The following is a 144179-nucleotide window of genomic DNA, read 5'->3' as shown; positions in this document are numbered from 1 at the left end:
TGCTCTGACACAAGCCTGTATACACGCCAAGAACCTGAAAGTTAATGTTTACACAGATTCACGTTACGCATTTGGAGTTGTACACGACTTTGGAGTGCTCTGGCAGGAGAGAGGTTTCATGACTTCTCATGGAACCAAGATTCAGCATGGTCTCCTTATTCAAGCTCTGTTAGATGCCATACACTTACCGACATCTATCGCTATCATGAAATGCAAAGCACATACGAAAGTTACTGACATTATTTCTCAAGGTAATGATCTAGCAGATCGTACAGCCAAGCTTACAGCACAGACTCCAGACATTCCAGTTAACATGACACACACTCCAGATCCGACTACATGTATGACCGTTAAGGACCCTACTCAAGATGTCATAGATATCCAATTACATGCTACTCCCGATGAAATCAAGAAATGGTCTGAACAAGGAGGGGTCCAGACAGATCAAGGATGGTTAACAAAGGGTAGGACCGCATGGTTTCTCCCCGACTCTATGGTTCAAGTCATCATTAATACCGCACATAGTCCAGCACATTTAGGAGAAAAAGCAATGTTAGACAGTATCCAGAACATTTGGTTCAACAAGCATTTACGAGCTGCAGCCAAGCAGAAAGTCCGTACCTGTATGATATGCTGTCAGTTTAATCCAGGTAAAAGTGTCCCGGTGGAACAAGGGGGATTCCAGCCTCCTGACCACCCTTTTGAGGTCCTCCAGATGGATTATATTCAGATGGAGCGATGTCGAGGTTTCAAGTATGTCCTTGTAGTTGTATGCGCTTTGTCCAGATGGACAGAAGCATATCCAGTCCCAGATTACACAGCCGCGACCACTGCCAAGCAGTTGGTTCGTGAATTCTTCCCTCGATATGGACTCCCTAGAGTCGTATATTCTGATAACGGTCAGCCATTCTCATCTGAACTGATGAAGCACGTTTCCCTGTTGTTGGGGTACCAGTGGAAGTTTCATTGTGTACGCCATCCTGAAGCAGCCGGTCTAGTCGAGAGACATAATCAGACTCTGAAAATCCGAATTGCCAAAATATGTAAAGATAAGGGTGTGGACTGGCTAGTAGCTCTGCCAGTTGCTTTGTTTTATATGCGCATGGTCGCACATTCCAGATCAGGTCTGTCCCCGTATGAGGTCGTATTCGGCCGCCCCCCTAACATGTGGGGTACTCCTAGACCCCGAAGTATTACTGATGTTTCATGTAATATGCTGACAGATTACCTAGCTTCCTTGATGTCTGCCCTCAACTCATGTCGTTCACAGGTTGCCGCCGCATTTCCAGACAATACCGAGGTGGCACCGCATGAAATCGTTCCAGGTTCGATGGTGCTCGTACGCAACTTTGACAGATCAAGTCCGCTGGAGCCACGTTGGAAGGAGCCCCGTCAGGTCCTCCTCACCACCCGCACAGCTGTGAAATTGGAAGGACGCCGCGGCTGGGTGCACCTTTCGCACGTCAAGAAATTCTACGGATTGAAACCGGTCTCTAAGAACATTTCCCAGGATATCAAGACTTGTCAAAACATTGTTCCTAAGGACTGTCCCGCAAATGACATTGACACAACCCCTCCCCTGTTAGAGAAAACTCCGCAACAGGAGTATAAACAGAAACTAAGGTCTAGTAAAATAAGTCAGTCAGTTTGATTGTCTAAGTCCTCCCCTAGGTGAAACGGTTAGACTGTTTCTGACATGTATAAAATAGACCCCCATAGTGAGAGAGTTAGTCAAAACTCAATCCGATGTATCGTTTTTCTAAGTTTCATATTATTCATCAGCATAATGATTTCCTGCACTAGTTACGCATTTTTCCTGTGTTTTCCAGTTCCTCATGTAAATAAGCATGCTAATGTTACAGCAGAGCACAAGTTTAGTGATCTGCCCCCTCATGAACTGTCCTACCGCCTCGCTATGCGCAATAACTCATTTATCCGCATGTTACATTATTCACACCAGACCAGCAATGCCACTAATTGTTGGGTGTGTGGTCGACTCCCCCCTTTCCAGACCCTGAAGGGAGTTCTGCCACTTTTTCCTTATCCATTTTCACATAATGGTTCGTGTGGAGCATGGTCCACGTTAACGTCGTCCTCAACAGATATGTCTTTTCTTAACAGTACATGTTTCCCAGACAAGCAAGGTCTCCCCCACAGAACAGGTTTAGATCTAGAAAATGAAGTGTACAATTTAGGTAATTATTCGTCGAATTTTATGGTCCTGAATGTTCAGTCTGATACTACTCCAGACTCACCTGCTATTTCAGTATTACCAGTCAAAGGCGAATTATGTGTCCGAAATAATGGTTCTGTACACGTAGGACATAGTGATTGTATTACTATTATCAAGTATAGTGACAGTGGGAAATCTATTTTTAAAGCTTCACGTCATTCTTATTTTGTTTGTGGTCAAACTGCATATGCTCGTCTGCCCCTCGATTGGGAGGGAACCTGTTACATTGCCTTCCTACTGCCACCTGTTTTCCTAGCCCCACCTGACTACCATAGGAATTCCTACCTAGTACATACTAGACACAAGAGAAACCTCCCGATTGTCGATTATACTGAAACTGCTGCAGAGCAATTCATTGATATCGATAAAGGTGTGTTCCCTTATTTAGGTACAGTTGTAAACAGTAAGCTAATCCGTAGGTTAACAAGAACCCTTGAAGCAGTAGTAGATGAGACTGCCTCCGCTCTAGGTAACTTAACCGAAGAGCAATCCTTTATGAGAATTGTCGTGCTCCAGAATCGTCTCGTCCTTGACGTCATACTGGCCGATAGGGGCGGGGCCTGTAGAGTCATCGGATCCAGTTGCTGCATTTTCATTCCAAATAACGCGCCGTCTGTTTATTCAGCTATAACCAGACTTCATAAAATTGCCCATCTGTTACACCAAGATCCAGGCACCTGGACATGGTCCGGTTGGTTCTGGAATATAATTTCCGCATGGGGATGGAAAGTCCTGTCCTTTCTAGGTATCGCAGTAGCGATCATATTCAGCTGCTGCCTCTGTATACAATGTGGCCCTGCGATTTGCGGCATGTGTGCTACCTCTTGTATTCCTAGTCCCAAGCCCCGTTCTAAATCTCGTTCCAAGACAATTCGAGATGAACAAATGGTACTGTATGAAATGATAGATGGTATCATGAATATTGATGTTTCCTGATGGAAACGTAGTGACAAGGAGGGAATGTGGAAAAGTAAATTTTGTCATGTTCTGTGTCCCTACGTGTCATCCATCATATGTTATGTGTGCATGATTAAATATGCATATGTACTCCCCATGTCCGATTAATGACGCAATTATAGTTGTGTCCACCTCTGGTATGTCATTTCCCAGTCCCCGTGAATACTACGAATATCAGGCTTATGTAAAGTAATGTTGCCACGTTTCTCAGTGTGCACGTTATTTCATTATAAAGTCCCCGTTTCCAGGCCTCAACAGGGCCCGGACATCAGATTTAGCTCCTGTCTCCTGAGCCTCGCTGAGGAGCGATCCAGCCCCCACCTGTATCCTCGACCTTTCACTTACTTCCTGCCTCGCAGTGCCCGGTGCAGCTTGGCTCTGCCTCTGAGTCTGCCAAGACTATGTTGTGATTCCAGCTATCAGTTTAGTCCTCCTTCTCTGCATTCCTAAGCTACTGAACTGCATCAATAGTTTCCGTCATTGTCTAGCCTATGCGGCTCCATGTTAAGAGAAATACTGTATTTAATGGTCATTTAATATTCTTCATCACGCACTACATGTAGAATAAATGCATGCTCTAGTCTTAGAGTCAGTTAGCTTTTCCCCTCATGACTTCTAGTTTATATCAACATGTTCCCTAAACATCAGATACTAGATAGGGTTTAGGTACATGTCGCTCCGACCCTCCAGACTTCAGTCTCTGCTCCTAGCACAGAGTTCATAGCCCCCAGCTTCTCCTCGTAACACGTCATTACCAGTTTGCGCGCACCACCAGGTTAGAGGTCCCGGCTCCTTAGGTAGCCTCCTCCATGGTTCCCGCCCATTCATGACATATTCTGTTACGTTTGCATCACATGTCTGAGTTACACCTTCGTTATCCCTTATCTTTCGCGACTGCTACGCGTCACACCTTCTGCTCCACCCACTGCTACGCCTACTGCAATGTAATGCTATGTGTTTGCGCTATGTATATATGCTCATGTATTGTTATTAAAAGTTAGCGCGCTCATCCCAGATCCAGCCCCAGCAGCTGCTGGGCCCTGTCATCCTATTCCTATGCAGGTTGTCCTGTTCCTGTCCTTATGCTGTATTAAACCTGCAAAACTCCTACTACCTCGAATTTTGACTCTTATTTATTGAGCTATCTGTTATTCATTCATTCATTCAAAAATAGATCCGGTATTATTTATTTATATACCACAAAGTGCAAGGCCTGTAAAAATTCCCAAAAGGTCAAAGAATATTACATTCCAGGAAGGAAAAAGAAAGGCAAAATAACCAAGCTGGTGAATTGTAACTCTGACTATACTGTCTATTGTCTGACATGTCCCTGTGGGAAGAGATATATAGGAAGCACAGTGAAACCTACTAAACTTAGGGTCCTAGAACATATGAGGGCTATTTCCTCAAAGGATCCAAACTACCCAGTAGCTCGCCATTTCGAGCAGGTACATGACAGCAATAGCAATTTACTGACGTATTTCATTTTGGACCAACTAGTCAGAACAGAAAGAGGGGGTAACTGGATAAAGAAATTGAGAACACTAGAATCAAGATTCATTATCCAATTACAGACTAAGACCCCGGGAGGGATGAATAATGAAGAAGAGATGTGGACTCATATTTGAGCAATCCGTTTCTGCCCCCCGAAGTTCTTTCTGAACAACCTGGTATAACAGATTTGTATATAGTCCCCTTGATATAGACAGAGAAGTCTAAACTGGAGTCACCAGAAAAGTTGTTCTTATCATTTACTATCATGTTTCATTTGTTGTTGAATCACAGTGATAATCTGAAATAAGGATTTTTACAATAATTGTAAGCATATCATTGTGCCCATTCAGGGCTAGATTGTTAATACTTTATTTAACTGTGGTTCTGATTTTTGGTGACCCACAGTATAGTGAACACCTTATGATTTTCACCAAGAGTTGGTTGTGAAAATCATATATCAGGTACTAACGGCATGGGTGTCATCTTTATATGTAGACATTAGTAAAACGCATAGTAATGAATTGATGCTTGAGTATAATGAGAATACATATAGATTCTCCTTGGGCAGTTTTGAATGTATATATCAGAATGAGCCGATTGCCGTGTTAAGATGGCCGCCGTGAAAGTAATGAATGAATTACTTGATGTACCGTTTTCTATGTTAATGCTGATTTGTGCTAAGAACACGTGACCTTAGTTATTAACGGTCTCTGGTTCAAATACAATCAAAAAACAGTGTCAAGCTACACTGACGAAGGCGGCAATGCCGAAACGCGTTTGTGGATTGATTTGCTGAAGGTTTTTGTTTAATAAAAACGTGACGAACCTACGCCGTATTGACTTGGAGTGCTCTCATTTGGAAAAACCCAGAATTGGGGGTTTTATCGTTGGTGAATATATATATATATATATATATATATATATATATATATATATATATATATATATATATAATACACACATATGTTCGTGTGTGTATAGGTCTGTGTCTGTATATCAGGTGCGACTGACAGGTAACAACGGCGAGGATTTGTGGTGCGACAGGGAGAGAGGAGAAAGTCAACAAACGATGAGATATGGAAAGTAAAATTAAAGCATAAATAAAACCCCTTACCTTGCTCTTGCATCATCACTGACATGCGCAGGGTAAGTGCTTTTATTTCTTTTTTTATTTTACTTTCTCTATCCTGTCATCTATTGACACCCCCCTGTAGCCCTGCCCCCACCCACTGTTACCTGTGCCGGATGCGCCTTGTGTACATGCATGTCAGGGGCGTAACACAGGCCCCTGCAGCCCCCGCGGTGCGGGGGGCCCTCACCCTCCAGGGGGCCACGTCAGCAACGCACTTCTGCTGGGGAGCTCTAGATTGAGTCCGAAGGGGGCCCCTTCATGTGCCCTGCAGGGGGGCCCCCCTCAAGGTTCGTTACGCCACTGATGTATGTATATGTGTATATATATATATATATATATATATATATACACACACACACAGACACTGACACACAATCATATATGTGTGCATTTATCGTAATGTACTGTACCGCATTGTATCGTATGAATTGGACCACTAGAAAGGAGTGTGCAATAGCACTGCAGTTTATGTGATTTGTTATCTCTATTGCCCAAAATCTTTTTTGTCACAAAGTAGGCACCTTGTATGATGCATTCATATTTATGTGGGAAATCATATAAGCACCTAATAGAACTGTGAATGTGAATTTAAAACACTGGAACAGCGTAATGACATTCAGTATCAAATCAAGGAATTTATATTTCAGATGAATTATAAATCTATAACTATGATTTTATTTTTGAGATTAGGTAATTTACAAATTAGTTTGTCCACAAAGAAAAAAAATTGTAGTATTTTGCTGTTGTTTGTTAATGAACCACCATATGATCTCTATGAAGGAACTACTAAAATGGCACTCCGGTGTGTGTGACAAGGCAGCATGTGTTGGCCGAAACACGTTACGTTGGAGTTCTACTAATAATAAATTGCCTTATAACCTTTTGTGCATGGGAGCCGTTTTATCGACTGAAGTGACGCATTTCAGCAGTTGAATGCCACCAAAACTGAAATATGTGTCACTGTGGTGACTGTAAAACCTATGTCCCTCTCTATGTCTGGCCTGACAATCTAGGACCACCGCCAAAAATAACTTATGAGGTAAGACCCTTCTGAATTACTATGAACACCAAGCTATTGATGAGTGCACAAGTGGATAAGGTAGAAAAATCAAGCGTTCTCAAAATAAAAACACTGAAATATTTCTTTCCATACCTAGGATTTCCCTACAAGGTTCTATCTGCCATCTTTCTTGTCCTATCAAACCTGGATTATGCTAATGGTCTAGATCACGGCTCACCTTGAGAAGATTACAGAGAATTTAGAACACTGCTGCGAGACTACACCTCTTGTACATTTGTCATAGTAACATAACATTGACATTTTTGTTTAACAATGCGTCGGTACGGTCGATTTTTGGACCCTGGAAAACCATCAAAATGATCCTTGTTTCTACTTAGTATAGTTGTTATTGTTTTGTAAAGTAGACGTACTAACATTGGTGGTACCAGTTGCCAAGAGGAGATTTTTGCAAATTGCTATTTGGTGGTTGCAATTGCCAATGTACTAAGGTGATATCTGGCCCTTATTTTCAAATTTGTATTGCACTTTATTTTCTATATCCTCAATAAGATGCCTCTGAGATCCACACACTTTCATTCCTGCAACAATAATATTCATCTTCAATAATGCTGGACTGAAAGAATCGCAAAGATTTTTATTGAACTTTTAATAATTTGATATGTAATTTTGAATTGTTATTGCAGTACATTTATATTGAATCAATCACGGTATAAGTCCTTGCTGTAAATTATGTGTGTTTATAAGAAACAGAGTTTGTATGCAATATGTTGTCATATACATGCAATTGCTTTAATTAATTAATGCATGGCAATAAATAAGCCACTGTGGTAAAATCTATACCTATATAATTAACTATATATATTATGTATTGTATGTGTGTATATAGATATATATATATATGTATACATATGTGTGTGTGTGTATATATATATATGTATGTGTATATATAAATATATATATATATATATATATACATCTTAGATTCTCCTTGCTCCAACCTTCCCAGCAGAAGTCACAGCACGGCAAGCAGGTAGGATTATACAAAAAGTATTTTTATTCACACACCATGTGCAAATTAACATGCATTAAATCGGACGGCCTACGCATTTCGGCAACAACTTGCCTTCCACTGGACCATAGAGTCCTTGGTGTCTAGACCACTTTTAAAGAGCTCAGTGCAATTTTACCTTTTCCCTTTCCATTGTCAATCTAGACTGTCAACCTTGCTTACAGGTTCTGGGTCATTGATAGTCGCCATTTTGTAGGTGTATATGGTTCAGATTGTATGTGTGTACATATGTATAATGCTTCCACAGTAAAGTACTAGTTGTGAGCTATATACCATATGTATATTTTACACCCATATATTTATAAACTATTTACATTCCTGCAAAAGCGGGTGATGATATTTTACGCGCTGATGGCAGCAATGTCACTGTAAAGTACTCATTTCATTTACTATATACATGATTTACAGATATCCGGCTGTACCCAGGATCTTCTAACTCATATTTTCATTAAGCTTGTCTACGTTAAGATTGTTTACTCTATATAGAACATTTATAAACTAGTGTTACCGTAGAGTTTGCAATATCACTTGTAAAGTACATTTATATACATTGCAGTGCCCTGGATAAGTGTGGTGGTCTATCATACATCTTCTCATCCTGACATCAGTGTTAATCTAGTTCACCCACTGGTTCATCCTCAGAAAAGTATTCGTTCTATCTATATTCTACTTATGGCGATTTCTCTTTTTCCAAATATTGCAATATTTACATTATTTGTTTACATCTATTTACATTGTCCGATCTCAATTGGATTCTCAGATACTTAATCATTGGTTGGTCAGTTCAAAAATAATTTACAGATGTACGAACAGTTCGGCATCCACATTGTGGCCAAACGGATGCTCTGTGCCCATAGCCAGGATCATTCTCGACTCAAGTTTATGTAGTTGTAATGTACGATCCCCACCTCTCTCGGATAGTTTACTAAGTTTGATTCCTGAGTACTTCAACAAATTGGGATTGCCCTGATGGTATTTGGTAAAATGTGTGGCCATAGGGTAGCTCGGGTCTTCATTTTTGATCGCTCGTAAATGTTGGAGGATCCTTAGTTTTAACTTGTTGATTGTGCTCCCTATGTACACTTTCCCGCAAGGGCATAAGAGCCTGTAGACCACATATTTAGATTCACATGTTATGTGGTCCCTTATTTTCTCAGTCCGTCCATTTTGTAGTGTATATTCTGCGATGTGGATGCCATGCTCACAGGCCTTACACCTGGCGCATTTACAGAAACCTGGTGTTGTCAGCCATGAGGATTTTTTCGGCTGTTTCAATTCTAGATGGCTCTGTGTGAGGATGTCACGTAAGGATGAAGTTTTCCTATATGTGATACTAGGATGGGAAGTCAAATTCTCTTTAAGAGTTTCATCAAGGAGTAAGATCTGTCAATTTCTCCGTAATGCTTTTTTGAGTTCATCACTCTGGTTATTGTAGTCGATAATCAGATGAGTTACATTGTTCTCCTTTCCTTGCTCGTCTCTGATTCCTTCCCCCTTGCTATTTCCCGGTACAAGGAGATCCGCTGTCTTTTTCAAATTCATTCTATTCCTCGCCGTTGCAATAACTTCATCAGGGTAGCCCCTCTCCTGAAATCGTTTACTCATACCCTCGATTTCTTTTTCCAGGTCATCAAGTTCTGAGCAATTCCTTTTGGCCCTTAACATCTGTCCATATGGAATGCTCCACTTTAACTTTACTGGATGCCCGCTGTTCGCATGAAGTATGCTGTTGCATGATGTGGGTTTTCTGTGAATTTTAGTGCAAAGGGTTTCTTTTTTTACAAAAACTTCCACATCAAGAAAAATTAGATTTGTTGAACTGATCGATGAAGTGAAATGGAGATTGAATTCATTATTTTCTAAGGAATCAATAAATGTTTTAAGTTCTTCTTTACTTCCGTCCCAGACGATAAACAGACCGTCAATGAAACAACACCAAAGTTTTATTTGTGATTTACTCTTTTTTTCTTCTTCCATCACTACAGTCTCCCACATGGCCATCAGGAGGTTCGCATATGTGGGCGCAAATGATGTCCCCATTGCGGTCCCTTGCTTCTGTAGGTACAGGTTCCCCAGAAATAAAAATGCATTATGTGTCAGGCAATAGGTGAGCATCTCCACCAACATCGCAGAGTGTTCCAAATAACTGACAGATCGTGTCTCTAAAGCTTTCTTAATAGCTTTGATTCCATCTTCATGGCGTATCGAGGTATAGAGTGAAGTCACATCTATCGTTGCCATTAAATAATTTGCTTTCCACCTGACTCCTGAGATTTTATTAAGGAAGTCCATTGTATCTCTTGGGAAGGAAGGTAATGCGGTTACATAGTTCATTAAAAATACATCAATAAATCTCGAGGTTGTCTCTAGTATTGATCCTATGGAACTCACAATTGGTCTCCCTGGTGGTTTTACGAGGGCTTTTTGTACCTTTGGTAAAAAGTAAATTGTGGCTGTGATTGAGTGGTCCGTTTTCAAGTACGTATATTCTTCAAAGTCAATCAGGCCTTTATTCTTCCATACCAACAGTAAAGATTGATATGATGAAAAAGGGTTCAGGCAGATCAGGTCGTTTTACCCCTTTTCTAGGTTTGCCCGGCGTTAGCCGCTTCTCACCCAACTCATGATTACCAAATAAAGAGGCAGGCGCTGGAGACTGGAAGGCAGGAAACAGGAGTTTATTTCCGACGGAACAGAACACGTCAAATCAGACAACAGGGTATCTTCTCGAGGTGCTCTCTCGACATCTCTGAGGCCTGGCCTCTTATACACTGGTTTATTACTTTATTACATGCAACACATTCTTGGAAATGCTTTGAAGTACGGAAAAGGCGTCTTTGGAATCCCTGGTTCAGGCCCGTTCCCACACATATCTACAGTAGGAGTCCCCACCCCAATCTCAGCATGATGGCTATCGCGCAGCTGGACATTCCGCTGGGAACAGGAATGCGGGCGATCGATCGGATCTAGGGGTGTGAGGGCATTGATTGATCCCCGCTCCTTTGATGTGAGGCGAGGTCCTACTGTAGGGGCAATAAACCGCATCTGTTGGGCTAAGTGATGGCCTGGGGTCGGGCCGGACAATCGGGCAAGGAGGAAGAGGCGATCAAAGGGCCCGTTTTATGGATGAGATGAAAGAGTGTGGGGGTTTCGGCATGGGATGTGGCTCGGAGGCAGGGTCGCGCTGGAGGTGTGTTATGGCCCAGGCAGGAGAGATCGGGGGCTGTCCGAGCACGGGGGATGCTTAAGAGGCGAGAGGGTGAAGGGGGGGGAGACGCGCTGGATGGCCTGGGATCAGGCCGGGCAATCGGGAGCAGGAGAGACCGGGGCTGTCGGGGCGCGGGGGAATACTCGCGAGGCTGGGGAGTGGGGGAGAGAGAGAGAGAGAGACGCAGGTTATTGGCAGTGGGCAGAGAACACACAAAATGGCTACTATCTATGTTCGTGATGGGCCTAAAAGGGGGCCACTGCGCCGTGACTTTCGCTTTAACTTCAACAGTGGTGAGGGTGAACACAAATGAATGCCGCTTATGTACATATACATTGTCATTTTCCACAGTTATTCCTCCCTCCATTCCTCCAATGGGTTCCTCTTTAGTGCTTCATAGTGGTCTAGGTTGTCTAATTGTCTGTTAGCCTCAGCAATATAGTCAGTTACATTTTGCACGACAATGTTCCCGCCTTTATCAGATGGTTTTATTATTATGGTGGGATCATTTTATAATTCTAATATTGCTTGATATTCCTTGTGTAACAGATTGTTTTTAATACCCGCATCCATCTTGTGGTTGAAAGTTTTTCCTGAGATTTTTGTTATTTCTTCCACCATTACTTCATTCAAGAGATCGACTTTGTTTCCAGGCGGGAGTTGTGGACAAAATCTCGATTGTTTTTTCAATCCGCTTTCTCCACCCATGTTTGTGGATATTCCAATTTGATTACAAAAATCAATGTCCGATTGATATGAGCTTATAGTTCCTTCCTGGCTCAATGATGGGACCTCACTGATTGATGCCAATGTTATTATTTCAGGTAGGTCCTTTTGTATTGTAGGGGATGCTCCCTCTTCTCGCATTGTACTCACAGGTTTCTTGGTCTTTTTCTCAGAGAAGTACTTTCTTAATTTTACTTTTCGACAGAATTTGTATAGGTCAATTCTTATGTTGGGTACTTCAATGTTCTTGTTAGGGCAATAGGAAAGTCCTTTATTTAATAGTCTCAATTGTATATCTGATAATTCTTTACTTGACAAGTTGATCACCAGATTATCAGATGTTGTCGATTTTTTTAATGCTACTTTTGTTTTCCCTTGCCTCTCTTTGGCTTTGTTCCTTCTTCCGCCCCTTCTGATTGTGCTTTTATTGGGGGTTTTATCGAAGATTTTGCTTGCACTCTTCCCCACATATTTCCCTTCCTCTTCCTCTCTGTCGCGTGACCATTTGGGCCAGCTGCATCTCCCTGCGAAAATCCAGTGGCATGCTAGTTGTCTCTTCATCATTAGAGCTAATTTCTGAGCTATCCACAACCTCTGTGTCCTCTGCTCCTGCAGTTTTGTCCATTACCACATGACTTCTTAGGCTATCATACTTGCGAGCGAATGTATAAATCCGCTCATTTATGTATCCAGCCTGTCTCTGGTAAATTTGTTGGCTTTGCGTTTTTCCACCTCTGCTTCGTGTTTTGCCACCTTTTTCTCCATGTTTTCAATGGATTCCTTATTTTCCTCAGTTGCAGGTATTCCAGAAAGTTCTAATTCTAGTGCTTCAATCACACTTGTTATCTTCTCCAATTTCCTTTCGGCATGTATGATAACGGTTCTCATTAAATTGAAGGAAAACTCATTTGTGTCTGTTTGCCATAATTTAATTAAGTCTGGGTCCAGATCATTTAGAGTGGGCATTATGAGTATCCTGAGGCCCCGTGGGACCCTCTTGTACTCTGCCCCCCACGTGAGCCTTAGTCAGCCCCAGGGACACATCCATGGGGCTGTGTGTCATTCTAAAAGGGGGTGTAACGTGGACCCTCCCTGAGCCTAAATAGGCCCAGGGGACCCCATCCCCCTGGGGCAAATTACATATTTGTAGGAGAGTGAGTGTGGTCCCCCTCCCCAAACCTCCTCTGGCCCTGGGATCCCATTCCTCAGGACGTATTTTAAAAAAATAGGAGGGGCCTCACAGCCACCCTCCTAAGTCTATTTTGGCCCTAGGGTCCCCATCCCCCTAGGACAAAAAAGGTGAGGAGGCCGCACAATTCCCCTCCAGAGCCTTCTCAGGCCCCAGGGACTCCATCCTTCAGTGCCATCTTTTTTTCAAAAGGGATTTTTTTCCCTCTCTTACAGACGACAGATTTATTTTGTGTGATGTGACTAACGATAGCTCCGCCAGCTCTTCGCAACACCCCCACATAAGAAAGAAGCTTTAAATCCCTTTTGTGTGTGTGTGTGTGTGTGTGTGTGTGGTTGTGTATATGTATGTATATATAGATATATGTATGCATATGTATATATATACATGTGTGTTACATATATATGTGTTATATATGTGTGTGTGTTTGTCTATGTTTGCCTAAAACGTTTAAAATGTTTATCAATATATAAAAAATATGCACACACACATATACAAAGTCAGATGTAAAACATTCTTCAGCAAATAACGCAGCCTTGCAGTAAAAGAAAGTTGGACAAACGTGTGTGTGGTAATGGGCAGTATCTGGTTTTTAGTTCTCGTCTGAAACAGAGCATGGGTTGTCACTTCTGAAACATTTTGTTAGCTTACCATTGGCTGGTTTCTTTGTCACTCTCATTTCCTTGCTTCTCTTTGGTCAGCGAGTGCTGGCTTCACTTTCTTTTTGTGTGTTTGTACCTTCCCTAGAGCATGGACGAAGTACTGTTTCCTTGACCAGTGTGTGTCCTATCGGAGCTACGTTTTCTTTTAGTGCTCCCCAGTGCCATGAGCATACCTCCAGCTCCTCCTTTATTCTATCCCCTCGTTCGTTGTTGTATCCTTGCTGCCAGACCCTCCTCCCACCCTCTGCTGTACGTGTGGCCTCCTGCCCGCCCAAGATTTCCTTCCTTCCTAAATCCCTCCCTCCTTCAGTGTCATCTCCCGCCCCCATTCCCAAGTGTTCCCACCCACTCCCCCACTAAACCAAGAAAAAGCCACTATGACGTGACAAGTGTTTGCACTGTAGCATTTTTTTGTACACTTTCAACCATGCTTTCCTCATTGACTAAAGTGCAGAAACAATGATATTCACAATTTGCACTAGAGGCAAAAAGACCAAAAGGTGGGCTTCCCAAATGAAATAGATCTCCCTCGGCAGATGCAGCTGAACTATGCCTGGCAGATATCAACAAGTTGACATCTCTGACCGCGCATTGCTGCTCTAGATGAGCCTCTGCTTCAGTAGGACCGCTGTCAAGGGCACCAAACGCTCCTGGAGCCCCAGCCTACACCATACCGCGTTACCAGTGCTTCATGTGAAACTACTGTTACCTGTGAATCCATTATACTTTTCAACCCATCAGTGCCTTGAAGCATTACTGGTATTGCTTTGCTCCTGCTATCTATTCCTGCCCGGGACTCTGACCAGTGTACTTACCATGGGCAGAAGCGTGTTTGTTGATCCATGTGCAGATGCTGGCGCACTGCTGTTCTGTGTCAGGACTCAACCCCAGCCGATCCTGATGTGGAGCAGTCTACTCCCAATTCAGACCGCTTCCATCATAAGTTGCTCCTGCATTGGCATTCTGAAACAAAACAGATATCTTCTTTGATAGAGTGCAGTCCTAGCCCTTAAGTTCCTTTTAAATTCCTTCTGACTAAACTAGTCCTTTTCAAATTCCTCCTGACAATTCAGAAACATCTATGGCTCACTGCTTCTTCTGTTTCCCTACAGTCCTAATAATGACCCATTAACCCGCCAGGGTTGAAACGGCATTGATGTACACAGTAAATGGAGCCTGAATGGATTTACTCAGTCACTGACCTATGACCCTTGTATATGCAGTGCTGTTGATTGATGACTCGTGTTGCTCCATTGTTGTATTGATTGTATACACCCTGGGTCTTATTTTTCCTTCTTGTATCGCTATGTGGGCACTTATGCACACTGAGCACCTTTCTTTTTACAGAAAACTAGATCCGGAAGTCAAGCCTTCTCCTACATTGCTCTTAAAGCGTGGAACGACCTGCGACTACACTCTTCCTCATTTCTTGAATTCTACAAGAATCTGAAGACCTGTTTTTTTTAAGTAGTCCCACTAGGCACTAGGTTTTGGCTAGGCTCACACCTGCTCAGCACCAGGATAGCCTCCCTGGTGATTGTGCACTCTACAAATATGCACGACATAACATACAAACTGCAAAGTTTGTGATGTTTTCTCTTCCATTAAATGATGCATAATCCATTTAGAACATTTATTGTGTTTTCATTATTCTTGTTTACCACCTGGAACCTTGGATCTGCATGTGTTAATTACCCCTGGTTCCAGGTGTTATTTTGGAAAGAAGGGTTGCCCCTTTACCTTCTACTTTGCTTCAGTCAGAAGTTGCATCCTGAAGCCATGTGGTGCGTCCTACTGGCCATCAAATAAAATGAATCATAAATAAGCATGTTGCCTCCATCACGCAGATTATTCTCAAAGTGGGCGAAATGTGTCTATGACTTTTGAACATCTTTACCTCTGTTTGGCATTGACCAACAGTTAAGTTCATGCTCATGTGACAGTATTCTGAGCTTATTACTGGCATCATCAGTGCTAAAAATTCCACAGTCAAAATTTTATGGTCACAGCTTTGATTATGGATCTAAATGCCTTAGTAAATGGGGTGCATTGAATATCACAAGAAACTCCCCCATGTGTGAAAAATGTAGATTTTTCACAGCCTGGTGGGCAGAAAATCTGGATTTTATTAAAGACACACAGGCTATAATTATGCAAATCTCCTTTGTCGCGCAGCTCACAGCAGCAACAATTAAAGAGATCTAGAACTTCATAAAGATTCCAACAGTGTATATAGTCCCTCCACACATAGTCTTCTCCCTTATTGGTGCAGCGAACAAGATAACTTTAACCTTTTTTTTTCAAAGTTTAATGTAGTCATTCTTTAGTTCTTTGAAAGTTCCAATCTGGAAGACAAGAAAAAACAACCACTTAGTCGTTTACCCAGGGTTGGTACTTAGTGGAGGGATAATCTTAGCCTCTGTGTCTTTAACAAAATCCAGATTTTCTGACCAGGCTGTGAAAAATCGAAATGTTATGGCATGACACGGAGGCTACCATTATGCAAGTTTAATGTGTATGTAACACATTATCAATAGCATTTGTTACAGCTTTAAAATAACAGCTTTTGAAGATACTTTTATTAGACCAGTCCGCAGCTCTAAGAATGTCTAGTAGACCTCCACCCAAAAAAAGGCTTTTGAGGCTGAGGCCCCTCTAAAAGAGTGTGCGCCAAATAAGGATATATCTGTTCCTGCTTCGTTCATAACATCTTTCACCCATCTTGCTAAGGTGAGTGAGGAGACTGCTCTATGGGGAGCCCTATGGGATATTAATAATGTTCAACATTTCTCCTTAATGCTGGCTCCTATCCAGGTGCTTTGGTCTGACCATAGGCTGGTGAAATTTTATTTCGCGGAAGTTAGGAAGCCTTCCGGTGCCCCCCGGCAGACTTCCGTGGGATTCAGGGCACTTCACCGGATTACTCCGGAACTGTTGGCACAGGCTTGTGCGGACCACCCCTGCGTGTTAACGGGGAACTTAGAGGAGGATGTGGAGCGATTGCAGGTCTGGCTCTCAGAGAGACTTAATGATCTTGCTCCTCTGAGACCGCTCCGCAAACCTGGAAAAGGTGCATCTGCCCCTTGGTTTACGGAAGCATTAGCGGCTTCACGGCGGCAATGCAAGGTAGCGGAAAGAGCATGGCGCGTGAAATACGACGCGACGGCGAAACTCGCCTACAGGTCTATGGCGAAAGCTTATCATCGGAACATCCTCGCGGAGAAGAAGGCCTATTTCGCGAGAAAAATTGAAGCAGCCTCCAATTCCTGTAAGGAGCTTTTCGCCATTGTGCGGGAGTTTACAACGTCTCGCGCAGCACCAACCCAGACCCCCCCTCCTGCGCCTTGGGTCAGGGCGATTGCGGACTTTTTCACCTCTAAGATCCAGCGGATCCAGGACTCCTTCCATGTGCTGGAGCCTGAGATGCCAGGTCGGGCGGAGAATGCCGCTGTTACCCGACCTAACGCGGGTGTGGCCCTGGCAGCTTTCCCTCCTCTCTCGCTGACCGCTTCACTTGACCTGATGGCTGGGCTTAAATCAGGTTCCCCCCGGGATGCCTGCCCCGCAAAATTTTTGGCTAAAATGGCAGCTGTCATTAATCCACTCGTGAACCCCCTGTTGAACTGTTCTCTTGCACAGGGTGTGGTTCCCCAGTCCTGGAAGCAGGCAATGATCATTCCCCTGCTAAAAAAGCCTGGCCTGGATGCGGAGGTGTTGGCGAATTATAGACCTATCTCGCTTCTGCCGGCTTTTGCGAAGGTCATTGAAAAGCATGTCCATAAGGTGCTTGCCGATTACCTGGAGTCCCACGACCTACTGCACCCCACCCAGTCGGGTTTCCGCGCCAATCTTAGCACCGAAACAGCTCTCCTGGAAGTCTCGGAGGCGATAAAGGAGGTGCTGGATTCGGGCGGGAGAGCGATGCTGGTGATGTTAGATCTGTCGGCGGCCTTTGACACCGTCCCTCATGAGGGTCTTCTTGCAAGACTCTCAGAGATTGGTCTCCAAGGGACGGTGCTCCAGTGGTTTCGATCATTCCTGGCAGGCCGTCGACAAACGGTCTGGGCCTCTGCTTGCTCCGCCGAGATGTCGCCATTGGGTGTCGGAGTTCCTCAGGGCTCTGTCCTGAGCCCAACTTTATTTAACATCTTCATGACCCCTCTGGCGGCACTGGCGGAGTCTTTCGGGGCCCAGATCGTTTCTTACGCCGATGACACCCAGCTCCTCTTCACCTGTGAGAGGGGTGCGGACTTCGATGGAGGTAGGATCCAGGGTTGCCTTGAGGCTGTGGTTCCATCATAACAGCCTCAAGTGCAACTCGGATAAATCCGAGGTCCTCTTTTTCGGGTGCAGTGCGGATCCGGACTGGAAAGTGTGGTGGCCTGAGAACATGTTTCCACCAGCAAGTTCGTCCCAGGTAGCTAAAAACCTTGGGATTAAGATCGACAATGGCCTCACACTACGCTCACAGGTAATCGGTCTCACTGGCACCTGCTTTGGCCTACTCCGGATGCTGCGCAAGTTCCTTCCCCTGCTATCGGAGGAACATAGGAAGATCACGGTGCAGGCGATTATAGGCTCGAGAATTGACTATTCCAACGTCCTTTATCTCGGCCTGCCAGAATACCTGCTCCAACAGTTACAGGTTGTCCAGAATTCGGCAGCACGTGCCATCTTTGGACTATCTCGCCGTGCTAGAGCCTCGGGCCTCCTGGAGGCTCTGCACTGGCTCCCTGTCCGGAAGCGGATAATTTTTAAGACTCTCACCCTGGCACATAAAGCCTTGCACGCCTCCGGAGCAAAATACCTTCAGAAAAGGTTGACCTTTTACCTTCCTGCCAGGTCGCTTAGGTCTGAAGCCCTGTCCCTTGCGGCGGTTCCTCGTGTGAAGAGATCTCGCATCGGTGGCCGCTCTTTTAAACTACTAGCGCCTCAGTTGTGGAACAAACTGCCTGTGTCCCTGCGCAGCATTCCTAATTTGTTGGCCTTTAGGAAAGGGCTCAAAACCTGGCTTTTTACTTCTTAGTTCTGGCCCCTATTAGGTTTTCTTTTTCTCTGGTTTCTCTTTTATTTACTTTCCCTGTTGTGTTATGTGATTAGTGTGCAATTCAAAGCGTCGGGACACTCCTTCGAGTAGCCGCACGCTATATAAAACCCCTGTATAATATAAAACCCCTGTATAACAACATTGCAGTTTTTCTTTCGTACTCCAACAGGCACTTCACTAAACACAATCTTTCATTCTGTGGAAAGAAGGGGTAGAAAACTGAGGTTGACATGGTCTTAGTTCGTCTTTTTAAGTAACAGCAGACCCCTCTGGTTGTTATGCTCTACTGGTGATATCTAAGGCTTTCACATCTGACCTTCATCTGAAGGATACTAGGCACAGTAATAAAATTTGTTTATAAGATAACTGTATTAAGGAAAGTCCAGAGGTCTCACCCTAGCCTGTAATCACTCCATGGACATCCCTCACATCCCAAAGGGCCGTGTATTTGGCAGATGGTGAGTTTAAAACATGAATACTTCTCATTAACTTCTTAGTTAGTAAATTTTGACCTACAGAGGTTCCGTCTACAAGGCAATGACCTGCTGCAATGGTCGATCTGTAGACATTCACTGTCCGATAGGTCAGACCCGATGAAAAAATCTCAGATAGATAGTAAATTACTTGTACTAAATCAGCTGAAATGGGATTGTAGTTCCCTTGAAGACACCAACAAGCCCATTTCTTCCAAGCCAATCTATATGCTTTTCTTGTGCCAGGTGCATATGACTCTGATATGAGACTGAAAGCATTTGTCGAAATTCCTGGCAACTGCCACTGTCTCCTGAAATCCTCCAGTCCATCAGTGGCAGAAGGCCCTGCTGTACAGGGGGGTGATATTCTCCCTGAAGCCCTGTAAACATTTCCTTGAATGTAGGTATAAGGATTGGTAGATCTATACTCATTTCCATCAGGATTGCAAACCATGCCTGAGATCTCTAGAGGGGTGTTATGACTACTGTTACATCCCTGTTCCTGCTAACTTGTAATAGAAGTCTTGGTAACATGACAAAAGTAGGGAAGGCATAAGGTGCTAGTCCTCGCCAATTCTGAAGAAAGGCATCCACCCGCAAGGCCTGAGGGTCCAGCCTCCAACTGAAAAAGGGTGGTAGTTGAATGTTTAGTCTGTCTGCAAAGAGATCTACCCCAAACGATCTACCCCAAACTGAATGGTCAGAAAGATTTTCCTGTCTAGCCTCCAGTTGCTGTTCAGGCCCAGGATTCACGTATCTGACTGCAGATACATTGTCCATGTGAAGCATGACTGACCACTTCATTAAGGGCTAGATGTACGACCATTCCAAATTGTGACTCACAATTTGCGCTCAATTGCGAGTCGTAAATTACGAGTCGCAATTTGGAATGTACAACAGTGTCAGATACACTGATTGCGATTCTCAATGGGGTCGCAAAATGCGAGGCTCATGAATATTAATGAGCCACTCGCAATTTGCGACCCCATTGGGAATGTCTGGCCCTCCCATGGATGGTGGCCTGCTGGGCTCAGCAGACCTCCATGACTGGAACTGCCAGTCAATAAAGCAGTTCTTTTTTTAAATGAATCTCATTTTCCTTAAGGGAAAATGGGCTAAATAAAAAAAAAAAAAAATTTTGTTTACTTTTTTCATTTTTTAAGGGCAGGTAGTGGTCCCTGGGACCACTGGCTTTCCTTAAAAAATATTTTTAAAGGCAGTCACAAAGGGGAAGGGGTCCCCCGGGGACTCCAACCCATTTGCGACTCCAATACCACCCTCTTGAAGAGGGCGGTAAACTGCAAGTGTTTTGCGACCGCAAGGGAACGCCCTTTCCTAATAGCGAGTCACAAAACACTATTTTGCGAGTCGCAATTTTTTGCGAGTCGCAAAATAGCGTTTGTACATGGCCATGTAGGTTTTTGCATGTGAAATCATGTCGCAAACCCGTTTTCACATGCAAAAACTGGTCGTACATCTGGCCCTCAGTCCGTGGTAAGGCTGCGAATTGCAAAGGAGCCTACCAGTAGTTCTAGGCAGTTGATATGTAACTCCTTCTCCCGTTCTGTCCATCGTCCCTCTGTCGATGAGTCGCCACATGTGGCACCCCATGCCTCTAAGCTTGCATCCGATTATAATATTATTTATGGTTGCTCCCCAAAAATGGCTCTGCCCTTCCATGCCTCTGCATTCCTCAGCCACAAGAGTAGTTCTTTCCTCGAGTCCAAGTCCAGGGAAACTGTCTGGAAATAATATTGATTCGATCTCAATGCTTTGGCCTTGAGTCTCTGAAGTGCCCGGCAGTGCAGGGGGCCAGGATATATGGCTTGGATCATTGAGGACAACAGGCCTAGAACACTTGCTAATGTTCTCAATGGGAATCCATCTTTCTTCAGTATTTTTCTTAATTCCTTCCGAACTTTCCTTAGTTTTTCCTCAGGTAATTTTAACTCTGCCTGAACTGTATTTTACGGAAAAAAACAGGAACTGAGGTTATGAACGATTTTTTTATCTTCTTAACAAATCCGAGGTGTTCTAAGAGCTTTATTGTGAGATCTGTGTGTTGTGACGCCACTTCTCTGTATTGGTCCATTATTAGTATGTCGTCTAAGTACAAGATCATACTTATCCTTCTTGCTCTTAACCATCCGTCTACTGGGCGTAGAACCTTGGTGAAACACCAGGGGGCATAGCAAAAGGCAGAAGGAGAGGCTGCAGAACTACCAGAGTTTGCCCTACCTTGTGAACTGGAGAAATTTCCTATGTGGAGGCCAGATAGGGATAGTGAGGTAAGCGTCTTTCAGGTCTAGACAAGTTAACCATTCTCCTTTCCTCAGTATGTCCCTGAGTAGGTGAATTCCCTCCATTTTTGAAGTGGTGGTAAACCACCCATTTGTTCAATTCTTTAAGGTTTATAACAGGTCTCATGCCTTTGTCTTTCTTCTTCAGCTTAACCTGGTTGACAGAATGGTTGCCAGGAGCTACTAAGGGCTTTTCTTTAGAGTTAGGCCTGTTGTCAGTAATGTTGGTAATCTGTGTGACTCTGTATGACCCCTTTTGTACTTCTTCTCTTTCCTTTTTTTTTTAATCAAGTTTATTAAATTATTAATTGGGTTGACCGGCCGGTGTGTTGATCCGGCTCACGTCGAGCTTTGCTCCTTCTTCGCTGTCATAGTAACCCAGCCGTGCTCTACCAGAGCTCCCGTTCAGGCCATATGTTTGCCATGGTAGCATGAGGACGTGGAGTCCGATGATGGCTCTTACCATGGGACTGGATTTAAAAAACTACCGATCCTGTGAAATGAGTGCTTCCCTTTGCCTTAGAGAGCCGAGAAAAGCACTAAAACGAGTTGGGTGGAGGCGGAGAGCCTCCACTCCAACTCCCACTCAGGCAAATAGTTTACACAGTTCTTGAGTGGGAATTTAGATATGATTACAGAAGCAGAGCGGAGGTAGGAAGTGTCCGCTCCGATTGGAAAATAAAGCTGAAGGGTACACTAGTTAAATTAAATGGAGGCAGAAAGCCTCTTATTGATCACAAAGAGAGCCCTCCTCGCAATATTAAAAAAAAGAGGACAGAAATAACCAGAATACACTGTATGCAGTGTAACATGGAGCAAGAAGTAGCAGGGAGGAACGGGGAACTAATCGTAACAGTAAACAAATAGCTGAAACAAGAATACAACATGCATAGAAAAAAATGAGAGATGTACTTATCTTGTGAGCAGCAGCAACAAAGTAGGGAGAAGACTATGTGTGGGGGGACTCTATATACACTGTTGGGATGTTTTTGAATTTCTAGATCTCATCAATTGTCACTGCTGTGAGCTGCGCAATAAAGGAGATTTGCATAATGTTACCCTCTGTGTCATGCCATAAAATTAGGAGAATTTTTCCTATCACTTTGCAAATGACTTAGGGGGAAATTGACTACAATATCAGGATTAGTAAGGTTTTAGCCTATCAATGAGACCGCATGATGTTCACAGAGACTTTGATTTTGCAAATCTTTAAGAGGTGGAGCTGTTCACAGTGGTAGAGAAACTGGGTGGGATCTTATATGAGCTCAGTAGTGTTCTACTTATCTTATTTTACTCTCCCCAAGTTTGTTTACTCCAGTCCCATAAAAAAAAATATTGTCCTCCTTCAGTTCTCTTGGTTCATTGATGCCCTCAGGGCTCTTTCTCTCCATTAGTTCTTAAAAGAGATCCAATGCCCAACTCCGACCTACTTTCATCTCTTAGGAACATACAAGGTGGAAATGACCAGGGCCTTGTCTTAATCAATCAATCAATCAACATATTTGTAGAGCGCGCTACTCACCCGCTAGGGTCTCAAGGTGCTGGGAGAGGGGGGAGCCGCTGCTGCTCGAACAGCCAGGTGATTGTATACCTGAAGTGGGTAACTGAAGGTGAGGGCGAGCTCCTTCACTGTGTGGGGGACAATATTGATATATGCTACAATTTGATTTTAAATTAATGTAACAAAGCTGAATCTTACTTTTATAATCTGTCATTTTAAATCGCTGCATTTTTAATTCTTCTTGAACACGATTCCTTTTTGTTGCATCTCCGGTCCGCCGCGGCTTTCGTGCCGTTTGTGCAGAGAGACCCAACTCCTCCCCCAAGTCCTGTACTCGCTTCTGGTTGGGTGGGTTTTCGGTCTAGTGCTCTTACTGGCACTATTTAGTCTGCATGCTATGCCGGACACGCAGCGGACTCGCGTAGCGGGCACGCTGCTGGCACGCCAAAGACAAGCCCGTCTGCGCCTGTCCGTGCTGAGTCCGCGATGAGCGCCAGAAATGCTGCCCGGTGTACTACATATACAAGTCATGACCTAAAAAGACTGAATCAGTCTTTAACAAATACTGATGGAAGCTGCACACACATTCTTCTTGAATGTTTAGATATAATCAGACCACTGAAATGTAATAATTGTGGTTTTAGACTAAACCGCAGCCTACCTATACACAATATGCATTGGAATAATGGGCCACGTAGGACCAATAACCCTAAGTACAAACAAATACCTTGAGGTGCACTTTTGAATGTTAGATCAGTTCACAAACACAAATTAGACATTACCGAGCTAATTGATGCTCAGCGCCTGGATATGCTCTTTATTACTGAAACATGGGCTGATCAGGCATCAGGGCCAGACTTCTGCGTGGTGGTGCCTCCAGGCTACTCAGTCTTCAGACATGACAGGAAGCATAAAAAGGGTGGTGGTTTTGCTGTTATATATCAAGACACCTACTCAGTTGAAATTGAGACTATTCCCTCGACAGATTGTGAGCTATTGTCTTTTAGTTTTAAAATTGCCAATTGTACTTCTTTTAAAGGAATGCTAGTTTATCGTCCTCCAGGGGAAAAGAAAAACATGTTCCTTGCCTTTTTTAATACACTGCTGGAAACCTGCACACTGGAAAATAACTTCACTATACTTGCTGATTTTAATTATCATCTTGAGGCAGATACAGAAGTAAATACCACTGCAATAATTGATACTATGACACTTGCCGGGCTAAATCATAGAGTCAAAGGCCCTACTCACCAGGCCGGCCATACTTTGGATGGGATTTTTTCCATCGATAATGCCCTTGGGATTAAGCAAATTCAGCCACAGTGCTGGACTGATCATAGCGCTATCATATTTGAGCTTGAGATCCCAGTCAAGGGCCAATCAAGCCAATCTAACCAATCAATAGGATCATATCGGAACTGGAAGCAGGTTGATAGTAACCAGCTTAACGACGAGCTTACCCAAACACTTACAGAGGGTCCTCAAGAACCTGAACAAGCCTCCGTTCATTTTAATGAATGGCTCACAGGAACGGTCAATCTGTTAGCTCCCCTCAAAAAGTCCATAAGTAATAGGACTAATTCATCCGCCCCCTGGTTTACCAACACTCTTAGACAAAAAAACAGGAGTCAAGAGGACAGGAGCATTGTTGGAGAAGTAATTATAGTGAACAAGAACAGGGGAAAAACAAACTTCTACTAGCAGGCTATAAAAACTGATCCAATCGGAAAAAGCTATCTACTTCTCTAAGGAAATTAAAGAGGCAGAAAACTAAAACTGCTCCTAAGAACTCTTTCGAGTGGTGACCAAACTGTCTACGCCCCCCATTAGAGAAAGGAGCAACCATTTGCAGGCATTTTGCGACAATCTAGCCCAGCACTTTCAAAATAAAGGAGAGGAAATTTTCAACACCTTCGATAAAGGGGCGCATTCAAATTTGAAGAAACGTAACACTTCAAAGGTATCATTTCCTAATGCCCCATTTTTGCAAAATTTAGAGAAGTAACAGGCACTGAGATAATGATTCTTATCTCTAAAATAAGATCAGGCTCCCCTTACGATCCACTCCCACCCTTGATATTTAAAAAAGCCCCGGAGGTACTTGGGTCAAGGCTAGCTCCCATTTTTAACTCTATGTTTATAGCAGGCGTTTTTCCTTCTATGTGGAAGAGAGCCTCAATACTATGTCTTCTAAAAAAAGCTAATCTTGATGTTCTGGCTCCAGGGAATTACAGACCCATCTTGTGTCTCCCAGTGCCAGCTAAACTGGCCGAAAAAGTTACGAATAACCAACTGACCACATACCTACTAGAGCATGACCTGCATGATGAGGCGCAATTTGGGTTCAGATCAGAGCACAGCACTGAAACGGCGTTGATTAAGGCCACCAACGAAATTAGAATAGCCATGGACACAGGGGGTGCTGCTGCCCTGATGCTGCTTGATTTGTCGGCGGCCTTCGATACGGTAGATCATAAAACCTTGCTAAAAACTTTGAATTCGCTGGGCATCTCCGGAAAGGCTTTGACACTGTTATTTTCCTTTTCTGAGGATAGGATACATTCGGTGCCCTTGGGGAAACTGACCTCTTCATCTTTCACACTTGCCTGTGGAGTTCCACAGGGTTCTTCCTTAAGTCCCACTCTTTTTAATGTTTATGTCTTGGAACTGGCATCCCTTATTAGATCTTTTGGGATGGCACTAACATCATACGCAGGTGATACCCAAATTGTGGTAACCATCACCATAAATACATCACCACCACTAAACAGGTTTAGGGATTGTATGACAGCAGTTAGCTCCTGGATGAGTTAGCACTGTCTTAAATTAAACGCCGGGAAAACCGAGGTGATTCCTACCTCTGATTTCCACAGAAAGCAGGACTATGGTAGTTACATCTCTTATCCTCTCCAGATTGGATTACTGTAACGCGCTATATCTCAGCATACCTATTAAACAACTGCAAAGGCTCCAAATGATCCAAAATGCGGCCATCGGACTCCTTTTGGGGATTCCCACATTCCAGTCCAGTGATACTTTCCCAGAGAGTTTTCAAGTTTTACTGGGGCGGTAGAAGATTTATGTGGGAGCTACCACACTTTGGAACTCCCTCCCGTTTAGCATTAGAAATCTTCCCTCTCTGACTCTGTTCAGGAAAGCCGTTAAAACCTGGCTGTTCGCTGATTAATCCCTTATGCCTGCTTCCCGGTTTGCTAGCGCCAAGACACCATTTGGTAATCGTGCGCTGTATAAATATATAACATAACATTGGGAAATACTGCAGGATAGCATTAGCCAATTAAAATATGCAATGTAACGAGCAGGGGTGAGTGGTAGGTGGAGATGGAAGGTAGAGGGTTTTTAAGGTGTGAAAAGAAGGGAAATCATTATTCTGAAAAATTATTCTTATTGCTATTACTAATGTATTGATCCATACACTGCAATTCAAATAATGAAAGGAGATAGTCAGACATCGACGTTACTGGAAGCACTGGTTGGCACTCACTGAGCACATGGGCCAAAGCCTCAGCAAGTGGGCATTAGGAGAGCAAAGCACAGTAAACAAGGTTACTATTTATTTCTTCACATCAACCCCAGAGGAACTTGACCTCAAGAAATGGCCTCGATAACCTCGGATTAACACACATATTCTGTGTTATTCCACATTGCATGAGGGAGTCATATGGCATTACTTGTAATCATGAGGCAATTGTGCATCCCGGGATAAGGAAAATGGAATTCCATGGCATAGTGCTCTTTTGTTTAACTTTCAGCCATTCTACTGTATGACATGGCTAAAAGACAAAGGCAAGTCAAAGTTGATAGCTCTAGTAGGCGAGCCCTTCTGGCTTGCTAATGCTTGTTTAACAGGCTGCCATACTTTTAATGCGCACCTTTACAGCAGTACCCAGCAGGCTGGGTCACTTTAATGGGACGGAGAGCTGCAGATGATGTTGTACTTGTAATGAAACATGGATTCAGATAGGCTGCCATGCTCTGAATCTGATAGAATTTGCAAGTACTCCTAGGCAGCACTAATTTAACTTTGGAGCAATACTGCTGCTTTGACTTCAGTGATACAATTCCAGCTCAGGGATTTCGTTGTAACAGGACAGTTTAAAAGGACTAAGAGACATTGTGGGGCATTACCAACACTTTCCAGGAGTACTGCTATATATTGAGCAGGGAAATACTGTCACTATTTTAAAATGGACGCTAGAACATAATGGGACAGTATCAGAATTGCGTTTAAAGTGACAGTCAGAACTTCTCAGCCAAGATGAGGTAACCTTAACAGAGCAGTCCCAAGACTTGCTTTAATTTGGCAGTACTAGACCCATAACAATGGTTGCTCTACTTTAAAAAGTGCAATATGGAGGGATGTTATCAACAAAAAGTGTCATTTTTAGATCTTGCCTGAGACATTGCATGTGCTTTCTCTTGCGAGGCATTTTATTAGTTGAACAGGGGCTTGAAGCTTCCCATTTGTTGGCTTCATTGTGAGTCTTATTTGCTGCCTTCTGTTTGGTCAGCATGGGCTGGCTTCACTAATGTATTGATTGTATGTATGTGTGTTTTGGTTGACTTTATGTTTGTGTGTTTATGCTGACCTTGGAGCATGGAACAAGTACTGCTTCCTTTTTTTGGGAATGTTCTTCTGCTGCTTCTGCTTTCAGTCTGGCTCAATTATTACTTCTACTTGTAGCATCTCACAAGATTGTATGTGTTTTTAGGTTGTCTTGTTCCTGATTTTGTTGTGCACTGTTGCTTTCAACCAGTAATTTCCTGTGTTTGTTACCTTTTACTTTTCATCCTCTCTTCCTTCTACTCTTTGGTGCAGCATAACAACAACAGCAGGCTGCAGGTTGTTAGAATTGCTTTTCACAATGGTTTCTAAATACATTATTCGCTTTGTGCTATCACTGGTTTCCTGTGTTCTTGTTTGTTCCCTTTTACTTTCTAGCCTTTCTCCTTATACTCTTTGGTGCAGCATATCAACACCAGCCGCCCACAGTAACTCACAGATTGCTAAGGGCTGCTTTTCACAATGATTTCAAAATACTTTAAGAGCGTTCACGTTATAGTTATTAAGTAATCAGACGTTTCGTTTCTAACAACGTGATTTTTTGGTACGTGTTTCATGATTTGTAGGAGGTCTTGGGCACGAATAAAATGTTCATAAAAACAGGGTGTGGTTTATGTTTGCACAGTTACAAGCTGGTTAGAACATACTAGCACGAAAATAACGTTATATTGTAAAGCTTGGTTTTGCTTGTTTGGCACTTTCTATTATGCTTTCAACCGTAGCTTATTGTGTACATTGTAACAAAGGTTACAATGCCATACCATGCCATACAGTACTATATAATGAAAAGCCATACCATACCATACATTGTACTATACCATACCATAGAAAACAACAAAGGAGTGTATCAGCAATAAGAGAAGAGCAAGCATGTATCTGCATTCACTGTAAAAATTATCTGTGAATGTAAACCACTGTAGGTTGTTCGGAAGGCCCACACTCACCAACCTGGTTGGTGACAAGCTTCATCATCGGGCCCCACCAGGAGTGTCCGAATGCCACCCTAGTGTGCTGCAACACCAGTTTACGGTACAAAAGGGGGTGGTGATGGACGAAGCATCTGAACCAATCAAACACTCACACCCAGTCAAAAGATCTGGGTTTAATCCATGGTACAAAAGGGGGTGATGATGGACGGAGCATCTGAACCAATCAAACACTCACACCCAGTAAAAAGATCTGGGTTTAATCCATACAAAAGGGGGTGGTGATGGACGGAGCATCTGAACCAATCAAACACTCACACCCAGTCAAAAGATCTGGGTTTAATCCATTACAAAACGCCAGTATACTGCGGAGCTGGTTAGGTGATTGGTGAAGGATGATATAGGTGAATTTAAAAATGTCCAAATTGTGTCAAACAATAGTTTATTGGTTTTGCCAATTAGACATGAATAAAAACAAAAAGTGTAGGATAAAGGACCAATTTAAAAGTCAATTTTTATCCCCGAGGTGTGGTCAACACGTTTCTGCCTCTAAATGAACAATTTGTCAGGCTTTCATCAGGACCAGTGTAGTGTAGTGGAGAACCCCTGTGGTATGGATGCGCTAAGGCCCACCCTAACCTGCGGTTGCTAGTGTTAAAATTTGTAAAAAACACTAGGATAATTCCTTCACATTAGGAGAGGAACTGAGTTTATTAAAAGGTGCTAACACTCGGTGCACCATGGGTCTCGGGAGTGGTGTGAAAGCGATTTGGCACACCGCCCTATCCGCCAGGCACCCGTTTGGAAACTACGAGTACCCTCAATTTCCGGACCCCGAAGTACCATACCATGTCATACCTCTTCATACCATACAGTGATAGGGCATACCATACTAAACCATATACAGTGACAAGCCATACCTATACTATGCAATGACAGATCATACATAACATACCATGTTTTACAATGACAGGCCGTACCATACCATTCTAAACAATGACAGGCCATGCCATGCCATACCATGCAATGCCATGCCATACTATATCATACCATACTATGCAGTGACAGGCCATGCCATATCACCATACTGTGCAATAATAGATCATACCATACCATACAGAGGATGTGGCTTAACAGCTAGAACAGCCAACTTTGAAGCTGGAGAACAAGGTTCGAGTCTGGCGGGAGGCTCAAACATCCTGTAATTTGGGGCAACTCACTTAATCTCCCCATGCCTAACAAAAATAAATGACTATGTCCATCTGTAATGCAACCGGTGCTCATGTAAACTGCTCTGATACTGCCGGGTCGAGTTTGCGCTATATAAAACTGAAGAAAAGAAATATGATGACAGGCCATACCATAACTTCTAGGTCAAACCATATCATACTATACAATGACAGGTCATACCATTCCATGCCATACCATACTGTACAAAGGCAGGCTAAACCATTATATATCATACTATACATTGACACACCATACCATTCCATACCATACCATACCATGCTATACAAAGGCAGGCCATACAATACCAGACTGTACAATTACAGGCTGTGCCATTCCATACTATACAAAGCCATACCATGCCGTAACATGCCATACAATCACAGGACTGCAATGGCAGGCCATGCCATACCATACTATACAGTGACAGACATACCACACTATGCAATGACAGGCCAACACATACAATACCATAACATATCATACAATGGCAGGTCGAACCATACCATACTATTCAAAGACAGGCCACACCATGCCATACCATACCATACTATAAAAAATCAGGTCATACCGTTCCATACCATATTATACAATGACAGGTCACACAATACCATACTACACAATGAAAGGGCATCTGATACCTTAAAACACCATACTATACAATGACAGGCCATAGTATACCATGCTGTACTATACAATGACAGGGAACATCAGACCATACTAAACAATGACAGGCCTTACTATACCATACAATAGCATACTGTAAATGACAGGCCATACCATACCATACCATATAAAGTGAACCATGTTTATGTTTTTGGGGAGTTTCAAATATTTTTCTGAAATAACGAGTCATTGTTTTAAAAAGGGAATTTAAGTTTTATATAAAAGCAAGTATGGTAGGATCAGTGCCTAATTTGTAAAAACAATAATTGTCAGGGCCCTCGTGAGGAGACCACTACAGCTTGACCAGCCCTTGCCCCTGCAATCGCTGCCAACAACCGTACCAGCACAACTACTAAGCAACACACTCCTACAAGTGAGCCAATGTCAACTATTCAAGGCCCCCAAAACTAAAGGAATGGCTTGGGAGGCAGGTATTAGTCATTTTTAATGCATAGTCCATTAATAAACAACTTTTGTTGTGCTCATCTCTAAATTAGATAAACAGTGCCACAATGTGGCAGGCTGTCATAAGTGCCGGGGTTGACATTTGAGTGCCAGTGCCAAGCACCGATAACCACCAGCTCAAATTAAGCACTGGGTTGGCTTATTGGTTCCTCTTATTTGTTGGCTCCTGTTTGGTCAGCCTGTGTCAAATTAATTTCCTCTTTGTATGTTTCTCCATCTCATTGGGCATAACTCAAGTACTCCTTCTTTTCTTTGTGAGTGCCCTTCTGCTGCTCCACTCTCTGGCTTGGGCTACTTTTTTCTTCTACTCGGAAGCCCTCCTCCCCTTAACCCATTCCGCTATGCATTATTGCTTGCCTTTTTCCCCTCTAGTGGTGTTTCACCATCAGCATTGTTCGCTACATCCTACCCCCCCTCCTGTGTTGTAGAATGAAGCATTCCCGCACCCCTGGCATTCCTTCCATGTCCCTCTTGCCCGGTTCCCCCTACCCCCTCCTGCATTGTTGCATGGTTGTCGTTGCTTGCACCTTCTCCTGCGTTGTTGCTTGACTTATTCACCCTCTCCATCCCTCCGTCGTTGCTTGTCTTGTCTATGACCCCCTCCCCCACTGTTGTTTCCCCTGTCCCTCTCGCCAGAGAAAAACAAGCATTGGCCAAGCCTTTATGTCACACCTATACAAAGCAGACCAGCCGTTGCTCAATATGGCTAAAAAAAAATCAACAAAGCCAATGGATCTAGTATAGGCGAGGCCTATTGGCTTTGCCAATGCTTGTTGTGCACCATTACAAGAAAATGGGGTAACCATTGTTTTGGCAATATACTCATAACCATTGGTAATATACTCATCCCCAGCTGCTACCAAGCAAGGGATGCGTATATATGTCGTCATATTGCACATTCTACGTTCTTTGATGAAGGGTTTGACTCAGCCGTGCCCACAATTAGCACACCTTAGGTGGAAACTTTGAATTGATGAACCAAGTCTTTCGATGAGCTCACAGCCGTTGTTCATTTCACAAAGGCAACACCCATGTGAGGGGTTTCATGTCATGTGACTCCAGGTTGTCCCAACTACTTGTCCTGATAAAGACCTGTGTGAAATGCTCTGATTAACCACCTGATACATTCCTTGGCCTGTACTGTACCATTATCCTTGAATAGGATCAAGATTGAGCAGAACTTTACCCTTACTTGAAGGCTACAGACTCTGATATTGAACCCAGCCCAGACAGGCGTTGTGCAGTTGCGTGTTTGCACTGCAATTCACATTCCTTCTGGATTTGTGAATATTTGTCACTTGTCACATTGCATGAGCACTTTTTTCTCAATGTCTATCGCTTAATGGAGCAACTGCTTTTATGATTTAAGTAACTTACATGCTACACAGGTACCCCAATATATATAATATATTCCAGTTTTGACTCTGGTGTGGTATTTATTTTTTTCGTTTTTCCACAGAAATTGTCTTGCGACAATTTATGTCTCGCTTGTTGTTTGAATATTTTTTCATGGTTTAAATTGTTGTCCTGACAGGACCATTTTGTTGTCTTTACTAATGATTGTTGAATGGGCATGTACAGTCGATACCTGTCGTAGGCTCTTGAGGAGGTTTGATAGTTAATTGCGTGGCGAACACAAGAAGTATGTTTTTATCCCAGAAAAGTCGCAAAACAGGCAGTAGCAGAGCAGCAGGCTTAAATCAGAAATCGAGCAAAGGCTGAACAGGCAGAAGCGGGGCAGCTAGACCTAGAAACAAAGCAAGCTCAACCAAGGAAGCAGCAGTGCAAGCTTCTGATACAAATTGAACACCGATACAGCGCAGGCATCAGCAATGCCGGCGTCTGCACAAGAAGTGCAGGCAGCAACAGGGCTTCATTCAGTGACAGAGAGACACCAAACACAGGGGCTCATTTCTTTGCAGCTGCCTCCCACTTCTAGTGTTAGTCAATCTTATGAAATGAGAACTACAAAGACCAGAATGAACAGACAATGTTATATTTTAAGCATGTACCAGACACGCGCCCTTTTGGCTTCTCTCTAACTGTTTCAAGCCACGGTGTGGACAACTATTAACCATGCCGTGCCACTACGCTATGCAATATATCAACATCTTTCTCCATTTCAGACATGGCTGTAAATCGTGCACCATTAGTTTGCATTCATCAGTTTGCAGTTGTATCTCTTTATTAAAAATGTAGGAATACAAATATCAGAAAGCAAAGAAAGAATACAATCGGTGCTTAATTTGAGCCAGTGGTTCCGGCTCTTAATCATCAACACTGGCATTTTTCATGAGCACCAGTTAAGGGCACATTCGTTTATGGTAAGCACGGGGAGATTAAGTAATTTGATCAGAATCACAGAAAGTTGAGCGGACACCAAGACTCGAACTTGCTTCCCTTGCTCCGAAGTCAGCAGCTCTGGTCATTATTCCACATCCTTCCCCCACTTTCAGCCCCGAATGCAGATATAAAGATAGCACTCGTAATGCCCTTTGTGAATTCACAAAGTTGTAGACGTTTGATCTAAGTTTAGACCAAACGTCTAAGTTTACCTTTGTGAATTGGGTTCATGCATTTTACAATAAATCTGGAATCTGACATAATGTTTCTGTTGCAAAGATGATGCACACAAGTAATTCTTGAGAAGTCTTCTTTATTGCGTCTCAACACCATCACAGGTTCCAGTCAGCTGGAGGCAGCTGTGGAATGTTCACACATTCTTGCCAGGGTTAAACCAAGGGAAAGAAAGGCAGGGGGGGGGACAAACCAAGTGAGATTACAACACATCTCCTTACCAAGGGAAAGGAAAAGGAATGAGGAGGGAGAGGGGGTACGGGCCGTAGCACTGCCTGGGAAAGAGCAATATAACACATAACGAGGTCCCAGGGCCACTTCTAAGAAAGATAAATCTTGCAGTGACAAAGAAGACATATTAAGCATACAGTAGCAATACAGTACTAGGTCTCATGTGACACAGTAGTCTTTGGTCCATCGGGGTGCAGTTGTGGGCCTTGATGACCTTCTAGGGACCACATCAGTCATCCTACGCATTAGTGTCTCTGCCTGGGGAACATGTTTCTCTCTGTTAGGGACAACCCTGTCCATGCTCCACGTTTGTCCGTTGGCCGGCTGGACCACATTCCTAACTACTTAGGTTACCCGCATGGGTTCAGAGAACCTAGTGGTATCCCTCCTTCTCGGCTTGGGAAGGTCTACACGGACCCAATCCCCTTCCTTTATTATGCTAGCTTTCACGTGTTTCTCAGCATGATACATTGCTTTGTACTTGTCCTGGTGATCTCTAATACGCTTCCCAATTACGTCATGGTTAATGTGACAACTGGTCTGCCTTTTTATTGGGGGTGAAAGCCTGGTTTTGGGAATTCTCCCTTTTAGTGAGCTGAAAGGAGACACCCCTGTGACTAGGTTAGGGGTAGTGCAATAGGCCCAGAGGGTTTCCTGTAGGGTCTCTTCCGCTGAGGTGCCTAATATCTCAGAACGCTGTGTGCACTCCTTTATCATGCGAATCATGCGCTCCACCAACCCGTTGGCACAGGGACTGTAAAGGGCGGTTTTATGGTGGATGATGCCCATGTCAGAAAGGAATTCTCTCATATTTTCTGAGGTGAACTGTACCCCATTATCAGTTACTAAGATATCTGGGATGCCTTCCTCAAAGAAGGTGTCTTTTAGGAAGCCTATGAGAACCCTTGTATCAATTTGGTGGACACACCTATAAACGACCCACTTAGTGTGGTAGTCCATAAGGACCAGGATAAACCTTTCCTTCAAGCTCTTGAGTTTAAGGGGGCCAATTATGTCAAGAGCTAGTTTGGACCAAGGAAAATCCGGTATCAAAACTGGGGATAGGGGTGGTTTCCTTGTCTGTTGAGTCTTGTCAGATTTGCTACATTCAAGACAGTACCTCACTGTGTGTTCCGCCATGGTATCCATCCCTGGCGACCAGTAGTCTAGTCTTATCTTGTTTTTTGTTAGGCTACGCCCTAAGTGACCAACGTGTGCTAAGTCTACAATTTTGTGTCTGAGTGATATAGGTGGGACGATTTTTTCTCCTCTATACACCATATCATCTTGAATGTTAAGTTCCAACTTCACCTCCGAGAACCCACTCAACGCAGGTGCTACCTTACTCTTCTCATTGGGCCATCCTTTGGTTATGCAGTTTTTTAGTGCTTGCAAATCTTCATCATTGCTTAAGCCCTACTCCCATTCCTCTTTGCTTAGGCATGTCAACTTCAAAATTCTCTCCTCATCTTCAGCTACCACATCACAAACATTCGTATCATTAGGTGAGCGGGAGAGGAAGTCTGCCACCACGTTTTGGGAACCTGGCATGTATTTCACAGAGGAATTGTACCCCTCCAATCCCAAAATCCATCTTGATATGCGTGGTGTGGTTTTTTCAGATCCTTTGGTAGTAAAGGCATACATGAGGAGTTTGTGGTCGGTCCTCACAGTGAAGGGAATGCCCAGAGGAAGAATCGGAAATGTTTGATGGCCCATGTGCATGCCAACGCCTCCTTCTTAAGTATGGGCATAAAATTCGTTCCGCTCGCGGATTTTGCGGATTTTCCACAATTTTGCGATCTGCGAATCGCGCAAAATCGCGGCAAAATCCGCGAATCCGCGAGCGGGACGAATTTTGCTCAGGAAGCACTTACAGGGTTAAAGCAGGTGCCCAAGTTAAAGCGAATTTCTTTGTAACCATTTACTTGGGCGGTTCGCGAATTTGCAAAATTCGCCCATGCTTACCTTCTCCACCACAGAGTCGTTTACCTCTGCTCCTTTAAGGGCGCGAGAAGCGAATGCCACCACTTGTTCTTTTTTATTATCCATCTGGGTGAGGCTAGCCCCCAACCCCTTGTTGCTGGCGTCAGTATACAGGATAGGGTGTTTGGTGGGGTCAAATCTACCCAACGATGGGGCTGAGGCAATGCTATCCTTCACCGTGGCGAATGCCACTTGACAATTTTCATTCCATGTAAAAGGAGTTCTGGCCTTAAGCAATGACCTCAGAGGCTCTACAATGCTAGCATAATTTTTCAGGAACATGGCATAATACTCTGATAATCCTAAAAATGATTTAAGATCATCTACATTCGTTAGTGGTTTGGTTCCTTGAATGGCTTCAACCAAGTCTACTTTGGGATTTATACCATCCTCCAAAATAGTGTGGCCCAGGTATTCAACCGACCCTACCCCTATACGACACTTCTCCTTCTTTAGCGTCAACCCTGCTGCTTCCAATTTAGTCAACGCGCTCCTCAAGATGGAATTGTGTTCCTCCAAGTCTTTCCCATAGATGAGGATGTCCTCCTGGAAACACATGCTGTTCGGGAGGCCCTCCAGTACATGTTGCATGATCCTCCGGAAGGCAGCGGCTGCCGATGCCAACCCAAAGGGCATGCGAATGTACTGAAAGGCCCCTAAAGGGGTAATGAAGGAGGTTAAGTGGCATGAATCCGGATGCAATTCCACCTGGTGGTAGGCAGTCGAAAGGTCTAAGGCGCTAAAACAGCTGGCACCCTTGATTAGTGTGAGGATTTCATGAATGCGTGGCAATGGGTGCCTGTCTACCCATATATTGCTGTTTTGATCTCTAATGTCCACACACAATTTAATGTCCTTGCTAGAGGATTTGGTCGTAAGAACGATTGGGGCCAACCATTGTGAGCTGTCTATGGGTTCAATGACCCCTTGAGCCAAAAGTTTGTCCAACTCAGCTTGTAGGGGTGCCTGCATCAAATGAGGTATGGGTCTCACCGTGTGAGCCACAAGCTTAGCCTTGCTTTTAAGTTTCATAGAGTGCTGGTAGTTCTTTAGCAAACCCAGCTCCTCTGTAAACACTTTGGCGAAATCATCGCAAACATCATTGCCCCCCACTGATTGGTCCACTAGGAGTACTTGGTCAGGGCTATTGGGGTCTAGCTTGATGCCTAGTTCCCTTTGGTGCTTCCACCCCAACAGACTCGACCCTTTCTGTGTGACATACATTTTGCCCCCTGTGCTCCTTCCTTTGAACCCAATATTCATGGTTGTCATACCTACCAAGTGTATGGGGTCCCCATTGTACCCCCCTGGGTGTATGTCAGCGGGTTGTATTTTCTGTTGCCACATGGGGAAAATGTTTTGAAAGTGTCTGCTTCTACTAAAGTATAGGGTGAGCATGAGTCGGCAAAAACCGTAACCTCCTTTTGGTCCAATGTAATGGTACAAGACGGAAAACCGCCAGTCGTGTCCTCTTCTTGTACTTTAAACACCAATTTAACTTCTTGGGGAGGCTCATGCTCAATGGAGTGAACTGTTTTTGATTGATGGTCTCTACAGATTCTGGCCAAGTGACCACTCCTCCCACATCTGTGGAATGTAACTGACCTGGCTTGGCATCCTACGTAATTGGCAAGGTGATTGGGGCTACCACACCTGAAACATTTTAGTTTGGCACCTTGGTGAACAACACTGGGTCCCTTATTCTTACTTTCCTTATGGATCTCCTGCTTGTTTATGGAATTTACATCTGTGTTTTTCTCCCCCTCTCCTTTCATGGCTACCATGCAATCTGCGGTGTGTTCAATCCCTACCGCGATGTCGATAGCTTGTTTTAGGTCTGGATTAGCAACTAGGAGCTTTTCCTGTATCTTTGCGTTGTTTGTACACCTTACTAGCTAGTCTCTAATGAGAGAGTCTTGTAGTGTCTCAAATTCACACGTGTTGGCCAGACCTTTAAGGGCTGCAATGTACGTTTTGACTTTTTCACTCTTCCCCTGTACTCTTGAAAAGCATTTGTGCCTTTCCAACACAACGTTAATAGTTTTACCAAAATGTTTTTCCAATCTGTTTACTGCTGCTAGATACACATGATCATCATCATCACTGTCCTGTTCTGCCTCTGCTGATATGTTATCATACATTGTACGCCCTTCAATACCTAAGGTCTGAAGTAAAGTATGTAGTTTTCTTAATGCTGAGAACTTTTCACCACCAATTGCAATGAGGTAGGACTCTAAAAGTCCAAACCATTGCTTCCAAGGTAACTGTGGCTCTCCCACTTCATTAAGAAAAGGTGGCGGATGTGACATGTTGGTACTTGCCATCATATACCTTGGGGTACAACAGCAGATAGTGTATCCCTCCCCTTCCCAAGGTGAAAGAAAAAAAAAGAAATATAAAAAATGCAGTTACAAGATTAGGAAACACAAAAGAAATATTCAGCTGTGCCTGTCAGCGTATTATGGTTGACAAGCGTGGAGTAGGTGTGTTCCCGGCTGTGCCTATCAGCGTGTGATGAGTGATAGGCGTGAAGATTTCCTGTTCTGTTTTGGGTGGGATGGAACAATTGGATTCCTGGTAACACAGTTACTTGGAACTTGGCAATACAAAGATCGAAGTGTAAGAAACTCTCAACATTTGCTGTGCCTATCAGCGTTAAAAAAGGTAGGCGACCTTTCACCACCTCATGAAAACAAGGCGGTAATGCACGCACAGCTGTGCTTGTCAGCGGATGATTCGACATGCTGAAGAATACATGGCAAGGTGAGGCAAGGGTTAATAAAGGGAACGCCTCAGAGGGAGGCGCCGCCTGACAGAACCGCCTCTGGAGGAGATGACTGTTCAATGGAGGATCGGAGCTGCCTTGAGGCTAGGCGTTGCTCTCGCTGGCGCAGGACGATACCCCTAAGGTTGGTGCCTTTACAGACTTGCTTGGGAGCTTTACCAGTGCGGGGAAAGCAGGCTGCAAGGAACATCCGTGGGGCAAGGATTAAGTTCCGACGAGCACCTGCGAAGGAGAGAGGCCACTCGTTGAAAACGCCTCCGGAGGTGACGCTTGCACGGGGTGGATCTGAGCCACGCTGAGGGGAACCGCCACTCGCACCGGGCATCGGGCGATACCCCCAGGGCTGTTAACCTCCCTAGCGCGGAGGAGAACTCACTCCCACAGCACCTTCTGAGCTCGGCTACACATCCAGGGCGTTTGTTGTGAACACTCGCTGAACCACTCTGGCGCGAAAAGACTAGCTCCCTCCGCACCTCCTCAGCGCGACGACACGCAAGGAGCGTTGGCTGTCTTCACTCGCTGACCCAATAACGAACTTTGGCTGAGAGAATCACCGGCTGCACTTCTCCAACAACCGCTTTACCCTCAGCCACTATGCAGCTTTGGTCAGAACCCTAGAAGACCCCTTACAGATGAGGAGGGCGACAGCTTCAGAAAGCTTGTCTCCTCTCCACCCCCGTAAATCTTCTCATAAAAAGTCCTCGCTGGTCTGCCACATACGTTTTGCACCTCACAGAGATTCCTTGTTAATGAAGAGGAAGTTACCCTAGACACCCACGGTTCCAGATGGGTTATACTCCTCACCTTCACTTGTTTGTAACACTCAGTTTGAAGTCATCAAAGTAAGGTTACAGCATGCCTCGAATTTCCGTTGAACTTCTTTCATCAGGTAAGTCATTAAAGTTCATCAAAATCATTGGCTGTATCTGGAGTATGTATTGGGGGTGATGGTGAACCGTCCCCACACGGTTTTCCGTCGCCAGTGTTGCAAAGATGAGGCGCACAAGTAATTCTTGAGAAGTCTTCTTTATTGCGTCTCAACACCATCACAGGTTCTAGTCAGTTGGAGGCAGCTGTGGAATGTTCACACATTCTTGCCAGGGTTAAACCAAGGGGAAGAAAGGCAGGGGGGGCAAACCAAGTGAGATTACAACAGTTTCCTAGTGAACCAATCAGGCTTTGTAGCCTTCACCATTGGCTTGACATCTTAACCGATACAGCAGCCGCGGTCCGTGCAGGTAACAGTGATGGGGCGGTGGGGCCGCGAGGGGGGATATCGAGGGACGATTTATTTAATTTTCTTTCGCATTGTCCTTCAAAATCCCCCCTTACACGGCCCCACCACCCCACTGCTGTTACCTGCACGGACCGCGGCTAAGACACAGGCATATTGAAGTATGCATAAACTGGCAACCATCATTCACACAGTTCTAAAATTACAAATATGTGTAGAATTACATTTAGCAATACAATATACAACCCCTCTCAACAGGCAGTAACAAGAGTCATCAGAGTGAAAATCTTCTACAGCAAGGGTTTGTCAGAGTTTGTGACTAACAACAAAACTTGTGCTATGTAAAGCGCTCTGATACCTGATTCGGTTCGGGTCTAGTTCGCGCTATATAAAACTCCACAAAAAAGAAAAAACATTTGCCTACTGTGGCAATCCGGGAGATTTCATGTGACCATATACATGTCTACAGCCTATACCACAGTGGGAAAACAGTCCACTGTCAGAGGCCTATTGACTTTAGCACATGCTGGTCGCAATAAATACGCCAGACCTCTTGTGGAAAAGTAAATTTTGCCATGTTCTGTGTCTCTACGTGTCATCCATCATATGTTATGCGTGCATGACCAATATGCATATGTTATTCCCCATGTCCGATTAATGACGCAATTATAGTTGTGTCCACCTCTGGTATGCCAGTTTCCAGTCCTCGTGAATACTACGAATACCAGGCCTATGTAAAGCTACGTTGCCACGTTTCTCAGTGTGCACGTTATTCTATTATAAAGTCCCCGTTTCCAGGCCTCAACAGGGCCCGGACATCAGATTCAGCTCCTGTCTCCTGAGCCTCGCTGAGGAGCGATCCAGCCCCCACCTGTATCCTCGACCTTTCACTTACTTCCTGCCTCGCAGTGCCCGGTGCAGCTTGGCTCAGCCTCTGAGTCTGCCAAGACTATGTTATGATTCCAGCTATCGGTTTAGTCCTCCTTCTCTGCATTCCTAAGCTACTGAACTGCATCAATAGTTTCCGTCATTGTCTAGCCTATGCGGCTCCATGTTAAGAGAAATACTGTATTTAATGGTCATTTAATATTCTTCATCACGCACTACATGTAGAATAAATGCATGCTCCAGTCTTAGAGTCAGTTAGCCTTTCCCCTCATGACTTCTAGTTTATATCAACATGTTCCCTAAACATCAGATACTAGATAGGGTTTAGGTACATGTCGCTCCGACCCTCCAGACTTCAGTCTCTGCTCCTAGCACAGAGTTCATAGCCCCCAGCTTCTCCTAGTGATACGTCATTGCCAGTTTGCGCGCACCATTAGGTTAGAGGTCCCGGCTCCTTAGGTAGCCCCCTCCTATGTTTCCGCCCATTCATGACATATTCTGTCACGTTTGCATCACATGTCTGAGTTACACCTTCTTTTTACTCTTATCTTTCGCGACTGCTACGCGTCACGCCTTCTGCTCCACCCACTGCTACGCCTACCGCAATGTAATGCTATGTGTTCGCGCTATGTATATATGCTCGTGTATTGTTATTAAAAGTTAGCGCGCTCATCCCAGATCCAGCCCCAGCAGCTGCTGGGCCCTGTCATCCTATTCCTATGCAGGTTGTCCTGTTCCTGTCCTTATGCTGTATTAAACCTGCAAAACTCCTACTACCTCGAATCTTGACTCTTATTTATTGAGCTATCTGTTATGATATATGTCTAGTCAAAAATAGGGTATTATTTATTTATTTACCACATAATGGCGCCCGAACAGGGACTTGCCCTTTCCCCACGCGTCGGTGAAGCCACGCCGACCCCTGACCCTCTGCAGTCGTGACGGAACTCTTCTGCGCAGTGGCAGATATTTCTGCTCAAGTATCCCTCAGGCCCACGGAGGAGACGGAGGAGGCGGTCCAGCATCCAGACGAGACGGTGGAGGAACGCGGCGAGTCCCGACCAGAGCCCAAGCCAAGAGTCCAAGGTCCGAGGTATCCGGAGGTCCACCCGTAACTGAAGTCCGAAGTCCGAAGTTCGTCGTCATCGTCGTAGCAGTCCAGTCCAGTCCGAGGCCTTCCGTTCTTGCTGCCCGGTGAGTACCGTTACTGGGGTGGTATCTAGACAGGGTCAATTTAATTGACTCTGGTCTGTGGGTTGGTGGTACACAGTCCCACAAACGAAGTGTCCACTTCGGTGGATGCGGGTCCTGACGTGTCTCTTTAAGAGACCGGTAAGTTTCGTACTGTTTCAGCAGTGCATCTAGTTTCTGTTCTAGTCAGTTCTGTTCTCGAGAAATTTCAAGTATTTTCAGGTGGTATTCTGTTCGAACTGTTATTCATAATGTTCTTCATGTATTTTAATGTTGTGGTATGAGTGCGACGTGATTTCGTGTTTTCATTGTGTATTGTATTATGTCCAGATTATAGTCCAGTCATGCCGCTCTTCTCAAAATTACGTCAGTTAAAAACTAGAAAGGGTCTGCTGGAAGCAGCAGTTCCCGTCCCGCCCAGGGACAGTCCAGGTCACTTTATGTATCAGAAACATGGCATAAGTGCCATATTGTATCTAGATTTATGGGTAGAGTATACCAAACAGTTAGAAGAAAAGTATAGATGGCCCGTATCGGGTACATGGAATGCCGAGTGCATCATGCGAGTAGAAGAAGCATTATGGAAAAAGAAAGCCAGACAATCACAGAAAGACGCCATCGAGTTATGGCGTAAAGAAGCTCATAAGAGAACCGAAAAAGAAATCAGAAAGTCAGAATTAAATAGAGAATCCCAAGAACGAGCCCAAGAAAGAGAATTAATCGAGATAGGTGAACGAGTCAAAGCTGAACAATCAGACAGACAGAGGAATGCCCTCATCAAGGGTATGTATCCTCTTCTTGCTGAGGGCTTGCCAAAAGCGACCCCAGAGGCATCCAGTAATTTCCCGCCACCATTAGTTCCGACCAAGCTACGTCACAAACCGACCGCAGCTGATATTTTAATTTCGTCCTATCTGGACGACACAGTCCCCGAATATGCAAATCCTGTTCGCACTCCGCCCGTCCCTGTAAACCAGGTAATTCCTGCTCCTCCAGACACCGGGGTGCCCTTAACAGCCCCCCTGGGTCAGCCCGCCATACAAGTCCAGCCCACGTTACAATTACCGACCCTGCCAGGACGAAAAGCATCAGTTGATGATTCTAGTTTAGGGGCCGCAGGAGGAGGTCTTCCTCAAACTCCGCCGCCATACAAGCGTTTATCAGCACTCGAATTACATGCTCAAGCATCACAGCGTACTCCTAAAAGTAATAAGCCTGTTGCAGAGATTAGGCAAACCCTTGGCGAATGTGTCTATGACCCAGTTCCAGGCGAGTTTAATATGGTTTTATATTCCGTACGCGTAAGGAGAGTGACCGAGTATCTAGTCACCTTGCCGAATATGAAAGAAGATCTAGACAGGATATATCGTTTCATCCGTACAGGGGATGACCCACAAAGTATTAGTGATGCCATGTCTCAAAGGAAAGCCGAGATTCAGCGCATGATATTAAAGTTCTTAATTAACTGTCTAATAAGAGAACAGGATTACCCGTCTAAAGACCCGGAAGAAATGAAAACTCTAACAAAGTGGAGTGATAATATAGCCGAAGGAAAGCACAATACCATTGGTGCCATGGAAAGTATGTACAAGAAAATCCGTAGAGAGATAATAAAGATACACGAACAGCGTAAAGCAGCACAAGTAAGCGAGAAAGAAAGTACCTCTGATCCTGAAGAGGGAGACGACGAGAATACCGCCAGAATAGCGTATGTAGGAAAACCTAGATTTCCAGATCGCCATTTACGCCTAGAACATAAGCCAGTTTTCCATCATTCAGCACCAGAACAAGGTTCCCTAGAACAAGTATTTCAAGCTACCGATCACATTCTGAAATCACGAATCGGTTATAGTGAGTTAAGTACTATGCATGAACAAGAACTAGTCCGATCAGCAGTCCGATGGATTACTGATTCTACCACTTTTCCAGACGAAATAGTGGCACAAATGTTCCTGAAAATGCCCCCAGCCGAGCAGCGACTGGTGGGTATGTATATGATTCAGCACCTCATTACTCTGTACGAGGGTCAACATTCTGATCCAGGCCCGTTACATGATATCTTGAACGAGTTACTCCAGTACAGATGGAGAGGTCTAGGTACCGATTTAATTAGTGTCATTTTAGAACAACGCCATAAATATAGAATGTTCTTGAACCCGCATTTTGTTCATGTCTCACCCCCAGAAAGTAAATCATTCTACATAGACAGACAGAATCCGTTACGAGAAGTCCACCCAGTCAGAGGAACGGGTGGCGAAATGCAACGAGTGTTTGTATACACTCCGATCACAAAGATGGAACTCCTCGAAATGAAGAAATTAATTCCCTGTCATGATAAAGATCCAGCAGGGTTCCATAGAGAATTAAAAGACATGCTCCGTATGGGAGAATACACTTACCCAGATATCATTAAAATGTTAAAGGTTCTGCTACCCGCAGGGGTGTATGAAAAGCTAAAGGAAAAAGAATGGGAGGTGGGAGAGAAAAAGATAGATTGGGCAGTCCTAGAAGCAGAAGATAAGATACGAGTACCAGGTACTGGTCTTGGAGATAAATGTAAAGAATTACCAGAATTATTAATTCAAGTTTTACCCAGATTATTGACAACTAGAAAAGAAGACTGGGATGCAATCTCAGCCTGTAAACAGAAACAAGATGAAGATATTAGTGATTTTTATTCTAGGTTTGAAAAGTGCTTTAGTATCAACAGTGGCCTCAAGACAAGTAGTGAGTCATATCCTCACCTTTTCGTTACCAAATTAGTCGAGAATTCAAGTCCACAAGTTAAAAACCGAGTTTTGAAAGTCGAAAGCACCTGGCAAGCAAATACTCCGTCCCAGATGCTCCAGATGCTCCAGTACCACCAGAATAGAATCAGGGAAGAGCAAGAACACAAGAGAAAACGTATGAAAGACACGAAAATGAAAGTGCTAGTTGCACAATCTGTTCCTCAAGACAGTCAGAAGAGGGGTCAGAATCAAGCCAGTCATCCTGCAGCTCCCGTTAAAGGGAACTGCAATTATTGTAAACAGCCAGGTCATTTTATAAATGAGTGTGCAGTTCTGAAACATAACATAGCTACTGGTAAGACTAAAGAAAGACCACGTCCGCCTAGACAGGAACAAGTTTCACAGATTCCTCAGCCACAGAATGCACCACAGACAGTTACAGCACCGCAGCCTATTGCTGCAACACAGCATGTTACATCGCAGATGTACCAGTATGCACAGTCTGAGTATCCAGAGTACCAGCCATATTCATGAAACAGCCTAGAGAGGGAGGTAGGCTTGCCTCTCATCGAGATACCTGTAGATCAAGAGGGTCCCTATGTTCACAGTCAAGTATTAGGGAAAGACAGAAAGTTTTTGATTGATACAGGGGCAAGTAGGACCACAATTAGTCATGCCGAAGTTCCAGGGGCTCCGCTCTCAGGCTCAAGAAATGTTTCCCTTGGATTTTCAGGAAAGCCTATCGTTAATGAGATTTCAAAGCCAGTCACTCTAGAAGTAGGTCCATTGTCCCGCACTACTGATCTGTTACTTACTAAGTCATGTCCAGAAAATCTGTTAGGCATTAAAACACTGAAAGAGTTAGGTGCCGTTATATGTTGTTCCCCAGAGGGAATACGATTGTTCCTACGTGACTTTAAGGGTCACTATGTATTACGAGATTTTGATTCCAGACTGTCTAAAGTCCCGCAGCATCTATGGGCGCAAGGTCCAACTGATGTAGGTTACATGCAAATCACACCCCATCGTGTGACCCTCAAACCAGGTGTAGTGTTACCACGAATCAGGCAGTATAGATTGCCACCTGAGGCTGTAGCAGCCTTATCCAAAATTATTGACGAGCTCATGGCTCAAGGAGTAGTTGTAGAAACTGACTCCAATGTATGTAACTCTCCGATCATTCCAGTCATGAAACGTACTGATCCAAATGCACCCCCAGTATATCGATTAGTGATCGACCTACGAGAGCTTAATAAATGTATTATTCCGCAGTACCCAGTTGTCCCAGATATCTCTTCCCTATTGACAGCCATTGATTCCGAAGCCATGTTCTTTACTGTAATCGATCTCAAGAACGCATTTTTTAGTGTTCCCATCCATCCAGACAGCCAGTTTCTTTTCGGATTTTGTTTAAATGGAAGGAGCTATATGTTTACACGCGCTCCTCAAGGTTTCACAGAAAGCCCTAGTATTTACAGTCAAGCACTTAAGAGACAACTAGACAACATTCACATGCCAACTGACACTGCCCTGCTCCAGTATGTCGATGATCTACTGATCACAGCCCGTTCTGAACGTGACTGCGAGCGAGCGTCACTGACGGTTCTGTATTTCCTAGCCGAGATGGGGCACAAGGTGTCCCCTTCGAAGCTTCAATTCTGTGTCCAGCAAGTGGTCTACTTAGGACACTTACTGTCCAAGAGGGGTAGGCAGTTGACACCAGACCGTATCCAGTTAATAGCGAGTCTTCCCCAGCCCAGGACCCAGAAGGAGGTACGTGCCTTTATCGGCCTTACTTCTTATTGCAGACAATGGATTCCCCAGTATGCATTTCTAGCCAAGCCACTGATACAGTTAACGACACAGGAGGCAGCCGTATCGACTGTTCTCCCTTGGACATCTGAACATACACTTAGTTTCAACGAGTTAAAGAAAGCTTTATGCCAAGCTCCAGTTCTAGCTACACCGAACTACAGTAAGCCTTTTACACTTTTCGTCACTGAACGTGAAGGTACAGCATTATCTGTTCTCACACAAGATCAAGCAGGACAATACAAGCCCTGTGCTTATTTTTCGAGCACATTAGATCCTGTAGCCCAGGCTCTGCCTGCGTGCCTCAAGTCAGTTGCAGCCACAGCACTAGCTATCAGACAAAGTGATTCCATAGTTTTAGGACATACCTTGACAGTACAAGTCCCACACTCCGTGGAAGTTCTTTTAAACCGAACACAAACACAGCACTTGACAATTGCACGTTTAACAGGTTATGAATTGACACTGTTCCAACCACACATAGATATTAGGCGCTGCAACGTCCTGAATCCTGCTACACTGTTACCATCAGTTAGTTCAAATCCAGCCACACATGATTGCGTGGAAGTAGTCAACATTACGACAAAGCCAAGACAAGACCTGACAGACATTCCGTTACCAGATCCTGACCTGACACTTTATGTGGATGGTTCATGTATGAGAACTAGTACAGGAGAACTAGTCGCCGCGTATGCAGTGACTACTGACACCGAAGTTATTGAAACACACCGTATTGATACCCTGTCCGCTCAAGCAGCAGAGCTAGTTGCTCTGACACAAGCCTGTATACACGCCAAGAACCTGAAAGTTAATGTTTACACAGATTCACGCTACGCATTTGGAGTCGTACACGACTTTGGAGTGCTCTGGCAGGAGAGAGGTTTCATGACTTCTCATGGAACCAAGATTCAGCATGGTTTCCTTATTCAAGCTCTGTTAGATGCCATACATTTACCGACATCCATTGCTATCATGAAATGCAAAGCACATACGAAAGTTACTGACATTATTTCTCAAGGTAATGATCTAGCAGATCGCACAGCCAAGCTTACAGCACAGACTCCAGACATTCCAGTTAACATGACACACACTCCAGATCCGACTACATGTATGACAGTTAAGGACCCTACTCAAGATGTCATAGATATCCAGTTACATGCTACTCCCGATGAAACCAAGAAGTGGTCTGAACAAGGAGGGGTCCAGACAGATCAAGGATGGTTAACAAAGGGTAGGAACGCATGGTTTCTCCCCGACTCTATGGTTCAAGTCATCATTAATACCGCCCATAGTCCAGCACATTTAGGAGAAAAAGCTATGTTAGACAGTATCCAGAACATTTGGTTCAACAAGCATTTACGAGCTGCAGCCAAGCAGAAAGTCCGTACCTGTATGATATGTTGTCAGTTTAATCCAGGTAAAAGTGTCCCGGTGGAACAAGGGGGATTCCAGCCTCCTGACCACCCTTTTGAAGTCCTCCAGATGGATTATATTCAGATGGAGCGATGTCGAGGTTTCAAGTATGTTCTTGTAGTTGTATGCGCTTTGTCCAGATGGACAGAAGCATATCCAGTCCCAGATTACACAGCCGCGACCACTGCCAAGCAGTTGGTTCGTGAATTCTTCCCTCGATATGGACTCCCTAGAGTCGTATATTCTGATAACGGTCAGCCATTCTCATCTGAGTTGATGAAGCACGTTTCCCTGTTGTTAGGGTACCAGTGGAAGTTTCATTGTGTACGCCATCCTGAAGCAGCCGGTCTAGTCGAGAGACATAATCAGACTCTGAAAATCCGAATTGCTAAAATATGTAAAGATAAGGGTGTGGACTGGCTAGTAGCTCTGCCAGTTGCTTTGTTTTATATGCGCATGGTCGCACATTCCAGATCAGGTCTGTCCCCGTATGAGGTCATATTCGGCCGCCCCCCTAACATGTGGGGTACTCCTAGACCCCGAAGTATTACCGATGTTTCATGTAATATGCTGACAGATTACCTAGCTTCCTTGATGTCTGCCCTCAACTCATGTCGTTCACAGGTTGCCGCCGCATTTCCAGACAATACCGAGGTGGCACCGCATGAAATCGTTCCAGGTTCGATGGTGCTCGTCCGGAACTTTGACAGATCAAGTCCGCTGGAGCCACGTTGGAAGGAGCCCCGTCAGGTCCTCCTCACCACCCGTACAGCCGTGAAATTGGAAGGACGCCGCGGCTGGGTGCACCTTTCGCACGTCAAGAAATTCTACGGATTAAAGCCGGTCTTTAAAAACATTTCCCAGGATATCAAGACTTGTCAAAACATTGTTCCTAAGGACTGTCCCGCAAATGACATTGATACAACCCCTCCCCTGTTAGAGAAAACTCCGCAGCATGAGTATAAGCAAAAACTCCGGTCTAGTAAAATAAGTCAGTCAGTTTGATTGTATAAGTCCTCCCCTAGGTGAAACGGTTAGACTGTTTCTGACATGTATAAAATAGACCCCCATAGTGAGAGAGTCAGTCAAAACTCAAACCGATGTATCGTTTTTCTGAGTTTCATATTATTCATCAGCATAATGATTTCCTGCACTAGTTACGCATTTTTCCTGTGTTTTCCAGTTCCTCATGTAAATAAGCATTCTAATGTTACAGTAGAGCACACGTTTAGTGATCTGCCTCCTCACGAATATTCATACCGCCTCGCTATGCGCAATAACTCATTTATCCGCATGTTACATTATTCACACCAGACCAGCAATGCCACTAATTGTTGGGTGTGTGGTCGACTCCCCCCTTTCCAGACGTCGAAGGGAGTTCTGCCACTCTTTCCTTATCCTTTTTCACATAATGGTTCGTGTGGAGCATGGTCCACGTTAACGTCATCCTCAACAGATATGTCTTTTCTTAACAGTACATGTTTCCCAGACAAGCAAGGTTTCCCCCACAGAACAGGTTTAGATCTAGAAAATGAAGTGTACAATTTAGGTAACTATTCTTCGAATTTTATGGTCCTGAATGTTCAGTCTGATACTACTCCAGACTCACCTGCTATTTCAGTATTACCAGTCAAAGGCGAATTATGTGTTCGTAATTATGGTTCTGTACACGTAGGACATAGTGATTGTATTACTATTATCCAGTATAGTGACAGTGGGAAATCTATTTTTACAGCTTCACGTCATTCTTATTTTGTTTGTGGTCAAACTGCATATGTTCGTCTGCCCCTCGATTGGGAGGGAACCTGTTACATTGCCTTCCTACTGCCACCTGTTTTCCTAGCCCCACCTGACTACCATAGGAATTCCTTCCTAGTACATACTAGACACAAGAGAAACCTCCCGATTGTCGATTATACTGAAACTGCTGCAGAGCAATTCATTGATATTGATAAAGGTGTTTTCCCTTATTTAGGTACAGTTGTAAATAGTAAGCTAATCCGTAGGTTAACAAGAACCCTTGAAGCTGTAGTAGATGAGACTGCCTCCGCTCTAGGTAACTTAACCGAAGAGCAATCCTTTATGAGAATTGTCGTGCTCCAGAATCGTCTCGTCCTTGACGTCATACTGGCCGATAGGGGCGGGGCCTGTAGAGTCCTCGGATCTAGTTGCTGCATTTTCATTCCAAATAACGCGCCGTCTGTTTATTCAGCTATAACCAGACTCCATAAAATTGCCCATCTGTTACACCAAGATCCAGGCACCTGGACATGGTCCGGTTGGTTCTGGAATATAATTTCCGCCTGGGGATGGAAAGTCCTGTCCTTTCTAGGTATAGCAGCAGCGATCATATTCAGCTGCTGCCTCTGTATACAATGTGGCCCTGCGATTTGCGGCATGTGTGCTACCTCTTGTATTCCTAGTCCCAAGCCCCGTTCTAAATCCCGTTCCAGGATAATTCGAGACGAGCAAATGGTACTGTATGAAATGATAGATGGTATCATGAATATTGATGTTTCCTGATGGAAACGTAGTGACAAGGAGGGAATGTGGAAAAGTAAATTTTGCCATGTTCTGTGTCTCTACGTGTCATCCATCATATGTTATGCGTGCATGACCAATATGCATATGTTATTCCCCATGTCCGATTAATGACGCAATTATAGTTGTGTCCACCTCTGGTATGCCAGTTTCCAGTCCTCGTGAATACTACGAATACCAGGCCTATGTAAAGCTACGTTGCCACGTTTCTCAGTGTGCACGTTATTCTATTATAAAGTCCCCGTTTCCAGGCCTCAACAGGGCCCGGACATCAGATTCAGCTCCTGTCTCCTGAGCCTCGCTGAGGAGCGATCCAGCCCCCACCTGTATCCTCGACCTTTCACTTACTTCCTGCCTCGCAGTGCCCGGTGCAGCTTGGCTCAGCCTCTGAGTCTGCCAAGACTATGTTATGATTCCAGCTATCGGTTTAGTCCTCCTTCTCTGCATTCCTAAGCTACTGAACTGCATCAATAGTTTCCGTCATTGTCTAGCCTATGCGGCTCCATGTTAAGAGAAATACTGTATTTAATGGTCATTTAATATTCTTCATCACGCACTACATGTAGAATAAATGCATGCTCCAGTCTTAGAGTCAGTTAGCCTTTCCCCTCATGACTTCTAGTTTATATCAACATGTTCCCTAAACATCAGATACTAGATAGGGTTTAGGTACATGTCGCTCCGACCCTCCAGACTTCAGTCTCTGCTCCTAGCACAGAGTTCATAGCCCCCAGCTTCTCCTAGTGATACGTCATTGCCAGTTTGCGCGCACCATTAGGTTAGAGGTCCCGGCTCCTTAGGTAGCCCCCTCCTATGTTTCCGCCCATTCATGACATATTCTGTCACGTTTGCATCACATGTCTGAGTTACACCTTCTTTTTACTCTTATCTTTCGCGACTGCTACGCGTCACGCCTTCTGCTCCACCCACTGCTACGCCTACCGCAATGTAATGCTATGTGTTCGCGCTATGTATATATGCTCGTGTATTGTTATTAAAAGTTAGCGCGCTCATCCCAGATCCAGCCCCAGCAGCTGCTGGGCCCTGTCATCCTATTCCTATGCAGGTTGTCCTGTTCCTGTCCTTATGCTGTATTAAACCTGCAAAACTCCTACTACCTCGAATCTTGACTCTTATTTATTGAGCTATCTGTTATGATATATGTCTAGTCAAAAATAGGGTATTATTTATTTATTTACCACACTTTGTTATAACTTTTCAAAATAAAGAGTCCTATGGCATTTGGCATAATTTTTCCGTGCACATCAATCAGGTCTGTAGGGGTTTTTCATTGGCTTGTCACCATAAGCAACTCAGACCAAGCAAATACTATATAACCTAAGAGGGATCGAACAAGGATTCTCACAGATCCACGGTTTGCCAGAGTGAGTAACCAGCACCAAAACTCTTGCCTACAATAGTAATCCGTGAGATCCCTTGTAGCAAAGTACCCATTTGTAAGCTATAATAAAGTATAATACCAATTCACCCCTAAAAGTCCATTGATTTTAATGCCTGCTTTTCAAATATATACATGAGCCCTACAGCCTTTTACATAACATTTCATTATGAACAGATCAGGCCAACAGCCATGATCATTGGCTTGCCACTATAATCAACTCGGTCTAGTTGCATTGTGTATAAGCTTTGCCACATGTCCACAAAGTACAATACAAGCAGGAAGTGGAAGCACACAACTTCAGCTCAATCAAATCCTCTCGTTAGAGAAACTAACATGTGGCTAAATCCTAAACCACTCTGGCTATAGTAATCTAAAAGCTCTTTTTTGCTGATCACATAGGTCAAGGCAGACCTAAAAATGCGTGTGGATTACTGTATCCCTGGGCATCCCATACTGCTCTCACACATATATCTGCACTCTGAAGTCGAAACTTAATGATGGAAAAGGAGGGGGGTCTGTGCTACTTCCAGAGGGAAACAAACACTGTAAACGATCTTATCTAAGAGTCTTTAACTGTGGCATGAGCACGTGCCCCTGAAAATTCAGAGTCCATCATGTTGTAAGCTTCATGCTTTGTGTTTTTGTGAGCCTTCTCTGGTTAGCCATGCTGCGGCTGGCTCATGCAGCTGGAATAACAAGCGAAATAATCACAGCTGCATGGAGGGGAAGCACGCTTTCTGTGGAGGCACACAACTCCTGCCAAATCAAACCCTACTGCTGCTCAGGGACATCAATTATGGGTTGCAGGGGTCGCAGCTGAGTCTCCTTGTGTGCCCTTTGCTACCCCTGGCAGTCTCCCCCCCACCCACTGACTTAGAGATTTTAACAGCATTAAACAGTAAAAGTGGCTCACTGTGTGATGTACATTTCTGAAAAAGAAATATACAAGAATTTCGCTGTAGTGTGCTGCCTGTTTGTCTTTAAAGCTCCAAACAAAACTACAGCTACCACACACACGTTTAACACTTTGCTTTCGGTTTTGTTTTTAACAATGTTAATTGCTTAAATGCAGTGTAGCAAAAAGCAATGAACTGGCAGGTGATAAGTTTAGTCAGGAAACAGTTATCAGGAGCTTGACACCACCAAATGGGGTTTCTCAGTGTATGTGTGTATATTGGAGGAAAAGATGTGTTGTCATTTGCCCGGTGCTCTCGTCTCGTGAAGGTGTGTATGCTGAAACGTGGGTGGAGCTGTCCACAGCACACACAGCTTTAATAGCTGCCTGGCAGGGCCAGGCTAGCACTGCTGCTGGAAAAGACAAAGCAGATCTCAAGCAGGTCAGTCAACACTCTGAGGGCTTTATTTTTAAAACCAATATAGAGCAACTCGTGGGGGTTGGACTTAGATTGGGAAACCTGCAATTTACCTAGTGCTGAAACAAAGAGCTAAGCTTTTTTATGATAATGAGATTACCACCCTGTACAAAAATAACCCAGAAGACAAACTCAGTCGGTATTTTAGGCCAACTTTATCCAGCATCTTATGGATTAAATGTGTGAAAAATGTATTATCATGAGCACCAATATCTGTAATTTACAGTGTTTAGAAATTGCAAAAGTGTGGTTCGAAGTGCTGCATGAAAAATATATTATTATGATATCATTATTATTCATAATAATAATATGGAGTTTTATAGAGCACCCTGTACTAGTAAACAAAATGTACTTCTAGAAATATGTTACTTTCACTTGTCCAAAAATCATTGAACACACAAACTGATCCAAAAAACATTTATAACTGGTCAGCAGGCTATTCAACTGTGTCCTTTGTATTATTATTGTTATTGTTATCATTATTTATATTAATAATAACAATAAATGTACCCATGTTTTGGGTCCATGCAGTCTGTGTGTAGACTGACTGTGAGACAGAGAAGAGTTTGCACATATGCTTTAATGTTAATGCCCTGCTTGTGAAGCGTAATAACCACTCCCATCTTGTGTGACAGGGTATGTCAGGCTATACCTGGTCAAATAGAGTTTGTATCTGAAAAAAAGGAGGTTCTGGCTTGGTATATGAAAGTTTTGCCTGGGCATAAAATGATGTAATTTGACATTAGATGTTAGGTCTGGGCATTTGAGGCTATGTCTGGAAATACAATGATTATACTTGAGCGTTAGAGGGTTACGCCAATGATGGCATGCTCCTTTGCTGATCATTATTTTACCGTAGACATACATTGCAGCATCCTGCTTCATATATGTAAAACATTTAAATTGTGTTATCTACTTTAGTATCTTTTCTATTACTATGGTAACTTTATTTTACTATATGCCTTTGAAGTTTAATTATATCACTTCGTGGAAGTTAACCACTGTTGAGGGTCATAAGATCACTTCCTGTGATGTCCTAATGGGTGTGAAAAAGTATGTGATGTCACTTCTGCTACCCTTGGCATTTTAGTGAATCGACATCCATGATTCCTCTGTTTATCAACACCTGGGTGGATCCAAAGCCCCTCTCTGCTCTGTGCTCCCCTATCTCCTCTTTTGTGGCTGATGAAATAAGTTTTGCTGACAGTTGATCAAAAAAGTTTTGCTGACAGCTCCTGTCTCAAGCCAGACCTACAAATAATACCACTTAGTGATTTCTGTTTTCCTCTCTCTTTGGATGCGGGTACATGAGGAAGGTGGAGCTGCCAGCTTTTGACCACCAGACTCGTGGATGTGCAGCGGTGGTGGTCCAGCGACCGCTGCACTGGCGGTCTGACAGCCCCATTACGACTTGAGTGGTCAGATCACCATGGGCCTGCAGACGACGCCAGAGAACCACTATTCCCTGGAGGGGGCGCAACGGTCCTGAGGCCCTAATAAGCTTGGTGGGACCCCTGTGTTCCCCACAAGCATATTACGAGTTTCCTCTCTGCTACAGTTTTCATGGTGGTTCCACTGCCATGAAAACAGTGGCACAGCTCTGCATGTGGATGCACACAGCGGGCATAACTTTTTTAAAAGCACCACCGCCTTTGAAAGAGACTCCCCCCCCCCCCGTGGGACCACCACGCCGCCCGCCACACCACTTTTAAGTTGTAATCTGGTGGGCGGTGGCAGCACCTCTTGGCAGTGAAGGGGGCACAGCGTGCCATGCCATCTGCCCCTGAACCGTCAAAAGTCATAGTTAGGCCCTAAGTATCTGGCCCTTCTGCCGACCCCATCCCTAGATTTCCAGACGCTGCTCAAGCGTGCACGAATTAAAACAAAACGTCAAAAGTGATTGCCTTAAGATTCTGCCTAAATTGCCTCACCTGCCCCCCTCTCTGCTGGGCAGCCAGGCTTGTCAGTGTGCGAACAGATAGAGTTTAGGCTGAGGCTTAAAAGAAGGGCGCTCTCCAGAATGAAGTCAAAGGAGTACCGAGAGAGCTCTCTCTGGGGGCTGACTGGTAGCGGAGAGATAGTGCGGCGTCTTAAGCTCTGGTGTCCTGAGCGCGCTCCCACCTCACCAGTCTGTAGTCTCTGTACTTTGCATCCATGCTTTTGCTCCTTGCTTTTGTATTGCATTATCGCCCCTTCCCAGCTGTTTTGGTCTGACTTCCTTGTTTCCATTCTCTTATTATGCCCTGTATTTCTGCAGTCTTTCTTTCATTCCTGCGCCCTTTGGGATAATTTTCCACGCCAGCAATCAGAGATGGACGACTAGGGCAGCAGAAAGACTTAAAAACGGCCCAAGTCACATAACAATCATGCCTGTAAAGTCACAAAGGTGAACAGTGTATGATGTGTTTTCTAACAGTGACCAGGACTCTTGGTTAAGGTGGAAAAGCAAGCACTAGAGTTCCTCACTGATGTAACGGGCCGTCAAATGCATTGCAATTTAATTTAAGACAGCACGAAATAAAAGGTGGGATGGTCGGGCATACTGAATTGAGAAATAACATTCAATATTTTCAAATATATTTCTAAAGTAAAGAGCTTTAAAATTATAGCAAACAGAACTGTAAAATGATGCTGGCACTAACATGAAGGACAGAAACCTATGAATGTATACTCTTTATAAAAATCCAAGTAAAATGTCGAATGCATCTCAAATATACCATGGTGTGCTCTATAATCAAGGTGCCAAAACCGTAATTGATGCAGTAACTGGTGATGGGTCTAACCGAGGGCACAAGTCCTAAATGATGAAGTAACTGGTGAGGGCACATGTCCTAAACAATATAAGTGGGAGAGCTTATTAAAAAACGAAATGCACAGTTACAACACACAGGGAGACTCCACTGGAAACAATGTCACAGAAAGTGATATCACACGCTATAGTCTTAGTTGCCCCGCAATTCTATAACGCACAGTTGGGCACTTATGCTATAAGTCTCCTCTGTGATGTTGAGCCTATTTTACAGTCAATACAAATATAAAACATTTTTAAGTAAACATTTTATTGTTTTTCAAAATTAAACCTGTTTTTTATTTCAACTGTGTTTTATTGTTTTTCAAGCAAATAATACAACAGAAAGCAGTACATGGACAAATGCATAAAATGTTTCTATGATAATTGGGTTTTGCATAATATTAGGTGGCTGCTGTGAACAGGCACACGACATGGAGAAGAATAAACAGATTAGATCACAGTAGTCAGAGAGGCATACTAACATCAATCGCTCATTACACTAGCTCGTTGAAAGTGGTAACAACTATGCTGTGGAGACAAGGCACAAATAAAGATAAAAAAGATAAATAAGAAAAGGGGGAGGCTATAAGTGCAGGATTATGGGTTAGAGCTTTGAATGCTACATTTGTCTTGGAAATACAAAAAGCATCCGCAATCTGTGCGAGTTTTAGAGTTATGGTATAATATTACGCAATGGTTAGTGTAAAATCAGAGTGAATGTTTGGAGCTTGGTTGGATTCAGACGTAGTATTATGGGGTGTTCTATGGTCTGCCAGAATTCTGCAAGTACAAATCCATTTTGTCCCATAGTTGTTTGGTGGAGGATCTTGTGCTGGACTCACTGAATGATTTGTTGTCTGCCCTGCTTGTGAAGCGTAATAACCACTACCATCTTGTGGACAGGAAATGCCTTTTGTGGTCTTTTTCCCATTCTGATAGCTCTCGCTTGACATCGATAGCCAAAGATAAGGCCAACAAACATAAGTCTGATTGACTTAGTGAGAGGCAAGAAGAATGACTCGCATATGCCTAAAACAACCGTAGCACAGTCTAGTTTGTGTTGGAGGTTCAGTATCTTGCACGTGATTGTATGTCCTTCCAAAACATTTGTACATATTTACGGTCAAAGAGCATATGTGACAGGGTACTTTTGCAAAATGTACAGTCTATTACTGACCCTCACGAAATCTTGTGGTGCCTGGGTTCGAACTGTGATGTTGACAAGTGCGAATCCTGACAGAAGATGCATACCAAGGCACTTAAGGAAAGAAAGGCCAAGATGGCCTGAGCTCAGGATGAAAAGTGAAGTCGTAGGAATTCACATCAGAGATTAAGATCACCATCTCCTCCATCTGCAAAATCATCCTGGAGAAAGCATAAAAAGAAGAGAAGGCATGCATGCAGGGGCATAACACAGGCCCCGGCAGTGCGGGGGCCCCAAGCTCCAGGGGGTCCCATCAGCACAGCACTCTGGCTGCAGAGCTCCTGATTGAGCCCGGATGGGGACCCTCCACGTGCCTTGCAGGGAGGCCACCTCAAGTTTTCTTACTCCAGTGCATGGATGGAGATGGAGATTTTTAAAAAGCAGATCACGTTCCCCGAGACTGGCAACCCCGCCTCATCCAGAGTCGGATGTCGAACACCCTCCACAAGAGATAGATGCCTGTGAGACTGAAGGACCTGATGCCAGCTTCGGATCCAGTTCTGCCTGTGGCGCCGTCTCCAAGGCCCCAGTTAGGAACCCAACACCCTGAATTCTCAGCTCCAGTGATGGATCCCTTAAACTTTCTGAATACAATCTTCAAATTATTTAACACTCTTGATCCCCCCTGACATGCCTCTTTCTCCCATGGGTCCACATTCCCATAATTTGAGTGGAATGCCAACACTATTTACTCCTTTCTATCCGTTGCCAAAAATCTTTTCGGCAAATTCTCTTCTTGCTCCATCGTCTACAGGATGGGCACCAAGACTAATATCACCTCGACTTTCATCGCACAGTCTGATGTCGTTGACCCTGGAATCTAACATCTCACTAGGTCCACAAACTACACAATTGGCGCCGTAGGACACTCCTCCGGTTCCACAATCTGTGACACTAGCAGCTGATACTATGTCTCCCACACTTCAACCTTTTTTTTTACCTACTTCAAAATCTCATTCAGATGCCTTTTCCTTTAAGGCTTCATAGGTCAAGAAGAGAAGCACAAAGGCTTTTAGAGAAAGACTGATATCCACTATGAGTGACTGGTGTTTAGACAGAATATCGGAAACAAAAATATTGTGGTAGAAAATATTGTATCAAGAATATTGAGGACAAACATATCATGAAGGTAAGTTTCTATAGGTAAGCAAAGTTTTACTATACATAACTCACATATATGTACTGTGACAATATATATATCGTTATAGTTAGAACCTAGTTTCCATAGGGAAAGCATTTTTTGATTTGCTAATAACTTTGACGTTGTTTGACGAATCTTCGCCAAATTCTCCCAAAAAAATTCTATCCGGGTCAGCTCATATCCTGAAAGTTTGGGGGTGAATCATCAAGCGGGGGCTGAGAAAAAAGGGGGTCCCAAAACACGTTTTCCCCATGTTAATTTCCATACAGCCCGAACTACTGAACGGAATTACCTCGAATTTGGCAAAAAGGTAGAGCTTGGTTCAGAAAGCGACCTTTTTTTTAATGGTGTAAATCTGTTCAGAAGTTTTTGAGAAATGCAAAAAAAAGAGTCCAAAAATCAATTTCCCATAGGAAACATTGGACAAGGCTACAGCCGAAACTACTGAACGGAATTACCTCAAATTTAGCAAAAAGGTAGTGCTTGGCTGAGAAAAAAACCTTTTTTTCAAATGGTGTAAATCCGTACAATAGTTACTGAGAAATTAGAAAAATAAAAATGTTGATATCTGGGAAGAGTCTAAGTCCCGAGCACGAGCTTCAGGGTGATTGGCTGCTAACACTCCAAACCAGGAAGTGTTGGCAGCCATCTTGTGACTCGGTAGAAGCGAATCACCAGAAATCAGAGAAACAAAGATATAAAACAAGAGAAGGGGGCAGGGTAGAAACACCCTGACCCTCTAGTCCTGCTCAGGGTGTCCCAGAAGGACCCCAGGGCCAAAAAAAGCATTGTTTTAAAAAATAAAATCTGCGCAATTTGCGCTGGGGTCGCGGGTTCCCGCATTTTATTTTGGGTGGCTAGGTTCCGGGGGCATTTCTTAAAAAATAAAAGTGGGGGCTCGCTGGGGCTGCGGGGGTCCGCTGGGCCCCCGCAGCCCCGGGGCTTCACTCATGTTGGGAGGGGGGTTGCGCAGTCCCCCTCCTGGAACCTTCCATGTGCTTATAACTTTGGCGTCATTTGATGAATCTTTAAGTACTTTTCCAAAAAGTTTCTCTTTTTTGATCGGCTGCTATCTTGAATGTTTAGGGGTGATTGGTCATGGGGGGGGCTGAGAAAAAAGGGGGTCCCAAAACGTGTTTTCTCAATGCAATTTCCATTGGAAACTTTAGCCAAGGCGACAGGTCAAACTGCTGAACGGAATTACGCTAAATTTGGCAGGGAGAAAGGTCTTGGTCCAGAAAGCACGCTTTTGCTTAAATGGTGTAAATCTGTTCAGTAGTTTTTGAGAAATACACAGATATCAATATTTGAGAATTCTGACATCTGATTGGCTGAGGAATTACGAGCACAAGCTTGCGGCTCATTGGCTGTGAACTGTTGAAACTAGGAAGTGTTGGCAGCCATTTTGTGATTCAGTCCGTCAGCTCGCATCTCTCCATCTACAAGCCATTGGGTCCATAGTTCTTCCTCTGTGAGGCAACACTGAAAATATACTGCAGTTCTGTCTCTGTGATATATCCCCTTCACGTTTCCTCTCCCCACATCACCAGTTTGCGGTTATACTTTTATAAGCCAGTGCGTTGCCTCGCAGCTCTGGGTCTGCAAGCTGTCAGACATTTTGTGACTCAGTCTGGGAGCTTGCATCTCTCCCTCTACAAGCCATCGGATCTGTAGTTCTACCTGTGCGAGGCCACACTAAAAATATTACGCATGTGTGTCTGTGTGAGATACCCCTTTCACGCTGCCTCTCCCCACATCACCAGGTCACTGCTATGCCTTTAGAAGCCAGTCCATCGGCTCGGAGTTCTGTGAGTCAGTCCGTCGGCATGACCCCCCTACACTACCCAAACACCACTGCGCTAACCTAAAACCTAAAACTCTACTCCCATCATTACCTCCTACAATACACAAACACCACTGCGCTACTTTAAACCCTAAAACACTATTCCCAACAAAAACCTCAGAACAGTACACAAACACCACTGCACTACTCTAAATCCTAAAACACGACCCCAGCACGATCCCTTACATTGACCAAACACCACCCCAGCACGCCCCCTACACTACCCAAACACCACTGCACTACCCTAAACACTAAAACACTACTCCCAGCATGACCTCCTACACTACCCAAACACCACTGCACTATCCTAAACCCTAAAACACTGCCCGACACCCCCCGCCACCAGCCCCTTGTCCGCCACCCCCCACTTCACCCCCCCCCACAAACAAATGTGAGAGCAACCTTAGGAAATCTGGAACATATTAAATTGGCTGATGTCGCACAATTATAATAAAAAAGATGCATGTGAGGTTGGACAAATAAGAATCTCAGTCATCTAAGGATTTACATATAAAACATTTTATTTAAATAAAACATCAAAATAAAAGTAGTTACAGCCATGGCGTGTCATCCCTCAACAATTTGTGAATCACAGCCTGCAAGACAAAAAGAAAGATAAGATTGTGCGTCATGCGTCCATCAAAGAAGAGAGAGAGAGAGAGAGAGAGAGAGAAAGAGTGAGAGAGAGGAAGAGAGAGCGAAAGAAAGAAAGAGTGGGAGAGAGAGAGAGAGAGAGAGAGAGGGAGGAAGACAGAGAAATAGAGGAAGACAGAGAGAAAGAGTGAGAGAGAGAAGAAGAGAGAGACAAATAGTGAGAGAGAGGAAGAGAGAAAGAAAGAGAGAAACAGTGTGAGAAAGAAGAGAGAAACAGAGGAAGAGTGAGAGAGAAAGAGTAACAAAGGAAGAGAGAGAAAGAAAGAAACAGTCAGAGAGAGAGAGAGTAAGAGATAGAGTGAGAGAGAGAGAGAGGAAGAGAGAGAGAAAAAGTGTGACAGAGAGAAAGGAAGAGATGGAGAGTGAGAGAGAGAGAGAAAGAGTGTGAGTGACAGAAAGGAAGAGATGGAGAGGGAGAGGGAGTATTGGCACTGTGGAGAAAATCCTCAAAGCTCACCTTTCTGCCACCGGTGTGTCTCCAACCATGTGCTGGATATAGGGCAGCCCTCAAGCTTAGTCCTCTGAAACATAGTATGGAATCAGTGATGGATGAGTATATACAACTGCGCACACCTAAATCGCTGTCCCGCATTTGTGTATCCAGGCTAGTGTACCCCTTCCACTTCCACTGCACAGAGGTGTCTACCCGCTGCTGTACACCCAGGCTGCTGCACCCCATCCACTCCCACTGTCCATAGGTGTTTGTCCACCGCTGCACACCCAGGCTGCTGCACTCAATCCACTCACACTGCCCAGAGGTGTATGACAGCCTCTGCGCACCCAGAGTGCTGCACCATATGCACTCCCACTACCCGGAGGTGACTGCCTGCCGCTGCGCACCAAGGCTGCTGCACCCCATCCACTCCCACTGCCCACCTTCCGCCACCGACGTGTGTCGAAGAGGGTCCACCATGTGCTGAAGCAACCTCCTCACCCATTGTGTACACGCGTGAAGCCAACGTCACAATTTAGGTTGAGTGTTGATTGCAGGATGGACACGCATCATCGCAGGCCTTCTAGACAAAAAGCAAGATAAGATTGTGCATCATGCATCCATCAAAGGAGAGAAAGAGTGAGAGAGAATGAGAAAGAGTGAGTGAGAAAGAGCAAGAGAGAGGAAGAAAGAAAGAGTGAGAGAGGAAGAGAGAGACAAACAGTTATGTTATGTTTAAGTCTCTTTTATAGCGCACGGCTACCCGAGGGGTGTCCCGGTGCTTTGGCAAAGAGAACTGCAGGGGAGAACACAACACAGCTACTCGCGGAGGCCGAAGGAAAATCATACCGAGAAGAGCCAGGTTTTCAGCTCCTTTCTGAAGGAAAGGAGACTGTTTGCCTTTCTTAAGGACACAGGTAGCTCATTCCAGCAACGCGGGGCCAAGTATTGGAAGGAATGCTCTCCGATCCGGGCGAGTTTAACAGGGGGAACAACGGCTTTGGCCAACAAGGCCGACCGTAGAGTCCTCCTCGGCACATAAAAGGCCAAGCGCTTCCCAATATATTTAGGGCCAATAGAATGGAGGGCCTTAAAAGCCAGGGTCAAAACCTTGAAGGTGATTCTTTTAGCAATAGGCAACCAATGCAGTCTTTTTAGCAATTCCGAGGCTTTTGCCCTGCGTGGAAGACCGAAGATAGTTCTTGCAGCCGAATTCTGCACAATCTGCAGACGGGCCAACAGATATTTAGGCAGCCCGAGATACAGGGCATTCGCGTAATCTAGTCGCGAGCCAATTAGAGACTGCACAATGATTTTTTTGAGTTGCAGAGACAAACAGACAAACAGTGAGAGAGAGGAAGAGAGAGAGAAAGATAGAAACAGTGTGAGAAAGAAGAGAGAAACAAAGGAAGAGTGAGAGAGAGATAGAGAGAAAGGGTTAGAGAGAGGAAGAGAGAGAGAAAGATGGAAACAGTGTGAGAGAGAGAAAGAGTGAGACAGAGAGGAAGAGAGAGAGAAAGAGAAAGAATGAGAGAGGGGAAGAGACAGAGAAAGAGAGAAAGAGTGAGAGAAAGGAAGAGATAAAGAGAGAAAGAGTGAGAGACAGAAAGGAAGAGATAGAGAGTGAGAGAGAGAGAAAGAGTGTGAGTGACAGAAAGGAAGAGATGGAAAGGGAGAGTGAGTGTTGACACTGTGGAGAAAATCCTGACAGCTCACCTTTCTGCCACCGGTGTGTCTCCAACCATGTGCCGGGATATAGGGCAGCCCTCAAGCTTAGTCATCTGAAACATAGGGCCCGATTCACAGAATGAACTTAGGACTCAATCCTAAACTTACTACTATTTTGGTATTCACAGAATGCACTTACTACTTTTGGCATTCACAGAATGAACTTACTGCTTTCGGTATTCACAGACTGAACATACTAATTTTGGTATTCACAGAATAGACTTATGACTACTAACTTTACGTCCGCTCCCGGGCCGGAAATTCCGCTTCCAGCCCGGAATTTATGGCACTGCGGCGGATTTTGCGATTCCGGCTCGCAATTTCCGGCTCTGCGTCAGAACTTCCGATTCCGGGCGGGAATTTCCGATACCGGGCTGGAAGATACGAATTATGGCAGTTGATCATGTTCGCCAAGGATAAACACCTGTCCAAAGGCCTACCATCCCCCACCATGGATCAGCTGACACACTGCAGCCAATCCTAGCCCTGCAGCATGTATAAATGCAGAGCAGACACACACAAACCCTTTCAACATGTCACTGAATGTGTTTGTTGCACTGCCCCTTGCCCTGCGGCAAAACTACTTGAGAAGGAGGAGGAGAGCAGAGAGGATCTTCAGACAGAGGATCAACCTATTTGGATTGTCCAGCCAAGATGTAAGGGCCAGGTACCGTTTCTCTCCAGATGTGATCTTGGATATGGTAGGTGAGTGGGAGCAGGAACTTGACTCTGTGACCTGCTGCTCACATGCAAAACCAGCATATCTCAAGATCCTTTCTGTTCTCCATTTCTTTGCCACTGGGTCTTTCAAAAGGGTTTCCAGTGACCATGTGGGCATTACCCAGGCGAGCCAGTCGCGGTGCCTGCATCAGGTACTGAGATGCATCACTGTTATAGCCCACAACCAAATACAAATGCCACATACACTGGCCATGAGACAAAGGGCAGCAAGAGATTTCTATCTCCTTGCACAATTCCCACGTGTGCTGGGTGCAATTGATTGCACCCATGTGGCCCTTCAGCCAGCCCGCCACATTGCACACATCTTCTGCAACAGACACAGATGGTATTCCATCAATGTGCAAGCTATCTGTGATGCCAGTGGGAGGTTCTTTAACGTGCATGTAGTGTTCCCAGGCAGTACGCATGACAGTTTCATATTCCACATGTCACCTCTTGCCCGGCGGATGGCTGCTGGAGAATTTGGCAACATGTGGCTACTGGGTAAGTACCAAGCATTAAAAATGAGTCGTATGTGTCTTTGAAATGCCTGAATGCCCCCCAATACCAACATACTAACCAATGTACTATAAGATTCATGGCCCAACAGACACTGCATGTACTAACGTATAGATCATGTCCTGTGTAAGTCAAAGAGGGAAATGTAAACGCCTGCCCTTTCTTCCCTCCTCAGGCGATGCTGGGCATGCACTCTCCCCACATCTCCTCACCCCTTACAGGCGTGCAAACACTGTACCTCAGCGTAGGTACAATAGGGCGCACATATGGACTCGAGCCATCATAGAGCGCACTTGTGGTCTATTGAAGTAGCAATTCAGATGTCTTGACCGTACAGGGGGTGTGCTGCTGTACTCCCCAGAAGTTGTGTGCAAGATCATATTAGCCTGTTGTGTTTTGCACAACATTGCTTTAACGCATGGCTTACACATACCTCTGGAACCTGGGCTAGCTCTGAATCTGGGAAACCCGGCCATTGCACATAACCGACGTCAGGGCATGCAAGTCCGTGATCAGCTCGTTGCCACGTTTTTCACATGAGCAACCTGTAGTGTCATGGACAAAATGTGGTTTGCTGTCTCTTGTCAATGATGAAACTTTGATAGACACGACTGTGTCAATAGATTCCATCCAGAGACGACTTTGCAAGCCACACTAACTGCATGTAAATCACAGCTGTTGACAGTAGTCAAAAGGTGGACTGTGCCTCAGGTCATGTGTCCATGTCAGCGATCAGTGTAGTGGATGTCCCTAAAAACATCTATTCACGCTGATGACAAACAATACATGTGCTGAGAGACCTACCTGGACCTCATGAGGATGGGTCACTTAATCACAAAAGGCCATAACCCTTACATACTCAGGCCTGTGACCTCAACAGATTTGACTCCCCCACAAATGATGGGCCCAGAACGTGAGTGATGATGTCATGGGTGAATCAAGCACCATGGGGCAGATTTACAATAACTGGCGCATCTCTGCATATCATCAGGGATGTGCCAGTTATTGTGCGTCATGGCAGACACCTCTTGCGCCACCATGGATGCGCCGCATTTACAATGCGGCGCACCATGGCGCAAGAATAGACAGATGAGTGACGCATCTGCTGCCGTAAAGGTGACACATTGCTGGAGTTCCAGCAAGGCTCGGGTGACCCTTTGCCTAACATGCAGCGTCAATCCTTACGCCTGCTTCAAGCAGGCGCATGGTTTTGACGCAGCATGGCCATAAAAGTGTAGATTTCCCTCAGCCACTTTTAGGAAGCGTTCCTGTGCCAGAACGCCCACCCCCCCTGCGCTGGAACGCCCACATGTGACGCAGGGCTTTACAACGTGACACATCTCCCAGATGCGTCACGTTGCAAATACCCCGCAGCATGGCACTGGCTTAGCGCCACCGCTGCCTCACTAAAGTGACGCAACAGTCGCGCAAATGTGGCGTACAGGGCTTGAAAATCTGCCCCCATGTGTCTGTGATATATCCACACTGCTCCACCACAATGTTACGTAACACATCACACAACTCTGATAATGAGCACTCAATATGGACTACATCTACCATAATGCAAAGTAGGAAAAATGAAACTGGATTTTGATGTTGTGTCAGCCCCCCCCCCCTGTCCGTGCAGAAATGTCATTAAATGGTCTGTTCCCCCTTTTGTTACATATTCATGATTCTCAGCAAACTGTAATTTCAGTTTTTTCTACAACAGAACAGCAGGATGGGAATGGATTTGATTACTGATTGTGGATGGATCAGGATGAAAACAAAATGGCTGTCAACTACTTCCTGTGATGTATTTCCTGTCTCCCACTTCCTGTATAAAATGTCCTGTATGAAAATATGTGTTCCAGGTCATTTTCGGAGGTTACGGCCCAAAAACGTAATTTCCGTTTTTTGAGCGTAATGCGCGTGCGCGGATCCGACATTCCAGAACCGGAAACTACGTTTTCGGGCCGTAACCTCCGAAAATAACCCGGAACACATCATTTCATACAGGCAAAGTTATACAGGAAGTGGGAGACAGGAATACATCACAGGAAGTAGTTGGCAGCCATTTTGTATTCATTCTGAGCCATCCTCTATCACTGATTAGATCCTCAGTCATCCTGCTGCTCTCATGACATTTATTTCCCCCAAAATGGCTGAGGAGTATAAAGAGAGAGCACCCCCTTTCACAGAAAGGGAATTGGACATCTTGGTAGAGGGGGTGCTCGACAAATTTCCTCAGCTATATGGGGACCCTGACTACCAGCTGAGCACTGCAGCCCGGGCCAGGCTATGGGCCAACATCGGTGAGCACTGCAGTACAGTGGGAGTCCACACCAGGAGTGCTAGGGCATGCCGCAAGCGCTAGGAGAACTTAAAGCGCTGGTCCCGCCACAAGGCTACAGAGCTGGTGGGCCTGTCTTCCCAGCACCATGTGCATCGTCCTCGCCTCTCCCCACTGTACAGAGGGTCCTGCGAGCAGCTTGGCTGACCCTCCATGGTCAGCTGGAGTAGCATGAGCAGCAGAGACCTGGTAAGTGCATCATATACAATATGTGTCTGGGAGTATAATGTGAGTGAAACAGTGCTGTGCCATTGTGTGTCTCATGCCTCCATTCACCAATTCCGTATCCATGCAGCAGTCACCAAGATTAAAAAGACACTGTTGGACTTGGCCTGTTTGGCAGGTTCACCCCTGAACTTTTTGCCTGGTGTTATTAAATAATTAATAGTGATGTCTTGGTTTCTGCGCACTTTCACTGTGTCCCAGTGGAAAGTGCGTGCGCACTCTGAGTGCGTGGAGTGAGATAGGCCTGCCCTCCCATAAGAATGCATGGGGAATGTGTGTGTCCCTGGTAGTTCCTGATGTGTGGGGAGTGCAGGCTCGAGTTTGGTATGTGTGAACTCGTGAGAATGAATGCTGCGCAATGGTATGTGCGGCTTGTATGTGTCTAGTAGGGAAGTACCACTTCTGGACCTTGATGTGTGTATGCAGTGAGGGTGCTGGAGCGTGATTGGCTGGAGCTGGCTGGCATGCCAGGCCCCAGGAAGTCTGGATGGGTCTGCCCGGTGGTGAGTGTGAGATTAGCATGCTGATGGCTGGGGGGAGTGTACCTGTGTCCTGAATGAGGCTGGGTTTTCCCCTGACAATGCTGGCTCCGCCCCCCTGTGGTTCGTCTAATGACCCAAGCCCTGCCAGTGAATAGAGAGGGTGGTTAAGCCCATCAACAGTACTCCCAGACCAGCTGCAACTGGTTCTTCCCCCACCCTGCACCTTTGGACAAAGGATTGCTCTGTATAAAAGGAGGCTGTGACCTCTTGTCAAATGTTCTTGTTCCCAACTTGAATCTTGCCAGGGGCGTGCTGCTGCTTGGGCTCAGGGGAAGGCTTGCCTCCCTGAGCCCTGCCCAGCCCCTGGACTGCTGAGATGCTGGAATACTGAAGGACTTGTTGCTTTTTGTGCCTTCATAGCGCTGGGAGCGCTGTATTTCTTTCCTAGCGCTTGGGAGCGCTTTATCCTGCATATAGCGCTGGAAGCGCTGTATTTCTGCCCACAGCGCTTGGGAGCGCTGTTCATTCGAGCCGGTGCCCAGCCTGCATTTGCCCGTTCTGTGAGGGGTCCCTGACCCCCAGCGAGTGCCTACCTCGCTTGATTCCTTATTATTTCATCTCGAGGGTGCCACCCCTCTGAAATGCCCCCGAGATTCATCGCCGCGGCCCGAGCACCGCAAAACAGGAAGTCCGGCACTACGGTGCCTGATGCGGGGCGGGACTTCCGGTTTGCCGGAGGAATTCCCGCCCGCCACCGCGCCACGATTGGCTGCCCGCCGACCGGAAGGAGAATGATGCTAAGCGATGGCCGCCCGAGGCTCCCATGATGTGGGGAGAGCCCCGGGCTGCCAGCAGAAAGGAGGAGTCAGCCCGGAGCTGTTGCCGCTGCCTCCTAAGTCCCGGTCCCGAGATGGGGGACCGGGTGAAGCGTGACGCCTGCCCCTGCCGCGTCCAGTCTGAGGAGTCCCCTGGGAACAGCCCGGTAAGTTGAGGAGGGCTCGGGGGACTCCAGAGGTGTGGCTTGTTTGTGCCGACTGCGGCACTAGAGGACAGTGTCAGAGCGGCCCCGTTTGCTAAGTGGGCCGCTCCAACGTGACAGAAGTGCTCAGAAGCCCCGGGGGGGTCCTGAGGTCCGGGGGGCCCGTGTTCCCCCAGAGCTGTGGTGCTCCAACGATGGGGGCACCTTTATTCACGGAGCTAGATGGTTGCCCTGGCCCCACCAGGAATTGCAGAGCCTGAGGGCTCCGACGCTGCGCCTTATGATTTCCTGAGCCAGAGGGCTCCAATGGGCGCATTATTTGTCCTAGAGCCTAGAAGGCTCCCCGTTTGCACAGTTTTGCTTCCTGAGGGGCTAGTGAGAGCCCCAGTCGCAGATTTGTTTTCCAGCTCCCCAGCAATTAGTGGGCAGCTGCACCGTTTAGGTATTTTGCTTCCTAGGGACATGTACTCTGGACTTTAGGAGTGAGGCGCACTCCTTCATCCCTGGCCTTTTCCCAGCTGCGCAGCACTTAGTGCCAGCTGCAGCGTTTAGGCCCCCCTGTCCTGTCCCTCAGCTGCCCAGCAAGTAGTGGGCAGCTGCTACGTTTAGGTCTTGGCGCAGTGGCGCAACCTGGACCCTGGACTTTGATGTAAGTTCATGATAATGTGATTTCTGCAAAGTGCTCTTTGCTGCACCTCTGAATGTGTTGTTGATGCATCATGTGCCTTGTTCCTTACACCGCTGAACGTGTGTTGACGCGTCATGTGTTCCTTACACCGCTGAATGTAGGTTCTGCATCATGTGTTTTGTCCCCAGGTCTATGCCCCTACTTGTATTGTGATACTGAGGTGGTTGTTCTGGCTAGTACAGGTGGTGCTAGTGAGGTCCTGGTTACCAGTAGTTACTGGTTGTGTGCTCTATTTTGATATTGTGCTACAGTGATTTGCTGTTATGATTGTATTCTAAGTGCTGATTCCTGACAGTGGTCCAGGTGGCCCTGTCTTGTAAATATCCCCTGTAAATTCTGCCCGTGCCTCTGGCACATTGTAAAGTGTGTGTTTTATCTAAATGTGTTTTGGTGTAATACAAAGGCTATTTTTATATAAACCTTGTGTGGAGTTTCCTTTGTGGTGGGTCCTGGGTGTTGTTGTTGGGGTGCATGCGCAAATACTTAACTTACATCGCCTCCAAGTTTAGCCTTGCTGCTCGCGCCACGTTACCTAGAGGGTGAGTAGGGGTTATCTTGGCGTGTAACTCCCTTGCCCTGACTTGGGAGTGGTGGTCTCTGACTGACTTTGGCGAAAGCCCTGGCCAGCCAGGGATCCCATTTCCAACATTGGCGGCAAGCGGTGAGGATAAGGATTTGTGTTTGCGTTGTACCTTAGTAGCAGCTGGCTGCACCACAAAACTCTGCATTTTAGATAAAAACATTTTGGGGATTATTGTATGGAGTTTGCTAAAAATGTCATTTCTGTGGAAATGTGTTTCTTGTGCACTTTGAGTTAGGTGTCCCTAGCTCGGGAGGGTAGATCATCCCCCTAAGTGCAGTGTGTTTTCTGGATTCACCAGATGGGTGGGATCCAGTGGTGGCAGCATAAGTGTGTCCAGTGCATGTGTCCCCCGTCCCTGCCCTGGAGTAATGGTACCTGTGTCAAGTGTGGTCAGGTTGAGAAGTCAGGGGTGGTACAAACTGCCTTACCAGTCTGGGGAGGGGTGTGTGTGGATGAATGGTGTGTGCACTGGACAAGTGGTGTGAGTTCTCTGGATGGGGAGCTTGCTGAATGCTTGTGTACTCTTGTTTTGTTCAGATACCTAAGTCCTGTGTGTTGAACTTTTCCCAAGAACGTCTGCAGATAGTGGAGCCTGCTTTTTGATTTCTGTTGAGAGACAGAATTTTGGAGTTGGTAATGTTCTGGGAGGAGAGAGGCATAGGGGATGGAGTGATTCCAAAAGGAGTGTCTGAGGTGTCTTCCAGCCCAGCGTGGTGGAAGAGGTTCAGTGTAGCCCAGCTAGGTCTCGGTGTAGGGGCTCACGTCCTGTCTCAAGAGGAGAAGGAGTGGGTGGGACTGCATGTCTCCAGGTGCCCGAAACCCAGTCTCAGGGCCTGGATTGTTCTTGAAGGGAACATCAGGTTGGGGGCCTAGGCTGTACCAATAGGTTATTTGAGGAGGATCTTCCAGAGTGTCTGGAGAACGTGGAACCTCTGTAACCAGGGTTCCAGTAGTTCTGGTGTCTGGCAGTACCGCTCCAGTTGGGAGGGTGCAGAAGTCCAGATGGAGGGGTGCGAGGGGGATAGGTTCCCCAGTGGAAGAGCCAGTGGGTCAGGGGCCAGCCACAAGGGTTGTGTCGCCAGGGAGTGACCATGGTGATGCCACTTCTGTCCTGAGTGTCAGGCAGACTTGTACATGACACATTAGTTGTGTCACCCTCAAGGAAGTCCTGGTGCGCAAGGCATCTGACCAAAAGGGTAGCGTCCCTAGGTTTGGGGAGCCAGGTTCAGGTGGTTGCCTGTCCTGGACGGCAGGGCGACTGTAGCCAGTGTCCTGGCCGGTTTGTCTTCTAGGGGTACCCCTGTGAATACAGGTGGGGCTCATCTTAAGTGAAGAGACCCTGTGTTTCCCAGAAGGGGTGGTACAGGCCTAGCAGGGATCTTTAGGGTTCTTGGCTGAGTGTTGTGGTACTACCCTGAGAGCAGGTGGGGCCTACCTTAAGTGGAGGGACCCTGTTCTACAGTGGGAGGGTGCAGAACTCTGGAAGGGGGTCAGAGGGAGTCTGACCCCTGTGCATCCGGTGAATTTGAATCCCAGGTGGTAAACCAGTTAAGGGAGCTGTGACTCCGTCATGACCACCCTGGTGTCCTGTAGGCACCGCACTGAGCAACGTCCCCCTCGAGCAACACCGCCTTTGCGCTCACCGACGCCGTCTCGTCGCCGTCAACGAGCCATAGGCTGCACCGCAACTGGAGGGCACCGCAACGTGCAACGCCTCGCTACACCGTTCTTGTGGTGGTCTGACCGTGGTCACTGCTGCTGAGGAAGTCAGGTCCTAAACTGGTGGGAGAGTTGTGTTCTGGAGGGTGCTTCAGAAGTAGAGGTAGGGTGGGGCATTCTTGCCCGTAACATCTGGTCAGCCTGAGGGTGCGGACCCTAGGTTGAAGGATCAGTGGTAGTTTGGAACTATACTGAGAAAGGGAGTGGAGAGTGGCTAGTGTAGGCCAGGGGTTACAACCCCCCACTCTGTGGATTGGCAGGGACCAGTGGTATCTGGGTGGCCTAGGGCCTGGTCCTTGCCATGGACAACTAAGGAGTACCAGTGGGGTAGCCTAGTTGGGCCTGTTTTTTTTTAAGGATGTGCTTGGCTTATGGATCAACGTGGCGTAGAACCGGAGGGTGTCCCTGCAGTGCGGGCCCGCGTCCGTGTTCTATCGCCCCAAGCAGGGAAGTCCATCACAGTGGTGATTGGCCTACCCTGCGTTTTGGCTGGAAGGGGGTTGTGTTGGACTTGGCCCGTTTGGCAGGTTCACCCCTGAACTTTTTGCCTGGTGTTATTAAATAATTAATAGTGATGTCTTGGTTTCTGCGCACTTTCACTGTGTCCCAGTGGAAAGTGCGTGCGCACTCTGAGTGCGTGGAGTGGGATAGGCCTGCCCTCCCATAGGAATGCATGGGGAATGTGTGTTTCCCTGGTAGTTCCTGATGTGTGGGGAGTGCAGGCTCGAGTTTGGTATGTGTGAACTCGTGAGAATGAATGCTGCGCAATGGTATGTGCGGCTTGTATGTGTCTAGTAGGGAAGTACCACTTCTGGACCTTGATGTGTGTATGCAGTGAGGGTGCTGGAGCGTGATTGGCTGGAGCTGGCTGGCATGCCAGGCTCCAGGAAGTCTGGATGGGTCTGCCCGGTGGTGAGTGTGAGATTAGCATGCTGATGGCTGGGGAGGAGTGTACCTGTGTCCTGAATGAGGCTGGGTTTTCCCCTGACAATGCTGGCTCCGCCCCCCTGTGGTTCGTCTAATGACCCAAGCCCTGCCAGTGAATAGAGAGGGTGGTTAAGCCCATCAACAGTACTCCCAGACCAGCTGCAACTGGTTCTTCCCCCACCCTGCACCTTTGGACAAAGGATTGCTCTGTATAAAAGGAGGCTGTGACCTCTTGTCAAATGTTCTTGTTCCCAACTTGAATCTTGCCAGGGGCGTGCTGCTGCTTGGGCTCAGGGGAAGGCTTGCCTCCCTGAGCCCTGCCCAGCCCCTGGACTGCTGAGATGCTGGAATACTGAAGGACTTGTTGCTTTTTGTGCCTTCATAGCGCTGGGAGCGCTGTATTTCTTTCCTAGCGCTTGGGAGCGCTTTATCCTGCATATAGCGCTGGAAGCGCTGTATTTCTGCCCACAGCGCTTGGGAGCGCTGTTCATTCGAGCCGGTGCCCAGCCTGCATTTGCCCGTTCTGTGAGGGGTCCCTGACCCCCAGCGAGTGCCTACCTCGCTCGATTCCTTATTATTTCATCTCGAGGGTGCCACCCCTCTGAAATGCCCCCGAGATTCATCGCCGCGGCCCGAGCACCGCAAAACAGGAAGTCCGGCACTACGGTGCCTGATGCGGGGCGGGACTTCCGGTTTGCCGGAGGAATTCCCGCCTGCCACCCCGCCACGATTGGCTGCCCGCCGACCGGAAGGAGAATGATGCTAAGCGATGGCCGCCCGAGGCTCCCATGATGTGGGGAGAGCCCCGGGCCGCCAGCAGAAAGGAGGAGTCAGCCCGGAGCTGTTGCCTCTGCCTCCTAAGTCCCGGTCCCGAGATGGGGGACCGGGTGAAGCGTGACGCCTGCCCCTGCCGCGTCCAGTCTGAGGAGTCCCCTGGGAACAGCCTGGTAAGTTGAGGAGGGCTGGGGGGACTCCCGAGGTGTGGCTTGTTTGTGCCGACTGCGGCACTAGAGGACAGTGTCAGAGCGGCCCCGTTTGCTAAGTGGGCCGCTCCAACGTGACAGAAGTGCTCAGAAGCCCCGGGGGGGTCCTGAGGTCCGGGGGGCCCGTGTTCCCCCAGAGCTGTGGTGCTCCAACGATGGGGGCACCTTTATTCACGGAGCTAGATGGTTGCCCTGGCCCCACCAGGAATTGCAGAGCCTGAGGGCTCCGACGCTGCGCCTTATGATTTCCTGAGCCAGAGGGCTCCAATGGGCGCATTATTTGTCCTAGAGCCTAGAAGGCTCCCCGTTTGCACAGTTTTGCTTCCTGAGGGGCTAGTGAGAGCCCCAGTCGCAGATTTGTTTTCCAGCTGCCCAGCAATTAGTGGGCAGCTGCACCGTTTAGGTATTTTGCTTCCTAGGGACATGTACTCTGGACTTTAGGAGTGAGGCGCACTCCTTCATCCCTGGCCTTTTCCCAGCTGCGCAGCACTTAGTGCCAGCTGCAGCGTTTAGGCCCCCCTGTCCTGTCCCTCAGCTGCCCAGCAAGTAGTGGGCAGCTGCTACGTTTAGGTCTTGGCGCAGTGGCGCAACCTGGACCCTGGACTTTGATGTAAGTTCATGATAATGTGATTTCTGCAAAGTGCTCTTTGCTGCACCTCTGAATGTGTTGCTGATGCATCATGTGCCTTGTTCCTTACACCGCTGAACGTGTGTTGATGCGTCATGTGTTCCTTACACCGCTGAATGTAGGTTCTGCATCATGTGTTTTGTCCCCAGGTCTATGCCCCTACTTGTATTGTGATACTGAGGTGGTTGTTCTGGCTAGTACAGGTGGTGCTAGTGAGGTCCTGGTTACCAGTAGTTACTGGTTGTGTGCTCTATTTTGATATTGTGCTACAGTGATTTGCTGTTATGATTGTATTCTAAGTGCTGATTCCTGACAGTGGTCCAGGTGGCCCTGTCTTGTAAATATCCCCTGTAAATTCTGCCCGTGCCTCTGGCACATTGTAAAGTGTGTGTTTTATCTAAATGTGTTTTGGTGTAATACAAAGGCTATTTTTATATAAACCTTGTGTGGAGTTTCCTTTGTGGTGGGTCCTGGGTGTTGTTGTTGGGGTGCATGCGCAAATACTTAACTTACATCGCCTCCAAGTTTAGCCTTGCTGCTCGCGCCACGTTACCTAGAGGGTGAGTAGGGGTTATCTTGGCGTGTAACTCCCTTGCCCTGACTTGGGAGTGGTGGTCTCTGACTGACTTTGGCGAAAGCCCTGGCCAGCCAGGGATCCCATTTCCAACAGACACACTGTGGCATATGGACTGTACAGGGCAGAGTGCATTTTGGGAGTTGTAGTTTCTTCATGACAACTGGGTAAATGAGCCACACTTGTGCATTCATATTGGAATCTGCTTTGCCAGCCCCACTACCATTTTACCAAGGAAATCATAACTGATGTGTGCCTTGGATGAGCAATGGTAAAGACACTGTCCAGTGTGCGCATGGAAGGCCAAAGGGTATTGGATGCTATAACTTGCATTGCAGTTGTAGAGTTTGGGTTCCAATTGAGACAGGTCATCATGTGCCATGGAGTCAAGACAGACTTTGAGATCCTTGCATCACTCTTAAGTGTTCCTAGATTTGCAAGGTGTGTCCACTGACAGACGTCTGACCCTCAGTGGCCTGTATGACATTTCACATGTACAGGTAGCTGTCACAACGGCCCACCACTGTTCACTGGTGTACTGCACTACCTTTTAAGTTAACAAAGCCAATATGTGGTACTGGATTGTCCGATGATGTGTGGGGATGGCAAAAGGCTAGACTCACAATGTAGCTAGAGAAGTAGGTCAGACCCTATGTGGATGTGTGACCCACATTCGGCATTTGTCTTGTCCCATACAATGCTACAAAGCAGATGACACTTGTCCAGATGTTAAATAGCTGCAAATCTATGTCAATGGCCAAATTCAATAAAATCTGGACTCTTCATGTTCTCCTTTGGTGGACTGGTTTTGGAACTAGCACATGTAGCAGTGACAGGATACACAGATCACAAGAATGCCAAGGTTGAGGGTTGGCCAATACAGTTGCGTAAGCCACAATAATACACATGAGATGTCCATGTCAGACTCAGTTCAATAAATGACAGTGAACATACATGTAATGTAAGTTCATAAACGAAAAGGGGCAGATTTACAAGGCCCTTGCGCCACTTTTACACCGCTGCTGCATCACTTTTGTGGCGCAGCGGCGGCACAAACCAAGTGCCATGCTGCGGGTTAATTACAACGTGACACATCTGAGAGATGCGTCACGTTGTAAGGCCCTGCACCACATGTAGGTGGTCTGGCGCGGGGGGGGGGCGTTCCGGCGCAGGTATGCCTCCTAAAAGTAGCTGAGTAAAATCTACAAGATTTCACTCAGTCACTTTTAGGGCCACGCTGCGTCGAAACCCTGCGCCTGCTTGAAGCTTGGAGTATCCATAGTCAGCTACGCCGACGACACCCAGTTAGTGGTAACGCTCTCCCACCCCAGGCTAGAGCCCTCTAATCTCCACGACTGTCTAACCAGTGTACATCAGTGGATGAGCAACTCTGCCTTGAAACTAAATGGCTCCAAGACAGAGATTCTGCTCCTAGGGCATAACACCACGAGCCTTCCCCCGAACATCTGGCCCGCCTGCATGGGTGAACCCCCCACCCCCAAGACTGAGGTCAAGAGCCTCGGAGTATGGCTAGAGACTGATCTCTCCTTTAGGACTCAGGCAAGAAAGACAGCCGGCATCTGCTACGGACTACTGAGATCATGCAGGAAGGTACTCCCCCTACTACCTTTCCAATCGCGCCTCCTGCTGATCCAAGGCCTAATTTTATCGAGGCTGGATTACTGTAATGCCATATACCTAGGATCCCCAGAAGCATCACTCCAAACTCTTCAAAAAGCCCAAAATGCCGCAGCCCGACTCCTCACAAACACCCCGGCGAGAACATCTGCCAAGCCCGCCCTGAGGACGCTGCATTGGCTCCCTATTAGGGAAAGAGTTACCTTCAAGGCCCTATGTCTGGCCCACAAGGTACTGCACAATGCTGGCCCCCCTATTCTTCGGAACTGGATCACTCCCTACCGACCCACAAGAGCGCTCCGCTCCGAACATGGGAACTTCATCACGGTCCCTAAGGTGAAGAAGGCCCGGTTCGGTGGCCGCCGCTTCTCGGTCAATACGGGAAAAAAATGGAACACACTGCCCCTGAGCCTCAGAACAGAACCAAACCTTCTAAAATTTAGGAAGGCTCTCAAAACATTACTCTTTCCCTGAGCCATCCATCCCACTCCTGACTATCTTCCACTGGTGGTAATAGGTTCAGCGCTGGGATACCCCTGGAGGTGACTACGCGCTTTAGAAATCTATAAAATAAATAAAATAAATAAATAAGCAGGCGTAAGGATTGATGCAGCTTGTTAGAGATAGGGCACCCCCGTCCCTTGCTGGAGCTGCCTCGCGCTTGCGACGCAACTCCAGCAATGCTCCGCTGTTCTGCCGGGGATGCGTCATGCATCTGCCCACCCAAGTGCCACGGTGCAGTGGTGGCGCACGGGTGGGCAGATGCGTTGCAACTCTTCTGGCACATCTCTGCTGATTAGCAGAGATGTGCCAGAAGTCGTAAATCGGCGCCTGACAACTGTAGAGTGTGATCAGAGGAAAACAAATTCTGACCTTGGCTCATCTATGTATGTCTCTCGTCCTGCATGAAACAACCACCACATCAGGATTTTGCTTACATTTCAGCAGGCACAGATGGTGAGACAAAAGAACTGCAGGAACAGTTCCAGAGCAGGAGGACATCAGTTTGCTGGCGGCTACACCCTGTTTCTACCAGTGAGGAAGAAGAGGAGGAGGAGAGAACCTCAACATCAGGAGGCAAGGGGATTGCGCCCACTCGGGATGAGGAAGAACACCACTCTGATGCTCCATTCCAGGTGGAGGCTGTGGACATTGAAGGTGGAGGGGAGGACCCGACACCTCTGACCATGATGTGGAGGAGAGCTACTCTCCCCCACGCTCTTCACAAGTGGGTCGTAAAGAGGTGTCCCCAAGCAGGCCAACATTTAATCTGGGCCTGTCATCAGCCCCTCCCTACCTCTAGAGTCCCCCATGCCATCGGGTGCTCCAGCTCCATCCCCTGCAACCTCTCCCCCTCCTCGTAGCCGCCAACCCGAACGCAACATCTGCTCCAGAATTGAGGCACCACATCCCTCCTGTCCCCCCCCCCCCCCAACCCCCTCCTGGTGTTGTTCCTCCTGTGGCTGTGCCAGGGGACTTGAGTTGGATGGTTGAGGGTCAAACAGACATGTCCGCTCGCATCATGCTACAAGTGTGTCTAGAGATACTCCCGATGCGAGCAGACATTTTCCAATCTCTGGACAACCTTGCCACCAACGTCAATTCCCTGGCCACAGCTATGTCATCTGTTGTCTCCCAAATCCCTTCCCATACCACCGTCAATGTTTTCCCTTGTCCGTTGCCCCACACTGTTTCCCCCGTACTCCTCGTGTGTCACAATCCCATGTGGTGCCTGTTCCTGCACCAGCTAGCCGTGTGCCTGCATCGGACACTGAGGATCTGGACATTGTGGTCCTGAAGGATGACCAGAAGAACACTTGACTTTTTGACTGAGACGTTGTGGACAAAGATTTCATTTTCTCCTTGTAAATAGACTGGTTTCCCTGACGCTTCCTGACGTATTATATTTTTTTTACCCCACCCCAATCCAAGTTCCCTTCTCCTTCTGCATTAAGATCATCATTTGTTTTCCTTTCTCCCTTCCAAATGGACAGTTATTTTCTGTTCCTACATAAATATCTTCTACATAGTTTAACTTGTTTGACTTCATTTTGAATGTCTGTTTCCGAATATGGACACATATTTTGTGAGTCATCTGCTTTGCACATAATAGCTTGTTGCAATGATGGGTTACACTTGTGACTGTGTCTCACACACACACACACACACATACCTACATCGTTATACAGGACATGATACACAACAGAATATTTCTTTTGTAGATCTTTATTTTTCCTATACACATATACACAGTTCTTGTCACTGGCGATCGTGCTGGCAACTTTGCAATTTGGGAGGTGATGATCGATGTGAGGGGTCAGATTGGGCTTGTCGCCTACGTGTATGTTGGTGTTGTACAGGGTGATCTACATGTGCAGGGACAGATGGTGTCTGCACATTTGGTGTCTGTACCTGGACAAGGGCTGGTTGTGCAGGTGGTGGAAGTGCCGGTACAGGGGTTGGTGGTAGTTGTGCAGGTGGTGGGGGTGATGGTACAGGGGTTGGTGGTGGTTGTGCAGGTTGTGGGGATGACAGTACAGGGGTTGGTGGTGGTTGTGCAGGTGGTGGTGGTGACGGTACAGGGGTTGGTGGTGGTTGTGCAGGTGGTGGGGGTGCCTGTTCAGGATACCGGTGTGTTTGTGTACCTTTGCTGTGGTGCTGTGCAGTTGGTGGTACAGGTGTGTGGATGTGCTGTCTTGCAGGCAGATGTGATGGCTCCCCTCCCTGCAGTAAAGAGAGACTTCGAATCACCGTCAGCATGCCCTCCATCATATTCATGGCCAAGGCATGGTGTCTTGCACTCTCTTCCCTTTGGATGGATATCAGGTCTCTCATATTCATGGACATGTTCTGCCAAGTCCTATCCATCTTATCCAAAGCTTGGCTCACCCTGTCCATCACCTTAGGAAATTGGACCATGTCCTGCAGGGACCCAAACATGTCTGACAGGGTAGCCCTATGGCAAGAATGTCCTGCCTCACATCTGCCTGCTGTTGGAAGAAGTCCTGCTCCCACTGGCCACCATAGCCAGGTGCAGGCCCCCTCTGCAGGTGTCTGCCAGGGATGGTATGAGCAGGTCCAACACCAGGGGGGTGACAGGTGGAAGACTGTGGGCAGGAGAATGGTGCTCAAGGAATACCTGCATCACAACATGGCTGGTACCTCCCACAGATGTTGGAGAGTGTGGCAGGGATACACTGTGAAGGGAAGAGCGGGTAGGGGAACCACCATGTCGGTCCTGGACGCGAGGGCTGTGAGGGAGTGATGTCTGTGTTGTGATGCGTGTGAGCTATGGCTGGTTTGCTCTATGCTGGGGTTTGGGAGGAGGCTGACGAACGTTGCTTGGCAGAGGGTGTGATGCCGTGACATCAGAATCGTTATCCATGGAGTGGACGGATATGTAGTCATCATCATCCACAAAGTCAACGTCGTCCTCCTCCTCTTGAGCATGACTTGCTGCCGACATAACTGCATGGAGGATCAGGGGATTCTCCCCTCTGATTCCCCATCGACCAGCACTGGTCGTAGGTCTGTCATCCTCTCCCTCAGCATCATCTGGAACACAGAGGTTGCAACCATATTAGTGATTGACCTGGTATTACATGTGGTGCAACACCAGGGTTGTATTAACTGTACTTTGCATCGGCAGATGAGGATCATGTGACCTAGTTAGGGCACCACCACAGATGACCGCTCATACCATAGCACTGAGGTGTTGCACAAAGATGTACATAATACTAGCAAACTCACTAGCTCCAGCCACAACTTTCTGTCCCTTCGCGTTCCCCCCTGGTGCAACTTGCTGAACCTGTCTCCTCATAGATGTTGTAGACATAGCTGTAGAGGGTGAAGACAACATTCTGAATGATCTGCATCACCAATTGACAGACAGGCACATGTGACACTCCTGATTTGTATTTCACTTTGTAAACAACAACTGTTGATTCCAGACAGAAGGGGATCTCGATCTCTGTCATGGCTTAGTAATCTGAGATAGTGACACACCTCATACCAGAATTACCTGAAGGACAGGTGCGCGAGGTTTTCACTGCTGCAGCCAGAATGTCATGCATCCCCCGGGATGGTGTCTGCTGCAGTGGTATCATCCTGTCAGCAGCTGTGATGAGACATACATGTCCATATTTTAGTACAACAGATGGTAGTTATGAGCCAACATGTCATTCTCAATAACCATTTGCGGATAATCCAGGACAATGTGCAGCATGTTTACCTCATGGTCTTTACATGTGGGCACCTGCTCCCATGCAGCATTTGCCAGCTGTTACCTCCATGCAGCACCGACACCAATAAGATGAAACATCAACTGACAAACTTGTATGAGAAGGTTACTGATATTTCAAGGAAGGGAATAAATGACCCGGACTCATCCGCATTACACTGATTGAACCTTTACCATTGAGACTAACATTTTTCATGTGTGTAATGTCTTTTGACAAGTCAGAAAGGAGTTCATGTGTGAGATGTGCAGTAGTCAGGGACATGATGCTTCTCATTTGTGCTTCCCTACCCATGAGGTCACACAGCTCATTTTTGAATGAGAGAACACAGATTTCTAATGTCCATCCTTTGAGTGTCCTCTGTTTCCATACTCTATTTCCAACATCATGGTACTACTTAGCTGAAAACGGATGGTGTCTTCTACAGCAGACCTCCAAACCTCATATGTCAAACACTCACCTATACATGTGAATACGGTAGAAGAGGAGGCAAGCAGAAAACAACATTTGGTTATGATCACACATTGCGTATAAGCTGAGAAGCTTTGAGGCTTCCCGCCTGCACTGGATTATCGTGTTGCTCTTCAGCCAAGTTATTTTGCAGGTGTAACTGCATGAGGATTCACCTTAGCAGCCCCTACACCCATCTCAAAGGTACACAACTGGCATCAGTGTGTGCCTAAGCCATACCAATTTCATGTTGATTTAAACATGTATATTTTGCTAGCGATATATTCTATCATTGAATTGCAAGCCTGTTGTGTTTTGGTCAGTTCATATGACACATTGTTCTATTGTATGTCAATTCTGCACTCGCTTGGCATACATTTTGTGTCAGCCTCTCATTTGCCACCAGGGTCTGATCTGCCATGGGTTCAAATGTCATATGTGAGCATATTGTGATGTAGGACAACAGTGTTGTACAACACATACAACATACGGTGGAGTTGAAAGGCCCAATTAATGAGCATTCTGCCAGAATTATTCTAGGGTTGACTTACCTTGGCCCAGCACCGGAACAGTGTGTGGTTCCTGAACAGAAGTCACAACCAACCTTGTAGCAGAAGTCAGTGTATGTCTTTGATTCTGGGAGGACCGCATTGTACCTACAATGATAAGTATATTTTGCAACTTTACATTTCTGCTGCCACATATGATGCACTCAATTTCTGGCACGAAGGACGAGCACAAGCAGTTGTGGGCACCATCGTTGCAGAAGTGTGTTATACATAATGTCATGAGTGATCCCACAAACGACTTAGAATGGGCCCACTACCTAGATGCAACCTATATCACAATTACATGCCTACGAATCCAGAGGTAAGGTCCACTATCATGTTTTGTTGATGCCCAACAAATAATCCATCCAATGTAAGAAGTACATGACCAGCTGTGTGGACTGTGCAATTTAATGTATATTTGAAAGATTTGAAGTTGGACAGTGGATGCATTGTCAATACTATAGAGACTTGTATCTCACTGCTTGTTCATCATTACCATATTTGTGCAAATATGATTTCTTGATTAGGTCTACAGACACTATTACAATATAGTGGGGACACCCTTGTGACTAGTTGTGGCACTCGATTACAGGATTGGATTCCCAGGTCTGGGACTGTTGTTGAAATACATGTTATGTTCCACAATTACAAAGGTATGATGATCCAAGACATGTAATATTTTGTCTTTCACTGTTCACATATGTAATATGCTAAAGGTGAAAGTCCATTGACAAATCCAATTGTAATGAAGCAAATGTTTCATCTCTGGTTGACTTTTATATGTGGGTACTATATGTCCCTCTGTCATCTCCTGACAATGTATGCATTTTGACCATCTCCTGGCCAGTTTGATTTACCAGTTAGTGAGGATGTAATGCCTTTCTCTGTACGTTGTTGATTCCTCCCAGGAGATGAAGGGACCTCTGCTACTGCAGTTGTCTGTGCTCTGGCTGAATGTGTCAATGGGTGAGAAGAGAGAAAAGTAACCAAATGGGAAATGTGCTTGTTGAACTTTTCAGGGATTTCCCCATATCTTCTGCATGATAACAGTGTTGTGAAGTACTGCCGCAGACGAGGTAGGTAGGAGCGGTGGTGTGTTGGGGATGTAATGGCGTTGCAGAGTGAGAAATGAACAACAGAATATGTGTACGACATATTTAGATCTGATGATTCTCTCACCTTCTGCTTTGTGATTTAGGCTGGCACAGGGTGATTTACTTCTTGGATAATTTGTGGCAGGTTTACAATCCCCTCGAAAAAGATTAACACTGCTGTTGCATCACTTCTGTGACACAGCGGTAGTGTACAACAGACGACACATTTTTAATAATTCGCAACGTGACGCATCTATGGTGAAGCGTCACGTTGTGAAGCCCTGTGCAACATTGAACCTGCGTCAGCCTTGATGTAGGCAGGGTGGGCATTCCTTTGGGATATGCCTCATAAAAGTGATGCAGTGAAATCTACAAGATTTCACGGAGTCCCTTTTCAGAGGCTGCTGCAACGCAACCTTACGCCTGCTTGAAGCAGACGTAAGGAGTGGTGCAGCACGTTATGTATGGGCGGTCCAAGGACATTGTTGGAGTTGCATCGCACTTGCTACACGACTCCAGCAAAGCACCTCCCTAATGCCATCAGATGCAACACACATCTGTCGATCCCTGCGCCACAGTGCACCGCAATGTAAATGCGACGCATCCGTGGTTGCGCAAGGGTTACATTGCATGTCACATTGGTACTGGCGCTTCCCTGCTAATATTTGTCAATTGCTACTTAGCAGGGTTGTGTATGTAGGGCAGCAGTACTGTGCCCATGTTTTCAAAAGGGGGGAGGGATTTGCCATTTCTAATGCAAAGGATTATGGGACTTGTGGTGCTACATACAGAGTGTGACACATGAGTCTCTGACTGACTATATTTTTATATACACTATGGACGAGTTCCTTACTCACAATGACAGTGCAGCACAGACAATCTTTTCATGCACTTTTTCTTTTCCTTCCATTTACCTGGTATCACGTAGCGGACGTAACTAACAGGCAGCCCATGCACCAAGTGGGGGTGTATTATGTAAGGATATCCTCCTCCAGTGGGGTGAGAAGGATGCGTGGTCCTGGGTATACAGCAGGGAGGATCCTGCTTAATTCAATTCTGGAGTACTCCTCCTTCACCCTCTGCCTTTCATCCTGCCACTTTTTCTTGATGTCCTGTACTGTGCACCTCTCCTCCCCCAATGCTGAGACAGCAGTGGCCAATTGCTTTCATAGGGCTGCCTTCTGTGTTCCACTGGTGCAGTAGGGTGGGAGTCCATATAGGCGTTTGTGGTGCCTCACTATGAACTCCACAAGCATGGTGGTCTCCTCTGCAGTGAAGTTCCTCTTTCTCCTCATTGGTTCAATTTTTCTCTGCAATCTGAGCGTTGTGAACACGAACTCTCTGTGGCCAAACCTGTTTCTTCAATGTGTGCTGCTTTTATGTGTTTTATGGTGCTGGTCAATTAGTATTAATTGGCTTCAGCTGGAGCGTGGTGGGGGATGGTAGGCACTTGCAACATTCATCATGGCAAAATGGAGCTATTGGCTGCAGTGTGTCAGCTGATCCATGGTGGGGGATGGTAGGCACTTGGACAGGTGTTTGCCCTTGGCTAACATTATCAACAGCCATAATTTGTATCTTCCGGCCCGGAATCGTAAAATCTCCTGCAGTGCCATAAATTCCGGCCCAGAAGCGGAATTTCCGGCCCGGGAGCGGACGTAAAGTTAGTAGTCGTAAGTCTATTCTGTGAATACCAAAAGTAGTAAGTTCATTCTGTGAATACCGAAAGTAGTAAGTTCATTCTGTGAATGCCAAAAGTAGTAAGTGCATTCTGTGAATACCAAAATAGTAGTAAGTTTAGGATTGAGTCTTAAGTTCATTCTGTGAATCGGGCCCATAGTATGGAATCAGTAATGGATGAGAACATACAATTGCGCACGCCAAAATCGCTGATCTGCCGCTGCTGCACACATCCACTTCCACTGCCCAGAGGTGTTTGCCCACTGCTGCGCACCCAGCCTGCTACACCCCATCCACTTCCACTGCCCAGAGGTGTTTGCCCGCTGCTACGCACCCAGGCTGCTGCACCCCATGCACTACCACTACCAGGAGGTGACTGCCTGCTGCTGCGCAAACAAGCCTCTCTGCTCACCTTTTGCAACCTCCGTGTAGAAAAGAGGGCCTACCATGTGCCGCTGCAAGCCCCAAACCCGGGGCCTGCGAACAGGGAACCCAGCATATCATGCACCTCCGCAGGCCACCAGGTCTCACATTTGGTGCTGCGTCTTGATTTTACCATTGCAGAGGACATACCAGTGCACCCGCCATCATCGCACGTTGCACACCCGCTCAGCCCTTGCCGTGGCACTAACTCTGTGACCAGTGAGGCCACGCCATGTGGCGGTAAGCCCCCTCTGTTCGATGGCTCAGGCCTACACTGCAGTCCAGTAGGGCACATAAAACCTGACCTGTCCGGACCGCCGGGACGGGCCATCACCGCAGACTGCGCACCCGCTCAGCACCTACAGTGCCCCTACCTCAGTCCACCGAAAGTCACCGTCCCATGGTGGTGTGCCTGTGCATCCGGTGCCACCAAGTCTGAAATGGAAATGGCGTGGAGCACGTGCGCCCGGTCATTTTTATTGGCAGGGTCACGTGTCCTGTGACGCCTGTGCTTGATGGGTGTGGTGTGGGTGTAAACCAGCAGTCAGGGAGTGGCTATGGCGTACTGACAACTAGACCTGTGAGCAACAGATCACTACAATGAAAATCTGGGCCATGTAGCGTTGTTGTCCCTCCCTGTATGTGTAAGTGGAGTGGGCTGGCCTGGTATATGACAGTCCTGCGTGAGGTTGTGAAGAAAGACTCCGGAGCTCTGGGCGTGGTTTCGTCCTGGGCTGTATGAGAAATCAACTGATGCGGGTATCCCTGTTGTAGTGCTGCCGCCACCTGGGCAGCAAGCGCCAATGTGTCACCCTGTGACCCAAGACCCAAAACATGGCCAACATGGAAGGTAAGGGGAATCACTGACCCTACATTCATCAATCCTTCCACACATGAAAGATCATGCACATGACACATCTGTGTGGATATGAATGTTTATTGCACATTTAGTGGTGTGTTGCAGCTGTAGCAATGCAGGGTCATGCAAAGCCCAAATTTCCGTTTTTTGGCACATGGAGGGCAGCCAATTAGAGCCAAGCTCGTGCTCGGGGGGTTAGGCTCCGCCAACATATGTACTTATCCAATCACTCCGCCAATCCGCAAGCACTTATAAATTCACTATACACTCTCCTTGCAGTACTCTAATGATCCAGTCTCTACGTACGTACTTGTACAATGACCGAGACAAAGTTACATAACCGAAGTTTTCCCAACTGCCAGAGGTAACATGGTTGCATACGCTGTCCACAGCACAATCTAATGTGGTAGGGCCCAAGGGCAGAATCTTGCATAAATAATGAACACACGGGCACAGATAGATAGTGGAACTGGGTAAGGGCACGTCCGCTCGACTCCTTTTTATTACCAGGCTCACATGTCCAGTGACATATGTGCTGGATGCGTGTGGGGTGAGTGTAAGCCAGCCCTCTGGGAATGGTTGGTGCTGCTAACATGTACAACAGTAATCATTGGATCAGACACAGAGATTCAATCATAAAGGGTCAATGATTTGTGCCGCACTAAGGTAGGGGCAGTAGATGTGAAATTATACACAAAACATTGTATCATAAAGGGTCCATGAATTGTGCTGCATTGAGATAGGGGCATCAGAAGCATTTAGCGTGCATGCAGCTAGAGATGATGCGTGGTGCGGGCAAGCCGCACTGGGAGCAATGTCTGTTGCCTACTGGACTGCGTCATCTACAATTGTGACTCAATGTGAATTGTGAGCCCTGCTTTCCGCAGTGTAGATGGAAGGCAGTAGTCAGCACAGACATCAAGGAATGCTTTTTGTCACATCCTCTTAACAAAATCCGAGGACATAGAGCACAATTCTCTCTGCACTTAATAAAACAAGACTGAATTCAAATTGTGAGCTCGGCTGACCGCAGTGTAGGCGTATGGAAGAAAACATGAAATATGTATGGAATACATTGTCGTAATATGTAGGTTTCAGGGACGTTATAGTTCAAAGTGTGAGCTCTGCTGTCCGCAGTGTAGACTGTTATTCAGTGTTCGTTTGGACTTGCAAGATGAATATGGTCATTGTAGTAAAGCTATAACTGATATAAAACAGTAGTTAGTTGCCTACAGGACTTTGTAATTAATGAATCAATTCTCAATTTTAATTGTGAGCTCTGCTGACCACAATGTAGCCCGGAGGCAGCGGTCAGGAAGGGCCCACCGCCACGTTGCGTTGAGTTGTGCTGCCCAGTTAGTGGCACCTGAAGCAACCAGCATGTGCTGAGCCTGTAATGATGCGTGGTCCGGGCGGGCTGCAATGGGAGCAATGTGTCTTGCGTATTGGACTGCGCCATCTGCAATCGCCACTCCATCTGAATTGTGAGCATTGCTGTCCGCAGTGCAGGCCAGAGGCAGCGGTCAGTAAAAGCCCACAGCCACGTGGCGTTGACTTTATCTGCGCAGATTGGGAGCATTTGGTTTTCTTAACCAATTATAGTCTCTTACACAATTTGCATCTGTACTAATCTTGAATTGTGAGCCCTGCTGACCGCAGTGCAGACCGGAGGCAGTTGTCAGGAAGGGCTCACAGCCACGTGGCGTCGACGTGAGCTGTATGGAGTTAGTGGTAGGTGTGGCGCTCAGCGTGTGCGCAGCCAGCGATGATGCATGGTGTGGGCGAGCCGCAGTGGGAGCAATGCCTCTTGCCTACTGGACTGCGTCATCTGTAATTGCGACTCCATCTGAATTGTGAGCCCTGCTATCCGCAGTGTAGAGACGAAGGCAGTAGTCAGCACAGACATCGAAGAATGCTTTTTGTGACTTCCTCTTGAGAAAATCCAACGACATAGAATACAGTTCACTCTGCAATAAATAAATCAAAACTGGATTCAAATTGTGAGCTCTGCTGTCCTGCAGTGTAGACTGCCATTCAGTGTTCCTTTGGACTTGCAAGATGAATTTGGTCATTGTACTAAAGCTATAATTGATATCAAAAATTTCCTGAAGCAAGGATACTAAAAGAATATTATGTAGGATTTAGGGACATTGTAGTTAGCTGCCTACTGGACTCTGTAATTAATGAATCAAGACTCAATTTTAATGGTGAATTCTGCTGACCGCAGTGGTCAGCAAGGCCCCACAGCCACGTGGTGTTGATTTGAGGTGCACCGTTAGTGGCATCAGAAGCATTCAGCGTGTGCGGAGCCTACGATGATGCGTGGAACGGGCCGGCTGCACTGGTAGCAATGTATTTTGTCTAATGAATTCTGCCTTATTAAGGGTACGTGGTGATGACTTATGGTGCACTGAGTTAGTGGCACCTGAAGCACTCAGCGTGTGTGCATCCTGCGATGATGCATGGTCTGGGCGGGCCGCACTGGTAGCAATGTCTTTTGTCTAATGAATTCTGCCTTAATAAGGGTATGTGGCGATGACTTTTGGTGCACTTAGTTAGTGCCACCTGAAGTACTCAGCGTGTGCGCACCCCGCGATGAAGCATGGTCCAGGTGGGCCGCACTGGTAGCAATGTCTTTTGTCTAATGAATTCTGCCTTAATACAGCGATGTGGCATAGACTTGTGGTACACTGAGTTAGTTGTACCTCTGGCGCTCAGCCTGCGAAGATGCGTGGTCTGGGCAGGCCGCACTGGGAGCAATGTGTCTTGCCTATTGGACTGTGTCTCCAGCATTCGCCACTCTATCTGAATTGTGAGCCCTGCTGTCTGCAGTGTACATCGAAGGCAGTAGTCTGTGCAGACATAAGTCTGCGGTGCTGTGCCGCTGGGTTCACAGGGGGCCTGTATCAAGGAGGCCGGCGGTCACAGCGGAGCCTCGTGGCATTGTGAGGGCCACTGCTCTGGCATCCGCTTTGGCCTTTCCACAAGTGAACCACGTCCAGAGTCCCAGCCTATTTATTCATACTCCTAATCTGGAGTGGCGTACGTTGGGCCAGCCCAGTCCGCTTCCGCTTCCAGGGGGGGACAACACAGCTACATGACCGAGATCTTCCGAACTGCCAGAGGTAACATGGTTGTGTCCACTGTGCACAACACTACAAGTACCAACCGTATATGTCCACATGGAGAGGTTTGTGCTCTGCATAGTGAGGCCTGTCCAGCACATCACAACTACACTTGGTATTGTGTGCATTATTATTCATGGGTGACTTGCGTCCTTCACACATACTTGGTTGCCACAGCTCCCAACATTCAGCTATTGTGTGGCTGAGGGACCATGCCGTTTTTGGAAGGTCCGCTGTCCTGTTCCGTGCTGCCTCGGTGTAGTAGGGAGGGGGAGGTCCTGATGAGGGTGGTGGCAGTGGGTGTTGTGGCCTTCTTGGGTGTGCCAGGGTGCATGATCAGTAGCTCTATGAGATGTGTTGGTCTTCAGATGTGATTCTAGGCTGGGCTCCCTTTCACACTGTAGGTAGTTGCCATGCTTTACACCAGTAAAAGGCAGATGTTAGATTCCTACGGCTAACGCGGCTTATGGCCTGTTTTTGATTCACATCGCAGATTTGGCTGCTAGTTGAAAATATCGGGAAGTGTTTTTTTGTGTTAATTTGGCACGGGAACGCCTACTCTGCATATTATTAGCGTTCGTTGTTGCTCTCATTTGTGGTGATTTTTTTTGTGGAAGCTATTGCTGGAAAACTGGCGATATCAGCTGTTGTCACCAGGTTGAGAATGGAATGATAATTTAAAATCACTGAAAAAACTATAGGTTTAATGAACATTATAATTAGAAAATAGCATTTAGAAAACCATTGATATTCACTGAAAAAAACATAGGTTTCAGGGACGTAATAGTTAGAAATTAGCATTTAAAAAACCTTCGAAATTCACTGAAAAAACCATAGGTTTCAGGGACGTTATAGTTAGTTGGACATTTCACTCGTACAAAACAAGAGAAATTCGAACGTTATTGTTAGTAGAGCTAACGATAACTCGCGCCACCGCAATGCACTGCTGATGACTTCACATATTACATTACTCATGACATGGTCAGTGACATCACTGATGGCATTTCAAATTACATCAATGATGACATAATCGTGATAATCTGATGCACCTCGTCACACCCTAAAATAACCTTTGATACACCCACTCTAAAATACAGACTACCATTTTTGAAACCATAGACAAACCAATAGAAGTTACTATATACCTACTGACTAATTCCTAGCTATACACACACATTCATTCATTCACTCATACAGTTACTCATACATGAAGTCACTCAACAATACAGCACTATTATATGTACTCATTCCCCTATACAAACACTCATACACCGTCACTCATCCATAGAGTTATTGACACACCTAGCTAGTCATGTAAAGAATTAATAACAATGCCATTTACTCACCTATACAGTTATACATTAACTATCTAACCTATTCTTACAGATACTAACATATACTTACTCTCTTATACAATCACTAACACAAGCAGACACTCATTTATACAGCCACTCTCACAATTACTCAGTCTCACATATAGTCGTTTATATACTCCTACACTCACATATACTGCCTTTCACATATGTAGTTACTCACACATATACCACTGAGACATACATTTACTCACAACACACTGATAAACACACTCACTCACCTATACAGCTATTTCCACATGCACTATTGAACCCATACACCCAGTAAATTATCCACTCACAAATGTAGGCAGAAAGTCACACGAACACACAAACACTGAGTCACTCATACAGATACTCATGCAACCAATAAGTAACCCAAATAGACAGTCATGTACCTACTCATCAACCTATGCAGCAGCTTACACAACAGAGAGACTGATACAGACATTCACACAGTTTAGTCACTAACCCATGCATTCAGTAAGACACAATTATTCCCTCACTTATACAGTCAGTCACACACCTATTAAATCCTTCACACACGTATACACCAACTCATTCTTCAATACACCTTGACATTAACATATATAAATATATAGAAACACACATGCACTGGATGATGTCATCAGTGATGTCATGAGTGATGTCACTGACCATGTCATGAGTGATGTAATATGTGACATCATCAGCAGTGCATTGCAGGGGCGCGAGTTATAGTTGTACGAGTGAAATATCCAACTAACTATGTTCGCGGTGCGAGATGAAGGTGGTGCTCATCAAGGTGCTGGCAGGTCATGATGCAAGCAGCAGCAGCATCGTGGCTGAATCGCTGTCGTCAGCTGACGAACTGGAGTCGATGGCACCGGTGTCAGTAGGCCAAGGCTGCGATGTGGGATGAGGGCGGTGCGTCGTGTAACTTTACAAGCTGTGCCCTCGGACCACGGTGCAAGCAGCGGCGTCGATTCAGGCGTGGAGTGTCGTCGTCAGGGATATCAAGGAGTCGTCTTGAAGTGAGGTGGTGTGGAGTGCGATGCCCACAGGTCGCGGTGCGAGCAACGGTTCGGTGGCGGCGGTAACAGGTGTCGTCGGTGAGACCAGGGTCGCGGCGCGGTGTTGTGGTGGTGCCCTCTGCGGTGCCAAGGCATTGTCGTGGTGTGAAGCGGTGCGGAGTGCGGTGCCACCAGTCACAGTGATGGCAGCGGCTCAGTGGCGGCGTCAGCAGGCGTCGTGGGTGAGACCAGGGTTGAAGTACGGTGTTGCAGTGGTGCCCTCTGCGGAGCCTTCAGGACCCGGAGTCTGCAGCGGCATCGTAGACGTAGTCGAGTTGCTTTTCTTCTGTTGCAGCACAAAACACACAGTCCCCAGTGCTGAGGGAAGAAGAGCTTGAAGTCTTTGCTGTTCCTGAGACTTCTTGAACAGGGGGCAAGCTCTACCTCAAGCCCTTGGAGAAACTCACAAAAGTAGATTGCAGAAAGTTCAGTCCAGTCCTTTCACTGCCCAAGACAGAAGCAGCCACTGCAGGCCAACACAGCAAAGCACACAGCAAAGTGGTAGGTCCTCCTCACAGCTTCTCCAGCGTTTCTTCTTGGTAGTCTTCTTGATCCAAATGAGTTCTAAAGTTCAGGGATCTGGGCCCCAATATTTATATCCCAACGTCCTTTGATCTCTTAGGCAGAGAGTGTCAGTGCCCAGCCAGAACCAGTTCTGCCTTCTCTGGTGTGATTTCCTGGCAGGAGGTGGAGACGGCATTGTCAGAGGCAGAGCAGGCCCTTTGAGGTGCAAGGAAATCTCATCCCCTTTCCCCATCGCAGCCCAGGTCAATTCAGCCCTTTCCTGACCTACCTAGACTATCTGGAGCCACTCCTGCTCCCCAGCCTTCTGTCATCCAAAACCCAGACAGGCAATCCACATTCCAACAGAGGCAGACAGGATGACTAAGCAAGAAAATACCTACTTTCTAAAAGTGGTATTTTCAAACACAGAATGTAAAAATCACCTTCACTAAAAGATGCATCTTTAGATTCTGAGTTCAGGCACACTAAACTTTATTTTCTTACCTAATTTCCCAGGCCAGTTATGTTTATAAGACGTTATAAACAAACTTCTCATTCTGTCCTATAGGGAACAGGTAGCCTTGCAGTAGCGAAAAACGAAATGGGCCGTAATTCACTACCAGGACATGCCACACAACCCAGGGCATGGCCTACCTTTCACATACCTTTCACATATACTGCACCCTGCCCACAGGGGTGCCTGACATGTAAGAAAAGGGAAGGTTAGGGACCGGCAAGTGTGTGCACTGGCCAAGTCGACATAGCAGTTACAAATTGTGCGCAGGCTCTGCAATGTGATGCTGGGTTGGAGAAGTCCTTGGATCCCAATACTGGATAGCGTTGCCCAGTTTAGAACAAAAATTATTTTCGGAGGAGGGTTACCCGAGGCACAGGACCTCTTAGGCCTTAAAGGGAATTCATGCAAACGATTTTTGAGTTGTTACTCCTCTATTGTATTTGAGAAAGATAAACAAAAGGAAATAATTTGAGTCCTCTTTTTTGCAAACAACTTGATGTGTTTATTTTCAATAAAGCTTCGTGAGAAAACTTTTTTCAATTGATTCAAAAACTCATTGGACAGAGGATGTAAGCCGACACGTGTTTCGCCCGTTAGGTCCAGTCGACCAGGGCTTTTTCAAGGCTTTTAGTATCATGAAATTGTGTGACATTTGAAGATAAATAGTCTCGAACAAAGCGTATCACATCAGCTTACACCATTTCTTGTGCAGATGTTTATTTTATTACATAGGGTCGAGAGAGCGCGGTCCAGGGTTAATCCCATATCGTAGCTTGGTCACAGGCTCTGCAATGGCAGGTCTGAGTTACCGTTTTTAGGGCAACTCATGGGGGGGCACAACCAGTGCTGCAGGCCCCCGAGTAGTATTTGATACGCCGGCCCTGGCACACGCAGTGCACTTTACTAGGGGCTAACTGGTAAATCAAATGTCCAAACATGGAAACACTAATCAATATCGCAATTTACTATAGGAACACCTGCACTTTACCACTGATCAGCAGTGCGGAAAGTGCGCAGAAACGCTACGCCAGCAACAACAGAGTCAAAACCGCTAGGGCAGAAAGCAAAACCTCAGGGTAAACATGACAAAATATGCCAAGTCTAATATTTCCCTAGGTGCCAGCAGAGCTAGAGTTCAAAATCCACAGCTAGGCACTTTGAAAAAAGGGTCAGTTTTTACTGTAAAAATGTGGTGTGTCCACGTTGCGTTTTGGGCCGTTTCCTGTCGTGGGCACTAGCCCTACCCGCAAAAGTGAGGTACCATTTTTATCAGAAGACTTTGAGTAATGCAGGGTGTTATGTGTTGTTTTTTTACAAAGTTTGAGGTTTGCATGGGATTCAGGGTAACAGACTCTGATGAGAGCCAGACAAATCATCCCATCCTGGATTACCCTGGGTGTCTAGTATTAAAAAATGTATAGGTTTGCTAGGTTTTCCTAGGTGCCAGCAGAGCTAGGGTTCAAAATCCACAGCTAGGCACTTTGAAAAAAGGGGTCAGTTTTCACTGTGAAAATGTGTAGTGTCCACGTTGCGTTTTGGGCTGTTTCCTGTCGCGGGCATTAGGCCTACACACACAAGCGAGGTACCATTTTTATCGGAATACTTCTGAGAATATGGGGTTGGTGAAATGTTGTGGATCCACGCAGAGTCCAGAACTTTCCATCACAGAAATGTGAGGAAAATGTGTTTTTTTAACAAGGTTTGAGGTTTGCAAGGGATTCAGGGTAACAGAACCTAATGAGAGCCAGACAAGTCACCCCAGGCTGGACTCCTGGGTGTCTAGTTTTCAGAAATGTATAGTTTTGCTAGGTTTCCCTAGGTGCCGGAAGAGCTAGGATTTAAAATCTACAGCAAGTCACTTTGCAAAAAAAGGGTCAGATTTCACTGTAAAAATGTGGTGTGTCCACTTTGCATTTTGGGCTGTTTCCTGTCGCGGGCACTAGACCTACCCACACAAGTGAGGTACCATTTTTATTGGGAGACTTTGGGGATTGTGGGGTGGGTGGAAGTTTGTCGATCCACGGAGATTCTAGAACTTTCCATCACAGAAATGTGAGAAAAATGTGTTTTTTTTTTTTACAAAGTTTGATGTTTGGAAGGGATTCTGGGTAACAGAACCTGGTGAGAGCCAGACAAGTCACCCCATCCTGGATTTTCCTGGGTGTCTAGTTTTTAAAAATGTATAGGATTGCTAGGTTTTTCTAGGTGCCAGTAGAGCTAGGGTTCAAAATCCACAGCTAGGCACTTTTAAAAAAGAGTCCGTTTTCACTGTAAAAATGGGTTGTGTTCGCGCTGCTTTTTGGGCCATTTCCTGTCACGGGCACTAGGCCTAACCACACAAGCGAGGTACCATTTTTATATGGATACTTAGGGGAAGACAGATTTGCAGAGCAACTGTTATTACCTATTGACTTTCGATGCATTTCTTCCTTCCAATTGTAAGACAATGTGTAAAAAAGAACTCACTTTGAAAAATGTTCTATTGTTCACATGCTAGTATGGGTACCCAAAATTTCGAAGATGTGCAAATAGCTACTGTTTCTAAACTCTATATTTTGTTCCCATTTCAGAAATACACAGGTGTCTTTCATACCGATTTTTTCACTATTTATATTTTCCCAAATGAATAAAAAACCATTGCAAGACGCTGTTTGGTTATTGGCTCTGGGTTTCTCGGGTTCTTGGTGAACCTACAAGCCCTATATATTTTCACAACCAGAAGGGCCCAGCAAACGTAACGGTATATTGCTTTAAAGAATCTGTCATACTTAGAAGAAGTTACAGGTGAAAACGTTTGCACAAATGGCTGTTTATTTTCAACTCATTTTCAATTTTTCCTATTTTCAACGGTTAGTTTCTATAAACAAACCTACACAAATGACCCCTTGCTGAATTCAGAATGCTGTCTACTTTTCTGAGATGTACATATTTCTAGGACCTATTATTGCTTTCATACCCATTTCTACCATTAACTGGAAGGAGGTTGAAAGCACAAAAAATAGCGAAAATATGCTATGTCCCAGTAAAATGCCAAAACTGTGTAAACAATTTTGCTTTACTGACAAAAGTCTGTTAGTCCCTGAAAGCTGGGAAGATGGGGATTTCAGCACCACAAAGCCTTTGTTGATACCATTTGCAGGGGAAAAAACAGACACTTTCTTCTGCAGCATTTTTTTCCCATATTAAAAAAATAAATCTGTATTTCGCCTAATTTCTGGGTGCCCTCCAGGGAATCAACAAACCATGGTTACATTTAAAATTCACATAATGTTGGGAAAAAAGGACGCAAATTTGGTGTGGATACTTTATGTGTTCAAAAAGTTACAGGGGCCTCAGCGCGAACTACCCCAAATAACCAAAAAAAGGCTTCGCACATTGGAGGAAAAGGCCTAGCAGCGAAGGGATTAAGCGTCCTTAATTGCACACTAGTGGTAGCCCCGTATGGATGTGGCGATCTTTGTCCTATCCTTATGCCTCTGCCATATTAAACAAACAGTGTTCATGCAGTTGGGTTGGGTTTTTTCATTTTGTACCATTATGTTATCCAAGACTGTGGTATTTCTGCCTCTTATAAGTTCGTTCCCATATGAGATCATCGTATGAGTTTGGCTTGCGCTACTTAAAGGAGGGGCGTCAATGCAGGCGCAGACAGTTTTTTCTTTAGGAGTTACAACCAGATCCAAACCTTTTCTCTTTATTGCTTCTTTCTGGGTAGTAAAAGAGCCTTTTTTGTAGATGATGACCCCCCCAAGTATTTGTACTCATCCGTGCTTTCTATCCGAGTGTCTCCCCAGAACCATGTCGATGTGCATTTTTTCTTGTTGTTATAAGTCATAGTCTTGGTTTTACCAAGATTGATAGTCAGGCCATATGCCATAGAATAGGCCTTCGTAGAACCTAGCAACTCTTGCTGCCCCACCTGAGTGTGACTGACCAGGACCACATCGTCGGTGTAGAGGAAGCTGGATATTGCTGTACCCCTAATTTTGGAGCATGGGAGTTACAGTATTGCAGCTGGGGAGTCAGGTTCGCCAGAAAGAGATTAAAAAGGGTCGGTGCCAGGACGCACCTCTACCTCAATACATGAGTGGTTGGAATTTCCATAGAAAGGTGCATTTTACCACCTTTCTTGACCCATACTCAGGTATCTTTGTAAAGCATAATTAGCATGGTCAACAGTTCTTGAGGTATTTTAACAGCCTGCCAGTTTACTCCACACCTTTCCGTGGTCGACGTGGTTCAAGGCCGCTTTAAAATCAATAAAGCAGAAGTGTAATTGCGCTTTAGCACTTTGTGCTGCATCCATTAAAAGAGAGATTGCCAGTATGTTTGTTGTTGTACCTGACATTTTGATGAAACCTTGCCTGGTTTAACAGAATTATGGAGTTACTAGAGCCCAGAGTAATAGATCTTTGAGCAGAGTACTGGAAAAATATGTGGCATTGTTTACAATCAGGGCTATTAGGATAATAGCTGGTTGGCAGAAAGCTATCACCGCTTTTAAAGATTGTAGAGATTATAAAGCCCCTCCAAGAGGCTTGCAGACACCCCAACTCCTGATGTGTGAGAATACTGGTGCTAAGGTTTCTGCCCAAAGAGCTGGCTCATGTTTAAAGACCACTGGTGGATCCCGTTTGAGCCCAGTGTGCCTTGCCTTCACCCTTGGCTATCTGCTTCTTGATTTTGTCTGCGCCTTCCGTGTTAGGCCCTTTGGTGAGTATTGTTTGTACGACTTACTGAGTGCCCAGTGGGGGACTGCCTGTCATTGGGCGTTTGAAGTGGTCTGTTGGGAACTGTGCCCAAGTGGCTTTGGAGATGTGAGAGCTAATGCCCCCGTGATCGGGTCGAAGGAGATGGGCAATGAAGGACTAGAACCTAGCGCTGTCATTATGTTTTAAGTTCACATGCAGTTTGGCCCAGAGTTTGCCATCTTGTGCCCTTTTTATGGCCCATTTCAATATTTTTATATGGATTTTCGGTTGTCTTGTGACCGTTTGAACGGTTAAGTCCGTGGGCCTTTGCCGCTGGGTTCTCAGCGACCTGGTTACTGCATGTTTCAGCAGCTTAATTTGTGTTGTTTGTGGTGTATCTCTTCTCCCTATAAGGATGTTGTTGTCGGGCCTCATTTTTTTCATTGTTGCATCATTGCCTGGAGTATTCCAGTAAGGAACTCCCAAATGGACACTGCGTCACTGTGTGCTTCCCTGGTCTTTTGTAGTATATCCACTACAGCTAAGGGCAGATTCTTGAGTGTGGCTAGTGTGGTCTTAATTAGTTTATAGTTGATTGTGTGAGTGGTGTCCATTGCCTCCTTGATTTGTTTTAAGATGGATAAGTTGGAAGGAGAGGTCACCTCCTGCGGGAGGTGGTCACTACCGGTTCTGTTGCTGATTTAATATGTACAAACATATTGGAATAGTGGAAAGGTGACAAAAGTGTAGGCCACAGTTGAGCTGGTTCTATTGGAGTGATATGTGGCAGCCGGTGGATTGGTTCCTGCAAATCTGCTTTTCAGTGACCGAAAGCTAAGATGTTTGAGATCATTCATTAGGCAACTTCCCATTTTTTTGGGAACCCAAATGTATTCCTGCCTTGCACAGGGATCTTCCAAAGTGAGGTCTGGGCTGTTGCTTTGTTACTGGTGGAGGTGCTTAAAAGGTGCAGATTGAAATCCCCGGAAACAACAAGATACGTAAAGATGTCCTCCTCTGTGTCCCTCAATAATTCCTGCACCAGTTTCCTGGAGTCTTTTGACTTGCTTTTTGGATGGATGTAGGTATTGACGACAAAGACTACGTCCGCCTCAGTGTTACTGACTGGGATAACGCATTTGAACTGGGAGATTTGACTTCCAGAGCTGTAGCAGAGACTATGCTTGCTATGGATATGTAAGTGGCCAGGCCACCGGAAAGGTTACCATATTTTTCCCTTTTCATAGTTGGGGCAGAGAAGTTGATAAAGCTTTGAATGTGGACAGATTCACCCAGTCAGGTCTACTGCAGAAGAATGATGCCAAATGATCTCAAGTGTGAAATTCTGGATTGTTTAGCTTTGTGAAGAGAATGTTTATATTCCAGGAGCACAAGTGCAGTTTGCGGCTGTTGGCTGTGTCGGATAGGTCCTGGTCTAGACGCAGTCACCTTCTCTTAGGTGAGCAGGTAATTGTTCTCACAATATCACTTGCACTCTCAACTAGTAACTCGGTTTCAGTTCTTCCTATTCCCCATGATTCCTGTGGGCTGCTTGTTCTCTTGGCGAAGGGCCCCTTGCACCCTTGAGAACTGAGGAAGTTGTACTTTGCACTCGGTTTGCCCTCTTGATCAACTGAGAGGAAGAAGGGGTAGGAGGTATTCTGGATCATAGCGTGGGGTGATCTTTATTCCCCACTTTCCCAAAGTGGACCCCTTTGAGAGGACTCTATGCGCAATTCCGGTTACAGTCCATGTGGTCTTGGTTGGTCCCCACCCAGTAATTGTTCCAATCGTACAAACTGAATTGCCACAAGGTCCCTTGATCTCAGGTCATGTAGTTCTGGAATTGATGGTAATAGCCGAAGGATGTTGCCCCTATTTAGGACATTATAGTTTCCTCTGGAAATTTATTCTGGGGTAAAGTTTAGCACTGAGGTTTTAGCTCGCTGCTTCCACAAGTTGTGAAAGGGATTTTCGAATCACCGTTGTTCATGGTGAAATGCAGGTGTGTTCCATTTTTGGGTTGCGCCTGTCGCATTTGTTCCAGGAACAGCCCTGGGTACATTGCTTAGGATGATGCAAGTATTTGGCGGGGTTCCTGACCTATACTTTTTTTTTTTTTTAATATTTTTATTAACTTTTCCATGGTGCAGCCACAAAACAAGCATGTCATTAATACTCAGCACAACCCACCCTCCAACCCCCCGCACCCCCCACCATTTGCACATTCCCATAACAATCACCTGATGTTCTCGGTATCCTCAATTCGCCCACCTCAGATCATTGGAATATAGTTCTGCGGTACGACACCTCCACCCCATCTGCTGCAATCGGGAGTCCATCTCTTCCGCTCAGTTCAAAGTCCACCATCCAGTCCATGGTATCGCCGCCACTTGCACCATACTCTACGAAACTTTTTAGGAACCCTCTCGCCTTATACGTGACTCTCTCAGTAGCCATATAAAGATCGATACCCCTCCTCCATTCGTCTAACTGGGGTAGTTCTGTCGCCCCCCATTTCCTAGCCACACCCCTCTTCGCTACCACCAGGGCCTGCACCAGGAATATCAGCTGTGGGCGTGGCAGGTCCACATAATTCGTCATGCCAAGGAGAACAAGCTTAGGGTCGGTCTGCAGGGCAATTTCCATCACTTCTCCCAGTTCTCCTAAAACCTCCCCCAAAAGACCTGTATGCTCGGGCAGGACCAAATAATGTGGAAATAGTTCCCCTCTTCATGTTCACATCGCAGGCATCATGGGTCTGCCGCTCTTCCTATTCTATGTAGGCGGACTCTATCAAAATAGGTCCTATGTAGGACATTAAATTGGATGAGTCTTAAGCGTGATTTAATTGCTACTTCCCTCTGGTGCACCAAGACCGTGCCCCAGTCCACTTCTTCCATTTCCCCTACATCTCGCTCCCATATGTGTCTGAGGTTCCCCAGGCCATCTGGCAGGTTATTCATTAGTGTCCTATAAGTCAAAGACACCGCCCTACTTGGGATGAGTTCTTCTAAAAGACGTCCCTCTAGCGGGGCATACTCAGGGAGCGCCTCCATCAAAGCCCCTTCCGCTCTCCACGCATGTCTCAATTGTATGTACCTATAGTGTTGTGTGCGATGAAGCCCATATTCCTTCTGTAGTGCGGCAAAGGATTGCAGTTCCCTCCTCTTCATCACATCGCCTAATGTTGAGATACTGATGGCATCCCAGTTCCGGAAGCCCTTCAGCTTGTTTAACTCTTTTAACCAGGCACATTTCCACATAGGAGTTTGCTTCGTTGGTTTACCTTCCCACCCCCCTGCCTTTGTTGCCCATGTCCAAACTGCCAACGTAACCCTTGTGGCAGGAAGCAATCTATGACCCCCCCTTACCGCCATATAGGTAGTGTAGGCATGTGTGTCTCTCCATGGCGTGGCGTTCTAATGCATATGTGGGATGGGAGGCCGGGGCGTGTATCCACTCATTTATGGGTGCAAAGTGTTCTGCCCAGTAATACGCTTCCAAGTTGGGCAACGATATCCACCCGCTATATTGATGTCTCTGCAAAGTCGTCAGCGCTATCCGAGACTGTCTTCCCAACCACAAGAAGGTTCTTAATCCCGCAAGAATCTCCCGGAAGACCCGTCGCTTGAGGGGGAAATACTCGCTCTGGAAAGCATATAGGAATCTAGGGAGCGATATCATTTTGAACATGGCCGCACGGCCTAGCAGTGTAAGTGGGAGGAGCCGCCACCTCGCCACATCTTCCTCAAAATTATTCATTATGGGTTTGATATTCCTAGTATAGGACCGGGCACTGTCTGTCCTTACAAAAAATCCCTAGATACACAAAACCCTCCCCCGACATCTGCAACCTCCCCGGAAGAGTGGGCCATCTTACCCCCCCTTTGGGATCGTAGAGAATCGATTTATGCCAGTTTATCTGGTATTCGGCTTTGGCACCGTATTGAGCTAATTCCGTAAACAGCGCCGGAATCGTAGTGTCCGGGTGGGAAACGTACAGTAAAACATCGTGGGCATATAAGGAGATCTTCTCCGCGTATGCCAGTACCTCTATGGTCAGCGCAAATAGCAGAGGAGACAAAGGGCACCCCTGCCTGGTACCCGGTCGTATAGGGAAGTCCTCCGACAGTACCCTATTGACCCGCACCCTTGCCCTGGGATCGGTGTAGAGCATCCTCACCCACTGCCTGTATTTGGACCAAAGCCGAAGCGAGTCAACACCCCTTCTAAAAAGGGCCAATGTACAGCATCAAACGCTTTTTCTGCGTCTAAAGATAAAAACTGGGGTGGATCGTCCCTGTGCCGAACCTCCATTAACCAATTATGGGTCCGGCGAAGATTATATCTGGTTGCCCTGTCTGGCAAGAAACCCGTTTGGTGTAAGAGCACCAGGCCCGTAATCACTCCCCGCAGACAGAGAGCCAAGATCGTTGCTAGGAGTTTCGCCTCCACATTTAAAAGGGAAATGGCCTATAGGACGCGCAGTCATCGGGGGGTTTACCTTCTTTATAGATCGGGACAATGGTAGCTTGACGGAGATCTAGTGGTAGCTCACCCTCCGCCACTGCGTCCTCGAAAAGGCCCAGTAAATGGCGGGACAACAGATCTGCTGTTTTTTTGTTTATTCTGCTGGGAAACCATTGGGACCCGGGGATTTCCCCGCCCTGAGTTTACCTAGGGCCTCCCGAACTTCATCCACCGTGATGTCAGCGTCCAATTCGCGCTGATCGTCGTCCGTAAGATTCGGGAGCTCAATATGACTCATGTACCGCAGTGCATCTTCCTGCAACCCCAGATCCCTAGCCTCGTAAAAGGCACAATAATATTTCACAAAAGATTCTGCTATGCGCTCATCAGACCGTGCCCAACCTCCCTGCCCATCCCCCACCTCTTCCACCCACCGCGCATCCCTGTCTTTTCTACTGAGCCAGGCCAACAGTCTCCCAGACTTATCCCCAACATCATATAAACGGTGGAGCATCGCCAGGGCCTGTGTCCGTGCCTCCCCCATCACCAGGTGTCTATATTGACGTTGAACGTCCAGGAGTTGTCTGAGGGTCTCCTGGTCCTTGTCAATCAGGTGCTTTTGTTCCAAGGCCAGAATCTGAGTTTCCAGCTGTCGGGCTTCCTCCCCCTCTTTCCTCCTTTCGGCTGCTATCCTATTCTGAGCTCTGTCTCTCAGGACCGTCTTAAGAGCCTCCCAGAACGTTACCCGCGAGGGAACTGTGCCTTCATTCTCCGCGACATACACTTTCACATCCGCTCGCAGACCGCGTAAAACGTCAGCAGTCTGCAGATCCAATGCCGCTAAGCGCCACACGGCGCGCCTCGTATTCTCCCTTCCCCCCCTATCGTAGCCAGGAGAGCCGAGTGGTCCGAGACGCCCCTATCCTGGTACTCCGCCTTATCCGTGATTTGTAGGTCCTGCCGGGCCATGAATATATAATCTAGGCGGGAATACACTTTATGCGCCCCAGAAAAAAACGAGTAAACCCGCGCCGCGGGGTGGAGCCACCTCCATGTGTCCACCAATCCCAGGGCTGTCATAGTCCTCGCTAGCAAGGTGGGTGCCGAGGCCCTGTCCCTGTCTCCCGTCCTGTCAAGCGCTGGGTCCATACATCGTTAAAATCACCCCCCACCACTTGAATCGTGTCTGATGTTTGTAGAAGAATGTCGGTAATAGATCTGAGTGTGTCTGCCTGTAGCTTTGGTGGTGCATAGACCAAAATGAATGTGTAATCCCGTCTCCTCCAGTGTCCCCTCACACCCACATACATTCCTTGGGGGTCCAGCCAAGTTTGAGTCACCTGGAATGGTGGGTGTTTCCGGATCAGAATCGCCACTCCCCTGGATCCTGATGTGAATCCCGCATGGGCTAGGACTCTATATTGCCGCCTAGCAAGAAAAGCGCATTTAGTGCCCTGCATGTGTGTCTCTTGCATTAAGACGACATCTGCTCCAGCTCTCCTCACTGCATTATGGACTATCCCCCGCTTAACTTTACAGCCGAGACCATTGACATTCCAAGTGGGGATCTTAATCCTACCTGAGGTCCGATCCTCCCCTACTGGGCTTGTCATTTACTAAGTCTACCTCGAGATCTGCGGTGTGTAGGGGGGTGAATGCACCGGGCGTACAAGTCGTAGGTTAATGTGAGTAGTACAACATGCTGAAAACAATCCCTTCCCTCCCCAACTCCCCCCTCCCAAATAAGTGCGGGAAACATCTCCTGCCTCTCCCCCTTGAACCCCAAACTACAAACTGTGTACCCCATTCCCAACTCCCCCCCCCCCCCCCCCGTCCGCCCTAACACAGCCAAGTGGCTACCTACAGGACTTTCGGGCAGAGAAGGTCTATCTCCCACCTTAGAACCCCCCCCCTAGCAAGCTAGTCCCAGGACAAGAATCTGGAGGCACGCAACAACCCCCTCAGCTGTTATTGTCCGTCAGGGAACAAATCACCCTGGCTAACAGCAACCCAAAGGGGATAAGGGAGAAAGAAAAGTGTCTACTTGCACTTCGTCCGGACTAGAGCCAGTCTCACCATAGTCCCGACCACCCCTGCTTCAGGAATGCGAGTCCTGGAGATCACCTGGGGAAGCTCGGAGCTCCTTGTCGCCCTCCTGTTCCATCTCATTTATCGCCGCCACCAGAGGATGCATAGATGATGTCCCTGCCTCATCTTCCCCTCTGGAGGATTGTCCACCTGCTTCTTCCTCTCCCTCCGATCGGGCATTCCTTGACAGGCAACTAAACCTAGACCCCGCCGGTCCTCCTAGCAGCGGGGAGGATGAGTTCCTCCTCCGTCTCTGAGTAGAGTTGTGTTTGGGATACGGCGTCGCCTTCTGCCTCCTACTTCCTCGCAGCCCTCTGGATCTCTGCGTCTTCGGCAGCTCCCACTAGTTCCCAGCCGCCTGCGTTCCCAGCCTGCCGTCCCGTCGCCTGTCTTCCCCTCTACGCAGAGGCAGGCGCTCCTCAAGCCACTGCCAGGCATCTTCCGGATGGGTGAAAAAGTGTGCTTTCTCCTGGAATATCACTTTCAGCTTCGCCGGGAATAGCAACATGTACTGGATTTGTAAGTCTCTCAGTTTCGCTTTCCCTTGATCAAAAGAGCGCCTCTGTTTCTGCACCTCCTGACTGTAGTCTGCGAAAATCATGATGTGTGTGTTTTCACAACGGATCTCCCCCAGCTTCCTAGCCTCTCGTAGTATCAAGTCGCGAACTTCAGAAAGCAGGCAATTACCGGCCTCGGTCTCGCCCCCTCCGGCGGTTTTGCCAGCAGTGCCCTGTGTGCTCGTTCTATTTTAAAACAATTAGAGAAGCAAGCCGTCGGGAAGGTTTTCCGCAGCCAGTCGTGGAGGAAAGCTGCCATATTGTTCCCCTCGATTCCTTCACGAAAACCTACAAAGCGGAGATTATTGCGGCATGCCCTGTTTTCCGCGTCGTCCACCTTCCATTGGAGATGCTTGTGGGAGTCCTGGAGCTCCGCTACGTCCCTCTTTAGCGTGTGGAGAGCATCTTCTGCATCACTCAGCCGAGTTTCCGCGGTGGTCACCGTTTCGGTCAAGTTACGGAAGTCCTGCCGTAGAAGATTTACGTCCGACCCTACTTCACCAATTTTAACTTCGAGGGCCGCTCTCGATGCCTGGATGTTGTCCTGCGACGCCTGAATGGCCCCCATAAGAAGCGCCGTATCAGAGCGAGATCCCTGTTCTTCCGGCTCTGTGGCTGGTGGGGCTGATGCATATTTATCGAGAGCCCCCTGCTGCGGAGTCCTGGTCACTGCCTCCTTTTTCCCCATGATCTGTTTCTTTGTAGCGCGTTCCTCTTGTGTGGCCCCCACCTGGCACAGCCTCCAGCTCTCCCCCGAATCAGCCGCCCTTACTCTTTGCTGTCGCCGGTGGCTGTGGCTCTGGGGGGCAGTACCGCTCTCATGTAGTACTCGCAGCCCGGGCAGCACCCATCAACAGGGGATGGCCCCCGTCCTCCGTCTCTCGCTCCCAGTTGCGCTGCTATGCCGCAGGATCCACCTGTGCCCGCCTCGCTCAGGATCTGCCCGTCCGCCCTATCTCCCCGGTGTCAGAGGGGGAAGGGGGGGTTGCAAGCAGTGTCTCTGGCCCCAGAGCCGGTAGTCGCAGCAGCCGGGGGCACGATGTCTCACCCACCAAGGTAGTTTGTGGCCTCCAATGTCCAAGTATCCCAGCAGCGGCCTCCTGGGCCCACCACGACCAACGCTGGGGATCCCGATTGCCGCTGGTTCCGCTGATATCCGCTGTATGGGGGATTCAGCCAGGCAGTCCGTGTGGGGCCTACTCCGGATGTCTCTCTCACCAGTCTGGCGTCCCCGGCGGCGGCCCCCTCCGCGATCACTCATCCCCGGGCCAGCCGCGTCCCCCAGGCCAGGATGCCTGCAACTCCGCCTCCCGCAGCCGTCCCAGCGGGTCGCGTAGTCCGCTGCCTGCTTCTGCAATTACCAGGCGGCCATTCGCGCTCCTCCCGGGTAGCCCTGTGCTCCCGTCTATGCCTCTCCAGCACTCGGTAGGTGACCCGCCCCCGATTCAAGCTCCGGTACCAGCACTCCTACTCCTCCGACGGAACCCACAGTTCAGGGTCTTCCGCCCCACAGATCGTCACCATTGTATACGGTCGCCGCCATCTTGGAGTCCGGCCTGCTCTCCGCCAGATTCTCCTCAGCGATTCTCCCGTCTTTAAGCTGCCAGGAGTAGCAAACCACACTCTATATGGTTACAGTGCCTATAGGTATGCCCGACTGTCAAGCATAGGGCGGTCGGGTGCCGTTTTAATGCCGGATTCGGATCAGCTCCCTGGAGCTGCTCAGTCGGCCATGCTGTTGGCCATGCCCCCTCCTGACCTATACTTGATTTTGCTGTGAGCTCACTGTACCTTGTGGGTGTGTTGAGCTCATTGCCCATGTGCTGTTGCTGTTCATCCCTAGGAAATTTGTTGAGGGGTGAGCGTGCCCTTCCTCTTGCCTTTCCTCCTGCCCTTCCTCTTGAGTAGTTCGGTAGGCAGTTCTGTTTTGTCTTTCTGTAGCACTAAAAAGGGATATACTGTCTCTTGGCCAGCAAGTTCTTTGTTCCGTCCCTTCCTCCTTTGTGTTCATCTGAATTTGGCATTATTTCTTACATTTACAGCCCCGTTCAGCCCGGGTTGTGGATCGGCTGTGTCTGGCTGCTGGTCTGACGGAGTGACATATGTTGCCCTGCTCCAGGTGCCGCCCATGTGGGTTTGAATTCTCACTATTTGGGTGCCCCGGATTTCCTTCACACACCCCTGCCATGTGAGCTGGCGCTGCATGCTTGCTTGTGCCTTCAATAGACAGTGGAGGGCTAGAGTGGTTCCAGTAGGTAAGTGTTGGAGCTGGGTGGTTTCACCCCAGTGAGTTGGGCCCTCTGCAATGTTGGGTTTCGTTTGAAGTCAGTTATGAGATCATTCAACATTTTAGGGAGAATTGATGTTCGTGCAGGACCAGTTTATTTGGTCAAATGTGGTGTCAGGCTGTACCCGTTTGATCAAGGCATTTAGGTTTAGTTTGTCGTCGATCCCAGCCACAAAGACGGTAAGGATGTTAGGAAGTGAAAGCTGGATGTCCATCTTATTTGATTGGTACTGCAGAGCCTCCGCAGAAAGTTGTACTGTATTCAAAAGGAACACTAACACGCTGTTCAAAGTTGATTGGTTTACCCTGCCTACCATTGCCTCTCTGCCTTGAGGGCTGGCAGGCCAGGGAGTCTGGGATGGTTGCTCCGGGTCCTGTGAATAGGTTGCCAGTATTTTTTCTCATTCTGTCAGTTTTAACTATGAGAGCGCCCCTTGGTCCTTTTCTTCGGCATCTTCTTGGGCCTTAAATGGTGCTGAGGCCGGGGCCCCAAGGATGACTGAAGGAGTTTAGAATGCTTCTTCTATTGTCCGCATAAGTGGGAATGAGTTGAGCTGGCGCTTTCCTCAGGCGCCACAATGGGCCAAAGGAGTCCTTGTGTTTCTCTCTGGTCTTGTGTACTGGAGGTACACCCATGGCTCTCTCCGCTGAGGTCGCAGAGTTTGTCAGGGGAAAGCCCCTCCATCCAGGGGAGGGACACATGCCCTGTCGGTCTCAGGTTCCTTTCTGGGCAAATTTGTGGGGACTTGTTAGAGTGTCTAGGCTGAAGATTGAGGGCTGTAGGCAGGGGAAGTTGCCCTGGAATTGCTTCGGAGTTGCTAGAAGTTGCCACTGGGGATAAGGGCAGTAAGGGAGTTTGCAGCCCTGTCAGCCTTTCATTGCTCAGAAAAAGGGCTGAGGCAGCGTCTTTCTAAAAGCTTAACTTTTTGTAAATTTTCGGTTGATTTATACAGGTAGCAAGCTTGTTAGGTGTGATGCTAGTAGTGGGTTTGTTAGACGGGATCGAGTAATTTCCTGAGCAGGCATGCTGAACCTCAAGCATTAGGACTGCGATGAGGAGTAAGTAATGGTTTTATTTTTAGTAGTCCACAGACAATTCAAGTTACGCGAGGCTGCAGGGCACCTCCCCGATGCAAAGGCTGTTCTTAAATATACGCATCAAGCCATAAATAGCCATCACTCATAGCGGCTTGCATTATATATTCTATGCGTATGTAGGTTTACATGTCACCTATATATTCCTTTGGATAATACAGGGTTTCATTAAGTCTGCATGTCAATTATAACTGTAAAGTTAATTAGGTATGAGTACTGCTCAGCAGTGACTGAACTTCCTGGCCTTCCTGCAACACGCACTGTAAAAAACACATCTCATTGAAGCAATACTCAAATTTCCCCACTCGTCTCTGGGATTGCAAACCCCACCCAAAATCTTCCTTGAATGTGTTAACATCAGGCGCAGCTGGTGACATTTGAAAGCGGTGAGGTGTAAAAGTTTGGGATGAGTGCCCTGTGGCGAATGAGCAAGGCCAACTGTAATGTAGGGGGTTTTCCCCCCTGGAAATTTTGAAAAAAGAGCGGGCAAATGGTGCATTTTCAAGCAAGGTTGAGAAAGCAGGAAGGTTAATAAAGTAATTGTAGTTAGTACATTATTAGGGCACAAAAGAATGTAAGCCTGTAACGTGTGACTCAGCCTGACACTACTTTGCATATTATGGAGCCTCTGGTGGTATACAAAACCCATGTAACGGGAGACCAATAGCAGCCGGCCCATGCATGTGGTACCATGGGGAGAAAATATTTAAAGACTGCACTGTGAGCGAACAAGAATGGCCTGCTCACACTGTTTCCCACAGAAAAGGTTTCAAAACCCTCCTCTTCGGGGGAGGAGCTACGCTCGTAACCAAGATGGCCGCATAAGCTCCCGGCTCCGCCGACCTCCGCCAGAAGCTCATGAATCCTGACTCCTATCCTGATTTCCCGCCGGACCCCTGTGCAGGTGAACTGCGCCTGACTCGAAAGGTGCACTCCCGGAATTTCTAGCTGCTCGGACGACAAAGATAGATCGTGTGCCATTCTTGGCCTGCCTCAGATTCTAAGCCGGGGCCTCGAGTTTTAATCCGGCCGAGTTGGAGTTGAACAACATCGGCCGCGGACCCTGGGCGGCTCCGGTCTCCAGAAGTGGCGTTTTTCCTCTCCCGTTATGGATGGTGGTTTGGTGACAGCTCTACCCAGCACCTACGGTGGCCTATTGTACCGACTATCTGTTCGGGGTTCCGCTGCCCGGAGGCCCCGTTGAGCTCCCGGGGTTTTCTGGGCTCGGTTCCTCGTGGGCGGTGACGGTACTGCTATCGTGCTTTGGACGTATTAATGGTGGTTTCTACATTGCCTCTGCCCTGTGCCCCGGAGAAGTCAACCTCCGAGGTTTGGACACCCGCCCGGTCGCTCATTGAGGGGCGATGGAGCGGGCTGAAACTACGCCGTCGCTACGCACTGTAATGGCCGCCATTTTGGAGCTCCACACACGATTCACCGCCACCTTCCAGGAGATGATCATGATTGCCGATCATATAGGCTTGGGACCGGACTCCGGCCCTTTGTTCCTGGAGGGCCGAGACACTTCTTCCGCGGAGAACGCCTTGATTGTTACTGAGGACCCTGTGCAGGATACCGACACGGACATTTACTGCGACCCTAAGATGGCGGCTATCGAGCCCGAAAGAACTGGACGTTTCTTTAGCCCTATGTCGACCCCGCCCGAGATGGAAGTGACTATCTTTGTAAGCCATTGTGACTTCTCCAACATCTGTCGGCCTACACCTTTGCCTCTTTTTGTGAGTGTTCAAAATCGCTTTGCTGATTTTTCGCTGGAGGGCAGTGGATTTGCTTTGACTTTTGGACTCTGTGCCCGTCTATCCTGCTTTCCCTCCTATCAAATTGATCTTGCCACTCTACTATTTGCTGTTAATCTTGTTGGGATGGCGGTTCGGCTGGACAGAGCCTGCGTAGAGAAACGCAGCGACCTATTTGTACTGGACGGGGTCATCGTGATGGATCGCGAGGGTTTGGGCTGAACTTGATTGGACTTTGCTGCACTGTTTATTTTGTCTTTGCTGGGTGGTGTCTGTGGGAGCGAGGGCCAGATGTGAATCTGATTGTCTGATTATTAGTCTGATATGCTCGGGAAGGGATTTGCTGCCTCTGCGGTGCCGGGGGTTGGCGGGATGGTCCTTTTTCTGTTTGTGGCTCCCCTACAGACTGTCTTTTGATCTGCTGAACTTGCTTAATACTACGGTGGGGGGTGTCTGCTTTTGGCGGGGGGATGGGAGTCCGGGAGCTCGTATAGTTTTGCAACATTCTCCTCCTCCAACTTTTTTCCTTCCTTGGGGCGTAATTTAGGGGGCGACAGGCACGCTGCTAGTGGGGTTAGGTCGTAGCCATCTAGTGGGGTTAGGTCGTAGCCATCTGCAGGGGTGTAGGGTGGGGGGTTGTGGGGGGAGGTTTTATTTTTCCTTTGTTATTTTCTATGACCATTCTATTTCCCTTTTCCTTTCTTCACAAGAGATGTGGCGTGTTCTGTTTTTTTGCCTAAACGTATCTGGATGTCATATGTCTGCCTTGTATATCCTGTACTCATGGTGGGCGGGCGCTGTGGGGGGGTGCCTGCGGTCATTGCTATCTCATTGTTTTGCTTCTGCTTTACGCTGGCGTTGAATTCTTTGCTGATTCTGACTATACGGTATTTCTTCACTTCACTTGCCCGTCCACAGCTGTGTTGTATTCGTTGATGACATCTAATGTGTATATTTCTCCTCTTGTGTTATAATAATAAAAAGATTTAAAAAAAAAAAAACCCTCCTCTTCAAGCAGTGGTGTAACAAAGGTGCCATGCATATTCTAACTTTTCAACTAGAAGGAGTAGGGGGGGGTGCGTGGAGAGAGCACGAGAGAGGGATGGAGCCCAGGAGAGGGATAGGCAGAGAGGCAGTAAGACAAAGAGCAGCGTGTGTGTCAATCAATTGGTATTTGTATAGCACAACTTCTCACCAAGAGGGTATCCAGGCACTGTGCGGGTAGTATGAGTCAAAGAGTCTGGTCTTGAGTCCCCTTCTAAAATCAGACAGTGATGGCGGAAAAGGGTGTTCTGGGACTTGGTAGATGTGAGAGGGAAAGAAAAGAAGAGAGCGAGATAACGATAGGGAGAGAGAGAAGGAAGACAGTAGAGGGAGAGTGGTCACGTAGGCGCACTGTTTCTTTCAATACTACTCTATCACTTTACCACACACTGTTTTCACCAGCAATGTTCCACTGGTTTGCTTTGTTCTACATCGTACTCATTTATTGTGATAAAGTGAAATGCACTGCGGTAGATCAATTTTGTCTATATACATATAAAGCCACTCAGGCAAGACTAACATTTGGAACTCATCTCCCATGCATTACAGCGTGATTCTTCCATTGGACCATCCAAGGAATGACAATCCAATGAAGAGACTTGCATAAGTACTGTGGCCAACAGATACTGCAGGAATTCACTAACACTGCACATATATGTAGAAAGAACCTGTCAAAATCCGGTATTCTAAACACTACATACATGTGGTAATTATATCCCCACAACAAGAGAATTTACATTTAAATACTGTAAATGAATGGAATGAAACACTGTAAATATTTATAAATACATGTAAATAACCTATTTGAAAACTGAAATGTAAACTACACAGCCCACAATGCCTCATTATGAGCAAATGGGGAAATTAGTATACATTGGAAATAGAGGATAGTCTTCCCTAACCGTGAACAAGCCTGTGTGATAAAACGCGTGGGTGGTAGTGGTGAATAAAACCCTTGGAATCAGAATTACTGGAGTGCGGGATCATTTTGTTCTAACAATTAATGTTGGGGCAGGAGTCCGCCCATTAAGGATGTGAGCCCCGTATGACAGAGTGCGCAGGCTTTAGGAATCAGGGGCTTTGAAATATTACGAGAACGACAGCAGTGCCCGGTTTGGATTGAGGCAATTATCGACTTGAGCTTTTGAACTTGACCCACACTCGCGACGGACACGAGAGATCAAATGAAAGAATAACTCCAAACGTATGCCTTGCCAAAATTGATACACAATACTAATATCAGAATAACGCAATAGCGTGGAACAGGCAGGGAAGAAGTCACCAAGGGAAAGCCTGCCTGTAATTGAAGAAACACTCACCGCTGAGGTCCGGGTGAAGAAAACGAAGAAGCGGCGCCGGAGGACACCGCTAGGTAAACATCCGGGGAAGGATAGGCGGGTGAGCGATTGTAACATTGTCAATAAAATGGAGCTGTCGAAGGTCTAATACAAGCGGCAGGCACCCTGGAGTCTGAAATGTGACTGCAGTGACTGCACGCACAGACAACATTGAGTCAAAAGCCCAGTGAAAGTATAACATTGAGTCAGAAATGAACCGACATCAGCGGCATAAACAAGGAATTTAACTCTTCGTCTATCTTATTTCAACATGGCTGCCAGTAATACAGGAGAAAACTGATGCACCAAATTATCGCTACCTTTGGGAATTGTTTCTATTCCATTCAAACAAATGTATCAAGATAATTTTGGACTTTTTTGTATGAACATCCATACATTTAAACTCACCAGAACTCCTCGGGCAGGTGAAACTGGGGATCGCAAAATGAGTTAAAATCAACTAGCCACTTACTACATGCGAAACCAAGAACTGGGATTCGACTAACTCAACATCTAGTGGTAATTACCGTCGTCGAGAACAAAAATTAACCCCTCGTTGCCACACACAGGAGAACTAAAGAACGGGGAACTAACAAACTCCAAATCCAGTGGCAATCAATAACTCTGAGAACAAAACACAACTCCTCACGGATACACACAGGAGAGGGGTGCAATGAAATGAATGCTGGCAGCAACTACCAGACAATTATTTCGAATTAATAGACAGGGGCGTAGCTAGAGCTTGTGGCACCCGGGGCTACCCCTCAGATTGCCGCCCCCTCCTTTGCTGGGGAAAAAGGACGGTGCGCACTTGAAAGATGTCCGAGTCTCCGAGAGACACGTAGTATTGCTGCTAACAGTTACCTCGATCATGCAAGTTACATGCACATACATGACACGGTCATTGGCAAAGCCAATAGCTCTCGCGAAATACTTGACCTATTGGCTATGCCAATGGTTGTTTTGTTTTTTATAGGCACTGTGAGATCAAATGATTTGCCCAGAATCACAGGATGTTAATTGCAACCACTGGCAAGCTGCTAATATATAAAAGTGGTGGGGTTTCTATAGAATTCCAGGAGTGAAAATACCAGGAGAATGCAGCTCAGCAATTCAACTGCATCACGGAAAAACAGCAGCAGTGTAATTTACTAAAGGGAATGTTTTTTATCATCTACTATTTCCATCCATTTCTAATCAGTATGGCAATGGGTAACAAGGTTTACAGAACGAAGAGTGGGTCCAAGTGAGACTAGATTAGCTGGAAGTGGAGAATATTCCCTAAATACTATTATCTGTACATAGCTGCCAAGGTTTCAGATTGCCATGTGTGACATTTTCATAATTTCAGTGAAATTATGAGTGACATTTCAACGACTATGAGTGACACTTTCTGGCGAGCAAAATCATGCAATGAAAACGAGGGAAACTTATAAATATGAGAAATTATAGCAATTTGAGCAACAAGAAACTCCAAGAAGTTCTTGAAACTGCTGCAGAGCACTAGAAATGGAAGGGCACTAACACTAGTGCTCCCTCCTGTAACCTGACAAAGGTAACAACACTACTAAAGTCAGTGGCAGGCTGGCTGCCTGACAAAAACTTTGCAGAGATGCATAACCTTGAGAAAGTTTGGAACTTCAGTAGGCAGACCTAATTAAAATTATGTATTGGCTCGTTAGCTACACAACGTATTCATCAAAGTGACCAGGGTAGCCCAGGTTGAAATTCAGGCGGATATTCCCACGGTGGATTTTGTAATTTCATTTATTTTGCTCTGTATTCATGACAGAGTATTGCTGGACAACTCAAAGAATATTTGGTGTGTCTTCTGTCTGTGTTTCAAGTTTTCAGTGATTATAGAATTTGGTTGATAATGCTTTAAATGTAAATGTAAATGTACAGGAATTTATATAGCGCAAATCACCAAGCGGTTTCTAAGCGCTTGCTTAGGGAACCCGTCCTGGTATTCCCCTGTGAGATAACCCCGGCAGGGTATCCGCAAGGTGAAAGCCAGGCATCCCGCCGCAAGGGGCCGTTGTGGAGATTAAGCAAGCTATTGCCCAGAGTCGCAGAGTGTGAACCCGTGAATCGAGTAGGCACCAGAGCGAGAATTGTCGAGTCCATGGACATTTTAGGACTCAAGACCCCGCCGAGCCGGGAATTGAACCCTGGTCCTGGGCTGACCTCTGCTTCCAGGTCTGCCTCCTCTAACCAGTGAGCCACACTTCTCCACTAAAAGACTGTCTGTAAAGTCTGGTGGCCCTGCATGCTAAAAGCTTGATTCACATGCTATCGGATTCCATCTGCACCGTGGGATTAAGTCGATGCCGGTCCACCTCACTTCCTGGCTGTCCTGACAGCCCTGTTACATCAAGGGAAGCACGCACTGCTCGGCAACGCCTCGGAGGCCTCATGGCGACAGGGGCCGCAAGTGAGCCTGAGGCAGAGGCTATTGATTTATTTATTTATTTATGCGTTTTTTATATAGCGCAGACTTTACCCGAAGCGTCAGAGTCCTTCACAATAGGACCAGTAATGATACATGAGGAGAAAATTACAAGTGAACAAATTACAAATGCTGATGTTAAGTTACGAGGTAAAAGTGACAATAGTGAGCAAACAAAATACATGAGGCAGCAAACAGTGCATTACAGGAGGAAAAAGTGACAAGTGTGCAGGTTACAAAAGAGTACAAAGTACAATTAGAGGTGTAATACTGCAATATATGCTAGAGACACTCAAGCACCAGAAGTGTGCCCCACATTGCAGTGGGGCAGACGGTGCCTTTGTAGCTGTACTGGAACCCTCGGCTGCTATTCTCATTGTGCCTGCCCGCAGCGAACACCACTCACCGCACTATGGATCTATCGGATTACGCTTTGAGTCATCGGCTTCTGCCCCCAACCCTGTTGGACAACCAGCGAGTGCAACCCACCCCACCCCCCTCTCATACCACGTAGGACTCGCTCACCTGGGTGGCCAATGGCATTGCTGCCTGCGAATGCTTCTTGCTGCATCTGCCCCGATACAACGCGGCTGGTGCAGATCGGCCCACAGCTGAGGTCTGACTGCGGCCTACTTTCCATCGGCTCCCTGAAGCACAGCGAAGGCAACACTGTGTCTCCCTCCAGCCATCATTGCCCACCGGAGACCCGACACCCCCCCCCCCCCCACTACTCCTACTTTTATCTCCTGATGCTATATCTGCTCGGCTAGGAAAATGAGCAAAAGTAAAACTGCAGGAATGCTGGAATCTTGTGTACAGTGAGTACAGATAGGCTCCAAATAAATTCGGGTTTAATTTATACTAAAATGAAACTCACAACTTACATGACAGGTAAGTCTCTGTGCGCAGGGGCCCGGTCCGGTGGCCGCGGCGGACGGAACGCCAGCAGACCCGGCGATGATCATTCATGCCTCGCCCTCAAGCACACTAACATGATGCCGTGCCGCGCGGCCATGATGCTGACCAGTCAGTGGTCGGACCGACGACACAGGCGGCACATCTAGTCCGACCCCGGCCCCGCCACTTCTTCTCCAGCCTCACTTTCAGTTCCAGAACAGACGTGAGGTCACATCCGACCCCGGTGGCGCCACAGAGCTGCCCATCTGTACACGCAACGAGTCACTGCAGATTTGTTACATTGTAGCAGAGCACCAAGGCACTGAGATCTTTTCTTTAACTCTTACTAGTCTGAGCCTGGCAAGAAAACTTTGTGCTGCCTGGGGCCCGGATCGGCCGGGTGCACGGTACACAGCCAAATGACAAGGCACCAGTCTGTGCTAGAGCCCGCCGCAGCCGCAACGGGCCTCGGCCTCCAGTCAGTCAGTGCCGGCCGCCTCCAAAAAGGTGCCGCCTGGGGAAGACATGGAGAAAATACATAAGTCAATCAGCAATATAGAATCACAAAATCAAGGGCCAGATGTAGGTCGGCAAATACCGGTCGGTAACGGCCGATTTCGGCTGTTACCGACCGGTATTTGCAAATGGAGATGTAGGGGCCTCAAATATACAGAATCTGTAAATTTACCGATTCGGTAAATTTACTGATCTGTAAAATACCGAATGGTAAATATACCGAATCGGTAAATCCAGATGTAGGTGGCACTGAAAACAGTGCCACAGGCCATTACCGATTCGTTATTTACCATGTAATTCTATTGCATGGTAAATAACGAATACCTGTGTACATGCACATCTGTGCATGTACACCTGTGCCATGTGGCACACATACATGACCTAAGGGCATGTATGTCACACATACATGCCCTAAGGGCATGTATGTGTGCCACATGGCACACAAGCCAAAATCAGGGGTGCAACAGGGTGTCAAAGTGACACCCTGTCACCCTTGCAAAATCGGTAATTTTACCGAATCGGTATTTACCGATTCGGTAATTGCCATTGATTCCTATGGGCCTGTAGGCCCATAGGAATCAATGGCAATTACCGAATCGGTAAATACCGATTCGGTAATTACCGAATCATACAGATTCGGTAAATTACCGAATTTTTACCTACATCTGATTTACCGAATCTAGAATACCGAATCGGTAAAATACGGTATTCTAGAGTCGGTAAATCAGATTTACCTACATCTGGGCCCAAATCTCTAAAAAAAGATGATGACATAGTAAAACTGAGAACACAGATGGAATTAAGATTCGACAAATATGAAAACGAAATAGAGAGAAGAGAAAAGAAAACACCGGAAATTTATCAGAGATAAGCAAGACTATGAAATTGGCACCATCCCGACCTTTGCCAAATGCTTTGATGTCCTTAAACAACAAATGAGGAACTAAACTGCTCCAGAAATAAAAGCAGACAACACAGTAAGTGAATCCGACACAGATGCTAGCGAAGGGAAACAAAGTACCTATAGAATTGCCAAAACCTCTTTTTTAGAGGAAATGAAGTTGCTGTACATAGACCAGCAACCAGGTACAAACAGGGGCAGAGGTAGAGGACGTGGAAGGGGACAATCACAGGTATGATCCACGAGTCACACACCCGACGGAACTGTAGAAGAGGAGGGGGCAAAAAGAAACAAATACCCTCTCTGCAATCGACAGAATAGACACACAAAACAAGGACAATTTAATCATCCATTTGTCAAAACTAAGCAAAGACCAAACAACTCTCCTTAACAAAGGCCTCACATTTTGCCCGGAATAACATCATGACTATACTGAAATAAAAATTGACATATACAAATTTATAAGGAAATTAAAATTGGCCAAAATCATTGCTAAAAAAAAGAATCAACAAAAAACAACAACTCTGAAACATCCGGAGACTAATATAACCAATAACCATTAACCAAATACCCAATACAGTAACCTCATATGAGTTAATGATGGATCTAGGTGAAAGCTAGGTAGCCACTAGCTAGGTACTAGATAGATTGGAAATAGACACTTGTGGACATCCAACAACAAATTTGAAAAGCAAATCTAAGTTCTGCCCTAACCTACCACCAGGAAACAGAATTGACACACATCATGATCTTGTGATATCGGATCTGGAGAAACTGAAAAACACCAATCTCAACCAAAAAGAAAATCTAACCAAAGGTGAACGAGAGGCCCTAAAAGATCTAATGAATTGTGATGCCATTGAAATAAAGCCAGCCGATAAGGGTGGCAACATTGTTATATTGGATACATCTCAATACATCAAAGAGGCAAAAATACAGCTAAATGACACCAGCAAATATGTCAAACTAATAGGGAATCCTATCAATGACCTAACAATGAATTACCAACAAAGAATCAAAAAATGGAAAGAGCAATGCATTAACAATGATGAAGCAGCTGGCTTTGTAATGGTGGACAATCAAATAACCCCTACCATCTATTTTTGCCCAAGGTGCATACAACTTTGACAAACCCATCGGGCAGACCAATCATCTCAAGTTGTGGCTCACTATATGAGAATCTATCAATATGCATAGACAGTATTCTAGCACCCATGGTAACAACACTCAACTCGTATTTAAAGGATACAGGGGATTTCCTGAAAAATCTGGTCAACATCACCTAGCACAGTGGTTTACTACTGATAACGATCGATGTAGTGTCTTTCTATACATCAATAAGCCATGAGGTGAGACTAACTGTTATGAAATACTTTCTAGCACAACAAAATGTTCAATATCTGGAGCAGTCAGAAGCCATACTGGAAATGACAGAGCTATGCCTACGAAACATTATCTTTCTATTTGACAAACAAATGTACCTGCAGACATGCGGGACCCCAATGGGAGTTTCCTCTCCCATAGCTATGCAAATCTCACCATGGGATGGTGGGAGAAGACTGTAGCATGGGGAGAAGCAACGGAAGATACATGGACAAAATCCACCTCTGATTGCGGTTCATTGACGACCTGTTCATAATCTGGAATGTGACAACAAATGAATTTCAGGAATACTTTGCCATTCTGAACCAGAATAATGACGGCTTATCATTCACTCATAACATCAGTGACAAAGAAGTACAACTCCTAGGTCTTACAATCTATATTGAGGATGATCACATCATGTCCACTTCATACAGCAAACCCTCAGCAACCGACAGCACCCTGCATGGTACCAGCTTTTATCCCCGTGCTCTAAAGAAGAGCATACCATTCAGCGAACTTTTAAGGATGCGCAGGAACTGCACCAATGACAATGTGTTTAAAGAACAATCAAAAGAAACCATTAAATAATTCAAACAAAGATGCTATGAAAAACAAGACATTGAGGAAGGAATAACAGAATGGAGAATCTGACAAAAGAAACACTAACCAACAAACAGAGCAAAAGGAAAAACGAAGAAACTAACAAGAAAATAGGATTCATAATAACTTCTAACAAAGAGCACAACTTGATAAAAAAAATTATGAATAATTATTGGAATATGATAAGGGAAGATCCAGAAATTAGAAAGGATCTCAGTGAGAACATTGACATCTCTTTCAGAAAGGCTCCATCATTAAAAAACAAATTGACATGTAGCCACTTCATGCAATCACAAAAAGAGATGTGGCTAACAGATCACCAAAGAGGATTCACTAAATGTGAGAAGTGTAAAGCCAGCACAATTGGAAGAAGCATAAAACAGCTTATGGACTACAGCAGAAAACCATTCACTATTACACATAGAATCACATGTGAAACCAATTATGTAGTCTACATGATAACATGTGACCGTGGCAAACAATATATTGGAAGTACCATCTGCCCTCTGAGGAAAAGGATATTAGAGCACATCAGGGAAATCACCAACGGCGACACTAACTATGCCTTGACAAAACATTTCGAAACTCATGAGAACTATACCTGGAAAAATAATAAATACAGTGGAATAGCACATGTACCAATTTATGAGAGAGGAGGAGACCAGGCATTGAAATTAAGACGACTGCGATCGAAATTAATCATCAAATTCAGAACCAAACAACTGACGGGTCTGAACGCAGGAGAAGACCTGTTTGTACATCTATGAAAACCAAAAGCAAAAAGGTTGGTTACTCAAAACATACACAACCTTGAAATATTGAACGTACATATCAATGGCGGATCAACAAACCATCCAGGCGGAATGAAATTATCATTCAGGATGACAAAGCCACTCAGGCGAGACAAACATCTGGAACAAATCTCTTATTCACCATAACAAGATAGTCTCATTGAACTATCCAAGGAAGAATAAACTAATGAATATACCTACACAGTACTTTGGCCAACATATACTGCAAAGCCACTCATACAAGACCAACATTTGGAACTCATCTCCCATGCATTACAGCGTGATTCTTCCAATGGACCATCCAAGGAAGGACAATCCAATGAAGAGACTTGCATAAGTACTTTGGCCAACAGATACTGCAGGAAGTCACTAAGACTGCATATATATGTAGAAAAGAACCTGTCAAATCCGGTATTCTAAACACTACATACATGTGGTAAATATATCCCCACAACAAGAGAACTTAAATTGAAATACTGTAAATGAATGGAATTAAACACTGTAAATATATATGTAAATAACCTATTTGAAAACTGAAATTGAAACTACACATCCCACAATGCCTCATTATAAGCACATGGGAAATGTAGTATAAATTGAAACTAGTGGACAGACTTCCCTAACCGTGAACAAGCCTATGTGGTGAAACACGTTGGTGGTAGTGGTGAATAAAACCCTTGGAATCAGTATTACTGAAGTGTGACATCATTTTGTTCTAACAATTAATGCTGGGGCTGGATCCGGCCCATTAAGGATGTGAGCACCGAATTACTTTGTGCGCTGTCTTTAGGAATAAGTGGTTTTGAAATATATATATATTTATATTTATATAAATATACATATTATCTACTGGCGGTCGCTCTTAGGTAGTTTATAGTTAGGACCTAGTTATCATCGGAAAAGCGTTTTTTGTTTTCCCAATAACTTTGGCGCCGGTTGACAAACCTTCGTGAAATTTTCAAAACTTGTGGGGTGCTCCGGTCAGCTCCTATCTTCAAAGTTTCAGGGTGATTCGGCAAGCAGGGGCCGAGAAAAAAGGGGGGTCCCAAAACGTGTTTTCTCCATGTTAATTCCCATAGGAAACTTTAGACACGGCTACAGCCCGAACTGCTGAACGGAATTACATCAAATTTGGCAAAAAGGTAGCCCTTGTTTCAGAAAGAACTATTTTCTGGCGAGATTTGTGCACCCAATGCAAATTTTGGCCGAAATTTTAAAAAAAACGAAGCGCGGGCTCACACGCTTTGTTATTATACAGCCCCCGGGTGGACCAAGTCCCAGGGCATGTAAAATTGAAATTGCGGGAGACCAGGCAGGCCCCAGCAGCCCCGGGGACCGCCACCTCCGGGGATCATCATTAAGTATTTGCGGGGGCTCATGGCCCCCCGCAGCCCCAGGGACTGCCACCCCCGGTCCTTTGCTTTTTTAATGTGTGTAGGGCCTCCAAGGCCCCCCTAGTCCCGGGGACCGCCACCCCAGGGTTTTTAGTAATTATTTTGCGGGGGCACACGGCATCCCCGCTGCCCTGGGGACCACCACCCCCAAGGCTTTTTGAAATCATACACCTGTGTGGGGGGCTCGAGCCCACCCCCCAAACGCCACGGGGCCTGCTACTTCCCCGGGGCACTAATATTCAAATTTGGGGGTCCATAACGGACCCCCGAGCCCCGGGCACAACCACCTCCCCGGGGCTGTGCAGATGGGAGGCGGGGCGCGCAGCCACCCTCCTGGAACCCTTGATGGCCCTGGGGGATTCAAGGGGACTTAATCCCTCAAATTACAACACGCCAGGGGGGGCGCGTTTGCAGAGTGGTGGAGAAAAGGGGCATAGCCTTTGTCTACCTCTCACTATATATATAATACACGGATGTATGACATTACAACGCATGCTTTTACCACGCATGCTTTTACATCGCAACTTTTACAACGCATGCCCATAGTGTTGAGGGGTGCTGGATAGTGAATAGTTTAATTTACTATTCCAACTCCAGTCCCCGTGGATAGTAGGGAAGGTGTTGGATAGTAAATTAAATATATTCCCTATCCTAGAGCGCCCCCCAGCGCAATGCATTGTAATGGTTTGCGTTGTAAAAGTTGCGATGTGAAAGCACTGCGTGGTAAAAGTTGCGTTGTAAAGGATGTTTCCCATAATACACATATATATGTATATAAATGTAACTTTAATTATATATATATATATATATATATATATATATATATATATATATATATATATATACATATACATATACATATACATATATAGCTATTAGTGCCTATTAAGGAAAGGGTTCACTTCAAGTCTCTCTGCCTGGTATTCAGAGCGGTGCATGAGCTGGGTCCAGTCCCATTGCAGGAAAAATTTACATGGTGCCAGCCTAAGATGCAACTTCGCTCCTCTAGTGCCAGTCTACTGATGGTCTCCAGGTTCAAATGCTCCAAGTCGGGAGGGAGGGCATTTAATGTGGCCGGTGCCCACCTTTGGAATGAATTACCTTTGAACCTCAAACAAACTGACTCTTTGTTAGAGTTTCGTAGGAATCTAAAAACCTGGCTTTTTCCTTAGGGTTAACCTCTGATCTCCTTTTTTCCTGACTTATTCCACTCTGGTCAATTCTTCCTAGTCTGAAGCTCCAGGATACCCGTAGAGAGACAGTATGCGCTATATAAGTACTAAAATCGATTAATCAATATAGAGCTATATATATATATATATATATATATATATATATATATATATATATATACAAGTGCAGCCTGCAATAACAACACAACACACATCATCAACATTATTTTAGTCTAAGTTTGTGTTCACGCCTTTACTGGAGAGTTCACCCATAACTGTAGCAGTGCCAGCACAATATTCTGTTCAGCACTATTGTATGCACAATGCAGTGCTGCACCAGCGCACGTCCAATCTACCTTACATACTGTGTGATCATCTGCTCAGCCTCCTCGTGGTCCTGAGGGTATCATTCTCAGTTAATTATATGCGCCAAACATACTTCCAAACTGTAAAGCCCAAAGGGACTCTTTAATGTTGTTATCTTTCATGAGTGCACTTTTACACCTCGCTGGAGCAATCCGTACATCGTGCGTACTGGGTGCCCCTGTCACGGAAGGGCAGCATTACTTGGTGACACCATTAGCCTGCCGTCTCAGTAGCAGGGCTGACATGTATATATACATACAGACAAAACTGATCTACCGCAGTGCTTTTCACTTTATCCCAATAAATGGTTTTGATGTAAAAACAAAGCAAACCAGCCGAACATTTCAGGTGAAAACAATGTGGGGTAAAGAGATAGTGTAGTATGGAGAGACATAGGGGGTCATTAGGATGGCGGGTGAATCGCCACCGCCGGCCCACCATCCCAACCTGATATACCCCCTGCCATATTATTATGACAGGGGAATTGCTGCGGACGAAAAGTGCTGCCAAGCCTCCGCTTGCGAGCTGCGTCTTCACTGCCGGCAGCAGTGCGTGCCCTGCTGCCTCAGCTCAGTGAACTCCATCCTTGGTTACTCTCCTCAACTCTCCTGTGACCGGTCTCACCAGCCCGGTTCTCCTTTCCTGGTCCGAGCTCCACCCTACTTTCATGCTCTCCGGCTTGCAGCCCGCCTCTCTCCTTCTCACTGCCTCGGGCCTGCAGGGCAATCAATGGTGCCAGCCAGGCTGGGGCCTCTCCTCCCAGCCACCAGCCTCCTGCAGCCAATGGCAGCCCAGGGTCCCGGGGACCTGGATGAGCCTGAATACTACTTAGAAGGGGCAACGGCCGGGTAGAGAACGGCAGGTGGTGAGCTTCATGCAGCAGGCTGCAGGCTTGAAAACAACCCATTAGTCAGGCGGTGCACAGACAGAATATCGAGTTTAAAATGTCGACATACACTAATATCGAGTTTTAAATATTGTGATACAGAAACATCGACAGGAAGAGTATCGTGGTCAAGAGTAACGACTTGCAGGTAAGAAAATCGTTTTTGGAGATATCAAAGTTGTTAATATCGTTTGCAAAAATATAGTTGGTTAAAATATCAATGTTTAATTAGTGTTATGTATTTTAGTATGTATTTTAAAGAATTTGTTTTGATTTGTAATATATGTGTTACATTTTTAGTAGATATTAATTTTATCTTAATACAATTTTGTGTTTTCAAGTTCTGTAGCAGGTCGTGGGTTTATAGGGGAATAGGGTGGGAAGTAATTTCATTATAATAAATTAATGATTATTTTTCATGTATTCGTATTTATTTAATTTAGATTTTACAGTATTACATGTGGGAATTAATTTATAATTAATTATTTATTACTTAGTTGTTACTTATTTTTAATTAATTAAATAATTAATTGGCAATTATGTTAATTGAGTAATTTTTTAGGAGTAGGAGGAATAGGGTGGGAAGTAATTTTATCATAATAAATTCATTATATTTTTTATGTATTAGTATTTATTTAATTTAGATTTTATAGTGTTAATTGTGGGAATTAATTTATTATTAATTATCAACTAATTGGCTGTTAATTATTATTAATTATTTAATTGGTAATCATGTTAATTGTGTAATTTTTTAGAAATGGCTTATGGGTTTATAGAGGAATAGGGTGGGAAGTAATTTAATTATAATAAATGTATTAATATTTTTAATTTATTAATCTTTATTTCATTTATATTTTAATTGTGGGAGTTATTTGACTATGAAATTTTTATTATTTCGTTGTTAAATATTATTAATTAATGTGCAATTATTTATGTTAATTATGTAATTTTTGTAGGAGTGGGTGGTGGGGTTTATAGGAGAATAGGGTGGGAAATAATTTATTTATAATTAATTAATAATTGTTTGTTAATTAATGCTAATTAATTACAAATAATATATGGCAATTGTGTAATTATTTTTTGATGTAAGTTGTGGGGTTTATAGCGGTAAAGGAAGTGAAGTAAATTCTTTTAAATTAGTTAATACTTTGTTGTTAATTGATTGACATTAATGTATTAAAGTAAAATTAGTTATGGAAATTGTGTAATAATTTTAAGGTGTGGGTTGTGATGTTTATTGTGGTAGAGGGTGGAAAGTAATTTATGTTGAATTAATTAATAATTAGTTGATTATTAATATTAATTTATCCATTGATAAATATATATAATAAGTGTTTATTGTTATTTTTTGTGTGTGTTTTGTTTTCACAAGGTGTAACGTTCGGGGAGTACATTTTTAAAAAATTTGTTATTCATTTTTTTAATTAATATTTGTTTAATTCATAATTAATTTTAATTAATTATGTTAATTATGGAGTTAATTTTTTTAAAATTTAAATGTGGGTTGGGAATTGTGTGGTGTTTTAGGGTAGGAAATGAAAAATATTACATTTATTTAAAAAATAAGGTTTTTGATTATAAAACATTTCTATTAAAAAATAGTTTTTTGTTTTTAAATTATTTTAGAATTTTTTAAATAATCTTTCTAGGCATTTAGACCTTTTTAACATTCTAATCTTTTGTAATATTTAAAACTTTTTTAAATCTTTTGTGTAGTTGTTAATTTTTTTGTTTTTAATTTTAAAATGAGTCCTGTGGAAATATCAATTTTTACCCCTCCGCTATCCAACACTTTTCCTACTGTTGCACAAACTAGAGTGGGAATAGTACTTTACCCCTCAGCTATCCAATACTTTTCCTAATGTTGCAAACACTGGAGTGGTAATAATAAGTTTGTACACCTTCGCTATCCAACACTTTCCCTATTGCTGCACTCACTGGAGTGGGAATAGTAATTTTTACCCTTCTGCTATCCAACATTTTTCCTACTGTTGCACCCATTGGAGTGGCAATATTAAGTTTTACCCCTCCACTATCCAACACTTTTCCTACTGTAGCATCCACCAGAGTGGGAATAGTAATTTTTACCCCTCCGCTATCCCACACTTTCCCTACTGTTGCACCCATTGGAGTGGTAATATTAAGTTGTACACCTCCGCTATCCAACACTTTCCCTACTGTTGCACTCACTGGAGTAGGAATAGTAATTTTTACCCATCTGCTATCCAACAGTTTCTTTACTATTGTACTTACTGGAGTGGGATTATTAATTTGTACCCCTCTGTTATCTAACACATTCCCTACTGTTGCACTCATTGGAGTGGCAATAGTAAGTTTTACCCCTCCACTATCCAACACTTTTCCTACTGTAGCACCCACCAGAGTGGGAATAGTAATTTTTACCCCTCCGCTATCCAACACTTTCCCTACTGTTGCACTTACTGGAGTGGGAATAGTAATTTTTACCCCTCCACTATCCAACACTTTCCCTCAATGGAGAGCACATTTTAATTTTAAGGACTATTACATATTTGAATGTTTCAATTCATAATATAATGTTTTTTTTAAATTATATTATATGTTATAAGCTTATGTAAATATATATATATCTATTTGTAAATTTTTATATATTTATAAAAATATTAAAGAAATTAAAATAAATAGTTTATTAATTGTTTTAAAGGAAATAGATATCTATTCAATTTGATATATTTACACCAAATTGTTGTTCTCAGCGGTTCCTAATCCCGCGATGCCGGTGCTAGGTGACAGCGACAGCAACCGTAATTGAATTCTGTTAGAGTCCTCAAACAATCCACCAATAGCGGACATGTTCTCTGTTTTTTTTTCACTGTACTTCAATTTGTCAGGCATTAACTTGAGAAACTCCACTACAGCTTTTTCTGTTTTTATTTTCTCCAATTCGACTCTTAATGTAGCTAATTCCTTCCTTGTTTTTTTCCAAATCAATTTGTTCATTTTTAACAAGGACCTCGAGCATCACTTGCAGATCTTTGCCATGTACTCCACTCATTCTATGAGTAAATCCACATTGGGATTTTCATATGTTGGTACGATCGATATCCTGAGACGTCTTGGTACTCTGCCTACTGCCACATAGTTAGTTAAGGAAGTAACTTCCCACCACTTATTGATTTCACGTATAGATAATGTTTCCAGCAAAAATAGCTTCTGCTTTATAGAGGGTTCGGTTCCGGTTGTTCCCGTTGGAACTGTTGTTACGTCAAGGGTATCCGATGATTCTAATTTTGATTCATCAACACAGTATTGGAGGACACTAAGGTGACCTGCTGTGATGCTTGGTTCATTTTTCAAATAATTTAAATGGCCACGCTGGTCACCTCGGTCTCAGGCGTATCACAAATTCTATATAGTTTCCCTATTCACTTTCACTTACTGCACCTATATTTGGCCTTTACCCTGAAATTAGAATACTATCACTTATAGTTACAATTATAAGAGTACATTATTCAGGATTGTAGGCTTATTGCTCTGTGGATGATGCACTTTGGGCATTTGGGACAGACTTCTTATGTCATATTGATTGGGAAAGTAAGCGACACAAAGTTGCAGATGACTACACCGTAGGCTCATTGATGATGAGATTGTAGCTTTAGAATGACTGAATGGATTTTCCAGTTATCATTCATCGCTAGAAGTCATTTGATAATCATGGTCTCATAAGTTCCTCCAATCATTGTCGACATATAAGATGACTATTTCTCAAGCTGTGAGATGCCAACACGGAATTATGTTAGATGTAAAGTAACAGAAAACACTTGTTTGAATTAACTTTATTGATACATCCAATTGTGCGCAAAATGACAAATTGAGGGCACGTATCAGGCATAATGCATTACATTTTACATGCAGCATTAATTTACAGTAGTCCAGGGATTCCTGCTTGAATTATCATTTGGTAAATATGTAATGTTTTGTAATTTTACTCAACTTTATTGTGAATTATTTATGCCACACTTATTAAGTATACTGCAATGATTCTCAAATTGTTTTGATGCGATCATATTGTTTGAGAAACCATAGGTATTGAATCTATCCATGAAATTAAGTTATACTAAAAGGTTTTCTGGTCACTAATGTGAAGTATATACATGGAAGTATTTTTTCTGTTTCCATGAGCATTACTTTCTATTTCTAAGGGAATTGCTGTATCATTGTAACTCGAAAAAGGCTACACGCCGAAATGCGTCATCCTGAATTTGGTGCACAATAAATATTTTGTGCAGTCTCCTGGTGTGCCGCTCCATATTTCCGCTGTTGGTGGCTTGTTTGAGGACTCTAACAGAATAAAATTTTATATGTGTATGCTTAAATATTTTTTACATTTAGGGGTCGATTCGATTCCGATTCGGGAAACAAATCCGTACGACGGTTCGTATTCGTAGCCGCTTCCGTACGAATCGCACAGATCTGTCCGAATCGCGTAGTACGATCGTAGGTAAAAAATACGTCCGAATCATTGCGAACCGTACGAAACACGAGGTGAAATCGGTACGACATAGACCCTCAGAGTGAACCGTACGAATCGTAAACATGCCGTACGACCTGACAAGTACGATCCGGACCAGGGATTGCGTACGCGATTCGTACGGAAAACATCGCGTAGAAGCAATTTGTACGGAGAGCCACACATTCACATATGCACCGTACCCCTAAACTCAAGGGGTGTACGCACAGGGTGTACACACTTCACACCTACGGCCTTGAGGGGGGTACGAACCGTACCCCTACACACCATACACCCACAATCATGGGGTGTATGCATGGGACATACGCATCGTACCCCTGAAATTCAGGGGTGTACCCCGAAGCACCGTACCCTGCAATCATGGGGTGTACGCACCGAACCCGGGGGAGGGGGGCGTTTCATACGCATTTGGAGTCGAAATCTGCTTTTCCGGATGTTTTCAGCTCCCGTATCAAGAGAGTTGTACGGAGTGTTGTCCAGACGAATCGTACTTGCTGGGTCGGAAAATGATGCTTCGATCCGTACGGACATCGCGTACTGCATGTTCCAAATGCGATCCGTACAGATTCTTGAGTCGTAAGGTCCTTGGTACGATTCGTACGGAGAACTGCTTTGGGTGCACATCGTACTACATCGTACGTACGGGGACAGTTCGGGAAGCGATTCGTACGGGAAAAATGCTCCGTACGGCGATTCGGACAGGATTTTACCAAATCGGAATCGGCCCCTTAATTTATGATATTGTTTCATTTATTTTAAATCTAAACATTTTTTTACGTTAATTTTATTATTTAATATATTTAACATTCATTTGTATTTAAATTAAAAAATCGAAATTTTGTACATCCATATTTTTTACATCAATATATTTGTATTTACAATTTTAAATATAGGATGTCAATATTTTTTTACATTGATAGTTTTGCATTGATATGTGTGTATGGGGATATTTTGGGAATCGTAATCAGGCCACTTTCATAACATATCCCATTAGGCTGACCAGTCACTACTGGTAGGAGTGCGCTCAGCACCGTGTGTTATGCAGACCTAATTAGCAGTGCACCAAAGTACCCACTTATAGTGTGCACACATTACCAAATGAGCATAGAGGCAGGGTGCCTAACCACCATCACTGGACTTTATAAGTGGTGTTCCATAGTACCACACTTCCAGAGGGCACGCATTTAGGCAAAGCAGTAGGTAAATTCCAGCACAAGAAGTACCTCTGTCCTTCGGTCAGCACGGAACACACCCATTGCTGCCCAGGTGAATCCCTCGACCGCTGTGAGTGTCACCTGGTATCCTCCCCATAGGCTTCTGGGCCACGTGCCCGCCTACAACAGGGAATGTGGCAGTTCACTTGACCCCCCTACACAAGGCTTCCCCAGAAAACAAAGCTGCTCACAGGCCCGCAACGCACAATGGGACCTTGACCCGCAACCACGGACCCAAAGGCTAACCTGTCTGGAGCCCTCGGGGGCTGCTTGGACTGATGCCGAAAAAAATGGATGCAGCTGCAGGCAACCATGCATCGCAGCTGCGACGGTGCAAGAATTGTGCACAGGGCTCCTCGGTCTCTTGCTGGTGGGGAGACCCTCTCTTGACTGTCCGAGGAGCCCGTGAAGCTCCGGCTTGATCTCCTCGTTGGGCCCTGCCCTCAGCCAGGCTAAGGGAACCCGTGTGGCACTCCACTTCCTCACGGGAGAACCGCCCAAGATCAGGCGTCCTCTGCCTGACTTTCTGTGTGCTGGGAATCACAGAGCAAAATCTATGTTAATTTGGCAGCTCTCTGACCAGGGGACAACAGCGCTCACCACCCGCACTGCTGGAACCCACTCCTCAGGGTCAGGGAGCTGAAGCTTGGAGGGTCCACCATGAGCTTACGCTCAGTATAAAGGAAGCGCTCCACGCACTGGGCTGAAGAACACCCCCTCACAGGAGGAGAAAAGCAAGCACAGCGCTCACTCAGCACTGCTTCAATTTCCTCTAAGGCCAGCCACACAGCCCTGGTAAAACCCAGAAGACCGGGCTCAGGCAGGGCAGCACACTGGGTCCTTTCAACAGAGCAGGAGTCCCTTCAGCTGCCAAGCAGGCCAGTAGGACAGTCCCCAGTGGCGGTTCCTCCTGGCACACTACAGTCCATGCAGTGTGCTCTAACAAGTTCTGGAAGTTCCAAGTAAGCACAGTTTCAAAAACATGGAGTCACAGCCCCGGTACTTGTAGGGCAAATGTCTTTGTTTTCCCCTGGCTCAGGGCCTTGTACCCAGTCCAAACCAGTTCTGGGTGGCACTTGGCAAGTGCACAACACTCCCCATTGTAAGTGTAGGCCCCGGCCCCAGACACTCCACAGGGGTTGGAGCCATCATTGTGGAATCAGGCATAACTCTATTTAGGTGCAGGTGCTACTCCTTCCATCACTCCAAATGCAGACCAGGCCTATTCAGCCTAGTGCTGACTCATCCAGACTCTGGAACCACTGCACCTCTCCAGCCCCTGACACTCCAAGGCCAGACAGTCAATACACACCAGGCAGGCAAAGAGACAGATAGCACACAGAAATGCAAAGTTCTAAAGGTGGCATTTTGAAAATAGTGATAATAAATCCACGAACACCAATACGCAGCATTTATCACCACTATTCCAAACATACCAAACTTGATCACGCTACTCTTCTCATGTCATGAATTACCAGTGAAGCACATATTAGGGAATCCCCAATGCATCCCTATGGGAGTGTAGCCTTACAGCAGTGAGAAATTAAATAGGCTATTTGTCACTACCAGGAAATGCCAAACAGTTAAGGCACATTTACCACCTTTTACCTACTCCGCACCTTGCCCATTGGGCTAGCTAGGGCCTACCTCATTGGTGGCTGTAATGTAGTAGAAGGGGAGTCACAGACGTGGCAAGTACTTCATGTGCCATGTCACAGCGGCAGTAAACTGGGCGCGCAGGCCCTGCAGCGGTAGAGGCCTGAAAGGCTACTTTGGTGGGCGGCGCAAGCAGCGCTGCAAGCCAACCAGTAGCATTTAATTTGCTACCCTGGGCATTTAAGATACCACTGTATAAGGGACCGACAGGTAAATATTAAATATGGTAAACAGGTGTAGACCAATCTTACCAAGTTTACCATTGAGAGCAGATGTACTTTAGCACTGAACAGCAATGATAAAGTGTCCAGAGTCAGAAAACCTCCAACAACAGGTCAGAAAAAATACAGGAGGAATGCGAAAAGTTCTGGGATGACCCTGCAAAAAGGGCCTAGTCCAACAGGAACTATGTGTGGGTGTACCAAGTGTTCGAATTGTGTGACTTAAGCTAGTCAGTTCAGACATGCTTTGTCCATTTTCGAGGTGGCTTAGGGCAGAGTATGGTACTTTTTGTATGAGAGAACTGATTTGACTTTTCTGCTCCTGTGAGGTAACTTTATAATAGTTCATCTTCTTACTTATATAACTGACTGCTTTCGACATCATGTTAACAAATGCATTCATTTATTGATTATTGATTGACCAGAACTTGATGACTTCCCTCCTGTAAACTTGTAACCAACTTAAAAAATGTAACCACCCTATGTCTTTCTTGTGGAGCAAATGTTTAGCATTGTTTAAATGTGTTGATTTGTTGACCAGCCTCAGTTGCAAACTTCGCTTGATCACATAGCGTTTTATTGGCCCCAAATTTGCTCAAAGAAAACCACTAACAAAATCATTACATTCCTGCACCTTACAAAACAAATTTCTGAAAATGCAGGCCAAGCTATAACTTCCAAAAGAACCAAACATAGTTGTTATAAGCATGATTTTTGTCATACAATTAGAAGGGAGGGGCTTAAAAAGTTTCTTTGGCCTGAAAAATTTAGCAAACAAGCTCATAAGAAGTGAAAAGTAATCAAGACAACTATGCATAGGGCTGGGGATGAGAAACGTGGTGTTAATAAAATGCCTCACCCATCTGAAATTCTCCTGGAGTTGGGAAATTGGGCCATGCCCTAAGTTTATTTGTTTGAACCCTCTGCTCAGATGCAAAAGTAACATCGCCCTCAGTCTTACAGTAACAACCATATAAAAAAGCAACAATACACACACACTGTTGCAAATGATTGTCAAATGATCTAAGAAGCACAAGCAGAAAGCAAAATAGTAGTGCTATAGGTCTACTTTTAGTTACTTGTGTTCTTTTGTTTAAAAGAGTTTGCCAGATGAACAGATTGACTGCTTTCATCAAATAACCAGTTTTAGCAAGATTGAGGCATGTGTTCCTGCAACAGCTGGAGCAGCTAGAACGCTCAAGGCCATCAGTGCAGCTTTGTTAGGTCGAACCTACTAGACAACGCATGCAAGCAGATGTCGAAGTGTTTGGAATTTAACAAAAACGGTTCTCCTACATTTTGTTAAAAGATAACCATCCCATCCCAGAACGGTTAATTTCGACTGCTGGGATGCCTCAGGAGAAGTACAGGGGAGGGAGTCGCCTGTGCTGTGAAGCAGAGGGACGTACAACTAGCTAAACAAAAAGCAAGCCTTCAAGCCAGGGTGCCTGCTGCCTGAAAGAAATGTAAATGTGTGCAGTTGGTTAATCTGCAAATGCTGCTTGGAAGCTGGTATCGGCTTTAATTGATGGAGTCACTTGAAGCTTTGTGATGACAAATTGAACTCTTTATGATAGGTAGTGTAAGGGTGTTGCCAGCTGAGCTGTGGAGTTTGTACTTTTAAAGGACAGCTATAACAATGTTTGTAATAGGTACAGTTTGTATAACAAAAATACTGTTTTTTGGAAACACGTTTTTATCTTAAATCTAAATCTTTTCCCACATTTTGTGGCAACCTATCTTATACTGTGTGCAACGGTGTAGTCCCCATTGATGAGTATAAATTGCATGTATTTTTCTTTTAAGATGTGCATTCTTTTATATGCAGTTGCCTGAAGTTGAAAATCCAACAAAACAGTTACAGAATATATTGTTCTTTTTAGCCATGTCCCTTCGCTCCTTGACTCTACCCCCATTGGACTCAGGATTACAGTTCCCATACTTTTTTAATGCACTTTGGCTTCCAGCTGTGAGACATATTATGGCTTACCAAGAACGCTTGGAGCCCGCCCATTACTTACTATTGGTTTGTTTTACCGTCACTCTCATTGTATGCTTCTTATTCATGTCCCAGCAAGGCAATGCTGTGTTTGTCCCTCCACTGGATCATTGCCTCTTTACCATGTCTTTCCACTGGCTGCCATCTCTGCATCCACTACTTGCTTTTCGAGCACTATTTTTCTGCTTTCCTAAGCACTCACTGAGAGTGCATGTTTGGGGGCTGTCTCCCTCATGTACATCTCTCCTCCTGCACTCTGTATAGCTCTCTGTTTCCAGTGTGCTTCTCTCTTCCCTTCCCTGTTGTGCTCACCCGTATGATTTTTGTCATTGCTTTCCCGTGCCCTCTGTGCTGCTTCCTTCCCACCTGCTCCTTCCTTCTTGCTTGCCGTTGTTTCTTCCCTACACCTTTGCTCTCTGTGCTGCATCAAAGGCTTTTTTTACTTGAACCATATTGCACAGCATCAGGCCTTAAAAACATTGGCAAGTACAATAGGCCCCATGGGCGGGGCCCGTTGGCTTTGCCAGTGTTTGTTTCTTTTTTCTTTTAAATCTTTATTCGATCTATGTACAGACAGATCATAAAAGCACAAATTCATCGATGAAATCACATTAAAACTAATTTAGTAAAAAAGCATGAATCATTTTTAAAACCTTACTAAACTTTTAAAATGTCTTATTAAAACCAAAATCAGCTGTACAATTTAATTTGTAAAGATTAAGAGTCCTAATTCATCATAGTAAACCCCTTCTATTCCTCCAACAGGCCCATAAAAAGGTTGCTACAAGATAGCAGACATGGGGGTTCGAGAGAGATTTCAGAAAATTCAGTGCCACTCTGCATTGCATGTTTCTGCCTTAGAATTGGGAGGAGAAACCTTTTTCTTTCGTTAAGATAAAACTTACAAAAAAAGACCAAATGTTGGTCAGACTGTGGTGAACAGTTATCACAGGGACAGGGCCCCAGATCTGCATACTTGTACCTCTTCTCTGGGAACCCCAACATCAATGGAATTAAATTCAGGCGGAAGCGCAGCAGAATACATTTGTGTTGGGCTACTGTTACGGAAGAAAGGTAACAGTAGCCTTCCTCTGATCTTTGTGGAATTTGATCATAGACTGCAAGCGCCTGGTAATGCCTGTTCTTTTCCCAGCGGTCACAGTTGGCTTTCAGCAAAAAAAAGTGAATTAATTTATGTTTAGTGACCTTAATACAGGCTGTTGGGTTCCTAAGGAGGTCTCCCATCCCGACTGCGTTCAATTCAATCTCCACACATTTGTGCCAACCAATTCTGCTATGGCCCTTGAGCCCCAGGCAATCACCAATTATAATTTGGGTTAGATTGACGGTGGCCCTTCGCCAAATCGAGAGCCACAACAGGATGGATGCCATTCTGATAAAGTCAGACAGATATGGGAGGCCCAATTCGAGGTGCAGAATGTAATTAGATGTGGACAGTGGTAACGAGACCCTGGTCTTAAAAATGGAGTCTTCCACTATCTGCAGTTGATCAATTTGGGCCATTCCCCACACTCCGGCCCCATAGGTTGCCACTGCCTTAGTTTTAGCTAGGTATATGTTTTTTATTGTATTAAGAGGGCTGGTGCCTAATTTGTTAGCAACGCCCTTTATGGCTTGGGTTCCTCTTTCCATACTCAGGGCCCTTGATGCCACTAGTTTGTTCCAGGATTAGCTAGGTATATGTTTTTTATTGTATTAAGAGGGCTGGTGCCTAATTTGTTAGCAACGCCCTTTATGGCTTGGGTTCCTCTTTCCATACTCAGGGCCCTTGATGCCACTAGTTTGTTCCAGGATTGCTTGTTATCAAACAGGATCCCCAGGTATGGGAAAGAATCAACTACCTCATTTTTTTTTTAGGCCAGATGGAAATATGGGGCCCGATGTAGGTAATTGGTATTTACCGATTGGTAAATACTGAATTTTACCGATTCGGTATTTACAAATCGGTAAATGCTATGTAGGTATATATTATCGAATCGGCAATATTCGGTAATTAAGGCCCATAGGAACCAATGGCAATTACCGAATCGGTAAATATCGATTCGGTAAAATTACCGAATTGACAAGGGGGACAGGGTGTCACTTTGACACCCTGTTGCACCCCTGATTCAGGCTTGTGTATCATGTGTCACACATACATGCCCTAAGGGCATGTATGTGTGACACATGGCACAGGTGTACATGCACAGATGTGCATGTACACAGGAATTCGTTATTTACCATCAAATAGTATTTGATGGTAAATAACGAATTCTTAAGGGCCTGTGGCACTGTTTTCAGTGCCAACTACATGCAGATTTACCGATTCGGTAAATTTACCTATTCAGTATTTTACCGAATCGGTAAATTTACCGAATCGGTACATTTCAGGCCGCCTACATGTCACAAACCAAATACCGGTCAGTAACGGCCGAAATCGGCCGTTACCGACCGGTATTTGGTGACCTACATCTGGCCCACGGTGTTTTACCGCTTCTAGGAGCTCCCGCTATACTAATGAATCCCTGAGGTCTAATGAGGCCATAAATGACGCATACCTGGATATAAGACTTTGAAGGGCTATCCCAGTCCTGGCGATTAAAACCGCATCATCAGCGTATGCTAGAATTGGGAGGAAGATGTTGTCAAATTTCAGGACATCTAGGACGAGGCCAGACAGGTCCGCTTCCACCCCATTGGTATAGATGGAAAAACGAAACGGGGCGAGGACACAGCCCTGCCTGACTCCCATCTCAATCTTGAATGACCCCGTGCACTCCCTATTTCTGCCATACCGCACAGAGGCATTGGCATTGGCATACAACTGACAAATTAAGCTGATATTCAGCGGGTCAATCCCCATACCTTCCATCATCAGCCACAGTCTAGGGTGGGACACACAATCAAAGGCCGCTGACAAGTCCATGAAGGCCATATATAACCTCCCTCCTTTGGCCTTTGTGTACTTGTCTATGCAAAGCGAAAGATTGATACACTGGTCCACTGTCCCCTTGCCCTTCTGAAAGCCATATTGCGCTTGCATTAAAATGTTGCTGTCTTGGGCCCACTCCTCCAACCTGGCTAGCAACAGCTGGCCTATAAGTTTGGCAGTTGTGTCCAGGAGGGAGATGGGCCTGTAATTCCTGGGGCAATCTCTGTCTCCCTTTTTAAAAATTGGGACCATTATGCTGTGGCTCCAAGAAGTTGGGGGACCCACCACCGCTATACTGTTAAAGACATTAGTCAATAACTGTACTTGCGGCTTGTGCCAGATCGTCCCAGGCCTTCTCCCTTACTTCCTTAACACGTATACTTCTTGCCTGTTTATAATCTTTGTGAAGTGAACTGGAATTCTGGGTTTCATTTTTAAGGCACTATCCAGGGTTCTCTTAGCTAGGGAGCAACGTGAATCGAACCACCGACCGGGTGGTATACCATTTGCTGGTTTGTGATGGGTAAGTGTGGTTTTTAATTTTAGAAGAAGAATTTCAAACGGTGAGTCTAATAGGGAAGCAGATAGATCCTCAGTCAGACAGAGTAGAATGTCCCCCTTCACTTTAGTTAATGTGTCAGGAACCAGGTTATTTTTCTCCACCTGCGCCCACTTCAGTTGATACCCATTATTTCTAGATAGTGAGATGTTATCCACTAACGGATGGCGTCTCTTCACTTTTTGGGGGATACTTAGATGAATAAGTAATATTGCATGATCACTGTGGTCAGTAAAAATATTGCTAGAGTGATCAATTTAGTCCTGTAATACAGAAGAAACTATAATAAAATCGATTATGGCCTCTGAGTTGTTTCTCCTAAATGTGGGCTCTATTTGACCTGTCTTGCCACTATTAACTCTATAGTCAGGTACCTTGTATACATTAGCATATTGAGTGTGTCACCATATTCACTGTGCGTAAAATGTATAAGTGGGTTACCTTGCGGATCTTCCAGCCCACACACTCTCGCCTCATTATGTTTGCATAGATAAATGTTAAAATCCCCCAGCCATATAACGCTGGGAGAGCCCTTCTGTGTCCGCGAGTTAATTGATCGAATTTCATTATTTAGATTATCAGCCACTTGTTTCATATTGCCCTCAAAATGATTACTGGAGAAATTAATTAATATCCAACAGGCCTGATCTTTCACCTCCAATTGGATAATTTGAAAGTAATTATTCTGAGGACCCAACTGTTTTACTTGTACGGAAAGGATGTTAGAAACCAGGGTTAGGAAATCACCCAGTGCTCTACCTGACGCTGAAGGTATGGCTGGAGTGTGAATAGATTGAAACCCTGCAAAGAAAACTGGCTCCACTTACCAGGTTTCTTGGAAACATATAACATCCCTCTTTTGCCAATAATTGAGCCACTCCATGTTTCTTGCTTTTGAGGCAATTCTTGCTACATTCCATGAGGCTAGGCCTATGGTGTTCCTGTTTCCTGTGGTAAAATGAACAAGGATAAAACCTGCCTAGTGGGCTCAATATTGTGTGAGATTGTGTGAGATTGGTATGTGGGTATTGATGGTCAGTCACATGTTTCCATATCAGAAAGGGCTTCGAAACGGTTTGAGATCCCAACACCCGATATGGTGTTTGGGGAGACTAACTGATATGACGTTAAAGGTCCTGATCTTAGGTTGCCCCACTGATTGTGACCTGGAGGTGAGGCCTGTTTATAAAAATATTCCAATGGTAGTTGAATAATCTGCGTGTTCCTGGGGCGAAGTCTATCCAAATACCTAAGGAGGAAAATGCCAGTGTAAGGATTATCAACATTTATCACTGAGTAGCCCACCCAACTCCCCCTCCTGGCCTTGATAATTTGACTGGCTAACTTATGACTGCCCATACCCCAGTTCATGGATTGGCTAGATAGCCAGTGCAGGCATTTGTCCATAAGCTGTATGGTTGATTCCTTCTGATTGGGGGGCAAAAGGGGGACATTGGTCAGCACCAGCACTAAGGGGGAAGCTGCCGGTGGAACATGGAGGGATTGTTGGTGGTTATTAGCTTCCCTTGCTGCAGGAAGATGGTCTGTTCATGGTGGGTGGGGTGCCATTCCTGGTCCCTGTGGCCCTCGTACATTCCTGTTTGCCTTGTGTGTCACTTTGTCTTTTTCCAGGACTAGTGAGGATTGCGCTGGTGGTTGAGGGAGGGGTTGCTCATGCAGTAGAGGTGGTGAACCCTCCGATATGGCTGTACCTGGTGTGTGTGTGTAGATTCTGCATTCTGGATTAAATAAGGTACAGATGTAAATTGAAACTCAAGGGCAGCTAATTTTTATTCAATCTTTGTCAATTTAAAAAGAATAGGATCAAGAAAAGTGATCATTCGTTTGGTGACTTCTACCCAAAAGTCATTGTCTACCTCTAACTCTCGGGCATGGGGCTTGTACGTGGTGAAGTTTGCAATGTCAGAGTGTCTAGGTTAACTGGTTTTGCATTTACTGCCCTGGGTTTGGTCACTCTTGCAGGTTTAGCTTGTTTTGGTTTGGCAGTTCCACGCACCTTTCTTTGTTTTAAGGGGGCAGGATGGATCACACTAATACAGATTGGTGATTCACTACCCCTCTAGGGGGGTGTAGGAGATGATCGAGTATTTGTTAGGATCTCCCTTTGACCAGGTGGAAGGTCGTCAGGTGATTGGAAACCAGTGGACAAGGGTACAATCTCCACAATGCTGCCTGGGGATGATCTATTAGCTAGCAAGAGCGGTTCCATGGAAAAGCGCCTCTCTGTGAGCTCTATTTTGTGAGATAGGACACTTAGAGCTCTAGTCAGAAATGCATCAAAGGTTGCCATTCTTCCTCCCCCTGTTTTGTCCACAGCTGGCTTCTTTCTTCCCATTTTAAATAAGGGGTTCAATAGTTAGAATGAAAGAAAATACCTTAATCCAGATGTCAAGTGTCAGAGGGGGGCCCAGCCCAGCCTTCACCAGGCTCCGATGGGTGTGGACGGGCCTGCCCTTGGCCCGGGCGCGTCCTTCACGCGCCCCGCGATGAATGCCGGCGTCTGCATTTTCAAGCGCCTCCAGGCGCTGGGATTGATGGGCGTTGTAGTTTGCCCCCACTGCCGCTGCAGTCACGCTGGTCTCCTCTCCCCGGGCTCCAGACACAAGCTCCTCGTGGCTACACCGCGCTGCGGGTCGGCGTCGGCATTTTCAAGCACCTCCAGGTGCTGGTATTGATGGGTGTTGTAGTTTGCCCCCACTGCCACTGCAGTCACGCTGGTCTCCTCTCCCCGGACTCTGTTTGTTTGTTTGTTTGTTTCAGTTACCAGCAACAGAGGGGTAAATATGTCCTCTGTTGCTCCTAATAGGTTTCCAGTCATACAACGTGCACCCTTAGTGTTGGCGAAATGGCTTGGCCCTGAAACGTTTATAGATGATGTTAAGACTGTTTCTGGTGGTGAGAATTGATTCAGTGGTTTAACTAGTGCAGGGACACTGGGGCCAAGAGGTGGGAGGGGGCTCGCAAAGCTTAATTTAGAGGCTGCCAGTTCACATAAATACTGAGCACGCCTGGGTCCTGGCTCGTGTTTACTCTTCGGGGAGAGTGGAATGGAATTTTGACACATCTATTAATACATTAGTGCTAGAAAGCTTTCAGCAAGTGACAAGAGATGAACACAAGGTGCAGCATTCTCCCCTTTTATGATGTCCTTTTTAGGTATCGCCTAGCGAATGCAGCGCATGCGCTGCTTCGCCTTGGCGAGACAATTGTTGTCGGTTTGGTGCGCAAAGGGGACCAAACATATGCACGCACAGACAGGCGATGTGCACGCGCATGGCGTCACCTCTCTGCCTTACCTGCTCCCACCGCGCACTCACACGTTGCTGAGCTGACGCCGAGACTCGAACCTGGCTCCCAAGTCGGCAGCTCATATACACATTGGATTAGATGTAGCCTCCGGGCACGTTTATGTTGGGTGTTGCCGCCTTACCGCGGCGCTAGAAAGCCCTGAGTACAATTCTGCACGTGATAAGAAAACAACGAGCACAGCACTCGTTTCTTACGGAATGCATGCAGTTCTTCATATTTTATGCTTTGAATCAAGTGCGGCTTTGTCCGTGTGCGTTCATCACCATGCACGTACTTAAAAGGTTGCTCCCCAGAGCACCAGGAAGTGACGAGAGTCCAAGTAAGGGAGTCAAAGTCGGGCCAACGTCATTTAGCTCCAGCTAGGACTGCCAGATCACTCCACAGTCACCACACACGACACTTCGTTTCATATCCTGAGAAAGCAGAACCATTCTGTCCTGCCCCAGCCGTGCACGTGCCCAGAAAGGAAGCATGCATGCGTGTTCCGCAAATCCGCACTGCCCGCAGCAAACGCTACTCACAGAGCTCTAGACAGCAGAGTTTGGAAGAACAGAGCGAGTGGTCACTACCACTTCGGGAGTTTGTGAAGGGGTGCGGTCAGCAGAGCTGTTGATATGGGCTCTTTCTGGGTGCCAAATGTTGATATGACTCATGCACTTTCTGCTAATAAATGCTAACGTTCCTCGTTTTACTGAAGGAAACACATGATTTTATTAAAGACACAGCTACATATTATCCCACCCGTCTCTTTTAAACAATCCTATAGTTTCGCTAGTTAAGTTGAGGCTAGCAGAGCAATACCGATTGCAGTTTTTTCCTCTCTCGAGTTTGTTTGATAGGGACTAAATTACCATATCTCTAGAGATTTTTCAGAATTTTTTCAAACCATGAAACAGAACTGGCTAGTTCTATTTGAAGTATTTTCTGACTGCATCACAAGCTAAGATATGTACCTCAGTAGTTCATTACCTCAAGCTGTCTGAAGCTGTACTTTTTCAGCAGTTAAGATACCGATTCAAAGACAATCGTAGCATAATATAGCTGAAATATCCAAGAAAGCCATTCAACTACAAACCTCGTGACATATGCCAGTGAGAGCAAAAAAGAGGCTTGGCCTTAAGGGGTGGGCTGGAAAGCATCTTACCAGGTAGTAGTAATCGCGTGCCACTGCTCCGAGAATGCTCACAATCCTTCAAACACTAATACACCTCCTATTTGGGTGTGATAAGTCTATCCGTTCTTCACAGTGGAAAATATCAAGTACTTCCTGAGTGCATTTATTAACATCCGTTGAATATGCATCTCACCATTAGCATCCAATCTACAAGAGCCAGTTAAGACCACAGCATAGACACAACTCTTCTTTGAACTGGAGGTGAGTCTTAGCACAAAAAAACAATTGTATGCTCTGTGCTCTGTGCACAAATCTAGGATTGCAGATGTTCGAGTGTGCACAGTATCCCAACTGGATGTAAGCGTGGCCACTGTACTAACAAAAGAACACAATCCGTCAATAATATTTGTCACCTGTGGCATCTTCCGCTGTACGAGGATAATCATCTTTTTACTATTTAGGTATTTTAAGCATGTGTAATACATTGGAAATTAGTCACTGTTGATGTGGTCTGTAGTTTCTAAACGTTTTATGAAATCAAAAGGGATAAAGTGGACATCATGGCTACCAATGGACTCGCTATAAAATCATTCTTCACTAGGGTTTGCAATCTTAGCTCAATCAACCACTTTGGAGTAACACCCCTGAAAACTCGAAGTTGTAGAAGGTAAGAACAGCGTTGTAAAAGCTGTTTCACGATGGCATGGTACTTCTATTTTTCCCATCTCATTTCTCTGCACTCACTTCCTTATCCTTTCTGAAGTCAGTTACAGTGTCTGTGCATTGGGGCGCTTAAAAACAAAAAATATTTGCAATTCAATAGGTCTTGCATTTGCGAAAATTTAAGCTATTGACATTTACAATGCCAATAGCTCAAAGTCTTGTAAATGCGAGACCTATTGCGGATCACTGAAATGTTATCGACGGTCACATTATCGACTTGCTAAAATATCATTGAAAAATTATCGACGACAAAAATATCGACTTTGTATACTTATTACACCAACTACAAAAATATCGACTCTAAAATATCGACTCTTTAGAATATCGAGTAAATAAATATCGCCTTAATAAATATCGACTACAAATATATCGTTTTTCATGAAATTACCCCTAACATTACAAAAATATCAACTACTAAAATATAGAGTACAAAAATATTGTTTCAAATAAAATATCGAGTTCTTTTTTGTACCCTTTCATGTCTAAAATACCATATTAATCGTCAATAAAAGTCATTGCTCTATACAAAAAACATTTTACATATAATACCTGTTACTTTTATAACATTCCTATTTATCTACATTTGCTATACATTCTATTAAATGCGTTCTATCATTTGAAAAATATTCTTTACATTTAATTAACATTTTCATTATTTTTTTCCACTTACACATCTATTTTATTTAACAACTAACCTGCTTTAATGCGGAAATCACCACATACCACCATTCTCACATCAACAAACACACCAATTAACAAAAAAAAAATTCAAACTAGCCTATACAATGCTTCATTTCATCCTACAACCAATCAAATCAAAGCACACAAAATACACATACTATAAAAGGGATACATGCATTCTACCATTTGTTGCTGCTAACTCTATAGAAAGAAGATGCCAACACACTGAAGATTTTGTTCCTGAACAAACATCTTTAAAGATCCAGCTCACTAGCTAATTATTCAAGTAAGTTACAGTGCATTATTTAGAAATCTAAATTAGTAGTCTACTATTTTACTTATATCTCCTAACTCTTGCACTTATTTAATTTTTATCTCCTCCTACATTTCTGATAGAAACTACTCCAAATAAATTCCTAATACATGCTCCTATTTCTTCACCTGGAAAATCAGATAGTAAGTATATATTAATGCTCTGTTATACACCAACTGCTGTTTTTAAACACTATTTCACAAGATTCATTCTTTATTTTAAACATTTTATTCACAGATAATCTGAGAATTTCCTATTTCAACACTAAAAATGTATAAAACTACACTAATTAAACATGTAAGTATATATGTTTTTGTTAGTAAACACCCAATATTAAAAATGCTATTTTCTAAACAACATATCTTGCATATTACATCTTCCCTACAGATCCAATAAAAACATCCAACATCAACTATACCAAAAGACAAGACTACCCTTGTAAAAAATGTAAGTATACTTGTAATTTGTCTAAAACTTCCGAAAAAAACGAAAACTATGTTCTTAACACCATGTTATTTATTTTATATTTCCTCTACAGATATTCTGAATACATCATACATCTATTCTACCTACAGCAAACAAAACTACTTATTTAGAAGTTAGTATACTTTTAAATATTTCCAATTTCCCAACGGTTCCAAATATTATTTATAATATTTTACATTTATTTATTCTATCTTCTCTACAGATCTGAACTTTACTACCTTGATGTACTCCACCAAATACTACAACTCAACTATTTAAACAAGTAAGTATATGTAATGTTTACATCAAATGTACTACTAAGCAAAATAGAAAACTGCTTTTTCCTAGGAAAAACGTTTGTTATGTGTAAACATTAACTTAGCATTTCTATATTTTCATACCAACAGTAAATAAAGAAATACATACAAGAAAATCCTTCAAAATACAGTTCTGCATTTGTGATTACTACTTTTAGTAACTATAAGTATAAATACATCCTTAATTATGTTTGCACCACAAAGTGAAATATATGTTTTTTGATTTTGTTTCTTTCTACTCTTTCCTAGAACAAGTAAAACAAAATGACAGAAGGTGCAGAATTTGTTATGTCACAGAAAAATAAATTACTGTTATGTTATATGGGTTATGTTTATAATCAGGAAAGACAAAGTGGTAGAAAAGTTTTCTGGAAATGTACCAAATATTACTCAAACAAATGTTATGGAAGGGCTACTACTGAGGAAAGTAATGTGTTATTTACCAGGGAACACAATCATCCCCCCAATGTCACAGAAATTGAAATAAGAGATGCTTTAGAAAGTATAAAAACTGCTAGCACACAAAGTGATAAACCAACAACACAAATCCTTAAAGAAGAACTGTTAAAAGTCCCAGCCCATGCTTCAGGTCAACTACCCTCTATTAACTCCCCTAAACGCACAATTGCATACACTAAAAGACTCACTACCACAACCCAACCCAACCCTACTACTTTTGAGGAAATTATTATTTCACCAGAAATGTGCATCACACACAATAAAGACAAATTTATCCTTTTTGACAATGAAAGCAGTACAAACAGAATCATAATGTTTGCAACTGCAAGTAATTTAAGAAAAATCCAACAGTGTCCCCAATGGATGATGGATGGAACATTTAAACCATGCCCAAAACCTTTTTATCAACTATATTCCATCCACGGTTTATACCATAACTATAACATCCCTTTCATTTACTGTTTGCTACCTAACAAACAGCAAAACACTTATACAGAAATATTAAATGTTCTCAAAAATGAAATCAATAATTATTTTCCACAAAAAATAATTATAGGTTTCGAATTAGCTATGATTAATAGCATTTTGAAAACATTTCCCCACACAGCAATCCAGGGTTGCTACTATCATTTCAATCAGAGCATATGGAGACATCTCCAGAAATCAACTTTAAGTATTCTATACTCAACAGATAGCACCTTTGCCTATCAAATTAAAAAATTGATAGCACTGGCCTACGTTCCTGTTACCGATGTAGCGGAACACTATAATTTATTAATTGACAGCACATATTACAAGAGGAATGAAGATAAACTAACCCCATTACTGGACTATTTCGAAGATACTTGGGTGGGAAGGTTGCACAGATCTGGACATCGACGCCAACCCAAATTCCAAATCCCTTGGTGGAATGTCTATCTTAGTACTTTAAACCAAGAGGCTAAAACAAACAACAGTGTAGAAGGGTGGCATAATGCTTTCCAAGCTACCACAAGCAGAGCCAAACCCACATTCCATAACCTACTAGAAGCTTTGAAAAAAGAACAAAGCTATCAAGAACTAAGAATGGAACAATCTGTGACCCAAATTGGTCCAAAACTAACAAAACAAACTAAACAAATGTTCCGACTACTGCAAAGTCAAGTCACACTATATCCTACAACTAGAGGATTAGAATACCTGTCAATAATAGCTAAAAGCCTACTATAAAAATGTCTCCAAAATATACTAATGTCTTCTTACAATAATGGTAAATATAAAAATCATAAACATTTCTAAACAATTATAAATAATACATATTTGTTTAAGAAACTTATCAAAATTTGGGACATTATTTCAGAA

Source organism: Lissotriton helveticus, chromosome 7, assembly GCF_964261635.1.
Source record: "Lissotriton helveticus chromosome 7, aLisHel1.1, whole genome shotgun sequence".
Taxonomy (NCBI): Eukaryota; Metazoa; Chordata; class Amphibia; order Caudata; family Salamandridae; genus Lissotriton; species Lissotriton helveticus.
Note: the sequence above shows the minus strand (reverse complement) of the source record.